The 136,379-nt window shown below is 38.7% G+C and overlaps 1 protein-coding gene across 2 annotated transcripts; it reads left to right on the forward strand.

Moving 5' to 3' along the window:
• The first annotated feature begins 22,266 nt into the window (after window positions 1-22,266).
• On the forward strand, window positions 22,267-88,010 carry MTF2 (metal response element binding transcription factor 2). 2 transcript variants are annotated; one of them, XM_044002107.1, is made up of 15 exons: window positions 22,267-22,553; window positions 54,810-55,008; window positions 55,136-55,217; window positions 58,780-58,875; window positions 59,463-59,563; window positions 60,660-60,808; window positions 64,600-64,695; window positions 65,372-65,440; window positions 68,144-68,267; window positions 76,965-77,032; window positions 77,423-77,593; window positions 84,147-84,255; window positions 84,393-84,445; window positions 84,548-84,652; window positions 85,560-88,010. In XM_044002107.1, the coding sequence occupies exons 1-15, from the start codon at window positions 22,549-22,551 to the stop codon at window positions 85,915-85,917; spliced, it is 1,785 nt and encodes a 594-aa protein (XP_043858042.1). In that variant the 5' UTR covers window positions 22,267-22,548; the 3' UTR covers window positions 85,918-88,010. The 2 variants fall into 2 exon arrangements, with proteins under 2 accessions (XP_043858042.1, XP_043858043.1); XM_044002108.1 differs by lacking the exon at window positions 64,600-64,695.
• The last annotated feature ends 48,369 nt before the right edge of the window (window positions 88,011-136,379 follow it).

Consider the following 136,379-nt stretch of genomic DNA (forward strand, 5'->3'; position numbering starts at 1 on the left):
CTCCAGAGCCAGTTGGTGTCATCTCTAGCATACCCCTAAAAGAGAAGTGCCTTAATGTTTCCAAGGGGTTAAGGATAGAAGGGGAGGATGATGGGGGAAGGCCCATTTTAAGAGTTTGTGGGGATGACTAGCATGATCTCTCACTCAATTCGGTAAGGTCAGTATCACATTCAAATCCCACTTTGGACATGACTTTTTTTTCTGCTTCATAGAACTGTAAATTGCATATTCTAGGCTAGGCCCCAAATTAACAGGTCTATCTGTAGCCAGTGGCAGGCTAAACACACACACACACACACACACACACACACACACAGATTCTGTTCTGAGCTTGGAAATAGGAAAATAGGGTAACTATTCTGGTTCTGACCAGTAATCTTAAACATTATTAGTCTCCCCCCCTCCCCTGCACCTGCTGTCACTGCTATGCTGGAGTTGGTGGGGTTTTACCACCCATTTACTGCCTTGTAATCAATTGGTGGTGGTGGTGGTGGGTGTTTGTTTTGCATTCTCCACCCCACTTTCCATCTTACTTAGCCTAAGAACCTTTGTCCTCTGCAGGCCATTAGCTGGAGATGGGAGATAGAGACACTTCACCGGGGGAAAGTCACCAGGCAGCTCCTGGACTGATCCCTGCTATAGGAAACATCTTTCTCTGGTCCCAACTTAAAGTCCTAACCAAGTAATTCTTGCTGGTTCTCAAACCCAACACCTTTCCTTTATCTTTCTTTCCTCCCTTCCCTTCCTTTCCTTATTTGACTTCCTCCCCCCCCTTTTAAGTTCTGTCCTTTTCATTTTGAGGTGATTATTTTTTTTTTATTTTGGGGGTGGGGGGAGGAGGGAGGAAGATTTAGTTTTGCTTACTTAACCTACCAGCTTCTCCCTTACTAGCATCATGTGCTTTATCTATTTCTTTTCTTGATTTTTCCATTTCTTTCCTAACTTTTGTCTTCCTGGAGCCAAGACGTCCCAACGAATGGTACAGCTTTTGACTTCCTTTGTGTTTTTGTACCTGGTTTTCCAATAGCCCCGGTATCTTTTGCTTTTATCTGGTTCTACTCAACTCTCTGTAAATTAGTTTCTATAATGCTTCTTCCCTTGTTTCTCTGTATCCTCCTACTGGTTGGTTCTTCGAAGGCCAAATGGCATCCCACTAGAGTCTTAATTCATCTTCTGAACCGCCAATTGTCCATCCAATCGATGGTCAAGCGGCTCCCCCCAAATTTCCATGTTCTCCCTGCCTTCCCTCGCTCCCTCCAGGCAGCTTCTAGAAATATTTTTATCTCTAGGTATAAATGAGCTTTCTTTCTGTCTTTAACCCCATGTGGGACATAACCCTAGAAGGGGCAACTCTAGCTAGGGATTTTTCTCGGCGAAATTCAGAGGGTATTGGAGAAAAAAATGTGGGACGGATAGCTGTCTGCGGCGCCAACAATGTATTCGAGGCTGCAGAGCCTGTGCCGCCCAATCGAACGTGGATCCTCGTTTCTGCCTTGGCCAGTCTTCAGTGAGGCGGGTGCGAGTTCCCCCGACTCTTTGAACGTGCCTTTGTCTGGCGGTACCTGATCTGAACAGTCTTGGCCCCATTGTTGAGCGTGTGTATTGTCATGGCTGGTGGAGTAGGGAATTGCTACTTGAGGGAGTGTCCCAAGGAGGCAAGGAAGAGCCAAAGCAGGCCGGAGATTTCCGGACAGAGGCGATTGCTTCTGGAGGGGCATGAATTCTCGAGGAGGGCCCCGGGAACAGAAGGGAAAGAGGGCCTTTTATCAGGTTTCTGGCCGAGAAAAGCCTTCCCCTGCCTAGTAATAGAACCGGGCCGCGGCGGCGAAAGCGCCGCACCCTAAGCACTGATCTAAGCTAAAACGTTCTCAAACGCCAGCTGTCACGACCACCTTGTCTCTTCCAACACCAACCTAGACCTCGGCCTTCTCCAGCCTCCCAGACGCTCCCATCATCCAGCTGGCTTCCATTCCCCCAGCTCCGCTCTTCCCGCAATCCCGATACGCCATGCCAAGCGCACTCGCCTTCCTGGGGCTCAGAGGCCCCTCTCCCGCCCGCAGGTTGATCAGTGGTTAATGTCTACTGCTCTTCCCGATCCCTTTCCATTTTCACCCACCCTCTCCCTTGCCCCCAGACTCTAGAAGCACCCCGGCCACTTTCGGCCTCCCCCTCCCGCTCATACTGGATAGCCATCCAGACGCCCCGCAGCAGCCAGGCTTAGCGCCCCGCATCCCCCGCCTACCTGCGGGGCTGTTGGGCGGAAAGCTAGGCATAGGCCCTTCCTTACCCTGCCGATGACCAAACCCGGCCGAACCGCGACCGAACCGCAATCACGCCTCCGGGAAGGTGACGCCGCTGCGAGCTGCGAGCTGCTTCTCTCCCAGCTGCAGCCTGCCTCCGAAAAGGCGCGTCCTGCCGGGAACATAGACTGGGGCTACAGCAGTGGGGCCGCTCGCCGCTCAGGCTGATCCTGGACCAGAGCTCCGAAGTGGACGGCGAGAGGGCGCTGGCGACCAGCCCTTCAGCCCAGTGTCATTCTCTCTCCTGCCTCAGCTTCCTGTTCTCTCCGGTCTAGCTGGATGGCCCAATAGCTACTCTTTCTCCATCCTCTAGCTTCTGAAGTCCCCACAGGCAGGAGGAGCCAAACAGCCTCAAGGAAGCCCTCCCTTGCCAGACCAGTGGCCTAGGGGCAGGGCAGTGGGGAGGGCAACGGTGAGAACACCTGAAATGAAAGAACTCTACATAGCTCCCAGGTGCAAAATGAGGAGGGGGGAAAATCCTTCCCTACCTTTTGAAGAACCTAATGCTGGAGATAGGCATCACCAAATTAACCAGCACCCAAGCGATGCCCTTAAGATCATGAGAATCTTTTTGAACAGACACTCTAACCTAGGCTGAGAAAGACATCCTCCAAGTCACGGCCTGGCTTTTCACTGCCGCCTTTTCCTTCCCTTTGGACATTGTCCCTCCGTTCCTGACCTCTCCTTTGCCAGTTTCAGAGGGGGAACTCAATTCCAAGGAAAAATACATCGCACCTTTACCCTCTAAGTCTCCCTTGACCAGCCATGTCACCTTCCCCGTCAGCCTTCCCTTCCTCCGCCAGCTTTCCCCCCTCAAACCACACCCTTGCCACTACCAGAGGATTTCCAGACGGAAATTTCCTGTAGAACCCTTCAGGTCGCAGTCACTTTATTTGCTAAATGGAGTGTTTAGACTAAATGACATCTTAGGCCCCTTCCAGACCTAAGTCTAGGATCCTCAACTCTCCATTTTTCAAGGGACCTTCTTCAGGCTGTTAACTTGAACAGCAGGTGCCAATTGGCTTTGGTGAAGGGAACTTCTCACCCCGAGTCCCCAATATCGGCGACAAAATTCGAGTTTCTGTTAAGAGTAACAATATCGAGTCTATAACTTGGAAGCTTGTAATCTACCCAATTCCATTCAAGAAGCATTTCTCAAGCACTTCCTAACATACCTGGCAGTGGGCGAGATGTTGGAGATACAAAGAAAAATTCAAGAACAGTCCCTGCCTTCTAGGAATTTTCAGTCTCCTGAGGCAAGAGCCCCGGAGTGGAGCGGGGCGGATAGCGGGTCAGTGATTCAACTAACCAAGCAAACAAATATCTATAGGATTTTTCGAGGAAGGAAAAGAGGACTAACAATTTAGGAGGTGTTGCAAAAGGAAGTGGCATATGATCTGGGCCTGAAGAAATCCGAGGGTTAAATGATTTGCCCAGGGTCACACAGCTAGTAAGTGTCAGATATCTGAGGTCGGATTTGAACTCAGGGTCTTTCTGAATCCAGAGCTGGTGCTTTATCCACTGCACCTCTAGCTGCCAGAATTTGAGGATTCTAATAGGAAGAGGGGAGAAAGAAATGTATGCCAGAACTTGTAGACAACCTACGTAAAGTTCTCCAAAGAGACACTAGACAGATTAGGCTAGAATATAAATAGCTTCAGGTGCGTTGATGGTGGGATGTGGTGGGAAGAATGGGGGGGGTATTGAGGGTCAGGATGGGACAGGATTGTATTGACCAAGCTGGCTCAGATCAGTCTGGCATCTCGAGACAAGTTCTAGGTTTCATACAAAATGAGATAGTCCATTTTCATTAACTGGGGTGTATGTAACCCCAGGGGAAGAAAAGTCAGTAAAGGGTATTCAATGAAGATACAGTCTTACTCCAGTTGAGCTCATGTCTCCTTCTTTTTGGCAACAGCCTTTGGTGAACCCCCATCAAGCCTCTGGGAGCAGAGGCTTTTGTGTATTGAAGAGATTGGGAAGCTATATCAAGGACCTAGTCTCCTGAGCTAAGTCAGTCTCTAACAAGATTTCAACACCTTTTAAAGGAAAGAATTAGCCCAGAACAAATGTGAGGGGGTGGGGCACTTTGGTAGTTATTTTTCCTACCACAGGATTTGGGGTCAATTGACCTAGGAACATAAACTGCAGCCAGATAATGAAGGACTTTAAAGGCCCAATTGACTCTTTGCATTTTTCTCATATATACATGAGGGAAGCTGTGGAGGTAGACAGGCCAAGACTTGGCAATTGAGTGATCTATGGAGTATGAAGTGGAGGGTGGGAAGTTGTGTGAAGGGAAGGATGTTGATGTCTTCCACAGAAATAAGAAAGTTCTGCCTTCTACTCCAATGGAAAAGTGTGAAGGTTTAAAGAAGATAATGAGGTCCATTTTGTACCTATTGAATTTCAGAAACTTTGGTGATATGCCACAGGAGCTCCAGAGTGAGATTTGGGCTCCATGTACAGATGTCATAGATCTGCCAAGAGGTAGTAGACAGTTAACCTATAGTAGCTGATAAGAGAAAGGAGAAGGAGAAGGAGGAAGAGGAGAAGGAGATGGAGATAAGGAGGAAGAGGAGGAAAAAGAAGAAGAAAAGAAGGAAGAGGAGGAGGGTGAGAGGAGGAAGAACAAGAACAAGGAGAAGAAAGAATAGAAGGAAGCAGAACAAGAAGGAAAAGAAGAACCCAGGATATCCTGGCCTGGGAGAACACCCAAGGTGAGTGGGACTGCATCATGGGTGTTAATCAGAGAAAGAAGAGGAAAAAAGTAGCCATAGACAGAGGAAGAAGGAGGCAAGTCAAGTGGAAGACATTTTCTAGGAATTTCACTGTGGAAGGAAAGAATGAGGAAAATGATGAAAGATGATATATCCCCTTAAGAAATTTTGTGGCAAGGTTCAGAACTCCTGACTTAGAGGTATATACCTAGAGGGAAAAAAGATATTTTTTACATGAGTAGGTGGGGGAAATGAGGGTTCTACAGATGGAATACTTAACCCTTGGGTGTATCTTGTACTTCATATCCCTTCCCCTTCCTCACCCCAAAGTGAAAGCAGTGGACAGCTTTGGAGGAGGTTTTTTTAAAATGATAAACATTTTTTATTTAAAGTTTTGAATTCCAATTTTTATACCTCCTTCCTACCCCTTGCCCTCTCCCTGAGGTGGTAAGCAATCAAATATAATTTATACATGTGAAATTATGTAAAACATTACCACATTAGTCATGTTGTATAAGAAAACTTGAATAAAAGAAAAAATGACAAAGTGGAAAAAAGCATGTTTCAGTCTGTGTTGCATCAGTATCAGTTCTTTATTTGGAGGTAGATAGTAGGCTTCATTATTAGTCCTTTGGGATGGTCTTGGATCATTGTATTGCTGAGAATAGTTGTCATTTACAGTTCTTCATTAAACAATATTGCTGTCTCTGTACACACCTTTTTCTTGGTTCTGCTCACTTCACTATACATCAGTTCATACAAGTCTCTCCAGGCCTTTCTGAAATCATCCTGCTTGTCATTTCATAAGAAATGATCCTTTTATTTTGTAAATAAAAGTTCACAAATCACAATGTATTTATATATATACATACATATGTACACATCCATATGTATATGTATGTATATATACATACATACACACATACATACATATATGTGTGTGTACATGCATTGTATCTATAATAGGTATCAGCAAGTCCATCAACAAGAATTTTTAGGGGCAGCCAGGTGGCGCAGTGGATAGAGCACCGGCCCTGGAGTCAGGAGTACCTGAGTTCAAATCCAGCCTCAGACACTTAATACTTACTAGCTGTGTGACCCTGGGCAAGTCACTTAACCCCAATTGCCTCACTATAAATAAATAAAATTAAAGGAATTTTTAAGCACTTACTATGTGCCAGGCACTGTGCTGAGTACTCTGGATATTTAAAAGGCAAAAGAAGGGAAGCTCCCAGTATTCTTTGAGAGACAAAAAGGCAAACAACTATGTGCAAACATGATATATACAGGATAAATCGGGATTAATCAGCAGAAGGAAGGCACTAGTATTAAGGAGGAATCAAGAAAGTTTTCCTATAACGTTTGGGACTTGAAGGAAATCAGAGAAGCTAGGAGGTTAAGATGAGGGAACAAAGCATTTCAGGCATAGGGGACAGCAAGTAAAAATGCCAGGATTGTGTAGGTGGAGTGGGTTGTGAGGAACAGCAAGGAGGACAGTGTCACTGGATCAAAGAATCCATAAGGGGGAGTAAGATGTAAGAAAACCAGAAAGATAAGAGGGGAGCAGGTTATGAAGGGCTTTAAAAGACAAATGGGGGCGGGCTGCTAGGTGGCATCTAGGTGGCGCAGTGTATAAAGCACCCACCCTGGATTCAGGAGGATCTGAGTTCAAATCCGACTGGCTGCGTGACTCTGGGCAAGTCACTTAACCCTCACTGCCCTGCCCCCTCCAAAAAAAAGACAAGTTTATATGTGATCCTGGAGGTGATAGGGAGCCACTGGAGTTTACTAAATAGGGGAATGATATGGTCAGACCTGGGTTTTAGGAAAATCAGTCGGACAGATAAGTGGAAGATTCACTGAAGAGGCTTGAGGCAGGGAGACCAACCAGTAGGCTATTGCAGTGGTTCAGGCATGAGGAGATAACCCCCTGGAACAGAGTGGTGGATGTGTTGGAGGAGAGACAGGGACATGTTGTAGAGAGTTAGAATCAACAGAACTTGGCAACAGATTGGAGTGAGGGGAAGGAGAGTGAGGAGGTGGTGAGAGAGTTAGGAATCAAGGATGATACCTAAATGGTACACACGCGCGCGTGCGCGCGCGCGAGAGAGAGAGAGAGAGAGAGAGAGAGAGAGAGAGAGAGAGAGAGAGAGAGAGAGAGAGAGAGAGAGAGAGAGAGCACAATCTCATATAAACTTCACAACCACCCATGGGTATTATTAACTCCACTTTCCAAATAAGTAAATTGAGACTCAGAAATTAAGTGACTTGCCCACAGTCACATAGCTATTAAGTATTAGGGGCTCCAAATCAAGTCATGTATCCACCATGGTAGAGGGCAGAAGGAAAGAGAGGCATTATAGAACAGTAAGAAAAGCATTAAATTTATATTGAAAGTCTGGGTATGAGTCCCACCAGCCAGGTACTGATAAGATCTGAAAAATAATAATAGCATGTGTAGCTCAGCTAATAGGTTGTCATATATATATGTATATATGTGTGTATAGTGTATGTATGTATATGTATACTCATATACATATATAGATATATAGAAACTATGTGCCATATTTATATAAGCTTTTACTATTATCATGGAAGTCAGTAGTAGCCTTAAAAATGATTATTCCTGGAGTCATGGTAATAGAAGGCAAGTTGCAACATTTCAAAAAGGGAAAGGAACTGAGGGGAAAGTATACTGGAAATAAAGCCGGCACTTTTTCTCCTCATTCATGAATTTCTAAACCTCCTGATCATTGAACCCAACTCCAAACATTGAACCTCCTAACCCTCACTAAGGCTGTTTGTTTCCCTGAGTCAGTGACCTGTTCTGCTCAGTCTCTAGTTACCTTCCCCCATCCTGCTACAGTGGCAACTGTAGCCACAATAGCGACAATATACCTGAGTCTAGTGTGTACACATCTTTTCCTTTCTACTCCCACCACACACTCCAAAATACAAGAGTGGGGTTCCTAGGATTTACTTCTAAGAAAAAGAGATTATATAAATTCAGAAATAATACACCAGGATAAGTTAATTATAACTGAATATAAAATAAAATCACTTATTCCCAGATTAGAAGGTACCTCATTTCTAAATTACTGTTTTACAATCCCCTAGGCCTAACATGGTCAGGAATGTCCTGTACCCACTTTTGGAATGTTGGTCTATGCACATTCCTTCCTAATCATTGACTAACTTCCCCTCTCCCTGCTCAAGGGAAAAATAGGGAAAAATATACAAACCGATATAAAGTTTTAAGCACTTTAACAGGGTCCAATAAATATTTTTCTATTGACAAAGCAAAATCATTTAAAATTAAATGAGAAAAATTACTAAAATATTCATAGCCTTTGACTCAGCATGATCAATTAGCAGATACTGCAAGGAAAAAGAGGAAAAAGACAAAAGAGACAGTTCCAAATATACCAAACTATTAATAGTAATTTTTTTCTGTGGTAGCAAAAATTTGTAAGTAAAATGGGGAAAGGTCAAACAAATAGTGTTATGTAGATGTGATGTATTCCTACAGCATAAAAACAAAAAATATAATGAATTCAGAAAAGCTTGGGAAGATCGGTATGAACTGATGCAGAGTAACAAAAGCAGAACCAAGAGAAAACAATGACCATATACTGTAAAGGAAAACAATGCTAAAAGACCTGAGAATGAAGATGCATGCAATTTTTATTGCAGAGGACCAATTAAATATATTTTCTCATTCTTTACTGAAAGGTAGTAGGAGGGTAATTAGGTGGCATAGTGAATAGAGTACCAGCCCTGGAGTCAGGAGGACCTGAGTTCAAATCCTGACTCAGACACTTATTACTATGTGACCCTGGGCAATTCACTTAATTCTTATTGTCTCCCAAAAAAATAAAAATAAAAGAAAGGTAGTGGAAGGGATGTGTACCAGACATGGTTTGAAGCATTTGTTTCGTTTAACTTAATCTCTTTGTTTGAGAGGATCAGGAGAATGAAATACAGAGAAGTGACAGTGAAATTTAAAAAGAATCAGTAATCGGGGCAGCTAGGTGGTGCAGTGGATAGAGCACTGGCCCTGGAGTCAGGAGAACCTGAGTTCAAAACGGCCTCAGACATATAACACTTACTAGCTGTGTGACCCTGGGTAAGTCACTTAACCTCAATTGCCTCACCCCAAAAAAAAAAAAAAGAATCAGTAATCTGTAACCCAGAGCTTCTCATGGAGAGCACATGAATTGGGTCCAATCTTGGTGGCTAACCCAAAAGGGCCATGTTTTCTTTTGGCTCTTTGCCCCCATAACCATCACCCCCACTTCAAATTTACTCCAGGAAAATTTCCATATATACTCATGTCTTATTTTTCACAAATATGGGTCCCTAGCTTCTACACATGTTATCATGGCTACAAATGCATATCTGGTAGAAAAATACCTTTATTTCACTCTACAGGAAATTTAGAAGATGCAGAAGTCCCAAGAAACACACAAACAGCTACAAAAAACACTCATAATATTTCCCCTTATAAAAAACTGAACTCAAGATTGCCATTGGGACAATACTCCCAACATTGCAGTGAATTTCTAGTTTTCCTACAATCTGGAGTTCTTAACCTGAGGTCCACTAACCTCCAAGGGGTCCATGGACTTTGATGGAAAAAAATTTAAATCTTTATTTCAATATAATTGATTTACTCTGTAATGCTGTATATTTTACTTTATGCATTTTAAAATGTTATTCTAAGAGGAAGTACATGGTCTCCATCAGACTACCAAAGGAGTCAAGGACACCAAAAAAGTTTAGAAATCCTATAGAGATTAATATACTAGACTCAAAGTCACATAGAATTTGGGGCAATTCTCATCTTTTCCCAAAAAGCACACTTCTCAGAAAGTCCCTTTCTCTTTCTAAAGGAAAAGTCCCTGAACTGTCAAACTTGGAGTTACTTTAGAACAGATATTTTTAACCTTTTTTGTATCATAGACCTCCTTAGCAGTCTGGTGAAGTCTATGGTCCCCTTTTCAGGATATTTTTAAACTACATCAAATGAAATATACAGGATTATAAAGGAAACCAACTATAACTAAATACAGTTAACAAATTTTTTTTTAATATAAGTTCATACATTCCAACTTAAGAATCTCTGCTTTAAAAGAGACAAGTCCCGGGGGCAGCTAGGTGGCGCAGTGGATAGAGCACCGGCCCTGGAGTCAGGAGGATCTGAGTTCAAATCCGGCCTCAGACACTTAACACTTACTAGCTGTGTGACCCTGGGCAAGTCACTTAACCCCCATTGCCCCGCAAGAAAAAAAGAAAGAAAAACCAAACCAAACCAAACCTTCAATATTACAAAGCTAGATTGTGGGAATATGGGCCTAGAAAACTGACTTTCCTTCCTCAACCCAAGATCAGAGGGTCACACCAATTGAGAGAGCATTCAAACCTAGTCCTGATTCCAGGTCCAGTGCTCTGTTCTATGCTGCCACTCAAAAGGCAGATTCAGGCATGAGAAGTTGAGGTTCAATAACATTGTCCATGAACTCTCTTCTTGAGACATTCTTTCTCCAAGAGACAACATGCTAAGGAAACTTTCTCTCTCTCTCTCTCCCCTCTCTCTCCCTTTCTCCCCTCTCTCTCCCTCTCTCTACTCTCTCTTCCTCTCTCTGTCTCCAGGTTTCCAAAATCTGGAACTTGGGCCTACTTGTGAAGTAACCTCCAAGGTTTGCACTATGCAATAAATGTCCTTTCTCCATCTAAAAAGCTAAATTTGGGGATCACATTGCCTAGGAAATGGAGATTTCCCTTTCTCCACACGAGGCCATATTTTCACTTCTGTCATACACCCCTGCAGCAATTCTATCATTACACCAGCTGCTCCTACCTCTTGGGCCATAAATGTCTACCCTGAGGTCATTTGGCTCAGATTCAGAAAGCTGGGAGTGAGTACAGGCTCTGCTATATGATGGTTTTTCCTCTGAACAGGAAAAAGGAAAGGGGAAAAACAGGTTCTTTTAATAGGCTAGGGCAGAGGGGAGGTGGTTATTTTCTTTTTTTTTTCCTTTTATTCTTTTTGGTGTGGCAATGAGGGTTAAGTGACTTGTCCAGTCACACAGCTAGTGTCAAGTGTCTGAGTCTGGATTTGAACTTAGGTCCTCCTGAATCCAGGGCCGATGCTTTATCCACTGCGCCACCTAGCTGCCCCCGGCAGTAGTTCTAACAAAAGTGTGACCTCCCCAAAGTCCCAGCCAACCAGATACATTTTATTTTTCTTTCCTTTATTGCACTTTGCAGATATTGCATCTTTTATAGATTGAAGGTTTGTGGTAGCCCTGCATCGAACAAGTCTATCGGGACCATTTTAATATGTGCTCACATCACATTTCTAATTTTGTTAATTCTCCCAATATTTAAAAGTTTTTCATCACTATAATATCTATGATGATTATCTGTGTTCAGTGATCTTTTATGTTACTATTGTAATTGTTTGGGGGCATCATATATAAAACAGCAAACAATCAATAAATGTTGTGTGTGCTCCGATTGCTCCACCAACCATCCATTCCTCTTTCTCTGTCTCTATCTCTCTCCTTGGGCCTCCTTATCCCCTTATACACAACAATATTGAAATCAGGCCTAATAATAAACCTACAATGGCCTAAGCATTCAAGTGAAAGGAAGAGTCAATTGATTCTTTTCCCCAACAACTTCATTGTTGTCTTATTTTTTAAAGTTGCCACAGTCACCCCAACTGTCAGTAATCACCACTCTGATCAGTCAGCAGCCATCAACATTGAGGCAAAAATCCTTCACCAGCAAAAAAGATTGTTGAAGGCTCAGGCGATGGTTATCTTTTTTTTTCTTGCAATAAACTTTTTAATTAAGGTATGAACATTGTTGTTGTTGTTGTTTTGCAGGGCAATGAGAGTTAAGTGACTTGCCTAGGGTCACACAGCCAATAAGTGTTAAATATCTGAGGCCAGATTTGAACTCAGGTCCTTCTGACTCCAGGGCCAGTGCTCTATCCATTGCACCACCTAGCTTTCCCTGTACATTGGTTTTTAAAAATAATATTATTGTACACTTAATAGGCTACAGTATAATGTAAACATAACTTTTATATGTACTGGGAAATTAAAAAACCCTCATGATGGGGGCAGCTAGGTGGCACAGCGGATAAAGCATTGGCCTTGGATTCAGGAGGACCTGAGTTCAAATTCAGCCTCAGACACCTGACACTTACTAGCTGTGTGACCCTGGGCAAGTCACTTAACCCTCATTGCCCTCCAAAAAAAAAAAAGAAAAGAAAAAGAAAAAAACACTCATGACTTGATTTATTGTGATATTTGCTTTATTGCAATATTTGTTTTATTGCAACGGTTTGGAACCAAACCTGCAATATCTCTGAGGTATACCTGTGGTATTGGAGATAGGGCCAGTCCTTGAAACTCAGTCAGAAGTTATGCCCTGTCCTCTAAACAAGGCAACAGTGAGCATGTTCCCATTCTATCAGTTGTCTCTAAGACTCACCTTCCTGTAAAGTCATAAAGTTGATTGGGGAGTTCATCAAGTTGATCAGGGTGCTTCTCTAAATAATTTCTCCGCTATGTGTGTAAACATGTGTGTGTGTGTCTGTGTACACCCTCAAAGATTGTTACTTTGTTGATCCTTTTTGTGGTCTTCATAATTAGAAGTGATTCTTTATGCAAACATAATCTTGCTTCTTACTAGTTATCTTCCCATTTTGTGCTATTATATAATTTTGGGGAGGAAAAGAATGTTTTGTTTTATTTATTTTTTTTAGTAAAGTAGGAGGGGAGATTATGTTTAGAATTTCCCACATGTTTATAATAAAAGGGGACCAGGGTAGTCTTTGAGAAATTGCTGAACTTTCTTCCTATTGTAATAAGCATCCTCCTGACTTATCCCCACCTCCATAGAATATAAATATGAGTAGATAACCCTCATGCATTTATCTGGCCCTCCTGAAAGCATTTTTACCAGAATTCAAAGGAAGCACTATCATTTATATACAAAATCTGATCTTTCTTTTTTCTTTCAGGGCACTGATTTGTCCAAGGTCGCACAGCTATAAAGTGTAAAGCATCTGAGGCCGAATTTGAACTCAGGTCCTCCTGGATCCAAGGCTGGTGCTTTATCCACTGAGCCACCTAGCTGCCCCTATTTACAAAATCAACAAGGGGTATTCAGCTGTATGACAACGTTCTGTAATTTTCACCAATCAGTTTATTTGCACCTTTTCTCATGTAATGATCTTGAATACTTTTACTCCAGTTTCATAAGCTTTGTAGCAAATTTACTTGAAACAAAATCTGAATTCATATAGCAAAGAGATAACTCAATATTTCAACAAAGCAAAACAAATGCAAAATTCACAACTACAAAAATGTATTTCTCAAGAATAAGCTACCACTCATGTGTGAACACTGTCTCAAAAGTAATATGTGCTGTTAATTGAAATTTTGACAGTTGTCACAAATTTCTACTTACCTTCTACCAAATGATCCTTTAAGAGTTTTGGGGGATTTTTTTGGAGGGGGGAGTGAACTTTATTTTTTTGGTGAAATACTAAGTATCTCTTATTTTTACATTGCTCAGATTTTTTCCCGTAACATTCTCCTCCCAGAGAAACATCCCTTTTAACATTTTTTAAAGAAAAGAGGGAGAGAAAAAATAAGCAAAATTGATAATTGAAAAATGTAATATTATATGCAATGTTTTACACCTAAGACCCTGGCCTCAAAAAACAAACCAAGGAAGATATCTTATTTCTTCTTTGGAGCCAATTTTTTTCTTTTTCATCATCAATTGTTTTGTTTGTTATTTCCTATTTACATTGATGTGGTCATTGTATTTGTTATTTTCCTGGCTCTGCCTACTTTGCTTTGCTTCAGTTCATCTAAGTCTTTATAAGCTTCTCTGTACTCATCATGTTCATTGCTTCCCACAGCACAGTAATGTTCCATAATGTTCATGCAATACAATTCTTTTTAGCCATTTCCCAATAAGTGGGTATCTACTTATAGTTCTTTGCTATATAACTTATAGTTCTATATAGCTTATAGGTTTTTTGCTACCAGAAAAAGTGCTGCTATAAATGTCTTTGTGTTATGTGGAGCCTTTCTTTTTATCAATGGAGGGTTAAGGACCTAGCTCTGGATCAAAGGGGATGGATAGTTTAGTCTCTTATTTGCATAATTCTAAATTGCTTTCCAGAATAGTTGTGTTAATTCACAGATCCACCAACAATGCATTAGAGCACATTTCTTTCCACTTCCTCTCCAATATTGTCTATTCTCGGCTTTTGTCAAAAGCCAAGTGGCCTTTTGACTAGATGGAGCAGAGAAACAATATAAAAACCATGAATTTGTAGAAAATAGCTAGAAAAACTAAAGGTGGTTTTATTATGGAAACAATCCTATGTGTGTGTATGGATTTTAATTTGTTTCTTAAGGCTGTTATTTTGAAAATTGCATTTTGGAAAGATACTCACTTTATATGGGATTGTTCCTTTTGTGGTTTTCATAATCAGAAAAGATTCTGTATATTTAAAGCTTCACCTATTTAAAAATACCAAAATAAATGCAAAAGCTTTTTAATTCATCAAAAAGTAGTTAATATACAATTGTTTTATAAGTAGTTGCTTCTCAATTTCACCATTAATCATTACTATTACATTTGCTATTTCCTTTGAATGTAATCAAATGATGGTATACATTCATCTGCTATTTGGCTCATGTTATAGATTTTCTTTTTAGTTCCTCTGTCTTTTGAAATTTTTGAAATTTTACATTATTTTCAATTTCAAATCTCTTCCTCCCTCCTCCCCACCCCACTCCCTTCCCTATCCATGGAAAAGGCAAGAAATACAAAACCTATTAAAAGTATAAAATCATGAAAACCAATATTTCACATTAGTTGTGTTCCCAAAAAGAGGCAAGGAAAAAAAAAGAAAAGAAGAAAAAAAATGCATTAGTCTGTACTCTGAGTCCATCAGTTCTCTATCTGGAGATGGATGGCATTTTTCATGAGTCCTTTGGAACTCAGGTGAATTGTATTAATTGTATTAATCAGTTACTTAGTCTTTCACAATTGATTTCTTTACTTATATTACTTTTACTATGAAATTGTTCTCTTGGTTCTACTTGCTTTGCTTTGTATCAGTTTGTACAAGTTTTCCAAGGTTTTTCTGAAACCACCCCCTTCATCATTTCATACAGCTTGATAATATTCCATCACATTCATAGGCTAAAATTTGTTCCCGGGGCAGCTAGGTGGCACAGCGGATTCAGGAGTACCTGAGTTCAAATCCGGCCTCAGACACTTGACACTTACTAGCTGTGTGACCCTGGGCAAGTCACTTAACCCCCATTGCCCTGCAAAAAAATTTTTTTTTAATTAAAACTTGTTCCGCCATTCTCCAGTTGATAATCCAATCCCCTCAGTTTCCAGTTCTTTGCCACCACAGCTGCCCTAAACATTTTTGTACCTACATGTTATTTTCCTCTTTTCTTTTATTTTTTTAGGTATAATAATGATATTCCTGGGTCAAAGGGTATGTACCAGTCAGTAGATTTTGAGGGGCATAGTTCCAAATTGCTGTACAGAATGGTTGGCTAGTCCACAGCTCCAGAAACAGTATATTAGTGTACGTATTTTCCCATATCTCCTCCAGCATTTGCAATTTTCCTTTTCTGTCATCTCAGCCAAACTGATGAGTATGAGGAGATACCTCATAATTGTTTTAATTTTCATTTCTCTAATAATTAGTGATTTGGAGCATTTTTTAAAACATGACTACTGATAGCTTTGGTTTCTTCCTTTGAAAACTACCCATTCATATCTTTTAACTATTTATCAATTGGGTAATGGCTCTTATTCTTATAAACTTGGCTTAGTTCCCTATATATTTTAGAAATGAAATCTTGCTTGAAATTTTCTGCAAACCCCCCCCCGCCCAGTTTCCTGCTTTTCTTCTAATTTTAACTGCATTGTTGTTCCTGCAAAAACATTTTAATTTTAGGTAATCAGAATTACCCATTTTACCTCCCACAAACCTCTCTGTCTCTGTTTGGTTATAACCTCTTCCCTTATCCATAGATCTGAAAAGTAATTTCTTTGTTTTCTTTTGTTTTTTTAGGTTTTCTTTGCAGGGCAATGGGGGTTAAGTGACTTGCCCAGGGTCACACAGCTAGTAAGTGTCAAGTATCTGAGGCCAGATTTGAACTCAGGTACTTCTGAATCCAGGGTCGGTGCTTTATCCACTGCGCCACCTAGCTGCCCCTGAAAAGTAATTTCTTACATGCTCCACAAATTTGATTGTGATATCACCCTGTTGCTCCAGTTTTCCCAGAAGTTTTTGTCAAATAATGAGTTCTTGATCCAATAGTTGGGATCTTGCTCTGTTTTTTGAAGAATGAAATAATCATTAAAGCAAGTCAAGGAACAGCTGTTGCACTTTTGGCAAAGAAAAAGTTCCAATGGACATCTGGTTAATTGAAGGCCCTTGTCACTCATTATCCCCATTTTACAGATAAGGAAACTGACCCGAAGAAATTAAATAATTGCCCTTAGTCAAACACCTGGGAAATAGTAGGAGTGGAGTTCTAACCCAGGTCATTCTGACTCCAAATCTAGCACCTTATCCAATATGTGTAGTTGTTCCTATCCCCTCCGGGGCCATTTCCTGAGAATTTCCCCTTCTCCACTTCTCTTCATCTCATATCTTTCATAACTATCTCACCTCTATCTCATGTGAAGAGCTGGCTTTTTTCCTTTCCAAGGCAAGCCTTCTACATGCAAAAGTGATCTCATTCCATCCCATCTCCTCCAGCAGATTGCCCCATCATCCCCACTCTTTCTCTTATCTTCAGTCTCGTCCTGTCTACTAGCTGCTTCCATCCTGCCTTCAGAAATGCTCATCTTTTCCCCAGCCTCAAAAAACTGTCACTTGATCTGACCATGCCCACTAGTTATCATCCTATATCTCACCTTCCTTTCATGTTTACACTCCATGAGAAGGCCATCTACAATTAAAACCTCCACTTCCTTTCCTCTCACTCTCTTCTTTTTTGGTTGTTTTTGTTTTTGTTTTTTTTGTTGTTGTTGTTGGTTTTTGCGGGGCAGTGGGGGTTAAGTGACTTGCCTAAGGTCACACAACTAGTAAGTGTCAAGTGTCTGAGGCCGGATTTGAAGTCAGGTCCTCCTGAATCCAGGGCTGGTGCTTTATCCACTGACCATCTAGCTGCCCCTCTCTCGCTCTCTTCAACCTTCTTGACCTATCTCCTTGGTACCCTCTTCTCTAGTTGTGTGTATGTGTATGATACCATTCTCTCCTTGTTCTCCTCCCACTTGCTTTACTCTTCTTTTTTGATCTCCTTTGCTGTATCGTCACCCAGATTATTTCCACTGACCATGGGGGTCTTCAAAAGGCTCTGTCCTCAACCTTCTTCTCTTTTCTTCTCCCGATGTACTATTTCACTTAATAATCTTATTAGAACCCATGGTTTTAATGATTATCTTCATACAGATGACTCTAGTATTTATTTGACCAAAATATAAGCTCTCATGACTTCCAGTTTTACATCTCCATTTGCTTCTTGGATATCTTGAAGTAGATATCCCAAAGACATCTCACATACAACATATCCAAAAACAAACTTATTATCCTCCCACTCCCCATCCCTGCTCCTTTCCTGTTCCTAACTTTCTTATTAATTTTGAGGGCACCATCATCTGCCTAGTCATCATAGCTTACAATCTAGATATCATCCTTAAATCCTCATTTTCTCTTTCTCTCACCTTTCCAAATCCAATTTATTGCCAACTCCCGATGATTCTACATTTGTATCTCATATCTCATATATGCTTCCTTCCTTCTTCTGACACCACCACCAGCCCGGTCCTGGTCCTTATCACCTCACACCTGGCCTATTACTATAGCCTGCTGATTGGTTTCCTTGGTCTCTGCACTCCTGTTTATTCTCTATTCAGCTGTCAAACTGATCTTCCTGAAGCACAGGTCTGACAAGTGACTCCCTATTACTTCCATGATTAAAAATAAAATCCTCAGGGAGCAGCTAGGTGGCACAGTGGATAAAGCACCAGCCCTCGATTCAGGAGGACCTGAATTCAAATCCAGCCTCAGACAGTTAACACTTACTAGCTATGTGACCTTGGGTAAGTCACTTAACCCTCATTTCCCCACAAAAATAGCCTGACCCCTTCCTACCATTCCAGTCTTCTTAACACCTTACCCCACTCTCCATGTACTCTGTGATTCACTGATACTGGCCTCCTTGATATTCCTTGTAAAGGATACTTCATCTCTGGACTCTAGACATTTGCACTGGCTATTTCTCCTTCATGGAATTCTCTGCCTCCTCATTTCAGTCTCCTGACTTCATTAAAATTCTATCTAAAATCCTACCTTCTATAGGAAACCTTGCACAATCCCTATCTTAATGGTAGTAACTTTCCTCTGTGATTATCTCCAATTCGTCCTGTATATATCTTGTTTGGACATGGTTCTGTGAGGGCAGAAACTGTTTCTTGCCTTTCTTGGTATCTCAGGGCTTAGTTCTGGTGCCTGCCACATATTAAATACTTAATAAATGCTTGTTGACTGTCCTGGACTTGGAGTCACAAAGACCCACCTGGGTTTGAATCCCATCTCCAACACATTGGCCATTGACAGTTCTTACCCCCAGTTTCCTCATTCGGAAAATGAAGATGACATCTATAGTGCCTACCAAATGGAGATGTTGTGAAGTGAAATGAGATAATGTATGTGAAGAAGTGCTTTGTAAATCTTAAAGCGTCATTTCAGTTACTGTTACAACTACAGCATTCTCTTGCCCCAAAATGCTTCAGTAGTTTCCATTACTGACAGGATACAATACCAACTCTGCCTAGAATTATAGGCTCTCTACAAATGTTCCTCGAACTTACATTCCCAGACTTATTTCAAACTAGTCTCATTCATATGCTCCAGTCAAACTAGAATAATAGCTGTTGCCTGATTTAAATTTTTCTTGTCTTTTACTAAACATATTATACCCCCTTCCCATTTCCCCACCATCTCTGCCTTTTGAAATCCTCCCTTTTTTTCAAGATCCAGATGAGATGTCTCTTAAATGCTCCTTCCCTGATTCCTTCTCCCTTCCTAAAGTGATCTCTTTTTCAATTTTCTTACTTCACTGCTTGAGCTCTTCTATTCACTTAATCATAAATTGTATCATAGTTTTTTGGGTATTATAGTTATTTCTGTGAGTATCTTACTCCATTGCCACTTGATCAGATGCTTATTGAAAGCAGGCATTAGGCACTTAATAAAATTTTGTTGAATTGAAATCACTTTCCATTACTCATTCCTTGGGGCTTCTGTTGGCAATAGAATAGTGGACTAGATAGACCGTGAGTCTGACCTAGAAGCTGTACCTCCTCTCTTACCAAATGAAATTAATCATATTTCCCCTTAAACCACCCTCTTTTAAAATTCCTTATTTCTGTCAAAGCACCTTCCTTCCTTCTAATCAAGCAGGGTTGCCATAAGTCTAATCATATCACATCCCTATTCTGGAATTTTCCATGGCTCCCTATTACCTCTAGGATAAAATCAAAACTCCTGAGCTTGGCATTACAATCTGACTCCAACTCATCATTCCAAGCTCATTGTCTATCACTCTCTTTCCATCGAAACTGGCTTGCTCTTCCTTGAACTTAGCATTACAAACACAGGATTCTGTGTTTTTGCTCAAGCTATTTCCTATGCTTGCCATTCATCTGTTCCTCATCTCCGCCTCATAGATTCTCTAATTTCCTTCAAGGCTTGGTCTATGTGCCATGTGCCATCTCCTATGGGAAGCTCGCTCGCTCTCTCTCTCTCTCTCTCTCTCTCTCTCTCTCTCTCTCTCTCTCTCTCTCTCTCCCTCTCCTCTCATTCCCTTTCCCTTTCCTTTTTGTATTACCACTGTGGAATGTAAACTTCTTTGATGTCAGGACAAATTTCCCTTTCCTTTGCCTCCCTGTCACCCAGTAATGCTTTGAACAGGTTTTTGTTTTGTTTTGCTAGATCATCAATTTCAATAAGTAGGGAACTCCATTGAAGAAATTCCCTCTACCATGGCAAATCAGCAACTAACAGTTCTCAAAATTTTGTTTCAAGAGTTGCCTAGAGTAAAGCATTGAAAAGTTGTGACTGGCCAAGGGCCGCATAGCCTAGTATATGTCAGAGGAGGAATTTGAACACAGGTCTTCCTGATCTCTAAGGCCATATTTTTTTTAAAGGTGCTTAATTTTTGTTGGATTGGATTGGAATCCCCAAAGGAGCCTCTTTCTGTTATTCTAAGATGAATCATTGCATGTAGTGCTGAGGTTTTTAACCTGGGTTCTGTGAATTAAAAAAAAATTAATTTGGATAGTTATTTCAAAGTAATTATTTTCGTTTGCAATGCTATGTGTTTTATTTTATACATTTAAAAACTTCATTCTGAAAAGGGGTTCATAGGCTTCACCAGACTGCAAATGGGGCCCATCACATACACACACACAAAGTTAAGAACCCTCTAGTACAATGGGAAAGATGACTAAATTTAAAAATCAGAAGCTCTAGATTGGAGTTTTAGTTTTACACCCCCCCCCCCCCTTAGCTGTATGACCTAAGGCAAATCATTTAAATCCCTCTGGTTTGTTTCCTCCTGTCTGTTAAATGGGAACACTTGCATTGTATTCCTCAAAGGATTTTAAGGGATTGCTGTAATGAATTGCCAAAAAAACCCAAAACAAAACACCTCGGATTAGAGTCCTAGCTCCGCTATTTACTAACTGTATGACCTAAGGCAAATCACTAAAGCTTTGAGAATCAGTTTTTTTCATCTGTTAAATGGGAACACTTCCTCCAAAGGTCATTATGGATTGCCTTACTGGAATGCCAAACGTAAAATCGTGGATTAGAGTTAGGCAAATCTCTTAATCTTTGAGCCTCAGTTTATTTCATCCTTTAAATGCGGACACTTGAATTGACTTTCTCAAAGGATCAGTATAGTTTACCTTGGGTTTAAAACACACACACGCACACACACACTTTCTCTGGCAAGGTAGGGGCACTGTACTACTTCATTTGGAGAATTAAAAAGAGGAAATGTATACGAATTCGCTTTGTAACTATCAGTGTAAACTGTTGTTGTTTTAAAGGGGGGAGAGAAGCTATTCTACTTTTTCAGTAGCAAAAGTGGTCTGTACCTAAGAATTCATTAATGCATTTATGCCAAATGCCTACAAAGCGCCCAACTCAGGGAACAAAGAGACCAAAAAAACCGAAAATGCTTGCCCTCAAGGAGTTTACTTTATTGCAAGAAGGAATAAGCCTTGTTGAGCAAATTCTTTTTCTTTCTTTTCTTTCTTTCTTTCTCCCTCTCTTTCCTCTCTCTCTCTCTCTCTCTCTCTCTCTCTCTCTCTCTCTCTCTCTCTCTCTCTCTCTCTCTCTCTCTCTCTCTCTCTCTCTCTCTCTCTCTCTCTCTCTCTCTCTCTCTCTCTCTCTCTCTCTCTCTCTCTCTCTCTCTCTCTCTCTCTCTCTTTCTCTCTCTCTCCCAGATTCTTAACTTCCTTGGACCTTGGTTTGCAAAATGAGCGAGGTGCACTAGCCCGCATCTGGGATCTTTTCCAGTTCTAGAGCTATGATCTGTATAGTCTGAGGCCTTTGAGAGGCAGATATAAAATTCTAATGCTCTTTCAAGAAGAAACCTGGACTGAGAAATTAGAGGGGTCCCCGGGCAGGCCTGGGGATAAGAGCAAAGGACAAGACGGGTGGAGGGAGTGCATCTTTTGTAAAGCAGCGAGTTAGCTCTCGAGTAGTGGAAATGAAGCTTGAGGGAGTGGAGGTTATAGACTCTGTTCTGAAACAACAATAATAATTTACAACTAAAAGGACGGCTAGTCGGCGAGGTGGGAGCCGAGCGCCATCCCGCACCACCAGCCCCCGGACCGCCGGGAAACAACAGCACGAACTCCCCCGGCAGCACTATTGTGTTAGTGCCGGCGGCGGAAGAATCCTATTTCCGTCGACCGAGCAGTTAAAAGAGTCCTTCTTTGTTCACCCACGGCCGGAGCCGAAGGGCACCGCGTCCTTCCGCGGCCGCCTCGCAGAGCCCGCCCCCCCGCGGCTCTGGAGAGCTGCCATTCGGCGCAAGGACTCCTTCGCGCTCCCATAATGCACTGGCACTCCGCGGGAAACCAAAATGGCGAAGGGCCGTAGCGAAGCGGGGTTGTGTTGGAGGCGGGTGTGAGCACCCCCCCCTCCACCCCCGTCCCCCTCAACCTTCCTCTTAAGCCCCGCTCCTAAGGACCTCGGCGTGTGTTTTCTTGGGTGTGCAGCCCGGTGTGGCTGGTGCCTGGCGAGGGCGCAGATTCTGAAGGGGGGGAAACGCCCAGGGGGACGTGATTTTAGTTTATTTTTTTATTTTTAAAATTTTCTTATTTTTTAATTTTTATTTTTTCCTGTATGAAGCGGTTGGCACCACTGAAGTGACCGAATGAGGTGAGAAATCTTGGACTGGGACCCAGCGCTTCCGGGACACGGAAGACTGGGAGAGGGGGGAGGGGAGGGGAGGGCTGGATAAAGGGGGAAAGATGGACGCTAGGGTGGGTGGGGGGAGCGGGTGCTCTGGGTGAGAGGAGTGTGAAAAGGGTGGGTGGAAAGGAGCTCGGTGCGAGGTGGGGGAATCAGGAGGAAACCGTGGCGAGGTGGGGGTGGGGGTCGTGTTAGGGTCGAGCGACTGGATGGGCAGGAAGGAACCTGGGGGCGGGGGACGGTTAGTGGAGGGGTAGGATGAAACCTGGTGACGAGAAGGGGGGGCCCTGGGGAGAAGAGTAGTTTACCACTCCAGGTGGGGGTGCTGTGGGGGAAGAGAGTAAACGGACAGGAAGGGACCCTGGGGGGCGGAAAGTGAAGAGACAGACAAGAGGAACAAGAAAGAATTGGGGTGTTGGAGGTGGGGGAGGGCAGGCAGCAATGACTAACGGGGATGGGGAAAAGGCAGTTAGGTCTCAAGAGATACGGGGGGCGGGGAAGGGGAAGGACACACGACTAAGTGAGGAAATGCAGGACGGAACTTGTGAAGTTTCCTTGACTTTATTTCCTTAAATTGGGTTCTTCATATATTCTTGGCAGGCAGCAGTTGTGTATTACTGCCCAGATGGGGTTTCAGGGCTGGGTTTTTGTTGTTTTATAACTGAGGATATCGACGACTTAAAGAATTTTAGCTACAAACCCCCAAATTCTAAGTAAATTATTGGCAGAACCAGACAACGAAATCTCAGGTCTCTTGGTTTCCAGTCTAGGGTTCTTAGTCACAGAATTTGGTTTTTGCAGTTGGAGGAGGGCATTCGGGAATATTGGGGGTAATTAGAAGAATGAAGTGGGAACAATGGGAAGGACGTATGAGAAATTTTGCGTTGGTTACTCCAGTTAGAAATCATCCGACCAAACTAGGAAAATAGAAATATTCTTCTGCATAAAACAGTGGAGCACAAAATGTGAGGTCAATCCATGGCTAAAAATATGTAAATACTGTCTAATATTACTTTACTACACATCCTTTGGTAGTAGCAGAAGCTTTTCCTTTTAGATTGATTCCATGTGGCCTTCTTGTATAGCTTGTTTACAGACTGGTTTTAATTTTCATGTTTTTTATTACTAGCTCTGAATACTTTGTTTAGCACATTACAAAAAAAATACATTTAAAATATCTATTTTGGTTCCAATAAGATGCACATCATGCACTGTGTACTTTTTTTTTTTAAGGTTCCACAATTCTTGAAATGGAACCATTTTGAGTGACAGACAGCTTTAAGAAGTTGTGGACAGGAAACAGTTTTACATTTGTGAATATAAAGTATTCTGTACTGTTTGAAACTTGGAACATTGCATTGTACTTGGAATGATAGCTTGAAAAACAATGCAAGGTAAAAATTTCAGAATCTTAAAGTAAAAATGTTTGAAATTATATTTAAGGATTCCTTTGCCTTCAGAAAGTCTTTTCAAAATACTAAAAGCTACCTAGAATACTTCATTTGGTTATTCACCTGCTTCTTGACTTGTGTTCACAAATTATTTTAACATTAAAGAAAATAGTAATATTAATTTGAGTTCTAATCCTACTTCTGATATATACTTCACTGTGTGACCCTGGATAAGTCACTTAACCTTTCTGTGACCCTAGAAACTAATAAGATATTAAGTTGCAAAACAGTTTCAGATCTGTTTTGTGTAGAGGAAGTTTCTTCATTGGAAGTACTTCTGCCAATGAAATCACAGATCTAGACACTTTTTCCACCCTACCTACATACCTTCAACCATATCTGTGTAGACCCAGGTTTAAAATTGTAGAGCTAATGCAGACCTTAGATGAACCTTCTAGTTCAGCTCCCTCATTTTACAGATTTGGAAAACTAAATAACCATAACAGCCTTCGTTGTTAATATATCAGAAACCACATAGTCAGTCCTCCTTTCTCCCCCAAAGATTGTTGTTCATCCTCTTACCCTGCTAACACCCCCCAACATGGCTTTTTCACATCATACATACATACATACATATATATATATTTCCCCATGGTTTCTTGTTAATAATGTGCCCAACCAAATATTTGTGGACTGAAAGGATTGTCTTCGTTAATATTTCATGACAAGGTTTCCACAGATATGATTTCATTTGGCCTGAACATATAACTTTCATTTGAGATAGAGAGGGAACAGATAGTGATAATCCAATTTAACAGGTAGGGAAATTGAAACTGGGAAATTGGCTTTGTCACACTCTTTAGCTAGCTAATGTTAGTGCTGGGAATAGGACATTCTGAAAATTATCTTTGTTTCTCTACTCTAGAAAACCTCCCCCAAAGTAATATTTTAATGAATTTTTTACTTGTTTTTAGGATAATTTATTGAAATAGAAAAGCTTATGACAATTCCTGGAATGTACTATTGAAGAAAGATATTTCTCTACAGATTTGATACATATAGAAAAGTAAATTCATTTAATGTTTAACATATTCTATGTTTTTTCTCATATCTGTAAAGATTAATAGTAGTCTATCAGGGTAGCCACTTCTGGATCAGTAGAAAGCTATTTGTTTGTTTTTGTTTTTGTGAAGCAATTGGGGTTAAGTGACTTGCCCAGGATCACACAACTAGTAAGTGTTAAGTGTCTGAGGCCGGGTTTGAACTCAGGTCCTCCTGAATCCAGGGCCGGTGCTCTATCCACTGTGCCATCTAGTTGCCCCTGTAGAAAGCTATTTGTAAGATTGGCTGTGAGATTTTTCCTTTGGCAGAAAAAGATTTCAAGTTTGATTTTCCATTTCAAGAGATTTTTCTTTTGTTATTTTCCCAAAATGAGGACTGCTATCAACTAGAAGATCATGGCTATAAAGAGACATGTAGTGACAGGAACTGACATAGCAATTTTCCTAAAGCACAGTTCTGACTAAGCACATTTACCATGTTACTCTGTAAACTCTAATGGCTCTCCATTACTTTTAAAATCAAATATAAAGTCAAATGTACATTCCTCTATTTGTAATTTAAAGGCTTTCAACCAACCTTGTTTGTCTGCTGTTTTCAGTCTATTGTCCCCTCTCCCGAACTGCCTACGGTCCTGAGAGAACTCCACCCTTTGGAGAATGAAAACCTACTCAGAACTCATTCCTTAAGAATGAACAAATTCTCATTTGATCATATCTTCTCCATCCCGATGATTCTGAATTTTTGGGTGACATCATTCAAACTCCTGATCCCTTATCCCCATTACCCTTAAACCAGTCCCTGCTTCTGTCCACCATGGTTCTCTTCTTCTTCTTCTTTTTTTTGGTGAGGCAGTTGGGGTTAAGTGACTTGCCCAGGGTCACACAGCTAGTAAGTGTCAAATGTCTGAGGCCGGATTTGAACTCAGGTCCTCCTGACTTCAGGGCCAGTGCTTGATCCACTGTGCCACCTAGCTGCCCCCATGGTCCTCTTCTAAAGCTATGCACTGTAGGTAACAAGTTTGTTTTCATCTTAAATCTTTTCCTTTCCCATTTCTTCCATCTTCTGGCTCTTATTGATACCTGACTCCCTCTTCATGACACAACTTCTGTGACTAACCTTCTCTCATTCCCCTTTCCCATTCTCCAGAGGTGGGGGAGTTAGAATACTTCTTGATCCCCATTGCCACTGCAAGGTTCTCCCTCTACTACCATCACTCAGGAACCTCTCCTCCTTTGAGGTTCACTCAATCTATGGCTATCACTTTATCTGATCATAATCTAGTGTCATTCCACTTCTCACTCTGCCTTGCAATCTCAAAACGTATTCTTTATCTATACTATGACTTCCAGTCCTTTCACCCCCTCAGTCCTTTATCAGGTTATCACCTCTTTGATAGCTACACTCTTGGTAAACTAATTTAACTCTGTACTGTCCTCATGAGTCGCTTGCTCTGCCAAGCCTCTACCTTGGATCATTCTTACTGTCTGTTACCTTTGCAGGTTAACAGCTGCTGAATCAAACTGGAAGAAGATCATGAAATTTCTGACAGTGTGTACTACAGGTTTCTGTTACATAACCATAACTGGGTCCTAATTGCTTCTACACATCCCTAATTAACTCATATGCCACTGACCATGTCATCTATGCTAAACCTTTTCATCCCTCCTCAAACCTCCCATGACTCCCTTTCCCCCTACTCAGCTGGCTAGTATTTTACTGAAAATTGATTGAGGCCATTTGCTGAGAGCTCCCCCTTTTCCCTTCCTCATTTCCTATCTCCAAGATGCCTTTTTGCCACTGTCTCCTCTGATTCCTGTCTTGTCTATTGAGGTGGCCTTCTATGTGCACAAGTGATCTCACTTTCTCCAGCAGTTTACCCTCTCTTTTCCCCACTCTTTCACTAATTTTTGGTCTTCCTATCTACTGTTTCCTACTGAACTATGCCCATGTCTACCCCATTCTCAAAAAACCTTTACTGATCTGACCATCCCCTATTCCACTATCTCTCCTACGATAGGTGCCTCCTCTTCCTTTCCTCTTATTCTTTTCTTAACCTTCTCCACTTTGGCTTTGGAGTTTATCATTCAACTGAAACTGTTAACAGCGATTTTTTTTTAAACTGCAAAATCTAATGGCCTTTTCTCATCCTCATCCTTCTTCATCTCTGCAGCTTTTGACACTATGATCACCATTTTCTCCTTTGTACTCTATTGTTTTGGTTTGTTTTGGTGTGTTTGTGTTTTTGAGTTTTTTTGGGGACACTGTTCTCTTGTTTCTTTTTCTACCAGCCTGCCTGTGGCTTTAGTCTTATTTAATGTATCTTCATCCAAGTCATAGGAATGTCCCTCAAGGTTCTGTCCTGGGCACTCTTTTGTTCTCTATCCTGTTTCACTTGGTTTTTTTCCCCATGGATTCAATGATCATCTCTATACTGATGATTCTCAAATCTATATATCTAGCCCTAACATCTCTGCTAACCTCTAGTGTCACATTTCCAGTTGCTTGTTAGATATCTCAAGCTGAACATATCCAAAACTGTATTTATCTCCAGGTCCCCTTCCAGTGCTCTCCTTTATTCCTTTACTTCCCTGTTACAGTTGAGGGCATTACTATCATCCTAATACCTCCAGGCTTGCAACTTCGTTCTCACTCTTACCATCCCAAATCCAATCTGCAGTCAAGGCCTTTCGGCTTGCTTATTTTATTTTCCTAACATCTCTAATATATGCTCCCTTCTCTTTGACACTGGCACCAACCTGATGCAGGCCTTCACTTCATTCCTTTATTATTTTAATAGCCTGTTGGTTGGTTTTCTGCCTATTTGAGTCCACCCTCAACTATCAGTGTGATCTTCCTAAAACCCAGGTCTGATCATGTCAGCTTCCCCTCACTCCTCAACCCCCCATTCAAGAAATTCAAGTGGCTCCTTATCACCTCTAGGATCAAATATAAAATCCTGTTTGGCATTCAAAACCCTTCATAATTGACTCCTACCCCCACACCTTTCCAGTCTTATACCCTCCAACCCCACCCCACCCCCAACATCCAGTAACACTGGCTTCCTTGAACTTGACATACCCAAATGGAACGTTTTCATTGGTTATTTACCTTGCCTGGAATTCTTTCCCTCATCTCTGTTTTTTGGCTTTCCTTTTTTTTGGGGGGGGGGCAGTGAGGGTTAAGTGACTTGCCTAGGGTCACAGCTAGTAAGTATCAAGTGTCTGAGGCCAGATTTGAACTCAGGTCCTCCTGAATTCAGACCAGTGCTATATCCACTTTGCCACTTAGCTGCCCCCTGGCTTTCCTTTTTTAAATCTGAGCCAGAATTTCATCTTTTTACAGGAAACATTTCCCAATCCCTCTTAATTCTAGTGACTTCAGTTTGTTGATTAACTCCAATTTATCCTGTATGTATCTTTGTACATAGTTGTTTTCATGCATTCTCCTCCATTATACATTGAACTCTGCAGCACTTAGCACAATATCTGGCTCATAGTATTTACTTAAGAAATGTTTATTAACTGACTCCCTCCTCATACACTCCACACTTCTCCCAAAGCTGGCCTCCCTACTGTTCCTCATATATACCATTTCATTTCAGGTTTCTGTGCTTTTGCAGTGACTGACTGTCCTTCATGCTTGGAATAGATTCCTTCCTCCCCTACGCCTCTTACCATCCCCATTTTTCTGTAAGATGAAATTCAAGTGCCACCTATATGAAGCCTTTCTGGATCTTTCCCCTTCTACCACAGTCACTACTTCCTGCTTAAAAAAGATTTAATTGCATTGCATATAACAGAAGTCCCCAAAAGTCTTAGTGCAGTTTTAAGCTTTAATAATAACTTTTGTGTACACACACACACACACACACACACACACACACACACACACACACATTCTTGACTCTTGTGATAGTGTAAGTTTCTTGAGGACAGAGTCCATGTCACCTTTGTCCTTGTGTCTTCAGTGTTTAGCATAGTGCCTAGAAAATAGTAGGCACTCCAATGTTTCTGATAAAGGCCTCATTTCTAAAATATATAGGGAATTAAATCAAATTTATGAGAATATAAGTCATTCCCCAATTGAGAAATGGTCAAAGGATATGAACAGGCAGTTTTCAGATGAAATCAAAGCCATCTATATGAAAAAATGCTCTAAATCACTATTGATTAGAGAAATGCAAATTAAAACAACTCTGAGGTACCACCTCACACCTATCAGATTAGTTAATATGACAAAGAAGGAAAATAATAAATATTGGAGAAGCTGTGGAAAAATTGTAACAATGTATTATTGTTGGTGGAATTGTGAACTGATCCAGCCATTCTGGAAAGCAATTTGGAACTGTGCCCAAAGAGATATGGGGCTGTGCATTACTTTTACCCAGTAATACCACTCCTAGGTTTGTATTCCAAAGAGAGCCTAAAAAAAAGGAAAAGGACCCACATGTACAAAAACATTTCTAGCAGCTCTCTTTGTGGTGGCAAAGAATTGAAAATCGAGGAGGATACCCATCAATTGGGAAATGGCTGAACAAGTTGTGGTATATGAATGTAATGGAGAATACTGTTGTGCTATAAGAAATGATGAGTATACAGATTTCAGAAAAACCTGGAAAGACTTAAGTGGACTGATGCTGAATGAAGTGAGCAGAACCAGGAGAACATTGTACACAGTAACAGCAACATTGTGTGATGATCAACTGTGATAGACTTAGCTCCTCTCAGCAGTACAGTGATCCAAGACAATTCCAGAGGGGCAGCTGGGTGGCACAGTGGATAAAGCACTGGCCCTGGATTCAGGAGCACCTGAGTTCAAATGCAACCCCAGACACTTGATACTTACTTGCTGTGTGACCCTGGGCAAGTCACTTAACCCTCATTGCCTGTAAAACAAAACAAAACCAAAAAAACCCAAGACAACTCCAAAGGACTCGTGATGGAAAATGTTCTCCACATCCAAAACAAAGAACTGTGGAATCTGAATGCAGATACTATTTCAACTCTTTTTTGTTTTTGTTTTTTCCCTTTTGTTCTGATTCTTCTTTCACAACATGACTTATGTAGAAATATGTTTAATGTGACTGTGTGTTGTGTGTATATATGTGTGCATGTATGTATGTGTGTGTATATACACATATATATGTGTGCGTGTGTATGTATATATGTATATGACCTATATCAGATTGCTTGCTGTCTTGGGGAGAGGGAAGGGAAGGAGGGAGAAAAGTCTGAAACCCCAAATCTTATAAAAACAAATGTTGAAAACTATCTTTATATGTAACTGAAAAAAATGCTATTACAATTGGAAAAAATGGTAGGCATTCAGTGAATACTTATTGATTGATTTAGACCATTAACAAAGTATGTTTTGTGATAAATGCCTATTAGAGTTTTTTTTACATGATTGGTGAAGGTAGAAAGAATTTTTTTGATTGGAAACATTGAGTAACAGCCCAAATATTGCCTAGGTTGAGAGTTTATGTAGTTCAGAAGAGCAGAGGTTGACAGAATCTGGCACAGAAAAATTAGCAAGTTTGTCAACCTTTTGTCATTTAGTAGCAGAAAGGTTAAAGGTTCGTCTCTTGATAGTTTCTCCCAATTCACTACTGTTGGTGCTACTTATATCAAATAATTAGTAATGCTAATCCTTCAGGGTTGCTTTTTTTAAGTCAATGGAGTTAAGGAAGAACACAAGAAAGGTATCTGATGGAGTCGTGGTGGCCATAATTTGGTTAAAAACAAGGGTGAGGGGGGCAGCTAGGTGGCGCAGTGGATAAAGCAGTGGCCCTGGATTCAGGAGTACCTGAGTTCAAATCCAGCCTCAGACACTTGACACTTACTGGCTGTGTGACCCTGGGCAAGTCACTTAACCCCCATTGCCCCGCAAAAAAACAAAAAACAAAAAAACAAGGGTGAGTAAACTGCCTTATGCTGCTTTACCCCTTACAGCTGTCCCCACAAATGTAATGGCTGCCATGTAAGTGAGTTAGTACCTTGCCATTGGAAATATTCAGGAGAAATGGATATTTCAGGGTTGTTATAGGAGGGGTATTCCTAAATTGGGTAGATTAGACTAGGAGACAGGTAACATCCCTTCAGATTCTATTATTGCATTGATATTTTCTGGTTTTTTACATAACTGTAGTATCCCATGTATATCTCCCCCCTTTTCCTCCTAGAGAGGCATTCTATATGACAAAGAGTATTTGCCATAGAGGGGAAAAGAAAAGTCAGGATAACTGATCGATACATTGAAAATGCATTTATTAATCTGTGCTAAGCACTGTGTTAAGTGCTAAGAATACAAATGAAAAAAGCAAAGGTAGCTTTTGTCCTGAAGGCAAAGCCATACACATTGACCGTGCTGTCCAGGGAGGAGCACTTGGTCCTGAAAGTTTCAGACATGGTGAATGTGGCCATAGGAAAATAGACTGTTGTATCCCGTCCAGAAACAATGCTAGCGTTTATATGGTTAGGGTCATTCTTCCAAAAAGGAAAGGAGAGGGCAGGAGCCAGGTTTTTGGTGTGGAGGAAGTGATCAAATATTTATTAAGCATTTACTCTGTGTGAGGAGCAGAGTGTTGGGGGATACAGAAAAGAGGCAAAAGACAGTTCATGCCTTCAAGGAGTTTACAGTCCAATGAGGGAGACAAACAAATATGTACAAACAAGCTATATACCATATAAATAGGAAATAATTAACAGGGGAGGCACTAGAATTTAGAAGAGTTGGAAAAAAATTCTTGTAGAAGGTAAGCTTTTAGTTAGGACTTAAAAGAAAACCTGAAATGGTGCTCTGGAAGGGGTAATTTCCAATCAGGAAAATCAGAGATTTAGAGTTGAAAGTGTAGATACAGATCATTTAGTTCAACTTAATTTTACAAATGAGGAAATAGACCCAGAGAAGTTAAGCGACTTGTCCAAGGTCACAGATAAGATAGTAAGTCAACGAATGAGGATTTGACCCAGGTCCTCTGACTTCAGTTCTTGTGCTTTTTCAACCCACTGGGGGTAGCATGACATATTGAATAGGTTGTCCTCAGATTCATTGAGACCTGTATACAAATCCTGCTTCTGACACACATAGGCTTTGTGACCCTATCTGTGCAAGCCACTTGACTTTCTCAATGTTCTGATAGCTTCTAAGATTATAAATTGGAGATAAGGTGCCAACTTGCTTTTGGTAGAAGTTGAAATCACAGGTCTAGTCCCCAACCCTATGTCTTTCAACCTTAAAAATCTATCAGATTCAGGGGCGGCTAGGTGGTGCAGTGGATAAAGCACCGGCCCTAGATTCAGGAGGACCTGAGTTCAAATCCTACCTCAGACACTGGACACTTACTAGCTGTGTGACTCTGGGCAAGTCACTTAACCCTCATTGCCCCGAAAAGAAAAAAAATCTATCAGATTCTCTTTCAAAACATATTGTTCTCAGTCTTAATGTTATAACCTCTCTAATAGAATCATTATCAAATAAATACCTAGTATGTTGAGAAAGTGTGGGAGACGAAAGAAAACATAGCCTCTGCCTTTTAGAAGCTAATAGTCTCATAGTAGAATCTAGAAGGCATACACTTGGGGAAAAAACCCATAATGCAATTATGATTATAGGAGTTGCAGTTTCATGGAACCTTAATTTCCTAACTTCTAATTGGTATTTGAAGGGTTGTTTGTGAATTGCTTGTGAAATCATCTGAAAGGGACTTTGAAAATTCAGAGCTCAGAAATAGCTTACTGGAGGCTTTTGCATCTCTATCCTTAAACTACTTTGGATCTGTTTCCTAAACTACTTATATTGTAGGATGCTGTGTAACCAATTTAAACAGGTCTGGAAGTATCTGCCTTTACCACTAGAAACCTGTTTGCACTGGATCTGGAGAAGCCCTTTGCCTAAAATATCAAAGATTAGGCTGTAGCTAAAATAGTTCAATAGAAACCCTAGGTACACAGTAGGGATATGACATGATCTGCACATTTTAGACTAAAAATAATATTGGTCCTGTCTAATATTTTGAGAAAGTGTTAGGAGCTTACTTGGAAGACCTGAAAACAGTAGGAATCTTTCTTGGGCTGAAAGAGTATCACAGTGGAATGAGCAGACTTGTCTATGGTCCTGATTCTGTTGCTGATTAGTCATTGGACCTTGGCAGTTGGGAAAGGTCATTTAATCTCCTTTTGCCTTAGTTTCCTTCCTTGTCAGTCAGAGTAATAATTCTTCCTACCATAGTTGTGAAGGTAACATAAGCTGGGAAAGTGCTTTGCAGACTTAAAATGGTAGGTATTATTAAGTTCTGTTCATTGATCTCAGTATTATCTAAAACTAAGCTCATCTCTGGTGTTTTTTGTTTTTGGTTCCCAATTGCTTATAATCTTGGGAAGGATACAGTGGCTTGCCAAAAATGACAGGGTGATTAATCCTTTTTTCTCTTGCCATCAGGATTGTAATAAATCCCTCTGAAGTTTTCAACCAATTCATTTATATATTTTTGTCCAAAAACCCTTAATGATTATCAAGTTTAGAGTATTGTTTGGGTCTTCTATGCTTAAATTGAAAACTGGCTTTTGGACTTGAATACATGCAGACAACTCTCAATTATCTATTTGGGAATTGTTTTGATCAAATTGGGGAATTTTTTAAAACCCTTACTTGGCTTTTCTTGACATCCAACACTCTATTGTGCCTAATTCCCTAGCCTCAAAGCTGATAAGTGCTTGACCATTGTGCCTTAATTATGATTACTGCCAATGAAAAAGGGTTAGGAATGCAAATTAATTCCACAAAGATAAATAATATATCAATTGTCAAATTTTACAGTGATGGAAACTTTGATTTCAAAGTCAAATTCTGCAAAAATTGAAAAGTATTTCAAAATTTATTTCCCAAGAAATGCCTGTTGCTAATGGTACTAAATCATATAATACTGTTTTTAAAATTCATAGCTTTTCTTATTTTTCTCAGAACCAACGGTATCACAGATTATTTAGTGAAGAATGTGATTGATTGGTATAAGTTACTCTTTTAAGTTGATACATGTTTTGTTTGTAAATTTTTTTTTTAATTTTTCAAAAACCATGAAACTTTTAAAAAGATTTGATAAAACAACATTTATTTCAACAGGATCACTAGAAATAATACCTAAATTGGAGATTATTTTAATACTTGGAGATTTTATTTTTAATTTGGCATTGGACCTACTTTTATGGATATTTGATTTTTTTTGTTTGTTTTTTTTTGTTGTTGTTCGTTTTTTGGTTTTTTGGTGAGGCATTTGCGGTTAAGTGATTTGCCCAGAGTCACACAGCTAGTAAGTGTCAGGTGTCTGAGGCCAGATTTGAACTCAGGTCCTCCTGACTTCACTGAGCCATGGATATTTGATTTTTAAAAACTAACTTAAAAAGGGTTTTACTTATATTCTGAACAGTGATAATCAATTGATTCTTTTTTTTTTTTAGAATTTTATTTTCCAAATTACATGTAAAAGCAAATTTTGACATCAATTTAAAAAAAAAACCTTTGTGTTCCAACTTCTCTTCCTCCCTCCCTTCCCACTCCCACCCCAAGAACTCAAATAATTCAATATAGATTATACATGAGTAGTCATGGAAAACAACTCTACATTAGCTAGGTTGTGGGAGAAAACAAATAAAAACAAAACTTCAGATTAAGGAATTGTAAAAAAAAAATGTGTTTCAGTCTATTTTCAGATACCATCAGTTCTTTCTCTGTAGATGGACTACAATTTTCTTAAGTTCTTCAGAGTTATATTGGATTATTGCCTTGCTGAAAATAACCACGAGCTTCCCAGCAGATCATCTTACACTAATGCTGTTATTTTGTATACGGTACATTTCTCTCTGCTTCAGTTCATGTGGGTCTTTCCAGGTTTTTCTGATAGCATCCTGTTCATCATAATTTTTATATAGTACCTTGAACTTGACAGAGAATTTTCTTCACAATAGCCCAGCAGAGTAGGTAACAAACATTTTGACATTGTAGTCAATCATAACCTCCATCCCATTCCCTTCCAATGATATTTACCCTATTTATTTATATTACCCTATCTCGTTTTGCCCTATTCCTCCTCAAAAGTGTTTTGCTAGTGACTGCCCCCTCCCCTGCTCTACCCTCCCTTCATTCACCCTTCCCTCCTTATCCTCTTCCCCTCCTACTTTCCTGTAGGGTTAAATAGATTACTCTTCCCAATTGAGTGTATGTGTTATTCCCTCCTTGAGCCCACTCTGATGAGGTTATGGCCTTTGAGCTAATTCTGTTTTCTAAATTTTTCTTCCATGCCCTCCTGTTCTTTAATGTAGAAGCTGCTAGATCTTGCTTTATCCTTATCGTAGCTCCACAGTATTTGAATTCCTTTTTTCTAGCTGCTTGCAATATTTTCTCTTTGACGTGGGGGTTCTGGAATTTGGCTATAATATTCCTGGAGGTTTTCCTTTTGGGATCTCTCTCAGGAGGTGATTGGTGGATTCTTTCAATTTCTATTTTAGCTTCTGCTTCTAGAATATTAGGGCAATTTTCCCTCACAATCTCTTGGAGGATGGTGTCTAAGATCTTGTTTTGGTCATGGTTTTCAGGTAGTCCGATGATTTTCAAATGATCTCTCCTAGATTTATTTTCCAGATCAGCTGTTTTTCCAAGGAGACAGATATTTCACATTGCCCTCTATTTTTTCATTCAATTGGATTTGCTTTACTGTGTCTTGGTTTCTCATAAGGTCACTAGCTTCCATTTGTTCAATCCTAATTCTTAGGCAATTATTTTCATCAGACAATTTTTTAATCTCCTTTTCCATTTGTCTTTTCAAACTATTGACTTTTTTCTCATGACTCTCCTGCATTGCTCTCATTTCTCTTTCCATTCCTTCCTCTCTTTCTCTACATCTTTGTTCTATCTCTCCTACTTTCTCTTCAAAGTCCCTTTTGAGAGCTTCCATGGCCTGAGACCAGTTCATAGTTTTCTTGGAAACTTTGGATGTAGGGGCCCTGTGGTTGAATTCCTCATCTGAGGCTGCATCTTGATCTTCCTTGTCACTGAACAAGCTTTCTATAGTTCTGAACTTCCTTTGCTTGCTCGTCTTTTACTTGATTTTAAACTCGGGGGGGGGGGGGGGGGCGGGGGTAGGGGGGTAGGCTGCTTCTCAGCTCCACTCCTGTTCCCAGCTTCAAAAGGTCCCAGGTATTTGGGTTTGAGGGAGGGCAGGTTTTACTCTCTCCTGGCCTGTTCTCTAGTCCAAAGATAACCTCAAGCCAACTTACTAGTTAACCAGCCAGCAGAGCGCTGTAGTGGTTTTTAGCTTTGATGAACCTGTGCCCCATCCCCTGGGGCTCTGGGGTAAATTCCTCTGGTGTGGCATGCTTGGGGTTTCTGTCATTGTGTTCTCGGGGTTGGACTTTACTCGTAGCCCAGCACGGCCCCCTTTAATTTATCTATATCTGGAAAATAAATCTTAGCCTGTATTTTTGTGGGTTTTTCTGCTCCAGGGGTTTCTTTTTATTGCTGTTTTTGGGGTAATTGTATCAGGAGCTCTGTGAGTTTAATGTGTTTCCTCCGCCATTTTGGCTCTACCCCCTAATCAACTGATTCTTATCATTGCAGTGTTCATTGATAAACTGATGCCAGATTTCCAGTTATATAAATTAATTTTGACCAATTTTTGATGGTTCTTTGTGGTAGTATGCAACTACTTATAACTACTGAGAAATGTCAACTTGAATAGGTTATGTCTGCTTGTCTAGTTTTCTTCTAATTCCTTGGACAGGTTTTTTATAATTTGATTATAGATATAATTGTGATATCAAGATTAAGCCATCATTATGTCTTTTAATTATCTTACAAATATTTTTGTTATACAGTTAAATATTTAGCAGTGTACCTTTAATAGCACAAAACCCTGACAGTTCTATACATTTAGAATACTTGTAGTATATGAGAATTTTAAAAAATGGGTTTTTGAGTGTAAAACATACTTTTAAGTTATTAATTGTATGTAGTATTTTAAACCTTTTCCTGTAAAAAATTGATTTAAAATTTACTGGTGTGTTGGGGGTTTTTTGGTGAGGCAATTGGGGTTGACTTGCCCAGGGTCACACAGCTAGTAAGTATGTAAAGTATCTGAGGCAGGATTTGAACTCAGGTCCTCCCAAATCCAGGGCCGATGCTCTATCCACTGTGCCACCTAGCAGTCCTGTGTGTTTTATTTTTTAACCGTTGGATCTTGTGTTCAAAGTGTGCTACATAATAGCCTTTGAGACAATATAGCATATATAAAAACTTGCAAAGGTTCTTTGGGTCCATTCATATTACATGTAGCTAAGAAGGTTGCAACTGAACTCATTATCCTCAAAATCCTACCCCTTTCCAATACAAACATCCTCCCAGTTACCTAGGCTTTCAACCTAGGGCATTATCCTCTACTCCTTAATCTCTCTTACCCCCTACCCCAAATCCATACTGTTGCCAAGTTCAGTTCTACCTTCCCAACATCTCTTGTATATGCCCACTTCTGTCCTCTTGACACTGCCACCAAACCTGGTTCAGGTCCTCATCACCTCATACCAGGATTATTGCTTGCTGATTGGTATAGATGGAAAAAGTGTCTCCCTACTCCACTTCATCTTCTACTTCAGCTATTGAAGTGATCTTAAAGTGTAAGATGAACTGTGTTATTTACTAGTCAATAATAAGAGGTTTATGACTCCACAATAATACAGTGGCTCCTTATTCTTCCAGAATGAAATATTAAATCTGTTAGTTCATCATAACTTGGTTACTTTGTATTTTTCCATCATCTTACACTTTACTCCTCTTCATGTAGTCTACAGGCCTTGTTGCTTTTCCTCAAACTCTCTGCCCTTTCAGTTGCTGTCCCCATGCCTTGAATGTGTTCTTTCCTCTTCTATATCTCTTGGCTTTCCTCTTCGGGCCACAGCTAAAATCCCATCATCTTTAAGAACGTTTTTCATGGTCTGCCTCAATGCTAGTGCCTTTCGTTTGATATTATGCCAAAATTTATTGGTATATTGTACTTACATAGTTGTCTCCATATTTTCCCTTCATTAGATTATAAAATCTTGGAGGATAAGACTTTTTGCCTTTTTTGTATCCATAGTGCTTATCACAGTGCCTGACAGAGTAAGGGCTTAATAAATTCTTGTTGATTTGACTTGATCTATATATTTCTTCCTTTAGAATTTGTCTTTTTTGTTCCCAGCAATATCTCAGTGATACTGGTAAATGTAAAATATAATGTGTATGTGGCCTTCTTGTTGGATGTTCCATTATTTGCTATATAAAATATGTTTTAATTGTGACAACTTTGGGGTTTTTTTAAACAATGTGTTTATAGGTTTGAAATTTTTTGGCAACAATTTTAAACAAAAGTATCATTTTAAAACTACTTTTGGGGCAGCCAGGTGGCGCAGTGGATAGAGCACCGGCCCTGGAGTCAGGAGTACCTGAGTTCAAATCCGACCTCAGACACTTAACACGTATTAGCTGTGTGACCCTGGGCAAGTCATTTAACCCCAATTGCCTCACTAAAAAAAAAAACCAAACAAACAAAAACTACTTTTTATAAAATAATGGTACATCTCGTGCTTATTACCACTTTAAAAAATTGATTTTAAGCATTCCAAAGTTAATGTAACTTCTTGAAGTATATGAAAGCCACTGGAACTGAAAAATAACTTGGTCATTGCTTGATAAACTGCAGTTCCCATGCTGTTTTTGATCCTTTGGGATCCTGTTCTGATATGACTGAGAGGGAAATGTAGGTCCACTGAGTAGAATTTATGTTTGGCTTTGGTTTCAACCCAAAACTGAAGTTCAATTAGCTTATTTTTTGGTGAGGCAATTGGGGTTAAGTGACTTGCCCAAGGTCACACAGCTAGTAAGTGTTAAGTGTCTGAGGTCGGATTTGAACTCAGGTCCTCCTGACTTCAGGGCCAGTGCTTTATCCACTGCGCCACCTAGCTGCCCCTTCAGTTAGCTTTTGAAGTGAAAAAAGATTTTACTTTATTAAGAACTGTGTTTGGATTAACTGGTCAAGGACTGAACATAATGATGACAATATAAATGAACAAATTTGATCGAGGAAACCCATAGTTAGCACTCTGCCATTATAATACATTAGAGTTTAAGGGGTGGTAAGGTTTACATTGGTAAGTAGGTGCAATGGATAGAATGTTGGGCCTGGAGTCCAGAAGACTTTTCTTCCTGAGACCAAATTTGGCCTCAGATACTTACTAGCTGTGTGACCCTGGGCAAATCACATAATCCTATTTGCCTTAGTTTCCTTATCTGTAAAAATGAAGTGGAGAAGGAAATGGCAAACCACCCCAGTATCTTTGCCAAGAAAACCCCAAATGGGGTCATGGAGAGTTGGACTGACTGAACAACAACAAAGATTTACATTAAACTTAAATTGTCATATTTTACCTAGTTTGCCTAAATTGATTTAGGAATGGAATATTCTGATTAATTGGCTATCTTATCTGAGAGCATAACCATTCATGTCGTTTATAGGTTACTTTTTTGTTGTTGTCGTTAGTGAGGCAGTTGGGGTTAAGTGACTTGCCAAGGGTCATACAGATAGTAAGTGTTAAGTGTCTGAGGCCAGATTTGAACTCAGGTACTCCTGACTCCAGGACTGGTGCTCTATCCACTGCGCCACCTAGCTGCCCCTGTTTATAGGTTACTAATATTTAAATTTTGTGATTGAATTCACGAACAGACTTTGTTCCCAAAATCATTTGTGAGGCAGTTGTTTAGAATTTAATGTATTTTCCCATGGGAATAGTGTTGTAAATGCTTACAATCCCAGACTTCCCTGTGAGGGTTTCTTCTACTCCAAGTATAGCTAAACTGTAGTCTCAGATGTGGAACCTAACAACCGTTTGTTTCCATGTTTCTTTGAGAAAATGTATTGGGTTTTAATTTGAGATTCCAAGAACCACTTCCCTGGTCTCCAGCAGTTGGAAACATTGGCTCCTTGCCATAGCTGCTGGTTACTAAAAATCTGGGACTCTGCCAGATTCTCAAGCCCATTACTTGGATCCTTGGATCCAAGGTTTAGGGTAGATGGGAGAAGTGAGGTTTCTAAAGGGACAGTTGAAGGGGAGCGAGGAGTGCAGGGTATGAGGAGAAGGCACTAGTAGTAAGAAGACAATTTGTTTACTATCCCTTTTCCCTCTTTTCTCACTACATAGTTCAGCAAAGGCTTATCAATGTTATATACATATATAATATATATGTGCTCTCTCACTATATACAGGGAGGGAGGGAGGGAGGGAGGGAGAGAGAGAGAGAGAGAGAGAGAGAGAGAGAGAGAGAGAGAGCGCACTCAGCTAAAGCACCGAGAGAGATACAAAGATTAAACAAGATGTGATGCCATGGAACTTAGAATATACAGTTATAGGATAAAAGATACAGAACTGGAAGGGATCTTCATGGTTATCAGGTCCAACCCCTCATTTTGGATCTAAGGAAAGGAGGCCCTTGGAGATTAAATGATTTGCTTAAAGTCAAACAACTTGTGTCTGAAGCAGGATTCAAACCCCTTCCTAAATCCTATGCTCTGTCCACTCTGTTGTCCTCTCGATATAAACTCATTTGGTTTAGGAGAACTTGACTTGATGAGTTTCACTTACTGTGCCTGTTTTGAGCTTATAAAACATTTCTTTACATTTACTCAGGCCATTTTGAATTTTATTGCTTCTTGAGCAACTAAACCCTAGTTCTTGAGTTGTTTTTTATCATGTCTCTTAAAATTAAGGAAGTAGTTATAAAACAAACAAAAACCAAAAACTAAGGAGCTTGGAAAGCAAAAAAAAAAAAAGCGCCGTGTGTGTGTGTGTGTGTGTGTGTGTGTGTGTGTGTGTATTGCTGTGGCTGCTGTTAATGGTACAAATTTAATAATGTCTTTGAATAAGCATCCCATCATGGAGAAACTTAAGAGACTTTTGTTGCAATGTATAAAGGATTCTACAGTACCTTAGTTTTCTTCTCATAAGAGAAAAGGCACTATTCTTGTTTAAGATAATGACTCCAAATGAAATGGTGGGCAGGGAACTGGACACATACATATCCCCTAATTGCGAGGGTTAGGGTGGAATTGCCTTGGGTTCAGCCAACCCTAGATCAGGTATGGGTAATAGTAGGGCAGTCCTGCCTGCCCTCTTCCCCTCATCCTCAACCAGGAGTGAGGAGGGGTTTGTTCTGGAACTGCCCTGGGGAAAGAGGAGGGAATCATTTCGCATATTTGACCAAAAATAGAGAAGAATTTTTAGATCTCTTTGGAACCAAAGACTTGTTGCCCTTCATTGAGTTCTGGGCTACCAGTGAATCCCAAGGTCTCCTTATTACTATTGCAATAATTGTGTTCATTTTAGTGGGATCCAATGGTTTTTTGGCACAACTTGAGTCTTGGGGGGGGCAGGGCAATGAGGGTTAAGTGGCTTGCCCAGGGTCACACAGCTAGCAAGTGTCTGAGGTCGGATTTGAACTCAGGTCCTCCTGAATCCAGGGCCGATGCTTTATCCACTGCACCACCTAACTGTCCCCCATTTTTTTTCCTTTTCAAATTGAGTATTAATTTGGGGGCTTAGGAACACATAAAAAATTTTCCATGAATATTCATTATGTTTGTTTTCATATTCCAAGAATTGGACCTACAAGGATTTTTTCAGAAATGAATATACATTCTTAGGGCAAGGGAAGACTGTAGTGGTCACTGAGGAAATATCTCTCCCTCCACCCCTCCCCCCCCTTCCCTCAACATCTTTTTTTTTTTTTAAGTGAGGCAATTGGGGTTAAGTGACTTGCCCAGGGTCACACAGCTAGTAAGTGTTAAGTGTCTGAGGCTGGATTTGAACTCAGGTACTCCTGAATCCAGGGTCGGTGCTCTATCCACTGCGCCACCTAGCTGCTCCCCTCAACATCCTTTTAAAAAGGAAAGGAAAAAACTTCTGAGGCTGGATTTGAACTCAGGTCTTCCTGATTCTAGGCCTAGCACTTTATCAGCTTGAGTTTGGTTTTTTTTTTTGCAGCTAGACAAAATGTAAAGCCCTATTTTGAACTTAAAAAAAAAAACACAAATGGAAATATGAGAAAGTTGGCTTTATAGCAATTGATGTAAAATGAACTTTGATTGACCAGAAGCTTAATATGAACAAACAAAACAATGGTCAGTAAAATTGGAGAGTAGTTAAATGACATATTTTTCTTTTCTTTGACTTTTTCTGTAGCAAACCAGTAAACTGATTTTAAAATTTATTAGATGAGTAATTCATAGTGTAACGATTGGAATGACGCCACCTGCTGGAGACTTACTGTTGAAGAGTTCCGCCCATGAAGCGAAGGTCTTTGAGGGCAAGACCAGGAGTCTTTTCTTTGGCGCCAGGAAGTGACGTGGGCTAGTGGGAGGAGGAAGGAAGAGACTGGCGCTCGGTCTCGCTCTCTTTCCTGGGGAGGCTGGTGGAGAAGGCAGCTAGAAATGCCCTCTCCCTTTAATAGATAGGAATCTAGGCCTTTCTCTCTCTCTCTACCAAATTCTTATTCTCCTTAATAAATGCTTAAAAGTCTAACTCTTGCTAAAGCTTATAATTTATTGGCGACCACTCATTAGATATTTTGGACAGTTTAGCTAGAATTTTAGCCCTTAACAACAGGAAGTAGTGTTGGAATGTGAAATAATCTTCACTGCTCTGTGAGTAGAATCCTGTGAACAGGAAATCTAAAAGGGGAATTTACTTGAGTGATTGATGCCTTAAGAACAGGATCCTGATTATGCCGTTACAAATTATTTTGATGAGAAAGAAAAGGAAAAAACATCTTAAGAGACTGATGTGTCTGCAGAAAGAGTTCATCAAATAATCTCAGACTTAAAGGGATAAAATGTACAAAAGGTAGAATCTAAACCTGAGTAACTGAGGAAAACCGGGGAAAAGTGACATGGTCAGGGCTAAAGCTTAGTATGTCATGCTAAAGCCTAGTATGAACTGAAGTTCATAAGTACAATGAGATTATTTTTTCCTGATTAAAACCAGTGTTGGATACAAGCCATAAGGAGAAAGAGATAGGACTCTTGCTTTTTTAGAATTGAAGAAGGGATAAAATGTATATTAACACGATAGAAAGCAGAATTACTAAACTCCTTTAACTTCTGTTTTTTCTCCCTCTGACTGAAAAGTACAGCAAAATGGTTATTCAACTAAGTATCAAACCTAGAATGTAGACACTCAGGGAAGGAGATTCTGAATTCTGGACAGACTGTTCAATGTCGTATTTTATTGGGCTGAACTTTGAAGTCCAGTACAATTCAACATTGTTTGGTGGCAGCCAAAAGGCTAATGTACTCTTGTGCCGCACATTATTAGAATCACAGAATCTTAAATAGAAGAGATTTTATTTTTTGTAATAGATATTCATTGATATATTGTTTTTATATTGCATACATTGCTTTCTGTGTCCCTCTGCCTCCCAGAGAGGTATCCCTTATAACAAAGAATTTCTTAGGAAAAAAGGAAGAAGCAAAAAGAAAATTAAAAACTGATCAACACATTGGAAAATCTGACTTTATATGTAGTGTTACAACACCTGAGGACCATAATCTTCTGCAAAGGAGTGGGAGATAGGTCTTCTTATATCTCTTCCTTGGAACCAACCTTGATTTGTTTTTTTTTAATAATTTTGCAACATTCTGTTTCTATTTTTTTTCCACTTAAATTGTAATTTTATGTATATTGTTTGCCTGGTTTTGATTATATTATTTTGCATCAGTTCATCTAAGTTTCCCATGCTTCTCTCAATGTCATGTTTGCCATTTCTTATAGCTCAATAATATTCCATTTCATTCATATACCACAATTTGTTTAGTCATTCCCCAGTTGATAGGCAGCTTTATTTCCAATTGTTTGCAACTCTAAAAAGTGCTGCTATAAATCATATGACATATATATTGCTTTTCTTTTTGGCAGTGACCTCCTTGAGTTATATGCCCATCAGTGGAGTTTCTTGATCAAAGAGTATATACATTTTAGACACTTCATTTGCATAATTCCAAATTGTTTTCCAGAAGGGTTATACTAGTTTATAGTTCCTACCAACAATGCCTTTGTGAGCTTTACTTTACACAGCCTCTCTTGGAAGGCAGTTTAGAGGCCATGAAATTTATTCTGTATCTGAACAAGAATCCATTCTATAGTAAACATACTCCACAAATAGCCACCTGACCTTTTTTCTTGTCTCTAGTGAAAGCACTATACTACTTCGCAGGGTGGCACATTCAAATATTTGAAAATTTGCTTTGTGGAAGACCAAACTATATCTGGAACCAAGTGGAAGTTACAGGGAGGGAGATTTTACCTAACTTTTGGGGAAAAGCTCCATAAAAGTTAAAGCCATCCAAAAATGTTATGGGCAGCACTTTTTGGTGGGTATTAAGTTTCCTATTATTGAAGGTCTTAAAGCATAGGCTAAAATGACCATTTGGGGGGTGGGAGGAAGGTTATAAAGAAGATTCATGCTGCAAGTGGGTTATCGTATAAGGTCACTTCTAGGGTCTCATCTAGTTCTCAGAATTCCACATTTCTTTTTTTTTTAGTGAGGCAATTGGGGTTAAGTGACTTGCCCAGGGTCACACAGCTAGTAAGTGTTAAGTGTCTGAGGCCGGATTTGAACTCAGGTACTCCTGACTCCAGGGCCGGTGCTCTATCCACTGCGCCATCTAGCTGCCCCCTGAATTCCACATTTCTAATTAATATAAAGGGATATCTCAGCATTTAGGACCCTGAAGCAGATTATCTTTATTGGGGGAAAAAAGGATGGCTTACCATATTCATTTTGAAACTTTATTTTTTATTCTTAAAGATGATTTAATGAATTCTGTGTGAAATGATTCCCTTTTGTGGATGTAAATCCTTGCAATCAATTATAGATTAAATATTGATAAAATACATTTTTTTTTCACAGAAGAGAACTGAAGGAAGTAAAATAAAGATTTATTCATTTTGCCATATTAAGAACTGGAAGTTTAATTTCTATTGGAAAATTGGATGGGAAACTAGTGTACCATAAAGTCATTCTATCCCCATCTTGTCTTGCTTTGAAACCAAGTTACACTAGATCATACTTTACCTAATCAATTGTTTTTGTGGTTATTGAATTGTTCATTCATGTCTGACTCTTCTTGATCCCATGGATCATAGCACACCAGGCCTTTCTGTCTTCCACTGTCTCTAGAAGTCTGTCCAAATTCATGTTCATTGTTTCTATGATACTTTCTATCCATCTCATCCTCTGCCATCCCTTTTTCGTTTTTCCTTCAATCTTTCACAACTTTAGGGTCTTTTCCAGTGAGTCCCATCTTCTCATTATGTGGCCACAGTATTTGAGCTTCGGCTTTTTTAACCTTCCAGTGAATAGCCTGAATTAATTTCTTTTTAAATATATACTGATTTGATCTCCTTGCTTTCCAAGAGACTGAAAAGTGTTTCCCAGCAGCACAATTTGGAAGCATCAGTTTTGTGGCACTCAACTTTTCTTATAGTCCAACTCTCACAGCCATACATTGCTACTGGAAAAAACCATAGCTGTGACTATACCGAGCTTTTTTGGCAAGATGATGTCCTCTGCTTTTTATTATGCTGTCCAGGTTTGTCATAGATTTTCTTTCAAGGAGTAAATGTTTTTTGATTTCATGGCTACAATCTGTGATCTTTGAACCCAAGAATATAAAATCTGACCCTGCTTCTATTTCTTTGTTTTTTTTTTTTGTTTGTTTGTTTTGTGAGGCAATGGGGGTTAAGTGACTTGCCCAGGGTCACACAGCTGGTAAGTGTCAAGTGTCTGAGGCTGGATTTGAACTGAGGTACTCCTGACTCCAGGGCCGGTGCTCTATCCACTGCGCCACCTAGCTGCCCCACTGCTTCTATTTCTTCTATTTGCCAAGAAATAATGGAACCAGTTGGCAAGATCTTGGGTTTTTTGTAAGCTTCAAGCCAGTTTTTACACTGTCCTCTCTCACCTGAATCAAGAGACTTCTTAATTCCTCTTCACTTTCTGCTATTAGAGTGGTATTGTCTGTGTATCTGAGATGTTGATATTTTCCCTAGCAACCTAGTTTCTTCTTTTGATTCATCCAGCCTGGCATTTCACATGATATACTCTGCAAATAAGTTAAATAAATAAAGTGACAATATATAGACGTATACTCTCGCAATCTTGAGCCAATCAGTTCTATGTTCAGTTCTAACTGTTGTTTCTTGGCTTGCATACAGTTTCCTCAGGAGATAGGTAAGATAATCTGGTACTCTCATCTCTTTGAGGACATAGCACATTTTACTGTGAGCCACAGTCAAAGATTTTAGTGTAGCCAGTGAAGCAGAAGTAGATGTTTTTCTGGAACTCTGTTGCTTTCTCCATAATCCAGCTAATGTTGGCAATTTGGTCTCTAGTTCTTCTGCCTCTTTGAAAACCAGCCTGTATAGTAATACTTAAGATTCTGCAGGTTAGGCTTCAGCAATATATGATCTGAGAATTAGCAGAAGAGCAGTCTGGTGCAGTCGTTTCGTAATTTGAACATTTCTTGGCATTGCCCTTCTTTAGGATTGGGACATAAACTGATCTTTTTCGATCCAGTAGCTACTGTTCAGTTTTCCAAATTTGCCAACACATTGCTACACTTTCACAACATTGTCTGTTAGGGTTTTAAATAATACTAATTGAGAGCAATTAATATTTGGTCTCAGTGGAGAAATCATGTAAGTTTCTTGGAATGTTAGGATTTTCAACACCTGTCTATTAATTGTCATTATTTTTCATTGCCATATATGAAGCAGTATAGTACAGTGGAAAGACCATTAGGGTTTTTTGATTTTTGGTTTTTTTGGTGAGGCAATTGGGGTTAAGAGACTTGCCCAGGGTCACACAGCTAGTAAGTGTCAAATGTCTGAGGTCGGATTTGAACTCAGTTCCTCCTGAATCCAGGGCCAGTGCTCTATCCACGGTGCCACCTAGCTGCTCCAGACCATTAGGTTTTTAATTGGAGATCTGAGGTTCAAATCTTGCCTCTGACAACACTTCCTAGTTGTGTGACCCTAGATAAGTCATATCACCTTTCTACATTTTTATTTCCTCATTGGTAAAATAGGTGTAACTACCTGTAGTATGTACCTCACAGGGTTGTAAGGAACAACTTTGGAAAGTTTATCATCATGATATGTAGATGAAATTTCTTAATTTTGAGATTGAATGTGTTAGGAGCAGAGCTTTTATAGGCTTTTAGTTGTCCAAAACCATCCTCATACGCAGGGTTTTTCTTTCTTTTGGTGAGGCTATTCATACCCCTACCCAATTTCTGTCAATGCTATGACAGTAAACCTTGTTTTTCTAATGAAAGTATAATTTAAATTCTATTTCATCCCAGTTTGGATATCTAGTTATATGAAATAAAAGAGGAGGTAATACTTGTTTCTTTACAAATCAGTGTGACAGTTTTCAGGAATACAACCCAATCTGATTTATCACCTCTCCCTTTTAGTTAATATAGAAATTTGTTGACAAACACTGTTCATCATTTAAAAGGCAACAATAAGTATTTCAAATTAATACCTTCCTTTTTTTACTACCAATAACAAAATACAATTAGTGGCAATAAATTAGTGTTGACTGAAAGTTTTTGAAATAATGCTTAAACTCATTACCCAATATCTATCTTTAATTATTGGTTGAAGATAAAGTACAAAATACATACCAGTATTTATATACTTGAAAGCTACACATTTTTTGTCCTTTTAAATGCAGCATACTGGTTTCACTGCTGAATTGTTTGTACTCACTATTATTCTATGGGGACATTGCATTTTTCTGTTGCTGATGTGCAAAAAAATCACAGAATAATTTGGAGATGCATTTTTGTCTGATTTGTAGAGCAGCAAAATGACCAAATAAATGTCGATTTTCTTAATTGTTTAGTCCCCAGGAAAGCTGTGTTCCTATGAATTGAAGACATTTAGCTTCTCTTCTCCAAAACGAATTTGTTAATTGCCTACTCTATGCCAAGCACTGGGTAGATGCTAGAAAGATATAACTTAAAAGACCATACTGTAAAGAATTAATTGTTATTTGAGGTTTTTATGCCTCAGCGCTCCAACCACTGGTTGTAGCCGATGCCAGGGCTCTGGCACCTCACATCATCACCACTCGACGCCTACTTGGGCCTGGCAAAATTATAATGATTGGAAGCCTAGTGAGGGGAGTCATGTGACTGTCAGAGCAGCCATCCCATTGGCTGGGGCTGTGTAGGGTGTTTCTAGGTTTGGGGGAGGAGAATTGGGCATTCTAGGTGGAAGCTAGAGGGGAGTCATGTGACTGTCAGAGCAGCCATCCCATTGGCTGGGGCTGTGTGGGGTGTTTCTAGGTTTGGGGGAGGAGAATTGGGCATTCTAGGTGGAAGCTAGAAAACGACAGGCGTTCTGCTGTGTATTTTCAGCTGATTCCTGGGCGGTGGTATTTTTTCAGGCATTATAATTTCCCTTTCCCCATTTTATTCCCTTTCCCTTGATCCTACTGATCCTGTTTGTGTTTTGTTTTTTTTTTTAAGTTCGTTCTTGTTAAAATAAATCTCGTTCTGTTTTGAGGGAGGCTGCCGGTCTCCTTCCTTGCCCCAGTATCGCGGCAAGCCGCTTAGCTAGCACTCCCCAATTAAAAATTGGTCCCCACAATACCCTTAAGGAAGCTAATAATCTACTAGTGAATCATGTAAACAGATACCAATATTTTGGCAACAACTAGATGGCTCAGTGTGTAGAGCCCTGGATCTGGAGTTAAGGAGACTTTGAATTTAAATATAGCCTCAGATATTTATTGGCCGTGTGATTCTGGGCAAATCACTTAACATCTGGCTGTCTCAGTTTCCTTATCTTTAAAATGGGACTAATGATAGCGATAAAATGAGTTAATGTTTGTAAAACAATTTGAAACCTTAAAAGTGCTAACTAAATGATAGCTACTGCTGCTGCTGCAGCTACTACTACTACTGTTGTAGGCAAGAAAATTCAGTAACAACTGTGAGGGATCAGGAAAGGCTTAGGAGGCTAGGAGGTAACATGAAAGCCTGTACTAGAATGGCCACATAAGTAAAGAAGGTTGAAGATGTGAGAGAGAGACTGAAGCCATGGGGTTCAACAATTGTTGAAGGAAGAGTGAGGGAGAGGGAAAATTTGAGAATGATTCTTGGTGTGCAGCATGGCACGGTGTATAGAATGTTGGATTTAGAGTCTGAGACCCTGAGTTCAAATCTCCTGTCTGCTAGCCTTAGCCTGGTAACCCTGGGCAAGTCACTTTACCTTTCTGAGCCTCAGTTTCCTCATCTGTAAAGTAGGGGGCTAAATGACCTGAGCTGTGCTGCTCTGTGAACAGTATACATAATGACTACTAGAGAATGAACCAAATTGTTTAAATAATCAATAGAACTCAGGTCAAATACATTGTTCAGTGTTGGTTCCAAATGACTGATGTTTAAAACACTTCCTTTTTTAATTAAATGGTTCAGATTCTCACCAGAGAGTGGGAATTTGCTGTGCTATAAGATGTAATTGTTATATTAGAAAGTTTTGATTTATTGTTCATTAAGAGTGTATACCAGGGGGGCAACTAGGTGGCGCAGTGGATAGAGCACCGGCCCTGGATTCAGGAGGACCTGAGTTCAAATCTGGCCTCAGACACTTGACACTTACTAGCTGTGTGACCCTGGGCAAGTCACTTAAACCCCATTGCCCCGCAAAAAAAAAAGATTTGATGCTCTTTTTTGTATTACTTTCACTTCTTAACCCCAATTGCCTCACCAAAAAAAAAAAAAAGTATAATAGGTGAGTTTATAGAAGAAAAGAACATGAGACCCAAGTGTTGTTAACAGGAGAAACAGCAATAGATTTGTAATCAGAACTTGGGTTCAAATCTTTGTTCTACCACCAACTCCCTATTTGACAGAGAGTATATGAATCAGTAGTGAATATGTGCAAAACTTTCTGGTTTTATGTAGTCACATCTTTAAGATTCATTTTATCTGACTTCTCTATGAACTTTGCCTTCTCATAGATCTGCAAGGTAATTTTTTTCTTTTTTCCTCTAATATGTTTATGATGTGACTTTATATATAGATCATGCATCCATTTATAGCTTGCTGTAGTGTGAAGTGTTGGTCTTCTAAACTTAATTTCTGCCAGGCAAAATTCATCCAATTTTCCTAACAGTTTACTGAAGTTGGTTCTATAGTTTTATCAAATACCAGACTATTGAGTTCAATTGTTTCTGTCTTTTATGTACTTAATCTGTTCTCAAATTGGCTTCTCCATTTTTGGACCAGTACCAAATTGTTTAATGATCACTACTTTATAATAAAATTTAAAATCTTGTACAGACCCCCTGTTTTCCTCTTTATTTCATTTATTCACTTGAGATTTTTTAACTTTTTGTCCCTTCACATGATTGTTGTTATTTTCTAGTTCTATAATGTAATATTTTGGTAGTTTGGTATGTCACTGAATAAATAAATTCAGATAGTATTATCATTTGCTCAGCTCAACCTCAACCTTCAGCAGTTAATACTTCTTCAATTATTAATGGCTGTCTTTATTTCTATAAATAGTGTTTTGCAATTATATTTAGTTCTTGTGTGTATCTTGCTTGCCCAAGTATTTTATATATTTTGTAGTTATTCAAATGGAATTACTACTGTGTTACTCCTAAATCCCATCTCTAGGCTAAATACTCCCAATTTCCAGTTAGTCGTGTAATATGGTTTTCAGTCCCCTCACCATTCTGTTTGTTCTCTTCTGGATGGTCTAGTTATTTTCCTTCCTTAACTGTGGTGCCCATAATTGACTTAGGTATAGATGGACTGACTAGGGTATGGTACAATAGCATTATTAGCTCTCTCATTCTGGATATTTTATTAATGTAGCTTAGGATTTTATTGGCATTTTTGTTCATCATGCCATGAAGTTGATTCATAAGGATCTTGCAGACCAGTAAAACTACCAAATCTTTTTCATACTACTTACAAGCTGTGGCTCCCCAATTCTGTTAGTGCATTTAATTTTTTGAATATAAATCTAGGACTTGATACATATCACTATTGATAATAATTAAGATAACTTACACTTATATAGCACTGTAAGTTCTACAGAGCACTTTATAATGTCATAATTAGTAGATAATATTAAATTTGGTCCCTTGCTCTGTTAAAACCTTTTCGGATCTGACTTGTCTTCTTGTTTGTTGGCTATCCTTTTTGGCTTTTTATCGACTTCAGGTCATCTATACTTTGATTCAGGTCAGTGTGGATGAACAACACAGGACTAAGGATGACTTTTCGGGGCACTTCACTTGGGACATGTCTCCTTACTGATAACAATTTATCAGTTATTTCCATTTGTGGAGGTGGCGGTTATTCAAATCAATTTAGTAAGCATACTGCTATATGCCAGACGTCATGCTGAGTGCTGGGGATATAAAGACAAAAATAAGTCTTGCCTGTGGTGAGCTTAATTGTTAGCTAGGGGTTTGGGGAGAATAGTATATGTGCAAATAAGCAAATGTAAGATATGTGCAAAATAAATGTAAAATTATTTCATGGAGAGGAAAAAAGACAACTGAGTGAACCAAAAAGGACCCTGTGTAGCTAATAACATCTAGCATTTACATAATGCTTTAAGGCTGGCAAAGCATTTCTTTCCTTCTATCCTCATGACAACCCTGTGAGGTAGGTGCATTTATCCCCATTTTACATATAAGGAACAGAACCAGACAGATTAGGTGATTTGACCAGGGTCACACAGTGTCTCAGGTCAGATTTGAAGGCTGATATTTATGATTTCCAGGGTGGGGCTTGGGGATAAAGAGAAACAAGATAGGAAAGAAAGGCTTTGATGTGGAGTTAGGAAGTATGAAGAGAGATTCTCTTTTGAAAGAGAGAAGTTGTGTTGGTCTGAGGATAGAGGAGGTTTGGAATAGCCATTGTAGAGACTATGATATAGTCAAATCATAAAAGACCAAAAGGGTTGCTATATATAGTGAAGGCCCAGTTGAGATCAGATAAAGCCATCTAACCATATTATCAGCTAGCCCACTTCTCTATATCTTGTCCATAAAGATATCATGAGATTGTCAAAAGCCTTTCTGAAATCCAGCTACATAATCTATATCGTCACCCATTGTGCTTTAGAAGCCTAGCAACTTTGTCTTTAAAAAAGGAGTATAACAAGATTTGTTTTAGAAATCAATTTTTTATTAAAATCATGACAAACACCATTTCTATATGCAAAGAACAAAAAGAGGATGTTTATAAAAATGCAAATCAGTGAAGAAATCAAAACAATATAAGTCATATAAAATGCTTTAAATCACTGATTAGAGAAATCCAGATTAAAACAACCTTGGGATATCCTTTTGCACCTACCAGATTGCCTAAATTATAGAAGGGGAAAGTGACAAATATTGGAGAGGAAGTGGTCTATTTCTAAATATGGGAAAAGGAAAAGAAACTGTATGTTCCAAAATGTTTCTAGCAGCTCTTTGTGTTGGCAAAGAACTGGAAATTGTAGGGATGCCCATAAATTGGGGAATAGCAGAACAAGTTATTGGGTATATGATTGTGATGGAATATTATTGTGTTGTACAAAATGTTAAGTAGGATGGTTTCAGAAAAACCTGGAAAGATTTAATATGAACTGATGCAAAGTGAAAAGAGTGGAGCCAGAACATCTTATACAGCAACAGCAATATTGGAAGGATGATTAACTGAAAGACTTAGCTACTCTGATTAAAACAGTTCCAAAGGATCATGATGAAAAATGCTATCCATCATCAGAAAGAGAACCAATGAACTTTGAATGCAGATTGAAGCATACCCTTTTTCACTTTTTGTGTGTGTTTTCTTTTGCAATATGGCTAGTAGTTCTAAAATTGTCCTGCCTGTTTTTGGTAAACCCATGTTGTCTCTTTAATGCTCACTAGAGAGGTGGAGGACCTCAGATAGAAATTGTTGTGTTGTGTGTGTACTGTGTTGGTTATTTTTGCTTAAAATTTTTTTTATAAGAGTTGGGGCTGGGTAGAGGAAGTATATTGGAAAGTGATGGCATAAAAACTGAAAGAAATCAATAAAATGAAGTCTATATTAATGTTTAATGGTCCACAATGCATGGAAGAATCAGCAGTCTCTGTTATGAGAGATTTTGAGAGGCATGATCAGGGCTAGCCCTTGGCAAAATTATGAAAAAGACCAGTTCATTTTGGCACTATCCCTCCATGTCCTTTATATTAAGCCCTTACTATGTGCCAGGCGCTATGCTAAGCGCTTCACAGATACCATCTCATTTGAACCTCTCAACAACCCTGTGAGGTGGGCGCTATTGTGATCCCCATTTTACATATGGCAAAGATTAAATGACTTGCCCAGGATCATATACTGTGCCACCTTGTTGTTATTCAGTAGATCAGGCCTGTTTGACTCTTTGTGACCCCATTTTTTTCTTGACAAACATACTGGAGTGGTTTGCCATTTCCTCTTCCAGAAGACTAAGGCAAATAGAGGTTAAATGACTAGCCCAGGGACACACAGCTAGTAAGTGGCTGAGGTGTATTTGAATTCAGGTCTTCCTGACTCCAGGCCTAGTGCTCTTTCTGCTCTTCCATCTGCAGCCATTTCTGTCGACTGCAGCCACTTGTCTATGTAGAGAATGTCCTCTGTGTTATTGACTGATTTCCCCTTATACCGCTATGACTTTGCAGAGACAAAAGATAGTTAACATATAAATCTTAGTTATCTCCTCATCCTTTTCTCCATGCCTGCTACAGCAAAGTGATAGACAATATGTGGCTAATGAATGATTGCTGACCCTTACCTTAGTGTGTGGAGGATGGAAAGGAAAAGAGAAGGGGGGGGAAGGGAATAAGCATTCATATAGTGCCTACTGTGTGCTAGGTACTGTGCTAAGTAATTTATAGATATTATTTGGGCCTCACAACAATCCTGGGAGGTAGGTGCTATTATTAGTGTCCTTTTTTTACAGTTGAGGAAACTGAGGCAAATAGAGGTTAAGTGCCTTGCTCAGGGTCACATTGCTAGTGTCTGAGGTTACATTTGAACTCAGGTCTTCCTGACTCCAGGCTGAGTGTTTGTTCTTTCCACTGTGCCAACTAGCTATCTGAGGCAGCTAGGCAAATATTAACAATTATTTTTCTGCCTTGCTTTTTTCCAGGTCTGTGTTTTCAGACATGACCTTGCTAGCATTTCCTGTATCGAGTGTTTTTATTAATCATTGTACAAGAAAGACCAGATTGTTCACAAGGGATCCATGTGTAAATCTCAAATCCATTTCTTAGTACAAATATGCATAGAAGACATACTACATATTGTTCTTTCTTAGGTAGTATGATATAATCATAGTTCACACAGCATGTCCAAAGAGCATAGTATGCATTGTTCAACTAAGGACAGCCTGCTTTGCCACAGTGTACATTGCAAGGGAGCTAGGGGAAAGACACTGCTGAGCTGGCAGTCAGGAGTCTTGTATTTGACCTTGGTCTCACTACTTGCAACCAGGTACTTCCTGAACAAGTCACTTAACCTCACTGAATCTGGTTCTCCACCTATAAAATCGGTATACTACCTGCCTGAGAATTTTTGTGAATACTTTGTAAATGTAGGATGTGGTTATTTATATATTTTTTTTAATGGCTTCTATTTCCTAAACAGAGACTCTACAGGGGCGTGTAATTCATTGGTCCATAAGCGGTCTCCTTTACGTCGAAACCAAAAGACCCCAACATCCTTGACCAAACTGTCTTTACAGGATGGACAAAAAGCCAAAAAGCCAGCATGTAAATTTGAAGAAGGTCAGGATGTCCTAGCTAGATGGTCAGATGGCTTATTTTATCTTGGAACTATCAAAAAGGCAAGTTATTTAAAGTAGTCTTGTTATCACAACTTAAAGTCTAATACAATCATATCCTAGTTTTGAGCTTATGGTTATAATTTATAATTTTTAGAAAGGTCCTATTAAATATTCTTCTGTGTTACAGATAAACATATTGAAACAGAGCTGCTTCATCATATTTGAAGATAGTTCTAAATCCTGGGTTCTCTGGAAGGACATACAAACAGGCAGGTGTTATTATTTTTCTTGAAAGTGATTTATATTGAAATTTGATTTTTTTTCAAATTGTCTCTGCCCTTTGAATGTGGGTATTAAAATAAATATATCATCTTTAAGAAAGTAATGGAGAAAATGCTCAATCTAGTCCAAGATACTGTTATATCTCATTGGTGTTGAGAGATCACTTGTGTCATAAAAAGTTGGATCTTTGTCAGTGAAATTATCATGTGATGGAAGTTGGAAGCATTATTGACATACAGAGGAGAAGATGTTGTTAGGTTAAAAAGTGGACACTTCTATGAACTATCATAAATGTTTTTAGTGACTATTATTAGCTTATGTTCATTGGAAGGTCAGATAATTTGGCTACATTATGAAAAGACAAGCCTCTATGGAAAAGACCCTGCTGTTGGGAAAGATTGAAAGCACAAAGAGAAGGGACAGTAGAGGATGAGATGCATGGTTAATATCATGGAAGCCACGAACATGAACTTGGACAGACTTGGGGATATAGTGGAGGATAGAAGGGCCTGGCAATTTACGGTTTATGGGGTCAGAGAGTCAGACATGACTGAACAACAACATGATCCTATGAGTCACATTTAGGTCTTACTGAGACACACATAAATATATGGTTCCCGTATTTTATAGTAATAGAAAATATGTATAAATAAGAGTGACAGAAATTGCTACTCCATTATTTTCATTACCTCTTGATGAGGTTAATAATTAGATTTGGATTGATGTCAGAATAAATTCAGGTATCCCTTGCTTTAACATAATATACATTAAAAATTTCCATTAATCTAGATTATAATTGCAGATACTTAAGTCATGGAAGTTGTTGGGATCATTTTTTTCAGCTACCCTTTAAATCTGGTAAGTGTGGACCCTTATAGGGTGTATTCTCTCTGAAAAGTCCTTTAACTGCAGAAAGAATGTCGAAATATCTGTGTCAAAATTCTAAGTATACCAATGGCCCAATGAAGCTCCACTTCTGAGTTTCCTTATCAGATAACTGATCAGGAAAGAATCTAAAGGGATTTGTGTCCGACTTAGAAAGGAAACACAGAAGTGGGACTATTAGCTATTGGTTTATTTAGAACTCTGATATTCAGCTTTCTTCTATTAAAGTACTTTCCATAGAAGATACTTCCTGTAGAGGATCTAAAGTTTATTGGTTTAAAACATTGCTGCTGCTGCTGCTCAGCTCCTGGACCTTTTCCACCAGCCCTTTTAAGTTTAGCCATCAGCACTATAAGGGATTGATTTCCCTACATAATGGTTGCTTTCTTAGAACTGTAAACTTGGCTTTTGAGTTCTGTTTTTGGGCCACAAGTCATAATTATATAGTAAATCACTAGAGCTTTCCATTTCCTGGTTTCTTGGAAGGAAGGTTTCTATGCACGTAGCAGAGTTGTGGTACATATTAGATATGTTACTGAAGAAAACTAAAAAATAAAATTTCAGTCACATTTTGTGTAATTGTATTACTTAGTTCTCAGATACTCAAAAGCTTAAATAATTCTAAAGAAGTAACTATTCTGTAATTAATCTTTTCAGAGGGATGGTAGCATATTTTGAAGATGGAACTGAGGAGGCAGTAAGAACATACTAAGCCAAAGGATTTAAAGGGACAGCAGGGCTACAACAACAATTACCTTAGTAGGCTGAATCATCTCTCTAATACCAAAAGAATAAATTTTTGACTTTGAGTTTAAATTTTTATTTTTGAACTGTCTTTTCACAGTATCACTCATACTTTAGAACAGTGGTTTTCAAACTTTTTGACCTCAGGATCCATTTACATTCTTAAAAATTGAGTACCTAAAAGAACTTTTGCTTATTATGTTAGGTTATATCAGCATTTACTGTATTAAAAATTAAAACGTGAGTTTAAAATATTATTTCATTAAAAATAACCAATAAATCCATTATATGTTAACAGATTTTAAAAGTACTTACATTTTCCAAAGCAAAAAAAAAATTTGACAAAAAATAACATTGTTTTTTATGGGTTTTTGCCATTCTTTTTAATACCTGGTTTAATGGAAGACAGTTGGATTCTTATATATGCGTTTGCATTCAGTCTATTGAAGTATGTTGTTTCGGTTGAAGTATATAAAGAAAATCTGGCCTCACATAGATATATATATATCTATATATTATATCTATATATCTATATTTTATATCTATCTATATATATAATTGGAAAAGGGAAGATAATTTTAATAGGCAATATCTTAGTTTTGACCTTATGGACCCCAAAAGAGTTTTGGGGAGCCCTAGAAGGTCCTCAGAGAACTGCTGCTCTAGAAACCCACTATCATGTGACTTGCTATAAGATGGTACTGTCTAATGTGAATTTTCTTGGTTTATTCCTATGAATCCCCTCCTCCTCGCTGCTCTGCAGACAGTAAAAGATCATATTTGTCTAGTGTTTTCGTGGTGGTAGCAAGTGGCAGGAAAAGGGAAGATCTGTGTGAGTCATAGAGCCCACTTGATTAGAAGACCCTGTTTGAAACATTCCCTGACAGTTCAGTTCTGTAGTATTCGCCCTACCTAGCTGCACTACTATTGCCACCAAAATGACAAATGGATGTGTGTAAAGTTGTGGTTCAAGCTTTTGGGCCCATAGTAGCCCCAGAAGAAGAAGATATGAAGCTAGAGACCCACTACCAAAGATGAGCCAGACATGGATACTTTAATGGATACAGAATTGAAGGTGTAGGTTTCCACAAGTAATGAATGGATCTATCTTCTGATACCAACATAAACCTTGAGAGAATAATTAGGTCACTTAAAAAGATTGCTTTGAGATGGTTTACCTGGTAAAGATCTCATTCCAGTCAAGTACCATGATAACTACTTCTTTCCTCTCTCTCTTACTCCTGGATATTTTCTGTTTTGCTTGGTGATTAGTTTTAGAGTTTAGGTAAACTCTTCTCTGCAAGGTATAAGGTGATTGATATGAGTAGAGGACTGTGCTAGGCATTGGATGGGCAGATAAAAGTAAGACACCATTCCTGATCTCATGGAGCTTACACGTCTACAGACCAGTAGATAGGGCACAAACATAGATAACAGATACATAATATTACACAATAAGTGCCTTAAAAAGTTGCAAATCAAAATGCTATACAAGGTCCATGGGAGAAGGTACAGAATTAGGAGAAGAGGATGCATTTGAATTATTAGGCTTTAAAGAACATCTAGGAATTCAGTAGGTGAAAAAGAAGTATATTTTTGCCATAGAAAACAGTGTGAGCGAGGAACAGAGGTGAGAACAGTAGTTGTTGCTTCATAGCAGAACAAGGGAAGTATGAAAGTCTTGTCTTTAACTGTTGACCAGTCTTTCTTGAGCTGATATAATTAGATCCTTTAGCTTAAAAAATAGCAATTTTCCTTAGGTTTTCATTAAGTATTACTTAATAAGAATTTACTTAAGTAAAGTCAACAAAGTACTCTTATATAAACCATTCTCTGGCACGTGGAAATGACTTGTAGGAAGTGCTTCTTTATGTATTCACTATTTTTTTGTTTGAATAAATTATTTTTAATTATCTTCAGGAGCCACTGGAAGTGGGGAAATGGTCTGTACAATATGTCAGGAAGAGTATTCAGAAGCTCCTAATGAAATGGTTATATGTGATAAGTGTGGGCAAGGTAAGTAGGATATGATTTCATTAAAATGTTAATTTTTTTTCTTAGTCTTAAGACAGATTTCTCTGTATAAGAGTAATAATAAATATTTTGATACATTGGTAACTTGAGGCCTTATTTATGTTACTTTACATGTAACTTATATTACATAATGTTATCTAATATGACTTTGAATAAATTCAGTTTTAATGATTAAATTTACTGGCTCCTGAAATGTAGAATATATTTTGACAAGAAACTGAATTCTGTGTTCATCTTATTTAAGAACTAAAAAGGGATTTGGCCTACTTTTTTTGGGGGGGGGGGTACCAATTAGGGTTAAATGACTTGCCCAGGGTCACACAGCTAGTAAGTGTCAAGTGTCTGAGGCTGGATTTGAACTCAGGTCCTCCTGATTCCAGGGCTGGTGTTCTATCCACCGTGCCATCTAGCTTCCCCCATGCATACATTTTTACAGCAAAAAGAAAAACATTTTATATCATTGAAGAATGTTAAAACATAGATAATTTTATTTTGAAACACGTCCTTGAAATTTTGTTGTCACTTGTCCACATTTGGGCATCTAATTTGTTTTTGTTTTTTTAATTTAGGATATCATCAATTGTGCCATACACCTAATATCGATTCCAGTGTGATTGACTCCGATGAAAAATGGCTTTGTCGACAGTGTGTTTTTGCAACAACAACAAAGGTATATATTTTAAGATTTTTATCCTGTGGCCCTAAGTAAAATTTGTAAATTTTTCTACTGTAATTTTTGTATATATGTAACTTGTTGATGGAAAAATAAGAATAAAGCTGTATAGAAATACTCTTTATAAGGATTATTAGACTACATCTGCACTGCTGATTTTGATACAAGTTCTGAACTTGAGTTAGTGATGCAAAAGAAGATAATTATATCATTCCCCAATAGATAAATGGTCAAAGAATATAAACAGGCATACCACTCTTAGGATTGTTTCCCAAGATGATTAGGGAAAAAGTAAAATAACCTATAGCCACTCTCTTTGTGATGGCAAAGAACTGGAAATCATGGGGATGTCTATTGAGGAATGGCTGAACAAATTGTAGTATGTGTGCATGATGAAATCATTATGAAATGATGAGCTCAGTGATGTTAGAAAAGCATGGAGAGACTTCCATGAAATAATGAAGAACGAAGTGAGCAGAACCAAGAGAACATTCTATATGGTAACATCAGTATTGTTTTAAGTACAAGTTTGAGCAACCAAGTTATTCTGACTATTACAAATATCCACATTTACCACAAAGACTCTATGAAGGTAGAAGCTGCTCAGATACAGGAAAAAAGAACTGACCTTTCTCCCTCCCTTTCTCTTGCTATATATACCCACAAACACATGTGTATCTATGCACATATATGTAGATACACACATATATACTGTATATGTGTGTGTGTATACACACATACAGATTTATGTCTAATGGTAGCCATAAAACATTTATTAAGCACTTCTTTATCATCTTTTAAAAAAATAAATGTATTTATTTTATTTTGAACTTAAGAAAACAAGCATATCCACAACAAAGTAGGATAGAAAAACAGAGCACCGCCTTGACACTGCCAATATGTACTTTGCTACTCCCTTGTATTTTTTAATTGACAGTAACAACTAGAGTAAATTTTTAATAATAGTTCTAAAACAATATTTTAAAAGGAAGTTTTGGAGACATTACAAGTCATTGATTTTTGAATGGTGTTTAAAATTTAGCCTTTATTGTTAACCAATTATCTTTGTCTTTATTTTTGAATTTTACTATAGAGGGGTGGTGCGCTTAAGAAAGGACCAAATGCCAAAGCGTTACAAGTCATGAAGCAGACTTTACCCTATAGTGTGGCAGACCTAGAGTGGGATCCAGGTCATAAAACCAATGCTCAGCAGTGTTACTGCTACTGTGGAGGTCCTGGAGAGTAAGTAGATGATATTTTCTATTTAATTACTTAACAGTCCATAAATCCTTGTTTATTGGGAATTTAAGAGGACTTGTAAATACTAGTAATGTTGACTTAATAAGCCAACTTTAAGGGAAGAAATTTACTGCTCTGTCTCCCAATCAGGTCTGAGATTTTCCTGGTTCTCATGTTCTTTGGTGAATGTCAGCCTTATTTTTATTGGCCCTCTAGAAACTGACAGAGTTAGGATGGGTAAAAAGCAAACATTAATGTGAATTTGGGAACAAAGTGGACTTGTTATAAACCAAATCAGATTTTACTACTCTTGTCAGCTGGTGGTGGCAGAATGATTAATCATGTTTTATAAGCAGTTCAGTTAAACATTTATTTAAGTGCCTAGTATCCTTAGGATTCTGCAGCAATATTGTAAGATTATTTGAATAAAATCATATTCAGATAGAAACCATTAAGAAATTGTTTTTCTCTATTTTAACTGAAAGAATTTTCTAGCCAGGTGTTTGAGAGTAGAAAGAAGAGTTAAATTTTAAAATTAGATCACATTGTGCTTAAATTTTAGTACAATATCAGCATTCTCCTCTAGTTCATAATTTTATTCCTAATTCACACCTGCTTTGATATTCACCAAGCAATAAGAGGTTTAAATCATCTGAGTTCAAATTTGGCTTTAGACACTGGCAGAACCACTCCAGCATCTTTGCCAAATGGGGTCATGAAGAGTTGTTTATCTTCCTGATGACAGATACAACACCTCTTCTTTGAAGTTAGTTGTTTTCTTTTGTTATAGTTTGTTCCCCCTCCAACCCCCACCATGTGTCTTTCTATTGCCCTCTGTGTGATACTCTTGTCCAATTATTTAGTGACTCTAGTGTTCTACATCTGCACGCATACAATAACACTGGTGAATATTGCCATTAAAAAGATGGGTGGGCCTTTGTGTATCGGAGAAGCTTGGGGTCATACAATGTAATTTCCTAAAGGCAGACCCATCTCTTCTTCACGTTAGGGCCCATGTAATTGTCTATTTGTACTGTCTGATGACTAAATCCTACAGGTTGTGTATCCAACTGTGTGTTGTAATGTGGCAATATATAGTCTTTATGCACTTAGTATTTGCTGTTTTGAAATGTACAATCCAATATTAGAATGAAAGAGAATGGAAGATGGGAAGGAGGAAGATATTTGTTGTACAGTAGCACCTTCTAAATGGGAAGTACTTCAGAATAAGGGTGATAGGACTTAGCTTTTCTTAGTAAGAAAGTACAGTACAAGGTTATCAGACTTCAGTAACATGAACCAACCAGAGTATTTCTGTAAAATATCAAATAGAAAAAAGTCTTGTTAAGACAACTGTTAACAAAAGCTGTATGCTTTATTGTTAGGTATGTAGAACCATCCTGGGTCCGGAGAGGTGCTTAGAATGGGGACCAGGGAGTGGGGGGAGCTTTTAATTTAATCATTTTAGTTGTCTCTTTTTCTCAGGTTGTGGTAGGCAACAGATTAGAAACAGATTTGTCAACTAAAGCAGTCTGGGGCCACCTGATAATGTAAGGGTCTAAGTGTATAGCTATACACTTCAAGGGCAGAGTCATACCTAAAAGTATAGTGAATTGGAATGATGGCTTTGTTGTTGTGCTTTGGAGTAGTGTGTGCTGCTGCAGGAACCAGGCGGGTAGTAGATAGTCACTTGAAGAGGTATCTAATAAGAGAGAAATGGTTTTTACAGTGTTAAAGAAAGGGAGCAGCTAGGTGGTACAGTGGATAGAGTATCAACTCTGGATTCAAGAGGACCTGAGTTTAAATCCGGCCTCAGACATACTTACTAGCTGTGTGACCCTGAGCGAGTCACTTAACCCTCATTGCCCTGCAAAAAACAAAAGAAACAAAAAAAACATAGTGTTAAAGAAAGACCTGAAGGGGGCAGCTAAGTGGTACAGTGGATAAAGCACTGGTCCTGGATTCAGGAGGACCTGAGTTCAAATCTGGCCTCAGACACTTGACACTAGCTGTGTGACTCTGGGCAAGTCACTTAACTCTCATTGCCCCACAAATAAAAAAGAAAAAGAAAAAAGAGAGGCCATATATTTATGTGAAGCACTCCATGTGAAACACCATATTCACTTGATGGCATGTGTACACACATACACACACGCAATGGAATTGCTGCTCTTTCCCATATCACCACCATTTGCTCTTTTGATGAGCTCTTTTTCCTTTTAAGGCTACCCTCTATGATGCTTGGCTATTCCGTATAGTACATGAATTTAGCAATGCAATATACTGGAGATGGTTATGATTTTAATAATAACTCTTGATGCTTTAATTTTAAAAGTGTTTTCCTTACAACAACCCTGTGAGATAGGTATATTTAGAAACTGAGCCTTAGAAGGGTTAAGGTAATTGCTTAATGTCAGTACTTGTAAATAACAATTGGAACCAGATCTCCGTATTCTGTAGTGTTCAGTCTGTTGTGCTGTGCTGATTGAAGAAATTGAAGTGATAAGGAAGTACAGTTAGTGCATATATTCAAGTTCATGAATATTTTACAGTATAATAAAAGATAGTAATTGGTTCTAGCCCAATGAAAAGGTATAGTGTAAATTTGAATAATGCAGCCATTTCAGAGGACTCTTGAGTTGCTATAACCAGGACCTAGATGTAAGTGGTGATTTGGTTTCCAGACTAGCCCATATAAATGTTTTGAACTCTCTAAACCCACACTATAACAGAGATATAGGACTAGTTTAAGCTCTGGGTCACTCAAAGGACCTAGGAACAAAAATAGTGTGCAGGAAGGAAGAGGAGAAGACAGATTACTTATACAAAATCAAGTCTAGACAAAAAGTAGATATGTTTCTTCAGTACCCTATTTTCTTTATTTTGTTCTTTTCATCCTTTCTAGTGTTCCACTCAGGAACCCAGTTCATCCATTCTACTCTAACTCTTTTTTTTTTTTTTAAATGAGGCAATTGGGGTTAAGTGACTTGCCCAGGGTCACACAGCTAGTAAGTGTTAAGAGTCTGAGGCCAAATTTGAACTCAGGTACTCCTGACTCCAGGACTGGTGCTCTGTCCACTGCTCCACCTAGCTGCCCCTTACTCCAACTCTTAAAGTATTTCATGTTTCAAAATTAATGTATTTCCACTTTACCTAGATTGAAATTCTTATTTATTTTAGTATACAGCTTGATATTGAGGGGGGAATCAAACTAATTCATGCTAATTTGTAAATGATAAGACACCCTACCACCACCATCCAACATTCAAGGAGCACTTACATTTTAAAAATAGAACTCTTCCAAATGGTAAAACTATAGATAGTATGTAAGGTGGGTACATTTGAGAGGATAGTAAAAATACCCCTGTTATAGGTCAGCTCCACCTGGGAATCCAAATAAAAGATTATTAAACTTTATATAATTGTCTTTTTTTTTTAAGCTTCTTCCCTTTCTTTACATTTAAAGCTTCTTCTAATTTTTTTACAATTCTTCCATGACTATCAAGACTTGTGTACACTGTTTGGGCAGTGGTTAAAGCTTGTATGCATTAGTATTACATATTTTCTAAGTTGGAGATTGCCAATAGTTATATAGTTAGGAAAACTCTATTACAGGAAAAAAGGGGAAAAAAGGTTCTTTTCTCAGTCTTCATTATTACAAGTCCACTACATTCTTTCATTGATGAATTTTAATGAAATCAATAAAAAATTTTCTAGTATATGAAGAATGTTGCTTTTCTTAAAAAGATTCTGATAGAAAAGTAATAATTTTCACATACCCTTTTCTTTTGAAGCTGGTATTTAAAAATGTTGCAGTGCTGCAAATGTAAGCAGTGGTTTCATGAGGCTTGTGTGCAATGCCTTCAAAAGCCAATGTTATTTGGTGACAGGTAAGTATTCAAACTTTGTTGCTTTTCCTTATTTTTAAAGCATTTTGATATGCTTAATATTTATGAAGTTTCATATTCCTACAATTAACTCATAATATTGACTTTAAGAGTTGGAATTTAACTACTCCAAAGTGTGTGTGTGTGGGAAGCATCTGTGCTATGCTTTAAAATTTGAAGCAAATTTTGCATTGATGGATATTAGCGTAGGAACTTTAAGAAGAGAATTGAAATAAATTTGAGTCATCATACTTGGGCAACTTTATATATAATGTTCAGTTAAAACTCATACACACTCTAAAAACCAGAGGGAACATCACAGATCTTTTAGCCAGACACCTCATTTTATAATCAAAAGTGAAGGCTGTGATGTAAAATAACTTCTTGCCCAAGGTCACAGTAGCAGATGTTAAGCTGAATATAAAGTCTCCTGATTCCAAGGTTAGGAGACTTTTTACTCCATCCTGTTGTGAGCTTCTCTTTTCCTACCTCCTCCTCCTGGGGTGCAAACAGTTTAATTTTCAAGATCAGTTATATACATTCATTTAATCAGAGGCATGTTCTCACCTTGTGAGCCTTGATTGTACTGAAGTTTTAGCCTGATGAACATTACTTGGAATGTTATGTGTGTTGTCTTTGGTTATTCGGTGTATATTTGATTTTCTTTTTTTTTTCTTAGATTTTATACATTCATTTGCTCTGTCTGTAGTTCTGGACCAGAATACCTCAAACGTCTGCCCTTACAATGGTAAGTACAGGTATTTTTTTAAAAAAAACCTGTTCCTCCCCAAGTACTTCCTAGGGTGACATATTTAATGTATTTAAATAAAAATTAGTCGTCCTAGAAACCTATCTTCATCAGTACCTTTTTCTTTCTTTCCTTGAGTTATAAGCTTTCACCAGGTTAGTTTTCTTTTGGCTAGGGAAATCACTGTTATTAGTGGCTATTACATAGCCACTTTTTACTACATGCTCTATTTTCCAAACATTTTCATATTTTCATATTTAAATTTTCCTTTTTTTTCTTAGGGATAACATGGTACAATATAGACACCTTTTATATTTAAAATATACCCGTGTAATTTTCATGTAGCATTCAATCTCTACTGTAATTCCTGGGGAATAGAAAGGAAGAAAAATTTCAAAAACTATCACTATTTATAGATTAGCTTACTAATCGTTTCAGTCAGTCAGCTTTTATTAAGTGTCTACTATGTACTAGGCCCTGCTAAGCTTTGGGGATATTGCAAGGGACAAAAAACAGTCCCTGCTCTTTAGGAGGTTACAATGTAACAGGGAAGACAAAAAGCAAACAAATATGTACAAACAAGTTCTATGATAAGTAGGAAATAATTTACAGAGTGAAGGTACTAAAGAGGGGTCAGGAAAGGCTTCCTATAGAAAATGGGATTTTAATTGGGACTTGAAGGCAACAGAGATGAAGAGAGGGAGCATTCTAGGTGTAGGAGGAGAAAATGCCCTCAGCCAAAGATGGAGTATTCTTGTTTATGGAATAACAAGGAGACCCTTCTTAAAGAATACCCGACTGAATGAAAGGTGTAAGAAGACTGGGAAGGAAGAAGTGTAGGTAGGTTTGAAGGACTTTAAAGACCAAATAGAGTCTTTTGTATTTGATCCTAGAGGTGGTAGGGAACCACTGAAGTTTATTTTTGTTTGTCTTTGCGGAGCAATGGGGGTTAAGTGACTTGCCCAGGGTCACACAGCAAATAAGTGTCAAATGTCTGAGGCTGGATTTGAACTCAGGTCCTCCTGAATCTAGTGCCAGTGCTTTATCCACTGTGCCACCTAGCTGCCCCCACTGAAGTTTATTAATGAGGAGGTGGGTAATGTGCGCTGGTATAGAAAAGTGACTTTGGCAGCTGAGTGGAGGATGGATAGGAATGGGGAGAGATTTAAGGCAAATAGACCCACCAGCAGACTATTACAGTAGTCCAGGCTGGAGGGCTTTCACCAGTTGTGGTCGTGTCAGAGGAGAGAAGGGGGCATATTTGAGAGATGTTGCAAAGGTGAAATCAACAGGCTTTGGCCATCCGTTAGATATAGGGCTGAGAGATAATGAGGAACTGAGGATGACGCTTAAGTTATGAGCCTGAGAGTCTGAGAAAATGGTGGTGCCCTTGACAGTAATAGGGAAATTTGGAAGGGCAGAGGGTTAAGAGAGAAAAATAATGAATTTCAGTTTTGAACATGTTGAATTTAAAATGTCTACTGGACATCCAGTCGAGATGTCAGAAAGGCAGTTAGAGACAAAAGATTGTAGGTCAGCAGAGCGGTTATGGGTAGATAAGTAGATTTCATCAGAATGGAGAGATGAAAATTAAATCTTTGGGAACTGATGAGCTCACCAAGTGAAGTAACATAGAAGCAAAAAAGAGGAATGCCCAGGACAGAGAGGCCTGTGGGATATCTATACTGTGTGTGTTACCTAAAGGAAGATCTAGGAAAGGCAACTGGTAAGGACTAGTCAGGTAAGAGGAGAACCAGGAAAGAGTGGTGTCCTGAAAATGTAGAGAGAAGAGAATATCAAGGAGGAGAGAGTGTTAACAGTGTCAGGCTACAGAGAATTCAAGAAGAATGAAGATTGAGAAAAGGAGTTAGCAACTAGGTGACTGGTAATTTAGGAGAGGGAAGTTTTGGTAAAATGATGAGTTGGAGGATTGTAGGGGGTTATGAAGAAAACAAGGAGAGGAGGCATAGCCACCCTTTTCAGGGAGAAACTAACTACATATGTAGCAAATAGATAACACTTGAAATCTGCGTATATCAAAAACTTTAAAAATTTTGATCTGTTTAGATCACTCTATAGTAATATCAATATTCCAAAATCAGTCTGGTGCCTAGTCCCCAGGAATTAAGTATTTTTTTTTTCCTTGGCTGTTGCATTTTTTATACAGGGCAAGTTTTTTTACCAAAATTCTTTTTATTGTATAAGAATTCTGTTGTATAGTAAATTATTTGAAATAAGTCAATTTTCAGGCAGAACTCCCCAGTTTTTTGGGGTTTTGGTGAGGCAGTTGGGGTTAAGTGACTTGCCTAGGGTCACACAGCTAGTAATTGTTAAGTGTCTGAGGTCAGATTTGAACTCAGGTCCTCCTGAATCCAGGGCGGGTGCTCTATCCACTGTGCCACCTCGATGCCCCCAGTCTTTTTATTCTGTAATAATTTTTTGTGTTGCTGGCCTTTGTTTTGAAGAATCACAGAATTTCAGCTTTGAAAGGGACCTTAAGGCAAAGGCCATCTCCTCCAGCTCCTCCAACTCATACCTCAAAAAGGATATCTTGTACAATATATCTGGCAAATATGACACTTGACCCGTTTGTTAATATTTCATCCTGTGGCCTTTAATTAATTGTTTGTGAAAGATGTATGTGATTTCTTGAGAATGTTCAAAAGTTTGTTTTCATAAGTTTTGACAATTTCTGAATTCCAGGGTAGACATAGCACACCTTTGCCTTTACAACCTAAGTGTTATTCACAAGAAGAAATACTTTGATTCTGAACTTGAACTTATGACATACATTAATGAAAACTGGGATAGATTGCACCCTGGAGAGGTAGGTGGCACTGGCACTTATTAGTTGTTTTCTGTCTCTCTCTCTTTCTTATTTTTAGTTAATTAAAGCAACTAAGACATAATTATAAGTATATACGCTTGCTTGAGGCCTCTGTGCCTTTAGGGCCTACAAACCTAAAGTAAAACCTATTTTTGATTCTGGGGAGAAACAACTCAAGTGAGACTATATGAGGTCAATGGTCCCATCTGTCTGCTATATCCCATTGATTATAAAAGATAGAAATAATGTTCAAAGAGACTGGAACAATTTACGAAAGAGCCTCCCTGGTTCCATTTTATACATCAAAGGCTGAAAATGGTGGTGGTAAAGGATGAAATGGAGGAAACTTCTAGTTTAGAATATTATAATAACTTAAATTTATGTAGTGGTTTTAAAGTTTGCAAAACACTTTCCTCACAATAGCCCTGTGAGTTAGGTGGTACAGTTTTTACTATCCTCGTACTACAGATGAGGGGTCCCTGATAAGTTGAAGAGACTTGCCCATGCCCACACAGCTAGTGAGTGTCTTAAGGCAGGCTTTGAACTTAGACTTCTTGGTTTTGAATTCAGCAGTTCTTTCTTCTGTGACAGGCTGCCTCTTAACTAGCATATGCCCTTGGCTTTGCCCCTCTTTTCTTCCAACATCATAGTTTTTTTATCTTAATTTGAGCCAGTATAACTATGAATGAGGTTTTACCTCACCTTGAATCCCTTGTAGGTTTGACCAGAATGAAAAGAATGTTATGTGCATGTCAGAATGAGACAAGTTATGCTAGTGACATTGGCTGAAGTGAAAATTGTTCAGGAATTCTGACACATTTGTGGAGAGCATGATTTTTAAGATCAACTCCATTTTAGCATTTTTTTTTAGAACATTGAACAGAATATTCTTTATTTATAGGTGATTTAGCTTAGTGTAAAATATCTAGAATTGTATTTGTTCATTTTAGCCCTGCATCATCTGAAATTTTAAGATATAAATTAATGTGTACTAATTTAACAGGAATGAAAACTATATTATTGGTGGCCTGTAGATAATGGGAAAATTTTAAAGGTGAATTAAAAATCATACCAAATAGAGTACTTAATGTGTTAAAGAAAAGACCCTTGCAAACATTTGAAAATGGGTCTGTCTGCTGCATATTGGAAATTTGAATTAAAAAGTAGTTTATTTGAAAAAAATGATCTTAAGTAGCTTGATAGTTAAAAAGCCAAGTGTGGACTAAACATCACTTAAATCCCTTAGTTATCCTCTGATCATTTTTAATGTGTGCAATGTTTTTATGTAGTTATAATTGGTATGTGTGTACTCTTGTGTTCCATTTGACATTTTGTATAAACTTTTTCATATACATACATGTTCCACAAACATGCCATTTTTCTTACTTTGTTTTTCATTGTTATCATTTGTATAATCGTTTTCCAGTTTTGGGGCAGTTGGGGGATGTTTCCTATTTTTAACTCTTTTAAGTAGTGTTGATATTATATAGTTTACTTTTTTATTTTTGGATTTTTCCTTGGGGTAGGGTTTCAGAATTTTATAGTGTTTGTTATATGTTGCCAGATTCTTTTCCACAAAGATTAACTCAATTACTGTATCACCAGTGAAGTGTAAGAATACAAATTTTTTTCATATTCCCACAAACCTTAGTTTTTCTCAAGGGGGACAGTGCGAGGATGGGAAGCAGTTAACAAGTATTAAAAAATGTATCTTCAAGTTTTTCTTAATTTACATTTTCAATGGCTGGTGAAGTTGTACGTTTTTGCATGAGATGATACACTTTCTGCATTTCCTTAGGTATATTGTTCACTGACAGATTGTTAATCAATTACAATAAGTAACATTATTAATAATAAAAAATAGGATATGAATTGCTTTTTCAATGTTGCTTCCTTCCACTGAAAAAAATTTGAGAGAACAATTTAATTTATTTCATAATATTTTAAATAATCATTATTAAAATGGAAAATAAGATTAAAATGCTAATGACTATGATCTCCTTTTTCATTAGAAGTTTGTATATCTAGAAAACAGTGTAATATGTTCATTTTAAAATACTTTGCTTCTTCTAGGGGCTGGTACTTTCAGCACTACTGCAGATACATCTAGATTTGACCTACATAGGATCTACCTGTTAGTACTCTTATTCTTTAAAGTGATGAAATTCTTCAGTAATTATTTGCTTTACATACTACAACCTCAGATTTAAGATTGAGTTTTGAAATTGATATTAGTTGAAATACTCTCACTATAGTATGTTTAAAATATTATGGCTTAGATTTTGTTTCTGTTAGAAAAATATGAAAATAATTAAAGTAGAATAATAGTCTATAGAAAAGAGTTCTTTTTGTGAATTTCTGAAAGTTAATTTTCTACAATAAAGTACCATCAGGCTGCTTTGTCTTTGTTTCAGCTCTGGAAAAAATATTTGCTTCACCATTGGGATAATATTTTCTGTTCTTATAGTTTGCAGATATTGTCATAAAAACATAAAAGTTTTATCAATTTCTTTTTGCTCCATAAGGCTGGAAAAATAGTGTTAACAGTTTTTAGAGCAATGACCAAAACTCTATAGACAAAGGAAAGTTTTGGTATTTTAAAGAAATGTTTAATTTAATTGAGCCACCAGACTTTGGGTAAATAATGTTCTAGATCGTTAGCCTAATTAAAGGTTAAGCAAAAAAAAAAACAAAATAAACCCCTCATTTTATTTCACCTTTTGATATTGAAGACCTTTTAAACATCTGTTACTACATTACTTATTTTATTACATTAGCCACTATGGAATATCTTTTAATGGAATCTCGTATGGAATATCTTATAATGATCAAATTACCAAATAGACTGAAAACCTTCAATTTTTTCAGTAGTAAGCTACGTGAATATTTTAATCTATGCTATAATGGTGAGTTAGCTATAAAAAAGTACAATGCTTTTCTATAATGATTATGGACATTGAATACAGGTCATAATTCTGAACATTAATTCATATTGTTATGTAGAATTGTAGATGGTATAGGAGGTAGGACTAAATACATACCAACCCCAGAGTATGTCCAGAATTCTCTTTTTAAAAATAACCCCTTCCCCCTGTGGAAATTTATTTTGATTTGGGGACCCTACCTTTAGGCTGAGATTAGAAAGCCTTAGGCCCTCAGGGTCTCTTCCCCTCCCTCTCTGCTTCAGCTGAGCCCAAAAGCCCCGTGGACTGTACAAGATGCCAGGTCAGACAGCTGGGGGGGGGGAAGCCCCCAGCTCCCTCCAACCTGAGCGGAGCTGTCTGAAAGATCCTGGATAGCCTGTGCTGAGACACGAGTTGCTTGAGCGCGCGCGCGTGCGCGCACACACACACACACACACACACACATATCCACCAGCTGCAGCCCTGGCTAGGGGATTAGCTTGGTCTGTGGGGGTGCAAAAAGCCCCGAGATTTGAGTGGAGATAAGAAAGACATATATATATATATATATATATATAGAGAGAGAGAGAGAGAGAGAGAGAGAGATATATATATATATATATATATATATATAGACCTTGGAGTTAGACAGCAAGGGTTGGGTTCGGACAAGGAGACAGGGGGCTGAGAAGAGGTCAAGAGGGTAGCTGATGAGATTAGAAAGGAGAGATGGGGGACAAGATGAACAGCAACGCAGGCGGCAGAAGACAGACTGACCAGGAGGCAGCGGAGAGCACAGAAGCAGGTCAGCATAGGGTATAAGTTGGAGAAAGTGAAGATTAAGAGGAGTTAGAAGAAAGTAGCTGAGCAGGGAAAGTGTAAAATGCCCTGAGGCAAGAGGCGGCTAAGGCCCAAAGTTCGAAGCACAGCAGGTGGGAAGGAGACCGAAGGAAAGCAGTCAGGTTGTACATTTTATTTCCCTGTATTCTTAATTTGAAATAGTATCTCATAAATAAACTCTGCTTTGATTATTTAGTTAAGAGGCTTCTTAATATTTTGCTTATCAATTTGGGAGTGGAGCAGTGTGGTAGAACTTTATAAACGGCCCATATTAAATTAAACGCAGTCAGATAGCTAGCCAAATAGTCAAAAGTCCCCAAATTAGTCATCTATAGATTAGTCCCCCCAAATCAGGCCGAGTTCAGTAAAAATATTTTCACACCCCTAACACTTGTATCTCTGATAGGTTAATTTGTTACAGTTTTACATAATTTCTCATAATTTCCCTCTCAAAAAACTGTCAGCAAACAATCAGATAATTCGTTAATATGGGACTTTTTCTCTTTTTGGCTTTAGAATATGGTTAAGAGACACATACATAAATTGATCCTTTTTACTTTTGGCCCAGATCCAGAAATAGCATAATGTAAGAGACATAGGTTCAAATTCTGATTCTTCTACTCTAGTCTTGACTCTACTTGCCTTTATGAGCTTAGGCAAGTCACTTTTTCCTTACATCCCAAATACCTAGAACCTAGATATTTACTAAAATTTAATAAAAACTGACAGGGACATAATTTCTCTCATTTAAAAAATTCCTGGTATTAGAACTTTTTTTCTTTTTTTTGGTGAGGCAGTTGGGGTTACGTGACTTGCCCAAGGTCACTAGCTAGTGTTAAGTGTCTGAGGCCGGATGTGAACTCATGTCCTCCTGAATTCAGGGCTGGTACTCTATCCACTGCGCCACCTAGCTGCCCCTAGAACTATTTAGATATGTGAGATGATGTAATTTCTAAATATGTTTGACAGTTATGGCTGGAAGACACCTGGAGGTTCAGCTAGCTCAAGTACTTCATTTTACTGATGAGAAAATATTATGAAAGAGAAGAGATGTGACTTAAGGCCACCAAGGTAGTAAATAGCAGAGACAGGATTTAATAAACTGGTTCTCTAACTCCAGATTTTGTGTTTTTTCTACCATATACCATGCTGCTTCTCTTGATGGTTCTATATATAAATTATTTTTTCATACATAAAAAGTTTTCTAAGTAGTTTTAGTTTTGTCACTAAGGAGCAAAATTAAAATGAATGCCCAGTTTATATAGTCCTGCAGCTTCTTTAATAGCTGAGGAAAATTTAAACACTCTGCTATAGAATAATAACCCTTTGTAGAAGCACACTGTATATAGCATTTATGTGTGAACTACTTTCCTCCTAGTTTATATTTTTAAGATTAGTTTGTATTTGTAAAGATAAGTGTATAGTTTTGAAAATGAGTTAAATATATATGAAATGTTTTGAGCTTCTAGACATGTTTTATGGTGGGGATGGTTGCTACAACATCCTTTGCCAACATAAATTTTTAATATTTTAGTTCATAGCTTGGTGTCAGAATGAGAGACTAATTTTATGACCTAGATACAGGCATAATCAAGGGATCTAGAGCTGGAAGGAACCGTTTAGACCCACATTCCCTCTATGTATTCTTTGCTAAAGTAGTTTGCTTTCTTAGATTACGTTAGTGCTGTACAAATTGTAATGAACACATTTTATCCAATAAATCAAGGGTGTACAAAAAATAAATAACAATCCAGTCATTAAAAAGTGAAGCCTGGGGGCAGCTAGGTGGCGCAGTGGATAAAGCATCGGCCCTGGATTCAGAAGTACCTGAGTTCAAATTCGGCCTCAGACACTTGACACTTACTAGCTGTGTGACCTTGGGCAAGTCACTAAACCCCCATTGCCCCAAAAAAACAAAACCAAAAAAAAAGAGGGGAGGGGAGAGATGAGTATCTAAAGAAATTAGGGTGGCCGCATTGGGTGATATCTTGAATGCAAATTTTTAAAAAAACATACAGAAAGCAGGAGGATGGGCAAATAACACAAGGATGTGTAAAAAAAAACAGTAAATACCAGCTACTTAGAGGAATATCAGGAAGTTAAAGGGCAAGAATAAGCTGAGACTAAAAAAAAAAATTCTAAAGATCATCAGAAAAAGTATTTAGAGCCATCTTTGGATCAAGAAAATAGGAAGGAAATAGACATATTGCTTCATGATGTAAATAAAAAGTAGAAGGCAAAACAATTCTCTTATTTCTATTTGTCTTTTCCAGCAAGAATGGTCTTCAAACTGGAAAGTATGCAATAATTTTGCAACTTAGTCTTAGAGAAGGGAATTATTTTCCAAGAATATGTGAAGTCATGATGTAAGTTAAGGAGCATTTAGTAATTTTATATCCAAGCCTAAACAAATAACTTTCTTGTGGTGGGGAGAACATTTGTAGTTATAATTTTATAGCTAATGTCGTTCATCTTTGAGAAGTCTTAGGAAATAGAAAAGGTATTAGAAGACTAGAAACAAGTAAATGTCATGATTTTCAAAAGGATGAGAGGAAAATTATGAAAACAATAGATTGATATACTTAATATCGATCCCCCAGCAACTTTTGGTACATATTTTCGAACATTTTTTGTGAATGTTAGGAATGAATAATGTAAGAGTCAACATGATTTCAGTAAGAACAAGCCACGGTAAATTAACCTTACTACCTTTTTTGTTAGTTACCAGTAGGTACATCAAGGAAATCCTGTAAACAAAGCATATCTTGATTTCAGCAGCTTTCTATCAGTGTCTCCCTTGAAAGTCATGGATAGTGGAAAGTGGGCTGGATTAAGATTAATGACTGGTATTCACTTATAGGGGAGGTTTCTAAGTCAGTAGCTGCAGGACTGTAACCTCTGACCTGGCCTATTCTATGTTCTTATCAGTACTTGAGTGGAGAGAAGAGAGAACATGTTTATCAAACTGGGAAGGGTTAGTTGATTAGAGGGGTGAGGGTATCCCAATTTAAAATGCTATGTATGAGCTGGAATGCTAAACTGAAAACAAAATGAAAACATTTAACAAGAATAAATAGAAAATTCTGCATTTAATCTTAATTTCAATTCTGCAGTATGAGGGAAATATGCCTTGGCAAATTCATGTGAAATATCTGTTGGCTTTAGTTGTCCACAAGTTTAATATGAAACAGCTGCTAAAACCCCTAAGGTAAGCTTAGACTTAGATATGTTAGTTTTCAGATATCCAGACACTTAAAGGGTTATCATGTTGAAAAGGGAATAAGTTTATTTTGCATTGCTTCAGAAGATACACTAAGAACCAGTGCATGTAAATTCCAAGAAGATATAAGAGGGAAAAAAAACACCTAATAACCAGAGCTGTAACACATCGGAAAAGTAGATGCTTTATAAAAAAAATCATTTGTTAAATAGTGGAATCAATTCCCTTCCTAGAGGGAGTTGATATCAGTATTCCTAAAGCATAAACTGACCACACTATTCTTCTACTCAAGAAATTTATTGTCTCTCTAGTATCAAATCCAGACTCTCATTTGGCATTTAAATCCCTGCATAGTCTAGCTCCAACCCATCTTTCCATAGGGATTTCATATTATTCCACTTCATACACAGTCTACATTTGAGCCAAACTGCCCTACTTTATATTTCCTATACATGATCTTCCATCCTCCATCTGTGTATTTTTGAAAAAGCTGCCCCTTGTGCCTGAAATACTTTCTCTTCTCTGCCTCTTGGAAATAACTAACTTCTTTACAGATTAACCTCTTATTAAGAGTCCTTTGGTTCTTCAAACAGTAATTTCTCCCCGACCCCAAAATTATTTTGTTGGGTTTTTTTGCATACATTGGTGTGCATTTTGCTTACACACAATTAAAAAAATAAAAGCTCCATGCAGCAAGAACTGTTTTGTTTTTGTCTTTATATCCCTAGTACTTGGCAGTTCAGTACCTTGTAGACCATTAATACATGTTTGAACTGAATCATGATTCTAACAGATCATCTTCCAAAGTATATCTAGTTAGAAGTTGGACTAGATGACCTAAGATTTCATCCAGCTTTGTGTTCCTCTTATCCTCCCTCTTAAGGAAGCAACATCTCTCCATTGGCTCTTCAGAAATCCATGACAGATCTTTACAATATTAATTCATGAACATGGGTCTCAGTACACTTCATTTTGAACAATTCTCAAAAAACTCTTGGGAACTACAACTTATGTCGGGTGAAACTGACAGTTTGATGTAGACTGAATTACATGATGTATATTAACAGCTTTACTGAATGCTAATATGTCCTTTTCTATTATTCAGAATGATACTTCTATAAGGCTTCATGATTTTAATGTTACTTCGTTAACAATTTGAATCTATCCATTGCCTTAGTAGCTAAGATTTCTGATGGGCCCCAAGGCTAAAACAATGAGAAAGAGGCAGGAAATTATCTTTTGAGAGTCCAAGTTGACCAGTATTGAATCTTTTCAAGAATAAAACATTCAAGTGGTGTTTTTTAAAGTTTATGATGGTAGGAATTTTTCTGCAGTTTTTTGGTAGGAGCCAGGTCTGGTTATGGTTTGAAATAGCCTCAAACTTAAGTGTTAGATCTGATGATACAATCAAAAATTACAGGGGCTAATACTTCTTACCCCTGTATTCAAGAGGAGATGTTGAATGATAAAATGGTTTATGTATCTACCTACCTTTCCCGTTTAGATGCTTTTCTTCTGGTATTTTAAAGGTATTTATATTAAAGCCCATAAAGGCAAGGCAATAAAATCTAGTCAGACATTTTCATGATTGGCACTAAAATAATTTTAATGAATTATTTTCCTCTGACCATAGAACTGTTTTAAAAACCATAGATCTAATTAATATCCAAAGCACCTGTATATTCTTAGTTGCTGAAATTGTAGTATGTTAAATTGTTTCTTGATACTTCACAGCTGGCAGACACACCAAAATCTGAAAGATATGAGCATGTTCTGGAGGCATTAAATGATTACAAGACCATGTAAGTTGATTTATTTTATGTATCCCCACGTGGGAGACACTTAGTAAGTATGAGGATTGAGGGCATTGTTTAAGAGCTGCGGGATTTAGAAGCATTATTTAAAGTAGAGGTACATTCCATTTTAAACTTTGTCAGCCCTATTCTTTCCAGGTAGCTTAAGCCGTAGGGCAAAAATGATGGCCTTTAATGGCATAAAAGTAGTAGCAACAGATAAAGTTATTTGATATTAACTATTAGGTGGTGATGGATACTATATGTTCTTACAAAAAATGTCAATTTCATCATTTTCTCAGGATGGTGACATTTCTTGAAAACAATTTTCAAAATATCACTTGAAATGGTTTTTATAACTACATAATTTTTTTTAAATCTCCTTTTTAATTAATATAGGTTTATGTCAGGAAAAGAAATAAAGAAGAAGAAACATTTATTTGGATTGAGAATTCGTGTTCCTCCTGTGCCACCAAATGTGGCTTTTAAAGCAGAGAAAGAGCCTGAAGGAACATCTCATGAATTTAAAATTAAAGGCAGAAAAGCATCTAAACCTATATCTGATCCAAGGTAAAATTTTTTTCTTTGGCCTAAACTTTTTCCTTTATTCCTACATAAGCTTATTTCCATATTTAATTGGTAAATTAAAAATAAAGTCTTGGCATGTTTTGAACATTAACATTTATATTATCAGTATAATCTTGTTGGTTTATTGATATAATTCAGCCATTTTTTTTTTACTTATAAAGTAATTTCTGAAGCCTCAGTTATTTGGTTTGAGTTAATGTTACTTGGGAAGTTTTTTCTCTCCCTGCTGTCTATAAAGACAGCACTTTGTCTCTTCAGTTATTTTAACCTTGATGCAATCCTGTTCCCACTTGTTCTTTTCCCCTCACCTTCACCCCTATCACCCCTCCAATTTACCTTTTTCTTTAGTTTGGGACTTTTGTTTAATTAGTTCCTTTTTGTTTAGTGATCTAAATTTTTCCTTTTTCCCCCCCTCCCCAAGTTCCTCTTTTTCCCTTCAACTTAGCTTGTTAGTTTTTCATTTCATTTTCTGCACCTTCTTCTAAAAAGGATTTTTTCTCTTGTTCTCTTCATTATTTTTCTTCTTTTTCTGTTTAGTCTAATTTTTTTATTTGATTCTTAGCTCTTATTTGTTTTCTTTAGTCTCTGTATTCTTCATGGAATTAAAACTTCTAAGGTACCTATTTTGAGCTGCTTCTTCTAAATGATTTCTATGTTAATGCCTTGTAGAGATTGTCTTCTTACCCCCCTTTTTTGTTTGTACCCCACTCTTAGACACAATAGGATGAAATGTTGCACCTTGGTAGGAATTTTTCGATGTTTCTGATTGATTCTATTCATTACTACGCCCTACCCTCTCCCATGATAATGTTTTTCCCCTTTTGCTAAGAAATGTCTCTCAGTTGACACCCTATCTCCCACTTCTTGGTGTTGGTTGCCGCTAGGAGCTCTGATTTATCCTCTTGAGGTAGATGAGTAGTCTCCCTAAGCACCACATGCCTAGAGTTTGTACGGTCCTGACTTCCATTTTTAAATATCTCCTTTCTCAAATGATAGCGTATTGTTGTTTTTCTCCCCAGTGATAGCTTGTTTGTTTTTCCCCCAGTGGGAACCCCCCCCCCCAATCAGAGTTCCCCTTTGGCCCCTCTCCCCAGTTTCAGTCCACCCTTTTGGCTTCTCATCCTTCACCTATAGGCCCTCTTCTTCCCAAAAGGCTGCAGGAGTTATTTTCCCATTTACTGTTGAACTGTGGAGGGTGCATCATGTATTCCCCTCTATTTTTTCCTTCCTCTCCCTCTTATGCACCCTCCCATTCTGTAAACTAGTCTTAAAAAACATTAATTCAGGGGGGCAGCTAGGTGGCACAGTGGATAAAGCACCGGCCCTGGAGCCAGGAGGACCTGAGTTCAAATCCAGCCTCAGACACTTGACACTTACTAGCTGTGTGACCCTGGGCAAGTCACTTAACCCCCATTGCCCCACCAAAAAAAAACAAACAAAAAAAACCCCATTAATTCATCTTTATGTGGAGTGTTATAAAGTTTAGTTCATGTTTTTAGTCCCGTTTCTCCACCAATACTTCTAAGATTTCTGTTTTCACCCATGTCTCCTTGTGTAATTTTAGAATAGTCTGTTATTTTGTTCTTGTTAACCTCAATAAGGATCTTTATCTTTTTAGTTTTTCCCGCCTTTTTTTCCCTGAGCTATAATTAATTTTGTTATCTGTGCCTTTCTTGCTTACTGTATTTGTTTAACTTTTGTGTATTTATGTTGGAAGTAATGGCAAAACAATTTGTTCAGGTTTTGTTTGTAGGAATACTTCAAAAGCTTTTTTTAATTGGATGCCCATCTTTTTTCATTAATAGTTAGGCTTAGGTTTGTAGTGTATATCACCTTAGGTTTGCATCTCCTTTCCTATTTGGAACACATTCCATTCATTCCCTCACTGAGTTTCTGGTGGACGTTATATACATTTCAGTTATGATTACAGTGTTATCTTCTCAATCAGTCTTATACCTTATTTGATTCTCCCTTTGTCCCTAACATAGGAAAAACAAAAACCCTTTTTCATTGTCCTTTGAGATCCTTATTAGCCTCAGGTTATCATGAACTTCATTATTCTTAACATTACTATGCCATGCCTTTGTATTCATTCTCTGTTAACTTTCCTTTCTTCCATCTTCTCTCTCTCTCTCTCTCTCTCTCTCTCTCTCTCTCTCTCTCTCTCTATATATATATATATATATATATATATATATATATATATATATATGTCTCGATTGATTGATTGATTGATTGATGAGGCAATTGAGGTTAAGTGACTTGCCCAGGGTCACACAGCTAGTAAGTGTTAAGTGTCTGAGGCCGGATTTGAACTCAAGTCCTCCTGACTCTATCCACTGTGCTACCTAGCTGCCCCCATATATGTCTTTTTAAAATTAGACTGTTTTTGAGTTCTCCATGCATATGTACCAATGTCTCTTCAGATGATTCTTCCTCATCAGAATTATTTCTGTTTATGTCTGTAATGATTGGAATGAGGCCACCTACTGGAGACTTACTATAGGAAAGCTCCACCATGAGGAAAATGCTTCAGAGGGCAAGGCCATGTGGCTTTTCCTTGGCATCAGGAAGTGACGTTTGCTCATGGGTGCTGTCTATCAAGGCTACCAGCCAATCAACTTGAGGAGCCTCCTGTTTTCTGGGAGGGGACAGGAAGGAGGAAAGAGAGCCTGCGTGGAGAGCTCTCTCTCTTTTTGGGTTCCTGACTTGATGGTGGTGGTGGCGGCAGAGGACATCACAGGAAATTTGAGGAAAGATAGGAATGCCAGGCTGTTGGAATTCTGTTCTCAATCTTTTTCTTTCTATTTTTCAATAAACCCTTAAAAACCTAAACTGTTTTATCAGTGATTTTAGTCAGTTTCCCCCAAAACTGGGGGAACAGATTAGAATCCACATTTAGAATCTTAAATTACACATGTCTTAAGAATTTAATTCTTGAGAGGTTCCAATCTTTGCTGGGCCGATTTCCTCTCTAGAATTTTAGTTCAAATTAGCCTATATATCCTTCCTCTTAGACTCTCTGAAATCCTTTTTCCCCCCAAATCTGTGGTGTATGTCATACTATACCTGACTTTCCCCTAGGGAAAGTGGCCCCTTTCTCCCAGGGTTGGAATCATATCCATCAAGTTTTTCCTTGTTGGAGCCTATGATCCAGAATGGAATTTCACCTTCTCTACATTTTGAAGGGTGAAGCTATTATTAAAGCAAGTCAAGGAATTATTAGCTGCTTTGATTTCAGCAGAGTGAAAAATAGTCTCTGTGCCAGGTTTATTATCTGTTGCCTGACCTCATTTATCAACCAGTCAACAAGCATTTATTAAGTATCTACTATATGTTGTGCATTGAGCTTAGTGCTGAGGATACAAAGAAAGCAGTGAACAATTTTTACCTTTGAGAAGCTTACAGTCTTGCCTAGGGAGAAAAAAATGGGCATATATAAGTAGATCTGAGATAAATAAATACAAGGTAATTTGGGGGATAACACACTAGAATCTGGGAGAATAAGGAAAAAGGCTTCATGTGGAATGTCATGTTTGCAATTCTTCATGGTAGAGTTGAGGAGAAAGTAAATTCAAGGCATTAAGGATACAGCCATTTCTTTTTTTCTTTCTTTCTTCTTTTTTTTTTTCTTTTTTGGTGTGTGTGAGGCAATTGGGGTTAAGTGACTTGCCCAGGGTCACACAGCTCGTATGTGTTAAGTGTCTGAGGCCGGATTTGAACTCAGGTCCTCCCGACTCCAGGGCTGGTGCTCTATCCCCTGCTCCACCTAGCTGCCCCAACGATACAGCCATTTCAAAAATACAAAGGCAGTATCATGTATGAAAAGCAATAACAACAAGAAATATTTATTAAATGATGTGCCAGGCACATGCACTAAGCTCAGAGAATACAATTATAAGCAGAAAGCTAGTCCATTCTCTCAAAAAGTTTATTCGAATGGGGGGAATGATAACATTTACAAGGAAGTTGAAGGGGGAGAGGGAAAGGGATGGTACGGTAGAGAAAGTCCAGAAAGTCGGGAGTGCAGCCTAAAGAGAAATGGAACCAGCCAATCAGAGGGAGAAGCCACAAGGAGACAGATAATCCAATGTAAGAAGTCCATGGGGTTGAGTGAAACTTTCAGGGTGAAGGGGGCAAGGGATGTCAGAGAAAGTCAATAATCAGTAAAGGAAGAATGAAGATAAGTAGGCTGAGCTGTAATAAAGGAATAGTATGTAATAAGACTGGGAAGGAAATGTGTCCAGATGATCTGGAGGTTATTCTGATGAAAAAAATCTTTTCAGTTATACCTCTGTTCATCTTCACCCATGTTTTTCTCTTCTGGTTCTTAGATTTACTCAAATGACTATATATTCTTATTTAGGTATAAATGAATTTTATTATAACACGAACAAATTTAGGGGCATAAACCATATATAAATATAGTTAACCTTAGGCTAGAGAATTTAGTCTTAACCAGTACAGAGGACAGTACAACTTTAAAGATGCAGTGATCATAGTCCCAATCACAGTCCATTCTCTTGTAGTCTGTAGGCTTCAGTCTAATTTTTACTTTTGAGGTTACAGTTGTTTGTTTATCCTACTTTTTCTAATCCTAGGTTTTCTTTAACCCTGCCCCAAATTTTGTTGCTGGAGGAATTGAGATCCTTCCGTATTTTTTCTTAACTTCTTGTATTACAGGACCTGATTCCAATTCTTGTGTCTTAGATAATTCTGTATATCATAATTTCATGCTCATTTTGCAAGGAGAGGAATGTTCTATATCAGCTCATCACATTCCCTCACTGTTACAAGGTAGTCCTTTTACAATCTCCTAATAAATTCACTGAGGGCAGCTAGGTAGCACAGTGGATAGAGTGTACTGGGTCTGGAGTCAGGAAGACTTCTCTTCCTGAGTTTAAATCTGGCCCCCGACCCTTAATAGCTATGTGACCTTGGGCAAGTCACTTAACCCTGTTTGCCTTAGTTTCTTCATTTGTAAAATGAGCTAGAGAAGGAAATGGCAAACCACTTTAGCATCTTTGCCAAGAAAACCCAAAATGGGGTCATGAAGATTGGACAAAACTAAAAAATGACTGAATAATAACAGCAGCAATCAGTTCACTATCCTACTCCCCACAGTGACTTTTCTCAACCTCTTCACCCCTCCTCAAACTTTCCATGACTCTCCCTCTCCCACCCTATCAATTAAAATTAACCTTCCTTCATATTTCACTGAAAAAACAGAGGCCATACGACAAGAGCTCCCTCTTTTCCCTTCCCTCTACATGTGCAAGTGATCCTATTCCATTCCATCTCCTCCAGCAGATTGCCCCCTCTGGCATCTGACTTGCACTAATCTTCAGTCTCTCCCTGTCTACTGGATGCTTCTCTATTGTCTATAAACATGAATACTCCAACCTCGAAAAACCCTCTCGATCTAGCTAGCTAGCTATATCTCTACTCCTTGTGGTGGCCAAACCTCTTTAAAAAGCCGACTCTAGGTGACTGCTCTCTGCAGTCTGGATTTTTACCTCACTGTTGAGCTGAAACTGCTCTCAAATGTAATCAGTGATCTCTTAATAGCCAAACCTAATGGCTTTTTCTGAGTTCTCATCCTTCTTGACATTTCTGCAGCTTTTGACAGTTATCCCCTTCTCCTTGAGAGTTTCTTTTCTCTAGGTTTTCCCAGCACTGTTCTCTCCTGGTTTTCTTCCTACCCACTTGACTGTTCCTTCTCAGTTTCTTTTGCTGCATCTTCATCTAGGTCATGCCTAGTAACTGGGAGTGTTCCCCCCCATAACCTCTACCCTAAGTCCTCTTCTTTCTATATAGTATTTCCTAGGTGATATCTTCAGCTTCTGTGCTTTAAGTCTTCATTTCCGTGCAGATGATACATTTATCCAGCTATAACCTCTTTGCTGATGTTGGAGTTGTGCAATCTTCAACTGTGTGTTGGACATCTTGAACTGGATGTCTCATAGAAATCTTTTTTTTTTTTTTTTTTTTTTGGTGAGGCAATTGGGGTTAAAAAGTGTTAAGTGTCTGAGGCCAGATTTGAACTCAGGTACTCCTGACTCCAGGGCCGGTGCTCTATCCACTATGCCATCTAGCTGCCCTTCATAGAAATCTTAAACTCAACAGATCCAAATATCCCCAGCCCTCCCTTTTCACTAACTTTCTTATTACTATCAAGGATACCACCAAGAATCTTCCCAGACACCTAAACTTTCAACTTAGGTGTTCAGCCTCTCTCTCTCTCTCTCTCTCTCTCTCTCTCTCTCTCTCTCTCTCTCTCTCTCTCTCTCTGTCCTATACCCAATCTGTTGCCAGTTTTTATTGATTCTGCCTTTGCAACATCTCCTATATGCCTCCCGCCTCCTTCTTTTCTCTGACACTGTTCCAATCCTGTTGTAGATTCTTATCATCTCATACCTATACTATTCCAATAGCTTTCTGGTTAGCTGCAAGTACTTTTTAAGAAAGAAATAAAAGATCATCTCACTTAATAAAATTCCATTTGATAATGTATGCTATATCTTTTTATTTGCAGGGATATAAGTAATGGTATAGAAAAGAAAGGAAAGAAAAAATCAGTAGGTCGTCCACCTGGCCCATATACAAGAAAGATGATTCAAAAGACTTCTGAACCGTCTCCTTTGGTAAGTATATGAGTGGTTATATCTTCTCAGTTTGATGTTAAGCAGAGAAAAAGTAGGGAAGGGTTACATCCCTAATGGGTAAGGGTTCTGAAACTTATTTGAGAGTTCATGCTTCGATAATCTTCTTATATTTGAAGGAAAAGGAATCAGTTCCAGAGAATCCTACCTTGGATTTACCTTCTTCTATAGGGTAAATAGAATGTTATTTTTCCCCCTTGAAATTTATTTTTGAATGTTTTGTTTAATTTTTATGTAAAATACTTATTATTAATACCCTCATTTATTTGTTTAGGAAACCTGATGGAACTGCACATTCATCCAATACCTCAGATGTGGACTTCACGGGTGCTGCCAGTACAAAAGAAACTACCTCATCTACCATTTCCAGGCATTATGGGTAACAGCTAACTCTGATCTATTCTTTTGTTTAAAGTAGTACTTTTCTGTACTAATTTGTTCCTGGACTTCCTTTTAAAGATAATAGCAGAACATTTCAGCAGTTTGCAAAGCAGCACAATGTGTCTTTGCTGAGAGATTTGCCATGTTTAGTGTTAACCTGTCAGGTGATTTCTACTTTTCAAAACTTATTTGCAGTTTAAATTAAATATATTAGCTTCTTCAGGGCCAATTCAATTTTATAGATTTTTTTAATGACTCTGACATGAAATATGCCTTGCTTTAAGAAAATCCTATTGCACAAAAATAAACCAGATACTTATTAAGTACCTACTGTTTTCCAACCACTGTGTTAGGCATTGGGAGAGATAAAATGTTTAGATAAGATATGGCCCCTGGCCGCCTACTGAAGCTTAGAATCTCTTATAAAAATCCAACCTGAAATAAATAAATTAGGCAAATTACTTTTTGCTTTGTGTAAGAGTTCAATTGGAGATACCAATTCTGAGCCCCTTATTAGCCCCCAGTTGCTGATTTGATGTGGAGTTTTAGTGAAGAAAAAGTTGATGAGGATAAACCTCTCAATGGGCAAAAAAAAAAAACCCCAAATAACTGCACTGATAGCTTAATAACAAATAGAAGGCTAGAAAGTGGAAACCTGGAAGAAGTCACTTCTCAGTAAAAAGTGATAGGATATGAACCCTTTGAGCAGAGAATTCTCAGTCTGGTAGAAGTTGGTAGCTGATGGCTAACATTCATTTCAGCTCTGAGACATTGATGAATGTATTTCATAGTCACGATAGGCTTGTAGCACTTAGATTTTGAAGACACCTTAGAAAGCACTACTGTATGAGCAGAGAACCTTAAATTCTTAGCCAGATACATTGTCACCTTCTTATATCCTCTAGCTTATCTGACTCCAGAAAGAGAACTCGAACAGGAAGATCGTGGCCTGCTACAATACCACACCTGCGGAGGAGAAGGGGGCGCCTTCCTCGGAAAGCCCTCCAGACACAGAATTCTGAAATTGTGAAAGATGATGAAGGCAAAGAAGATTATCAGTTTGATGAACTTAACACAGAGATTCTTAATAATTTAGCAGATCAGGAATTACAGCTTAATCATCTAAAAAACTCTATTACCAGTTATTTTGGTGCTGCAGGTAGAATAGCATGTGGTGAAAAATATAGAGTATTGGCTCGCCGGGTGACGCTTGATGGAAAGGTGCAGTATCTGGTGGAATGGGAAGGAGCAACTGCATCCTGACTGTAGGACTAATGGAACATTATGTTCACTGCACTCGCATCTTCTGTAGGTACAGTTCAGAGCCCTGAAGGAGCTGGCTTTTACTCTCTTTCTGAAAACACACATAACACATGCAACTACACACACACACGTACACACACACACACACACACACACACACACACAAACATCACAAGGAAATATTAGCCTTAACGTGTACCTGTTAACAAAATGGATATTGTCATAAAAACTATCTTTTAAAATCAAAACAGAGACTTAATTTTTTAATCTTAAGATTTGTAGATTGTTTCTAGGATAGGATATTAAAATGATTCAAACTCATGCATGGTGTTAGATAATTTTTCTAGGTATTCCATTGAGTCGGTTCTTGTGATTAGTGGTTTTCAGCGCAAACAGATCATGTAGATAGCACAAGTCTTTGGAGAAACGTCTGTTTTGTTACCAAAATGTTTGCAGAAATGAATTTCTATTTCAATACCTTTTAGATTTCGTAAAGTGCAGTGTATATAATACCTACTGAAAGACTGTAAGATATTGAAATTTTTCTTTCAAGCAAAGTGTAAAAAATATATTGAGCCTGTAAATTGCTCCATGACTAGACTTCATTGTCGTCTTAATATATTCTTTGCATGTGCATATATATATATACATAACTATATGTATATATATGTGTGTGATTATGTGACCTATGCAATACAAATTATGGGAATGGGCAGCTTTGGAGTATATATATCCCATAATTCTTTTTTCAGGAATAGTTGCAGTATTTACACAGCAGCATTTCTTCTCAGGCTTTATCAGGTGCTGTTGCTTGCTATGTATGAAGAGAGATATGTCAAACCAGTTCAGTGTGTTTTGATGGAAGGGTGTGAACAACAGTGTTCATGGGCTTCACGTAATGCTTTTCAGTTCTGGTCCTTGTAACTCAGCTGTTCAGAACCTAAAACAAAAGTCAGATATGAACATTATCTCCTACTAGAAGTAACGTGTTCAAGTTTTTGTGGCACATTATGATTGTAAATGTCTCCCAGTTTTAACAAGTCTGTAGGGATCCCACAAAAGATTCCTACAGTGTCTGTAGTAATGTTAGTCATGTTTGATAAATGTAGTAAACAAAGTATTTTATTGCACAGGGTTCACAAACAGTATGTTGCCTGTTTAGGCTACCACTGTTTTTATTACAACATTACCTCTTGTTTTTATAAAATGTACCAAGTTTTAAATTGATAACTTTATTTTACATGTAAAAAGACAATTTCTTTTATCACCAGTGTTAGATGTATTTTCCTTGTCTTTTTCCTCTTTTTTTTTTTTTTTTAGCCAAAGAGTAAACAGAAGAATATTCATATTTTGGTGGCTATTCATTTTACTCTTAAAAATGACTGGTGTTGTTTAGCTTAAAAATTGGGAATTTGCCACCAAAATGAAAAAAAAAAAATGTAAGATGTTGTAGAAGATTGGTTAAAAATGTGGGTTGGTGCTTATTTATTCCAATAATTGATTATTTGACTGTTTATAAAGAAAGTTGCTTTATTTCCTTAAACATCTTCAAAAGATGACTTCTTCCTATCACATTGTAGCCAAAAGAAGCAGAGAACATGGTTGTCCTTGCACTTGGTTCTTGGTCAGCCAGGTATAAAGGAGCTTTACAAAAGTGCAAACTAAAAACTCACTTCTGTTTGCCGCTGCCAGAACCTTATTTCCTCCTAGCTATTCATTTAAAGTTGCCTTTCCTGCAGCTGCAATATTTCGATAACACAGTTTGTGTTGATTTTTGAATGTTTAAATCTAGGGGTAATGGAAAAGTGTAAATCCCGTGTAACATGATTCACTCCATTTGTATTCACATTATTTCATTCTCCCAAAGTCCTTTAATTCTAACTGAACACCAGCAGTATTTGTAGTAGAGCTTTCTATAAGATGCTTGGAAGACAATTTGTCCAGCTAAACTGTCTTTAGATTTAATATTGTGAATGTCTGTCTGATTTTATCTTGGTGGTTCACATGGCTCTGATGTTCAGTTTGTATTTTTGGAATTGCTTTACTTAGGATTAAAACAGACCAACATTAAATGTGTGTATTTTTAAAAGAGATAATGAGTTTTGCTTTTGTATTTGTTTGAAAATACACACTGGTGCAGTAATTTGGCTGCTCTTAGCCATGGAGGTAAGGATTTTCCAACTCCACTGCTAATGTATCTAGTTCTAATTAATGGTGGAAAACTTTTACTGTCCTCATACTCCCCCTTGCCCTCCAACGTAAATAACTATTTCAAGTCCATCTTAAATTACCTGCTTGACAAGTAATATATATATATATATATATATATGCTATATATTATTTGAAAAATATGTATTTCCTCTATCAAAAAAAGTAACCCAATTAAATTTTCAGCCTATTTTTCAACTTTTGCTTATATAGGGACATCTACAAGTCAGGAGGAATCAGGGTGTATATGTTAGGATGCTTATGTTAGGATGCTCCAGAGTTAGGTTTTAAAATTTGCTACATATTGAAATGGAAGGTATAATACTAATTTTAAAAATTCATTTTGTCCAGAGTTAAATTGTCATGTAAGGAAGTTTATTTTTAACCATGGTTTTGTTTACTCTGCTATTGAGAAATTCCTAATCTCAGATAAATGTGACCAGAATACAAACATCAATATAATGCCAGTAAATACTCATGTCTTTTGTAAGATGTAATGCAGTTGTCAAGGTCTTCTATATTCTGGTATCAAACTTTGCCAAGAAGTGAAATCAAACTAGAAGTGTGAGAGACCATTTTTGTATTTTGTGTATGTTTTTGTACAGTATATGTTTGATAATGTAGAATGTACAACAACTCTTTCTTGCTGAGGCTTTTACTGTATATTATTAGGTTTGGATGGAGGAGATATGATCTGATTTATATAAATAAAAATAGGCTTATTGGGTGGTTATATAGACTTGGGGTAGTCTTGTGATTGATTGGAAATGTGTCTATGTGATTTTGAAAAGTAATTTTAAAAATGACTATTTTAGGTATACTCTTCCTTAATAGTACTTATTTGTACCAGAGAGAAACAGTATTAGATGAAACAATATCAGGTAGCAGTTCCATAAGAACTATCTTTAAAATGTTAGAAATGCAGCAGTGTTAAATGGGATTTAGTTAAAAGGTATAATGATTTTATTATAAAACTATATTGGTTGGAATATATTTATATGAGTTTTGCCTTAAATGTTAGAATTTTTTCCCAAATTTTATGTGAATGCTATCCTAAGTATACACACCTGAAAAATTTCTAATGATTCTTTTGTGGTAAATTGATCAGTCATGCTTTTATCTAAAGTGGGGATTTTAATGTGATTTAAGTATTTTTTCCATGAGCACAATTAATCTAAATCACTGTTTATGTGGCATAAACATATGGTATAGAAAGAACCATGCAACATGAGCTATGGTTCTCAGAATGCACATTATTTCTGTTAAAGTAGTGAATTCTATCTTAATCATAAATTTTTTTGTTTCTTTTCCAGTTAACAAACATTTATTTTCCTTCCCTTATGTTTTTCTCACCCCATTGAGAAAAAAGTAAACGAAACTCATAATAAATAAGCATGGTGAAGCAAAAAAAAATCCCTACATTGGCTATGGCCAAAAAAGATATTTTTTAATCTGAATGCTGAGTCCATCATCTTCAGCAAGGAAATGATGAGCATATTTTATCATGCATCTCTGAAATTGTAACTGGTCATTTCACTGATCAGAATTCTTAAGTCTTTCAAAGTTGTTTGTACAATATGGTTGTGATGGTATAAATTGTTCTTGTTTTGGGGCAGCTAGGTGGCACAGTGGATAGAGCACCGGCCCTGGAATCAGGAGTACCTGAGTTCAAATCCAGTCTCAGACACTTAACACTTACTAGCTGTGTGACCCTGGGCAAGTCACTTAGCCCCAATTGCCTCACTAAAAAAAACAATAACAAATTGTTCTTGTTTTACTCACTTCACTTTGCATCAGTTCATACAAGTCTTCCCAAGTTTCTCTGAAACTGTCCCCATTATTTCTTTCTTTCTTTCTTTCTTTCTTTCTTTCTTTCTTTCTTTCTTTCTTTCTTTCTTTCTTTCTTTCTTTCTTTCTTTCTTTCTTTCTTTTTTGTGGGGCAATGAGGGTTCATTATTTCTTATAGCACAAATATTCCATTACATTTATATGCTGTGATTTGTTCAGCCATGTGATGGATATCTTCTTTGCTTCCAGTTCTTCAAATGCCAAAAAAGTGATGTTATAAATATTTGTATAGGTATGGGTCTCTTTCCTCTTTGATCTCTTTGGGATATAGGCCAGGTGGTATTTCTATGTCCAAGGCTTGCATGGCTTAGGGCATAACTCCAAATTCACATCTTTCCACATGAGGCGAAGGCATCTGAGGGCAAGCCATGTGCCTTGGAAGGTTGGTTCCTTGGCGTCAGGAAGTGACATTTGCTTGTGGGTACTGTCAGTCAAAGCTACCAGCCAATTAGCTTGGAGCTGTGGGGGAGGGGGGGCGGCCTGTTTCGGTTTTCTAGGAGAGGCTTCTGGGAGGAAGAAAGAAGCATTGATTGGGTCCTTTTTGTTCCTGACCTTGCTATGGCAGGTCAGATGATGGGGTCTCTTAGAAATAGATTTTTACCTTTCTCTCTGAGCATTAGATCCTAATGCTCTAATATTTAAAAGTCTAAACTCTTGCTAAAGCTTCTAATATATTGGTGACCACTCATTAGATTTTTTAGACAGATTAGCTAGAATTTAGAGCAACCAACCATTCAATTGTCATAAGGGAAGGAAGAGGAAATAAACATTTACTTTGTGCTACTATGCACTGTGCTAAGTACTTCTTACAAATATTACCTTATTTGATTCTTAGAGCAACCCTGGGGGATATGTGCTATTATTATTTCCATTTTACAGTTGAGAAAACTGAGGCAAACAGTTTAAGTGACTTGCTCAGGGTCACACAGCTAGGAAATGTCAGGCTGAGTTTAAACTTGCGTCTTTTGGACTCTAGGTGCAGTTCTATCCACTGTTCCACCAGCTGCCTCTTTGCTAATATAGCTCAAATTTCTTCCTTATAAAACTGACTGTATACAATTAGGGAGTGACTCAGAATTTGAATCTGTTTCTTGTATATGTTGGAAATGAAAGCCTTGTCAGAGAAACTGCTTTCTAATTTTAGCTGCATTAACTGCTGTAGTTTTAAAGTATGTGAACTTATGTTATCAAAGCATCAAAATAAGTATCTAGGAGCAATAACCTGCCAACCTGTTTTAATTTAAAAGTTTTCAAATTAGCAACATGTTTACTCCCATCAAGCAAACAAATGTTGCCATGGTCCGTGCTGGAGATGTAAAGACATTTAAAACCAAAATTATTTGGTTTTATCATTTTAAAACCAAAGAGGATTTGTTAGTGGTGGGATGTAACATGCAAATAAAAGTATATAAAAATATACAGTGTAAATAATTTATAAAGGAAGCACAAGCAGCTGGTGGAGGGAGTTCAGGAAAGGCCTAACGTGTGGGAGGTAGAACGCGAACTGAGCTTTGAAGGAAGCTGAAGATTCTAAGAGACAGAGGTGAGGAGGAAATACATGTTCCAGGCATCAGGGCCTCCTGTGCAAAAGGGTAGAAGGGGAGAAAAAATGTGTGGAAGCAGCAGAAAATAAGGCCTCTTGACTAGTAATGTGAAATGTGTGACAGGGAGTAGTCTACCATAAGCCTGGAAAGGCAGATTAGAAACAGGTGGTAAAAGCCTTTAAACATCCAGCAGGAGTTTATATTTAATTCTAGAAACAATAGGAGGCCCCTGGAATTTATTGTGGTGAATGATATGGCCAGGCTGGTGCTTTAGGAATGTCACCTTGGCAAGTATGTAGAAGATGTATTGGAAAGAAGCATTTGCAACATTATTTAGGTCACTTAGCTACACGAAGAAAGGGTTCCACGTGAGTTTCCCAAATGTGCTATCTTGTTTGATGCCCATAGGTTATTGTTAGACATATTCAATGGATGGGTTGGTTTTGCTGAGTTGCCTTGTATGCCCCCTTTTTAAAAATACTAAGTTACAAGTGATGGTTTACTGAGGAGTGTATAGGGTCCCTAATGGACATATTTGGAAAGTGAATCTGGTATGAAAATAAAAAGGCAACTATAGTATCAACACTCCAGCACTACCACAAATTGTAGGAGATAGGCCTGAGCTCTTAGGTTGCTCCTGCATGATAAAATACTTTGATGCACAGCTTCTGTTTTCATCTCAGTTAAAAGTATGGCCTAACGCATAGATGGCTGGCCTTGGAGTCGGGAAGGCCTGGGTTTGAGCTCTGCAGATACAGGATCATAGATGTAGTGTTGAAAGGTGGGGGGCAGCTAGGTGGCGCAGTCAATAGAGCACCAGCCCTGGATTCAGGAGTTCCTGAATTCAAATCCGGCTTCAGACACTTGACACTTACTAGCTGTGTGACCCTGGGCAAGTCACTTAACCCCCATTGCCCTGCAAAAAAAAACAAAAACAAAAGGTGGCTTAGAGGTCATCTGGTCCAAACTCTTTTCAGAGAAATGGGTCAAAGCAATTAAGTGATTTGTCCAAAGTCACAAAAGTTAATTTGCCTTTTAATTTCCAATTCAATGGGAAATTGCTCAGACTAGTTGTGTGTTCATGGGAAAATAATTTGACCTTTCAGTGATGCTGGAGACTGAAGAACATCAGTTAAATAGCAGTTGCCCATCAACTTTGGAGAAGGGAATTTCCCTGTTCGAGTTCTGTACCCCAATGAAATCACAGGTCTGTACCAATTGTGGTTTTGTCACATGTATTAGGTTCCCATTTGTGGGTAATTCCCACTGTAGATGTCTCCTGCCCTTTTTACCCCACTTTTCCCTGTTGTTGGGTTTGCTACCTTATGCTACATGTTATTTCTACCTTAAGGATAGGAATTTTCTGAAAAAGACATAACATTGTATGTATTCCCTTGGTTGACAGAAAATTACTGCCCGAAAGCTTTCCCTTTATGCTTAAAACATTTACAAAATAGTTTTTAATAATTTGTTCCCTACTTCCTTGAATTCTTAAAATATATTGGTTTTCTTGATGGCTCAGGGATATAATTGTGAACATCAGGTAGTAGTACTGTAGTAAAATGTTCGTGTTCTCAGTGCTTCTTGAGATGCATAGGCTGTTTCTATCTAGAATGGCTCTTACAGTGTGCTATTATCATTTTCCCTTTTAATAGAATTCTTGGTCTTTCTTTGTTAGTGTTATTTTCATAGTTCTCACAGTGATCTTTTATCTGTTTTAAAACTTTGTTTTGGGGCAGCTAGGTGGTGCAGTGGATAGAGCACTGGCCCTGGATTCAGGAGTACCTGAGTTCAAATCCAGCCTCAGACACTTAACACTTACTAGCTATGTGACCCTGAGCAAGTCACAACCCCAATTGCCTCACCAAAAAACTAAACAAAACAAAAACAAAAAAACTTTGTTTTAACCTAAGGAAATTAAGCTTGCCCCAGAAAACTAAGCTCATTAAATGTTACCTTTATAAATAATTTTTAGTAAGACTTTGGAGGTGGCTGTATACCTCTTTATGTGAAGTAAAGTGCCTGGACTTTGACAGCTGCTTTCCTTGGTGTTGATTGGCTTTTTGTATTTCTTAATTTGAAGTGCTAGTCTAGGTGAGGTGTCAAACATGTACCAGCACTCCCAAGTGTTAGCCAAACCAGATTAAAGTGTAATTGGGAAATGTATTTTCAAATAAGTAAAAATATAGTAAAACAGGTAGAATTACATTTTTTTTTTAAACTAAGTGTGGGGCTCATATGTATCCTTTTTCATGGATTAGCGACCCCATTTCTATTTGAATTTGCTATCACCAATCTAGGTAATCGTTTATCAGAAATTCAGAATCAGAGCTGGAAGGGACTTAGAAATAATCTAGGCTGGGGCAGCTAGGTGGCACAGTGGATAGAGCACTGGCCCTGGATTCAGGAGGACCTGAGTTCAAATCCAGCCTCAGACACTTAACACTTAATAGCCATGTGACCCTAGGCAAGTCACTTAACCCCAATTGCCTCACCAAAAAAGAAAGAAAGAAATAATCTAGGCCAATTTCCTTAATTTGAGGACACTCAGGCCTAATTAGGTTAAATGATTTGCTGAAGGTCAAACATCACTAGAAGCTAGCTGTAGTGGATGGGACTTAATGCTAAAATAGCACAGTGCCTTAGACTACCAGATCAGCAGGTGTTACTGTAATAAGAATCTAGTGGGTAGAGGGTTCCTATTTCAGAGTCTTTGAGGTAAGGAATACAAAAGTATGCGGAGAGTTAGCATCCAGAACATCCAGAGGCATATATATTAGAGTACTCTGGAATTGGTGGCAGTAATGTGGGAAAGAAAGGTTCTACCGACAGTTGGCTCACTCACTTTGGTTCCGGGAAAGCACATAAACAACACAGTCTATAGCAATTGCCATAATCCTCTATGGATGAGGGGGGGAAAATATGTTTCAAATATGTTTCATAAGCATAAAATGATTATACCTAAGTATAAAGGGTCAGAGAAGAGATGAGAATAAGACAGTCATACTTTAGCAATGATTTCAGATGAATTCTTTGGACAACTGGAAAGCCTGAAAGATAATCCTTGTCTCTCAAACTTAAAATTTACCTTCCAAATTATGGTTTTGTTAGAGATGATTGCTCTCTCAGAAATTAGTGTCTGGAATGATTGTGTTTATAGTTAAGGTTCATGCAATTTTTGGAATTGTTATTATAAAAGGAAAAATTATACCTGTACATATACATATACATATACATATGTACATATGTACATTTTACTTTTTCCAAATTTGTTCCAGACTTAATAAGTAGAAACTTGGTAGTTGTATGGTCATTCTCATGGATATAAAATTTAAATGCTATATGATAGTTATTTCTTTTGTTTATAGATTTATCATAAGATTAATGTTAAATGGTAAGTACCACATTAATTTTTGTCTTATGAAACTATTAAAATTTTTGAACAAGTGCTGAATAATGCTCAAATGTTTGAAATATAATTTAAACTTATGTTTGGACCATTTATTCTGAAAGGAAGTGTTTTATTGGACTATTACTTTTGGTAACTAGTGTTGCAGATAATCCAAAACAGCACATTAACAGTTACAGAATCTCTTAGTCCTGTTGCGCCTAGAATACATTATTTTTTCCTTAGATTTATATCAAAATTAGTTTGCATTCCCTCAGAAGGTTATAACTGAATGTGGCAAAGATGTGGCATCCCATGAACATCCCAAAAGTACATAGGAGAAAGCCAGTTTGGGGTTAAAATATATTTATGTAGATGTAGTGTTCTCTAATTTAAGGGATCCAAGAAATATGGAACTTTAGAAGTATATTCAGTATGACAATGTTATAAATAGTTACAAAGCAGCTCTTGGGGCATTGTAGGAAGATAATGTATAATTGATGTTATAATGAGAATATCACTGAAATGCAACTTTATCATTTACAGGCAGTGTAACTTTCTTTGTGTTTACATTAGTATCAGAATATCTTAATGGAGCAGTTCTTACTCTGTAAAGATGTTGATTTAAGTAGTGTTATAGGAAAGCACATTAGCTATACTGCAGATACTAAAATAGAGATTTAACTAGATCCTACATATTTTGATAGTACAAGATTAATTTGATTTACAGAAATAGATCATAGCACTTAATCCTGCAATGTGCTGGTAAATGTTTAACAGTAGGCTTTTTGGAAAAAGAAATGTACTCATGACATACTTTTAAGTTTAATCTCCATTATTAACATTTTTTCCTTCACATTCTTAAGCCTACAAAATCAACAACAACAAAAAAATCAAACCCCATTCTGTAGTATTTGCTCATTTGCAAGCTGGAAATGCTTACACTGAAAATTCAGCTCTCTTGAGCAGGTACCAGCTGTGTCCAGTGAGGTGGCCCAGTGGATAGAGCACTGGCCCTGAAGTTGTGAGGACCAGACTTTAAATCTCACCTCAGACACTTACTAACTGTGTGACCTTGGGGAAGTCACGTAACCCCAGTTGCCTTAAAAAAACATCCGGAGCCATCTCCAGTCATCTTGATATGTATCTTGCCACTGCACCCAGAGGGCTCTGGAGAAGAGTGTGAGGTTGGTGACCTTGTACAGCCCTCCCTCATTTAAATCCAGTTTATTGCAAGTCATGACATCACCCCGATGTCATGGTCCTCGTAGAGAACAAAGGACAAACAACAACAGCTATGTCCAGTATACTCCTGCCTAAACCTTTTTACTAAAGAATAACCTAGAGCATGGCAGCTGCCAAAATCTTGTCCGTTTCACAATCATATCTAAAATCAAACTGGAATTCTATACATATTTATTCTTTTGCTTGAAAAACCCTTTCAAATAAATACTGCAAAATAATTCACTGGTAAATGTCCACATTCATCTTAGAGAAAATATTTTAATAAAACTTATTAGCCTTATCTTTTAAAAAAATACTTTTTTCATACATATTTTATTTTTCCAGCTTTTGGTTATCACAAATCAAGCAAGCAACTCCTGTGATGACAAATACAGAAGTAGAGTCCCTGCCCTCAAGAACCTTTTTGGGGGGGGGCAGGGCAATGAGGGTTAAGTGACAGTGTCACACAGCTAGTATCAAGTGTCTGAGGCCCAATTTGAACTCGGATCCTCCTGAATCCAGGGCCAGTGCTCTATCCACTGTACCACCTAGCTGCCTCCTTATTAGCCTTATATAGAATTCAACATTTGAACAGATATTGTCTTGAATTTACTCAAGCATGCCAGGAGGCTGTGTCCATTTATAAACTAATGGACTATAATGAGTGAGACTTCATGGAATAAAGCAAATTCTCTTTCTCGTCATATTTTAAATGTTTTCTGAATTTGAAGTTGTAACTATTTGAATTTTTCTCATGTATTGTATTGATCATCTATCTACTTTGCTGTTCCCATCTTAAAGGATGGGCATTGCCTCTTCTTTGCCAAGGCTCAGTCCTTTATATTTATGCCTCTAATCTCATCCACTCGAGTACTATGCTGTATCTGTCACATGAGTTAGAAGGAACCTGAAAGGCCTGTGAAGCAGATTACTCCAATTTCCCCCATTTTACAGTTGAAGAAACAGGCACAGAAAGGTTGCAGCTTGCCCATTGTTGCTTAAGTAAGAGGGAAGGGGAAAGGTAGAGAAGGCAATAAGTATGTTGTACCTACAACATGCCAGGCACTGTGATAATCACTTTTTTATTTTTATTTTTTATATTTGTGGGGGGGGCATGGGGGTTAAGTGACTTGCCCAGGGTCACACAGCTAGCAAGTGTCGAGTGTCTGAGGCCAGATTTTTACTCAGGTACTCTTGAATCCAGGGCCAGTGCTTTATCCACTATGCTACCTAGTTGCCCCTGATAATCGCTTTTTACAGATATCTTTTTTTTTTAGCATTGATATAGCCCTTTATTGTTACAAACATTTTTTTTTTCCAGTTACATGTAAGGCTAGTTTTCAACATTCATTTTCATGAGATTTAGAGTTCCAAATTTTTCTCCTTCCCTCCCTTTCCTCCCCCCTCCACAAGACAGCAACCAGTCTGATATAGGTTATATATGTACAATCCATAAATGCTCTTTTTATCAGTTCTTTCTATTGGAGAGGATAGTATGCTTCATCATTAGTCCCTTAGGATTGTCTTGGATCATTGTATTTCTGAGAGTAGTTAAGTCATTCACAATTGCTCATCGCACAATACTGCTATCGCTATGCACAGTGTCCTCCCAGTTCTGCTCACTTCACTATACATCAGTTCATATGAGTCTTTCTAGATTTTTCTGATATCATCCTGTTTGCCACTTCCTATAGCACAATACCATTCCACTACAATCATATACCACAGCTTCTTCAGTCATTCCTCAATTGATGGACATTCCCTTGATTCCCAATTCGTAGCCACCACAAAGAGTTGCTATAAATATTTTTTGTACAATTTTTCCTCCTTTTCTCTTTTTCATGATTACTATTGTTAACTGTTTCCCTTCCATCCTATTCCCTTCCCCATGATATTTACTTTATTATGTATCTTTTACCCTATCCCTCTTCAAAAGGGATTTGCTTCTCTCTAGTCCCCTCCTTCAATCTGCCCTCCTTTCTTTTGACCCTCTCTCTTTATCCCCTTCCCCTCCTATTTTCCTGCATGGTTAGATAGATTACTCCACCCAATTGAGTGTATATGTTATTCCTTCCTTGAGCCTATTCTGATGTTAGGTTTATTTACTGCCCAGATTAAATAGATTACTCCACCCAACTGGGTGTGTGTTAATCCTGCCTAGAGCCAACTCTGATGAAATTAGGGTCTTTGAGCCTATTCTGATGAGTTCATTTACTGCCATGCTCCTCCCCCATCTCTTCCACCATTCCATAAGCCCTTTCCTGTTTCTTTCATGTGGTATTTTACCCCATGCTACCTCTGCCCTTCCCCCTTCCCCAGAGCATTCCTCTCACCCCTCAATTTTACCCTAAAGATGTCATCATGGGGCAGGTAGGTGACACAGTGGACAAAGCATCCACCCTGGACCCAGGGGGACCCCAGCCAAAACCCGGCCTCAGACACAAGACAGTCACCCACTGCACGACCCCAGGTATGTCCCTCAACTCCAATTTTTTAATGGTTCTCTGGGGTCTTGTATTTGAAAGTCAAATTTGCCATTTAGTTCAGGTCTTTTCATCACAAATACCTGAAAGTCCTTTTTCATTGAAGTCCCATTTTTTCCTCTGAAAGATTATTCTCAGTTTTGCTGGATACGTGATTCTTGGTTGTAATCCCAATTCCTTTGCCCTCTGGAATATCATATTCTATGCCTTCTGGTCCTTTAATGTAGAAGCTACTAGATCTTGTGCTATCCTGACTGGGGCTCCACAGTACTTGAATTCTTTTTGGTAGCTTGCAATATTTTCTCCTTGACCTGGGAGCTCTGGAATTTGGCTATGATTTTCCTAAGACCTTTCCTTTTGGGATCTCTTTCAGGAGGTGATTGGTGGATTCTTTCAATGTCTATTTTACCTTCTGCTTCTAGAATATCAGGGCAATTTTCCCCGACAGTTTCTTGGAAAATGATGTCTAAGCTCTTTCCTTGATCATGGTTTTCAGATAGACCAAAAATTTTCAAATGATCTCTACTGGATCTATTTTCCATGTCAGCAGGTTTTTTTTGTTTGTTTGTTTTGTTTTGTTTTGTTTTTTGGCAGGGCAATGGGGGTTAAGTGATTTGCCCAGGGTCACACAGCTAGTAAGTGTTAAGTGTCTGAGGCTGGATTTGAACTCAGGTACTTCTGAATCCAGGGCCAGCGCTTTAACCACTGTGCCACCTAGCTGCCCCCGTCAGCAGTTTTTCCAAGGAGATATTTCACATTGCCCTCTATTTCTTTATTCATTTGGATTTGATTTATTGTGTCTTGGTTTCTCACAAAGTCACTAGCTTCCATTTGTTCAGTCCTAATTCTTAGGCAATTATTTTTGCCAGAGAGCTTTTGTACCTCCTTTTCCATTCGGCCAATTTGACTTTTCAAGCTGTTGACTTTTTTTCTCATGTCTTTCCTGCATCACCCTCATTTCTTTTTCCATTTTTTCCTCTACCTCTCTAACTTTATCTTCAAAGTCCTTTTTGAGCACTTCTGTGGCCTGAGACCAATTCATATTTTTCTTGGAAGCTTTAGATATAGGGGCCCTAACATTGACATCTTTCTCTGAGGGTGAACCTTGATCTTCTTTGTCACTAAAGAAACTTTCTGTGGTCCTTACCTTTCTCTTATCTGCTCATCTTGCCTTTCTTTTACTTGACTTTTAGCTCCTTAAAGTGGGGGCATTATTTCCAGGCTGCACTATCCCAAGCTTCAGGAGGTCCCAGGTGGTATAATTTAAGGAGGAGCAGGTTCTTCACTCGCCTGGCCTGTTCCTTGGTCCATAGATGACCCCAGGCCAACTTGCTAATCAACCAGCTTTGTGTGCTGTGGTTGTCACCTCCGACAAGCCCTGTGCCCCTCCCCAACCTGGGACACTGCTACTCAAGCCTACTTCCTGGTTCCCAGCAGGGGTGAAAAACCCAAGTTCTACCTCAGCACCAGCAGAGACCCCTGTAATCTTCTCCCTGCAAAAGGTTCAGCCCTCTGTGAGCTTAGTTCCAGACAACACTGACACTGCAGCTGACTCAGAGGCTCTGGGGGTCTCTTTCTCAGGGAGACTGTGGGGTCGGGCTCTACTCATGTCTCAGCACAGCAGTTCCCTCCTTCTGACACTCCAAGCTGTCCTTGGTTGGAAAATGATCTCAGCACATTCTTCTGTGGATTTTGCTGCGCCAGGAATTGTCCTATGGTATTATTTGGAGGTTTTTTGGAGCGATCATGTCATGAGTTTGAGAGCTCACTCCAGATATCTCATTTGATCCTCCTAACACCCCTGGGAGGTTATTATTCCCATTTTACAGTTGAGGAGACAGAGGCAAACAAAGGTTAAGTAATTTACACAAGGTTATACAGCTGGTAAGTGTCTGAGACTGGAGTTTAACTTGGGTCTTTCTGACTACAGGTCCAGTGCTCTGTCTGCTGCACCGCCTGCTGCCCTTAAGTGTCAACCTCTGTTCAAAGTGCTAAGTACAGCACTATCTAGTAGACCAAGGTTGTGAAGAATTTGGCAACAGTAAAAGGTTATACCTGTTTTATATACTTAGAGTCGAGTAAAAATTTAAGCCATAAGGAGTCACGAGTGGGAAAAGTTTAAGTAGCCCTGTACTAGTCATACTGTTTTTTATACCTAATATGTGAACATCTAAGCCTTTACTTGATGAATTCCAATAAGGAAGAATGTACTACTTTCCAAAATAGTCTTTTCCACTTTGGGATAACTAGTTGTTAAGAAGTCATATTTTTACATGGGCTATTACTGTGTAAATAATGAATACAGGGGAACCAATTAGAGCAGTAGTCTGGGGAGGGTGTTGTCAAGGGCCTAGACTAGGGTAGTTGTGATGTAAGTAGAGATGGCAAATGATTGGATAGGGGGTGGGGAAGAAGAGTAAGAGAAGTGGAAGATGGCTCGGGTTTGTGAACTTGGTAGACAGGAATATAGCTATTTTAGTCAAAGTAGAGTTCAGAGGAGTTGGAGATACACAGCGGAAATATGGAGATGTGGAATGGGAATGCAGGATAAAGGTGAAGGTTGGATGTATATTTCTAGGTGAGGGTAAAGGGTACAATTGGAGTTGAATTTGGCTGGAAGGACCACTTCATCCTTTGTAGAATGGAGCATAGAAGAGTGGGAGGACCCAATTGAGGTGGTTTCAAGTGGGAAATGACAATTTGAGGTAGATGGCCTTAATTTGGGGGTGTCTGAGGCAAGGTCCTATGTTGAGGAAGAGGGCAGTGATAGTAGATGGTAGGTAGATTGAGAAGAGATTTTGTGGAAGAATAAAAAGATGGAGGTGTAGTAATGAAAGTCCAGTTGAGTTGAACATAAATTTGACCCAGTTAACATGCTTACGTGGCTTCAGCATATGAGCAGGAATGGAGAAACTATAAGGGTTGTAATTTAGGATTGGGATTTCACAAGAAATGAGCAAGGTTAGGACAGAGAGATGTGATTCAAAGGTCAAGGACAGTATAGAGTTGAACTGATTAAAAGCTCAAGATTTTGAAGGGAGGAAGGTGATACCAAATCAAAGGTGCTGTACTGAGAAGAGTGGGATGACTGAAAGTTTCGAAGTTGCTAAATGGATTTAGAAAGTGGTGAGGTTCAGGGAGAGCTAGAATGATAGATTTTGATCAACTAAAGAAATTGTGAGTATAGTAATGGGATACTCATGAATGGTAGTGAGGTCAATTGTAGGACCATCCCCATGTGTGGCTGAGATGCAGTGAAGGTGCAGATCATGGTCATTAAGGAGTGAGCATGTATATTGAAGTCTCTCAGTCTAAGGACAGATTGGGATGGGGAGAAAGACTTAGCTAGGTATTGAACAGTGTTAACTTGAGAAATGAGGTGGACCTGGATGCCAGTAGATAATAGTCGCTCTGTTCTGGATGGGATGCTCTAGCTGGATGGGGCCAACCTCAAAAGAAGCCAGATTGGGGGCAGCTAGGTGGCACAGTAGATAAAGAACCAGCCATGGATTCAGGAGGACCTGAGTTCAAATCTAGCCTCAGACACTTGATACTAGCTGTGTGACCCTGGGCAAGTCACTTAACCCTCATTGCCCCCACAAAAAAACAAAAGCCACATTGCTGAAAGTGGCAGGTGAGCAGGTCATGTAGTGTTTCCTCTGTGCTAGCCATTGTGCTGGGGATATAAAGCCAAAAAATAGCTTCCTCCCTAATGTAGAGAATATGAACCAGATACTGAACTCATTGAGGTAGGAGTGTCCTGCAGGATGTTGAATATAGCTACCAGAATCTTGATTGGGTGATACATTTGAGAGCTATCTGCATAGAATTAATAAAGCAATGGTAGGTAGATGAGATCAATAAAAGAAAAAAATGTGATGGGTGAAGAGAAAAGGATTTAGGACTGTGTTCTCTGTAGACGTTACCTTGCAATCACAAAAACCCACTTCTCGCCAGAAACACTCCATACCCTGTTACCTTCTCTAGTACCTCCGCCGTCATGCCACAACTCACTGTGTGTATGGTGGGGTAGGAAGGATGGTCAGTATATTCTTTACTCCCCATTGCTACTTCTAGACTTTTTCTCTACCTCTACCACTCAGCAACCACTCTTTGAGAGGTTCATGCTATTGAAATTTGTCACTCAATCAAGATACTAAGAGATTTTCAAAAGACATAGTGATATGTCCTCAAACATCCTGACTTACTAGTCACTTAACTTACTCATTTTTTTCTTTCAAAGCCTGGATCAAGTGATCTCCTTCACTGACCCTTTCTAACGCCTCTAGTCTTTCCGGGCCACCTGTCCTTCCCCCAGGGAAAAAACCCTTTTCAAATGCTCTTTTAGAATTTTGGTTTTCTCCTTTCGCCATGTTCTACTTGGGATCATGCTAATTTGTGTATCTGTGGTATAGTCCCCACACCTAGTGTAGTGTCTTGCAGAAAGTTGGCAAGACCTGACGTTTTTGGAATTGAAGCATCTTTAGGAATGTGTCTCCTACAACTGTACTTACTATTTTTTTTTTTTAGTGAGGCAATTGGGGTTGTGACTTGCCCAGAGTCACACAACTAGTAAGTGTTAAGTGTCTCAAGCCAGATTTGAATTCAGGTCCTATTGACTCCAGGGCCAGTGCTCTATCCACTGCACCACCTAGCTGCCCCTAGCAATTACTGTTTACTATCAGAGTGAATCTTAACATTGATACTAGAAAATTATATTGATAGGCATCTGCTTGAAAACCTCTAAGGGGGAAGCCTCCTCTCCAGGCAGTTGATTCCACTGTAGGCTTTACTATGAGCATATTAGCATGGTGCTAAGTGCTGAGATCATCCCTGCCCCCCAAAACAAAACAAAAAACCACCATGGTGTTGTCCCTGTCTTGCAGGTATCCCCAACTAATTGTAGACAAGACACGAATTAAGTAACAATTCAAGGCAGTTTATCATCAGGGATAAAATGGGATGCTTTTGAGAAAGGGAGAAGAGCATAACTAAAAACCTGAATTTGGGAATGAGCGTGGCATATTCATGCAACAGGAAACAGTCTTGGCCAGTGTGTAGCCACCATGTTTTTTGGTTAAGTAATGTAAGCAAGAATAGCTTCCCACTGTAGATTTATTCCTGCATTATCTAACAGGAAAGTAACCACTCCAGTCCAACTATTCTTACTATTACCCTTACTGAAGCCCTCCCCGCCCCCCATGCCTCCTTGTAGCAGAGAGATAATCCTGTGGTGTGCAAAGGCTGTATACCTATGGAGCACAAGCTGGAAGAGCTCCGACTATATGCCCCGGTAACACAATGTAGGCAGATTCTGGGAGGCATTCCCAAACCATGTGACACCTCCCTGAAGTGAAGCAAGGCTGCTAGAAGTAATGCAAGAGAAGACTTGCCTAACAAATTCCTAGCTCAGGACTATGATATGGAGAAGCACTGTGATATGCTGAGAAGGGGAATGGCCTTGTAATCAGAGTTCTAGGTGAGAAGTTCTGCCTCAGATCTGTATTAGCTGTGTGACTTTGGACAAATTGTTTAATCCCTCCCAGCCTCAGTTTCTTTATCTGTAAAATGAGGAAGATAAAACCTATAGCACCTACCTCATTTGAGTCAAATGAGGTGTCTATAAAGAATTTATAAGCCCCAAAGGTTGTGTGTCTGTGTGTGTATTTGCTGCTGTTTTTAATATGCATTCAAGGCCTTCAGTGTATTCCCAAAGTAATAAAAAAAAAAAAACCCAACACCAAGCAAACTTGAAATGGTTTTTCTAAGGAATTATGAAGAAATCATTGTGGATACTATCAGTGCCTATATGTATATTGCTTTGTGCTAGACACTTGTAAAAAATTCCAAGAATAAATTGTAGTCCCAGCCCTCACATTGCTTATCATTCTAGTTTGTGATATTTGAGGCAATGGAGGAATATCTATACTAGAAGAAATTACCAATGATGATTATGTAGTAATGACCTTGTCCTTCCACACCTGGTCCACTCATCCCCACTTCCTCAGTACATAAAAAAACTGGCATACTTTTTACCACATTCCCCCCTTTGATTCCTCAAGAAACAAAATGTTTCCTTGATGGAACAGTAAAAAATAACAGAATATAATAACTATGCTAACTAATAATATGTTAACAACAATATAGAAAAGGAAGAGAGGAAAGTTTTGTCCAGAGGGGCGATTTTTTTTGTCTTCATGAACCGACGCTTTGACATTGGTCTGCAAAGGGAGGACCTCTGCAGAAAGTACATGTTACAGATGGTGTATATTAAAACAGAAAGGAGATAGTAACAACTAACAAAACAAAACAGTTCATATAAAGTCTCTGAGTTCTCTTGTCTTCTTGAAGTGGTAAGATGTCATCAGGAGGAAACTGGATTCTGGTCTGGAAAGCTGGATTCTGGACTCTGGTCTGGAAAGCTGGATTCTCTTTAACTGTTTGAATTGCTGCATTTTTACTAAACCTTAGCATAGCATTGTCAATGATCAAATTAATAAATTCCATTACACCTTCTAACTTCAATAAAAAAAAAACAACCACAATTGAGGTTATCCAGTGTGAACATTGGGACCACTAGACAGCATAATAGAGCACCATGCTTGGAGTCAGGAAGACCCGAGTTCAAATCCAGCCTCAGACAACTTACTAGCTGTGTGATTCTGGGCAAATCACTTAACATTTTTGCCTCAGTTTCCTCATCTGTAAAATGAGCTGAAGAAGGAAATGACAAACAGCTCCAGTATCTTTGCCCAGAAAACCCCAAATGGGGTCACAAAGAGTCAGACACAGGTGAAAATGACTGAATGATAAAAACAACGTGAACATTAACAATTGTCCTTTAGCCATCAAAAAGCTCTCTGCCTTCATCTCTCCACTCCTACTTCAGAGGAAGCGGTGGCCCTCCTCTTTGCTAAGGCCACCCCCTCCATTTGTTAGCTCACAGTCACAATAGCACAATTTTGATTGAATTGTCAGGGTATAAAGAGTTCTTTCCAACAATCCCATGAGGTAGGCAGCGCAAGGTGTTGCAAATGAGAAATATGAGTCTTGGATTAAGTGACTTGCCTGTGGTTATGAGGCTAGCGCAGACAGGAGTCAAAACCACGGCTCCTGCCTCTCTACCTGGCTGCCTCCAACCTTGACCTCAGCCCTTTAGCCTCATTTCCTTCTTGGTTTTCCTAAATGGACCTTGTTCCTTCGGTCATCCTTTCACTTTCACTTTTTTCTCAAATGGCTCCTTCCTTTCTGCCAAAAAAGTGTTAAGATTCCACTATCCCAAACAACCTTTCATTTGACCTTCAAGCTGTACTCACCCAATATATTCTTTGCTGTTAGATCTCTAGAATCCCTCCCTCCACTTACCACACATTCCCCATTGTGGTCCTTTTCACCACAGTAGTGGAAAGCAGCACACCATAGTTTAAGGACTGGAAAGTGTTCAGAGATGGATAACCTGGAGGGTGAAGGGCCTCATGTCTTGTTAGAAACAGGTAAACTGAGGCACGACTTCCAGTCTGGTGCAAAGAAGGGAGGCCATTTTATTCTCGATCTTGCAGGAATGGTGCAACTTGTCCCAGTGAAGTTCCCCTTTTTATCCTAGATCTAACGCAAGGTCCCTACCACATCTGGGTTCACATTCTTCATGACACTTCTAAACATGTAGACCCCCAATGTGGTGCCATTGCTGCCCCCACCCTGTGCGACAACCAGACCCTGAGATTTTACAATTCTTGTTATCTAACTTCAGGAAACCTCTGTTGACTCAGCAGGGAATAAGGAAGGGAAATTTTGGGGAGTGGGAGTAAGCCTTTAGGGCTTGAATTATGTAGTTCTTATCTTAGAGGAACATGCTCTACTGGTTAACTGTCAACTCAGCAGGAAAAAGAACAGAATGGTGGAGATAAGGCGAAGAAGCCCCCAGGACTTGAATAATGTATCCTGTCAACTGAGATGGACACACCATTCCTATCACATCTGTATCAAATAAGGATCATTTGAAGGGCCAAGGGAAAAGAAGACTCAATTTTGGGTGTGTGTGTGTGGGAAGATGAGAGTTTTCTTCAAGTATTTGAAAGCCATCATATGGAAGAGGGAATAGAATCGTTCTGTTTGGCCCCAGAGGGCCAGGAGCAGAGCCTGGAAGTCATAAAGATGCTAATTTATACTTGATGTTAGGAAAAAACTTCTTAACAATTAGAGTTGTCCAGAAACCCAGACAAGACAGGGAAGTAGGAAGAAAGGGAACAGAATTGATATCAGCTGGTTGCCAGTTCCCTTTCCTTCAGACTTGGTAGAATCTCCCATGTGCATTGGTGCCCTGACTGACGTCCCCATTTCTTAGTTCTCCAGTTGAGCACGGTTGTCCCAGAGGGATGCTTCCATCTAAAATAGCTTCCCATGTTCCTGCACCTTTCCACATCTGCATCATGGGCTTGGTGGGTGGGCAGTTGAATTCTGTCGTTTATTGCTTTGGAATGTCAGATGAGGGCTAGCGTGGGGTGCAGCAGCAGCTAGGGAATTTCTGAGGAGATCCCATAGTACAAGCCACTTGGTTGGGTTCGATCTCCCTTCCAGAGTGTAGGAGCTATGGAGGAGAAGGTGCTGAGAGAGCACATTAAGTATGGGAGATTAGCCTTCTCTGCTGTTGGATCATTAGGTTGTTACCTTGTTAGGGCTCTCTCATTGTCAGACTGTGGAGACAGCTTTACCTCTTGCGCGTAAACCTGAATTTGGGCTTCACCTCTTGTGATTATTTCTTATTTTAGGGAGGTCAGAGGGTCATGAGGATCAGAGAAAATGGCTAGACCTCTATCTTGTGGTCCATAAAACGAATCACCTACTATGCGCCAAGCACCAAAATACCAAAAGCAAAACCCAAATAGTCCCGGTCATCAAGGAATGTATCACACTATGCTAGGAGATACAACATGGACACATTGAAGAGTATGCAAAATATATACAAAATAAAATTCAACGTAATTTGTTGGGGAGACACTAGCAACTGGGGGAAGGAATCAGAAAAGGCCTCATGTAGAAGCTGGCATTTGAGCTGAGGTTGGAAGGAAACTAGGGATTCTCAGGGACAGAGGTGAGGAGGGAGAGCATTTCAGGCATAGGGATAGTTTGTGCCATGGCCAGTCTAGCAATTGCGATGTTTATAAAGACACAAGAACGCCTACTTAGCGAGATGAGTCAGGAGTCACCAATTCCATTCCTTCCTGTGAAATGAATGACCGGGGCAGCTAGGTGGCACAGTGGATGGAGCACCAGCCTGGATTCAGGAGGACTTGAGTTCAAATTTGACCTCAGACACTTGACACTTAACTAGCTGTGTGACCCTGGGCAAGTCACTTAATGCTCATTTCCCTGCTAAAAAAAAAAATGAATGACCACCAGTCCTTACCATTTTCCTTGACCCCACCTCCTAAGGTCTTCCAGGCCATATTCCCTTCCCTGCCTTTACATCCTTCAGATCCTGGGTACTGTCATCTGACCCACTAATGTATCCAAGGACCCCTCCTGAGCCCTTCTGGCTGCCTCACCAATTTTACCTCAGGATCGTGGGCCTTTCCATACATCTTGTAGATAACTATATAATTTCCCCTAATTAGAATATGACCTTCTTGATTTTTTTTATTTTTATTTTTGTGGAGCAATGAGGGTTAAGTAACTTGCCCAGGGCCACACAGCTAGTAAGTAAGTGTCAAGTGTCTGAGGTCAGATTTGAACTCAGGTCCTCCTGAATCCAAGGCTGGTGCTTTATCCAAAATATGACCTCCTTGAGAGCAGTGACTGTCCCCTTTTTTTCTCTGGCACATTAGTAAGGGTTAATAAATTATTTTCATTCATTCGTTAGAATGGAGAATTCAGGAAAGAGAGTAATGTAAAAGTCTGGAAAATATGTGTGAGGCAGGTGGTAAAGGACTTTAAATGCCAACAGAGCAGTTCATATTTGATCTTGGATGTAATAGGAAGCCTCTGGTTTTTACTGAGCAGGAGAATGACATGGGATGGCCTGTGCTTTAGGAGAATCACTTTGGCAGCTGGGTTCAGAATGATTTGAAGAAGGAAGAGGTGATGCAGGGAGACCAGTGTGGAGGTTAGTGCAATAGTAGCAGAATAGGCGAAAAGCGGGGAAAAGGCCGGAACTGGGGCCACTGTGGTAGTTGTGGAGAAGAGGGAATGTGTTCCAGAAATCATAAGATCATAGACTTAGAGCACTCTCCCCACTCACTCTACAGCGTCACTCCAATAGCAAGTGGGGAGAGTCAGGAGTGGACGCTAGGGCCTCTGACTTCAAATCCAGTTCTTTATTCCATCCCACCCTACCTTGCTAAGGTCACACAGGTAGATAGCAAGTGCCAGGGCGGTCACTCCAAATCCAGTGCCCCTTCCACTGCACCAGACTTTTATGGAGGAAGAATCAATAAGACTTGAAAATTGATCGGATTTGGGCAGGAGGAGGTGAGTGACAATGAGGAGTGTTGAGGGTCCTGAACCTCTTTGGCAGTCTGGTGATGCCTCTGGACCCCTTCTCAGAATAGTGCTTTAGAACACATCCCCCTTCCACCACACACAATCACCAGTTATTGGTTTCTCTGATGACCTTTTAAGTACACAGGTCACTCAAAAGTTTCTCCATTTTCTCCTGAGCTTATGGACATACATGGTCAGTCATGCCCAATGGAGTAGTTTCTTTTTTTTTAATTATGAAAGTATTTTATTATTTTCCAGTTACATGTAGAGATAGTTTTCAACATTTGTTTTTCCTTATTCTTTTTTTTGGGGGGGGATGAGGTAATTGGGGTTAAGTGACTTGCCCAGGGTCACACTGCTAGTAAATGTCAAGTGTCTGAGGTCAGATTTGAACTCAGGTCGTCCTGAATCCGGTGCTTTATCCACTGTGCCACCTAGCTGCCCCATAACATTTGTTTTTATAAGATTTCTAGTTTCAAATTTTTTCCCTCCCTAACCCCCTCCCCAGGACAGCAAGTAATCTGATATAGGTTATATATGTACAATAACATTAAATATAATTCTGCATTAGTCATGTTATAAGAGAAGAATCAGAGCAAAAAAGAAAAACCTCAAAAAAAGAAAAATAACAGCACCAAAAACAATAGAAATAGTATGGTTCAATCTGCATCCATATTCCACAGTTCTTTTTCTTTTCTGGACTTGAAGAGCATTTTTCATCATGAGTCCTTTAGAACTATCTTGGACCATTGTATTGCTGAGAAGAATCAAATCTATCACAGTTGATCAACACATAATGTTGATGATACTGTGTACAATGTTCTTCTGGTTCTGCTCATCTCACTCACCATCAGTTCATGCAAGTCCTTCCAGGTTTCTCTGAAATCTGCCTGCTCATCGTTTTTTACAGCACAATAGAATTCCCAATGGAGTAATTTCTATGTAAATAATAGGGGAGTCGGGGGAAGCAAGGCAAAGCATGCCGTGGTGGAAAGAGAACATACTTGGCTTGTAATAAAAAGACCCAGAAGGCCTGGAGTCCAGTTTCCAATCTGCCACTTAATAATTGTATGATCTCGGGCAAATTGCTGAACTCAGGTGTATGGAGTGTTCTGATGGGAGGACTTGCCAAGTCCTTCTCAGGCTGCTCATCTACCTCTGATGTTCACCTGGCACTCAACTCTCACCTGTGGCTCCAAGAAGCCCGTAACATGCACAGGGGCCCCACCCTGGTCAACCATCTCTGCAGATGAATTCAACCAGGTTGAAGGTAACTGACAGGCCTCCAACCCATGGATGAATTACGGGGATGTCTACCCCAAGCATGTGGAGACTTCCCCCAGAGGAATGGGTGGATGAGAACAATTTGTTCCAATGGCCATGAAGGCAGGGGCTGTGGAGTGCTTAGAGCCTGGTCAGACATCAGATATGCCAAGGTCATTTACTGCATCCCAACCCATCTCCATTGGTTATGACTTTCATGTTATCACTGGATTCCAGAAGAGAGAGTGAAGCTGATTGATGACTGTGCGACTGCCTCACTTAAAACCAAGTCAATCTATTTTACTCTAACACCATGATGCCATTGGTGCTCTCTGAAAATGAAGGACCACCACCAACAACAATTGTATTGGGCCTCAGTTCCATTCTCTATAAATAAAGTGAAGGGTTGAATTAGAATCTAGTTCACTAGAACCTAGTGACAAAGATGATCTCTCAGGACCCTGATGGCTGTAACATTAGCTCTGTAATTAGTTGTCAGCTTCAACTGTGTCTTCATTTGTGATTTTCCTTGGAATATTATTAAGGTTTAGGAGACATCAGGGGTGGGGGTTACCAATAGTGTATTTCATATCCATGGCTATTATTATCACATATAAGTAGGAACAAATGTAAACTGCTGCTGCTGCTGCTGCTGCTACTACTATTATTGCTGTTGTTACTACTAGTAGTCCTGTTAACTACTATCTCCTAGAATTTGGGGGGGGGCGGGGCAATGAGGGTTAAGGGTTAAGTGACTTGCCCAGGGTCACACAGCTAGTAAGGGTCAAGTGTCTGAGGCCAGATTTGAACTCAGGTCCTCATGAATCCAGGGCCAGTGCTTTATCCACTGTGCCACCTAGCTGCCTGAAGGCCTCTTCTTTAATAACATTTCCTAAGATAATAAGCAACACAACTGTTTACTCTAGAGTATGTAAGCCCCAGTGTGTCTCTGAAGCCTGCCTCCATTACCTAGTTCCAGGTGGAGATAAAAGGATCTAAGCAGCATCTTTTTGGCAACAGAACATTAGGTATACACCAGCTTGTACAACCAGGAGCCTTTGTAGTATGGGAGGAGGAGGAGGAGGAGGAGGAATTCTCTGGGTCTGGCTTTCCCTGCCAGGATCCATTCTGACCCAAATCAAGATTTGCAAAGCAAACAAGGCAGGTAATAATAGGCTGACAGGAATCAAGGAGTCTAGACCTACATTTGACTATCCTCAAGGAGGCCTCCAGCCAGAGGCTTTTAATCACACCTCACTGAACGTGTAGCCTGAGGAAGTTCAGTGGGGTCAGAGTGTGGACTTTCTAGTTCCATGTCACCATGAACAGAATGACACAGGCTTTGATGATAATCAGGCAGGAGTCTATCAGGTTATGCTTTGGAATCTCAGAAACAATCAACAAGCACCGAGGCCCAGAGAAGTTAAGGAATTTGCCCAAGGTCATGCAGGCAACAGGTTATGGTGGTGTGAATTGAAGCCAGTCCACGGACATCAGACCCTGTGCCCTTTTTGCTGTATCATCCATGAGAGATCATTTGAAGTCAGTCAGTCAGTCAGTCAATAAACATTTCAAGAAGGCCTACCACTTAACTTGGTGAGTGAGAGGTACAAGCAATAGACTGAGGCTTGAATTTTCCATCATTGACTCCAGCCTGAGGATAGGAGCCTGCTCTGAAATCTTCATGTCCAGGGATAACACAAGATAGGATACCTCATACTAAGTAGCTAAAAGATTAAGTAACAAGAGTGTTGTTGGGGGCCCTGCAAAAATTTACCTAGTACCCATAGTTAGTTGGAATCTCTGGCAACCAGGAAGACAAAAACAATGAAGGGCTAGGAAGCTGATCTCTAAGAAGGGCCTGGCATTCTTCACTTGTACAGGAAAGTTGGTGTCAGATGATGACCCATGTGGAAGAGGACCTAGATGAAGGACCTGTGTTGTTGGTCCCCTTGAAGGGGGCCAGGGAAACCTGAGAGCGGTAAACATTCTTAGCATTTGGTGCTTTCCATCAGAAAGTTGTGAGGAACTATGTTATCCCTGATAAGAGTCTTATAGATGTCCTTCATGGGATGAGAAGACTCCTCCCTGGTGCAGAGAAGAACAAAAGGGGCCATTTGGATTGAGCCACATCTCGTCATTTGGAAACAGCTGACCCAAGCAATGTGACCAGGCCTTCAAAGATTTAATGGTGCCCCCACCTAGTGGCAGGATATGAAGGCGTGGTGAGGGTTGATCTGGGGGTCAGCTTGTTAGGAACTCATCCATTAGGAAGAGACTAGCCCTTTTGGGCTTTAAAAGATACTACAATGATCTTACCTTGGATTACACTTCAACCTGTATTAATTTGTCTTGGAATAACATGATCTCAATATTGTTGCTGTTCTCTATACACTGATGTCCAGATGAAAGACTAACGTGAATAAATATCCACTAAAGAGAGCTGGGAAAAGAAGTGGATGCTCTAGTCCCAAGTCAATAATGTGTTACATGGTGGTCAACAAAACTAAAGATACAACCAGGCTGTTTACAACGACTTTTTTGGTATGATTTTATTTGACAGAAAATATTGACAACTTCTAACAGGTGAAACGGTGTGAAAATGGTAAAACTTTTAAAATAATATGCAAGTACATCATCTTTTCTTGAAACTTAGCATTGGGATTTGTCTTTTTGTAACCTAAGATAATAATCAACACAACAGTCTCTTCTCCTTTCACTTCATGCCTACAAAAACACAGCCACAGATTTCATACTTTTCAGCTTACACTCGTTATCTTCCAAATAAAATAGCAACAGAGAATTAAGTGTACTTCTAAAGCAAAAGTTTATCGGCATAGCTGTCTAAGATCAGTGGCAGAACTCATATTAAGTACAGCTGGAGCAAAGTCAGTGTTAGGTAAAGATCACAAATACAGTAGTAGCCAGCTATATGGTAGAGGTAGAATAAAATTTTCATCACAGTTTCATGGAAAAGATGCAATAGTTCACAAATATACCCTGGTTTACTAGTTGTAGTTTTATAATTAAATTTGCATCTTCTCCTTTCTAGAAAGTAACTTAATAGAATTAAAGCACATGGGGCTGCTCAATAAGCAATACTTATACCGTCCCAGAGGGATGCCTTTTCTTTTTCCTTTGGATGTGATATAGAGGCCACACCTAGACATCTGGAGAAGAGGTGGGCCTAATAATAACAGTGCATAGCAATTACTCTTTTGGTCAATCATGGAAGAATTCATAGGCTCCATATGGTATTTAACCTGTGGAAAATTTAAATCTGATCATCTCAGGTTTAGGAATTCAAGACTTGATTGTCATCCTTACCCTTAGGGTTTTCTCCCTGTATGTCAGGGTAAAAAAAGTTGTTTTACATCTACTTTTAAGGTCGATATTGCAAAGAAATTTTGCATATATACATCTATATTATAATTCTGGCTTGATTACAACAATGGGGGTAAAAATGGAAGCAGTCAATTAAAATGAATGCCATATTTACTTTGTTAAAAATGCAATACAAGCATGTTCTAAAAGTTTCTAAGTCATTTGTTTGTAACACAAGACACATTTTCCTTTAAAACCAATGTTTTAAAAAATGACCCATTGGTTCCTAGGTTAACTCATAAAAACCTAATTAGTATTTAATGCAGCTCAATGATAACACTGAGTAGTAGCTGTGAACCCCTTCAAGTCCTTCCACGACTTGAGCCCCGACCATAGAATAACCCAAACTTATGAACTGCTACTAGAATCCCCACACTGGCCATTATGGTCAGTTAGGCCTCTAGTTTTCCTATATCATACTCAAATTGAAAGTGGCTGATTTTCCATATACTTTAAGTGACCATAAACAATTGATTAAATACTGTTAGTTATCATAACTGTAATAAAATAAAGCATGTTCATAATGTTGTGGGGTAATCTTAAGCTTTGCACACAAAAAATGCAACAGTGGGCTGGTAAAATGCTGCAAAGAAGGAAAACAAGAGTAAGCCAACATAAAAAATAATGCAAGTTATTACTCCATTCACTATGGGTTGTTGTTTTTTTTTCTGGTGCCCTGCCACTAGTTAACTATGCATTCTTTTCCCGTGGGGATTTACATGATGATTGGATCACTGTGATGACCTAATCAGATTCCAAATCATTTTGTACAAAAATAATTTTCCTACATCTCTCAAAGTTACGTTTTCACTATAATAGCTAATTAAATGTACATTAATACAAATGATCACACATGTCACATAGTGATATGCAGAAAAGGGGGTACTTTTTACCCGTTTTAGGGAAGAAATGTTATTTTGCACGTTAACTTACATTTACTTTTAAAAATGTGTTGCTGAAAAACAATTTCAAAGTTAAACAATTTAAAAAATTCCTTTTGAACCTTTTTTAGTTATAAAAAGGGAGCTATTTATGTTAGGTCTAGATTCTTTGCTGCGCTTCTGCACAACTGCTGGTGGTAACATTTTTTCCTCAGCTAGTAACTATAAGAACTAGTCTTTAAGAAGTTTAAAACCCCTTGGCATACATGTAACATACAAATATTTATCACAGAACACTATAGTTAATATAAAAACATTTGCTAGTTTTCCACATAGTTAATTCAGTAGACTCCTCCCTGGTGCAGGGCTAGAAAAGAAGATTTCTTTCTTTAGGGGGAACCAGCAATATTTAACTATGTTCTTCAGAATAAATAAGAGTGAAATATTTTAATTTAGTAAAGTCTCTCCCTTTTTAAAGCAACTACCAATTATAAATATTTTAGGATGAAGGCAAAAGAGTTTGTAAAATGAATGATTCACTGAATAATGAAATGGGCATGGCTATGAAACTATTTTATCTAGCTGGGAAAATCTTAAAAACCTGTTTTATTTCTGAAAGTTTTCTTTAATGAAAGGAGAATGGAGGCTCAGTAGGCTCTATACACCTTTAGAATTCTGTTTCAAAGAGAGACCTCTAGGTATAAACAGGAAAATTAGGTTCTTGTTTTCTAAGTCCTCAAACAGCATAGGTGATTCATTCAATTATGATTAATGACAAAAGCTGGAGATACAACTGTAAATCTGGATATTAGAGAAGGTATCAAGTATGACAAAGGACAAGGAAGAATAGGGAAGGAAGCTGGGGAGATGTTTCGGAAAACTACCTGTAGCCTCAGATGTACATTTAACAAAGTCAAATCTGGGTAAATACGCCCTTACTACCAAGACTTGGTGGGATGGGATTTGGTTAGAATGTGGTGATGGAAGGGTGAATGTTGTACAAAAGAGACCTCTTTATAAGTAAAAATCCATAAATGTGAGGAAAATATAGGTTGGAAAACATTTAGGTGAAGATAAAAAGGAAATAAAAGTGTTAGTGTGGGAATAAAACTACATACATCTGACCAGTAGAATGTAAGGTCCTTGAGAGCAAGGATAACTTTTTTGGTTACTATTCTCCCAGAACATCAGATAGTATCTTGCACACAGTAGGCACTTAATCAATGTTGGTAGAATTGTTTAATGGAGGAAACAGAGTTCCTAGTAAGGGACACAAAATCAGCAGAGAAAAGATACGGTAATCCTGGAGGCGGACTGTCTGGACATGAAGTCTCATTCTACTCAAAGCACTTGCATCTCTGAAAAGGTAGAAGGAGTGACCAGAAGTGCTGCTGCTCTGGTAATGCAGACTGTCAGGTAGACAAGCAGCAAGGTGAAAGAGAATCAACACAAGATTTGGGTTCAAACTCTAGCTTTGCCTTGAACCTCCTTAAGTCACAGCAATACTTGTGCTCCCTGCTTCAAAGGACTATTTTGAGAAAAATATTTTATAAAATGTCTAGTACTATAGGAATGTCAACTATTACAAAGAGTGACTGGTGATTTGTGATGTGAAACTCGGAGGAAAAGTAACCATACCACCTTGTAGAGTTTTGTGATGACTAAGGAGAGGAATGCTGGTCAAAGTCAAATATTTACTAAAGATTATTTTTAGGAGGGCAGATTTTTTTTTTTAAATGGAGAAAATATGTAGATGTAATTCCACTATCTGGGTCCTTGCAGATTAATGAGAGGCACTAAAATGAAATTCAAATGATGATCACTGGTCAAAAGAGAGAGTAAACAGAATGACAATAATTTGTGGGGAGATCTTCAATGACCCTAAACTTTTCAAAGAACATGTAAAAAGATGGAACTAGTGGTATATAACCTGTGAAGAACACGAGAGTAGCATATACTCTAAGAAGCGGCCAGGAAGGCTCAATGTCAGAATGAACTGAGGCTTAGGCACAAAGGACTTCCCCTCACTAAGCTGGGCAAAAAGAGCAAGGAAGAAACCATGTACACGGTGTGGGGTATATGGTTCAGTGAGACGGGATGAAAAGTAGAATAATGACTCTCATTTTCTGCTGTATTGTGTGGTGAGAATGGTCTTCAGATTCTAAGGAACAGAACAACTAGTTAAGAGGAAATGAAAGCTCAAGTTGAGTGAAGAAATATTCCAGAGAAATTACTTGTTCTAAATGAACTCCATTTTTCCTGACCTGGACAAATTCCACAGCAGGATACCAAATGAACTTTGCAGATGTGGTCCCTCAACCACTCTCACTGATGTTTGAGGAGGGAGAGGAGAGAAGAGCAGGAGCCCACATTTTCAAAAAGGGGAGAGCACATTTTTAATCAACCTACAGATCTGTAAACTGGATGTTAACCCCAGTAAAAATTCTAGAATAGATTATCAAATGGATGGAGTGTGTGTCCTCAGAGAAGCAAGAGTCAGCAGGAATCAGTATGAATACTCTCTATATAACAGACTAATTTCATGTCCCTTCTTTTAGAGGGTTATCAGCCTGGTAGATCAGGGGTAGGCTCTACTAGGGCTCTGTCTGGATTTCACCAATGCTACTGACTAATTATACCCAAGGGAAGAGGCCACAGAGCGAGGTAAAAAGCGCTGAGTTTGGAGTTAGAGAATGAGAGTTTAAAACCTGGCTCTGTCACTTAACCGTGATCATGGATAAGTCATTTAGCTTTAGCTTTGGGCTCAGTTTCCTTTTCTAACCAATGAAGCGGCTACACTAGATGCCTCATAGGTGCTTCCTAAGCTCCCTCCCTAATCCTGCCACAAGATAGATATGTGGACAAGGTAAAGAAATTTGAGTTGGATGATATAGTTAGGTAGATTCTCTTTTTTTTGCGGGGCAATGAGGGTTAAGTGACTTGCCCAGGGTCACACAGCTAGTAAGTGTCAAGTGTCTGAGGCCGGATTTGAACTCAGGTCCTCCTGAATCCAGGGCTGGTGCTTTATCCACTGTGCCACCTAGCTGCCCCCAGTTAGGTAGATTCTTAACTGGTCGAATGACTACACCTAAAAAGAATACTGTTTAAGTAGACTTGGTTAGATTGTAAGCCATGTGGGCAGACACCATATCTTAGTTTTGCATTTATACCAGTGCCTAACAGTTTATATGGAGTGGACCTTTAATGAATGAACAAACTAGGAAGGTCTTTCATTAATATTTGCAAGACTGTGGAAAATGTGAGAAGTATCAAAAGACTAAAGAATGGTAAATATTCTCATTTTCAAAAAAGGGAAGAAAACAGGGCCTGTAGACTACAGGCCAATAAACTTGACTTCAATTCTTAGAGAAATTCTAGAGTCTGTCAACATCTAGAAAGGGAAGTAGTCATTATAAAGCCAGCATGGCTTCATCAAGAAGTGGCCATGCCAGTCTACCTTCATTTCCTTTTTTTGATAGATAACTAGTAGATGAGGGAAGTGCTTAAGATAGATGAATGTGTCTCCATACTCTGCCCTTGTTAGATCTCATCTAGAATATTGTGTTCGCTTCTGGATACCACAGTTTAAGAGGACATAGATAAGCTAGAGTCCAGAGAAAGGCAACCAGCAGGGGAAGGGCCCTGAGTCCATCTTGTTCCAAGAAGGATGGATGAAGAAACTGGGAATGTTGAAATCCAGAGAACAAAGATTCGGGGGGATTCTGATGGCCGTGTTCAAGTATTTGAAGGGCCATCACAGAGAAGAAAATTGAGGCTTGCTCTGCTTGGCCCTGGAGGGCAAAGACAGGAGGCAGATGCTGGGAAGTGGCAGCTTTCAGCCTGACAGCAGGAAAAACATCCTAACCTGAAAGAATCCAAAGTAGAAAGGAGGTCTTAGGAGGTGAAGACCTTGGAGGGCTTCAGGCCGAGCGAGCTGGATGACCACTGGTCAGTGATGTTAAAGCAGGGATTCCTTTTGGGTAAGGGTTGGATTAGAGGCCTGCTGAGGCACCTCCTAATTCTCCAATTCTGTCATTCTGTCTCATGCAAAGTCTTTGGCCCTGTTTTGTTAAATCTCTTTATCAATGATTTGAGAAAAAAACCCTAACAACACATTTGTGAAACCTGCAGACGACAGAAAGAAGGACTATGGAGACAATGGACGACAGAATCAAGATCCCCAAAGATCCTGCAATGCTGAACCAAATCTAGCATGATGAAATCTGATGTGGATAAATGTAAACTCCTTTACATGGGCTCAAAAAAAGTTACTGTTCCAATGTAGGAAGGGAGATACTGCTTAGGAAGCGTTTCATGTCAAAAAGCCTCAGAGGTTTTAGCCAACTACGTTTCCTATCAATCAGTACTGTGATATGACTGCCAGTGGAAGTCCGATGTCCAGGACAAGTGAAGTAACAGGCCCACTGTTTCTACCTGGCTCTGCTACACTGGAAATACAGCTTCTTTCTAGCATAACCTTATCAGCATCAGTGGCAAGGCAAAACGTAGCCAGAGGAGGACAGTAAGAAGAGAGAGGAGACTCCACACGGTTTCCTATGAGGACTGGCGATGGAAAGAAGAGGGATGCTTACCCTGAAGAAGAAAAGATCTCGCCATGACATGGGGACCAAATTCAGGCTGTCATGGAGAAGAGGGATTGACTTTATCCTGTGTGGGTTCAGAAGAAGGTATGTCCTAATAATTTGAACTGTTTGAAAATGGAATAGGCTGCCCTGAGAGAGAGAGGGAGAGAGGGCTTCTAAGTAAGAATTTGAAGGGCAGTGTAACATTATTAGAATATATTTGTGTACTCATCCCAAGTAGAACCTGGATGACTACTGGGGGGAGGGGCAATAATCTCTAAGGTTTTTAATGATATTCCATAATTACAAAACTTAGAAAGTAATTTCTAAATACAAGGTAACTTTATTGGCATATACTTATGTAACAGATTTACCAGGTGGTTAAACCACACCAGACATTTGAATGATTTTTCCAATCTAGTGAGGACTGATTTTTAAGAACACCACTTTATATTTTACAGTTTGTCTCATCTTAATTGTCAAATGCAAAATATTGCTGGTATAAACCTAATGATGAACATGATGTTTACAGTATTAATAACAGCACTTGCCAAATGAAGTGGAAGACATTTCTTTCATAGAGACACTATGTGTCACTTATAATAAGTAATAGTGCTTGCTGTAAAGTTGGAAAAGAAAATTAATGGCCTCGACTGCATAACTTATTGCATGATTTCTCTTTTATCATTAAGTTGATCAGGATTTTAAGTTCTATTTTTCCTTTTATCTTCAAAAAGACTTTTCAGCATATATACTTGAATGGCTGAAACTACCACCATGACTCCCAAATTAACCATTGACCAAAAATTGACCCTGTCAAAGTTGCTTTCTTGTATATTTCGATCTCGAGCTTCAAATGCTCTTAGCATGGTCTGGATGTGGCCACTTTTGCTTAACCTGGACTTGATGCTGTTGATGGATTCCTGGTAATAAATAAAACAATTTTATAATGAAGAGTTAGCTTTCAGTTGGTTAAAAAAATACTTCAAAGTTCTGATTATTTTCACATCTAAACATACATTTAAGAGTAAGCTTTTCAGGATATATGGATGGGGGAGTGGTTCACAGTTAAATTAGGCGATATTAGCTCATGACAAGAGGGGTACACCACAGAGATTGTTTTAAACAATAACTCCCCTAGGGTATTTAAGTGCGTGTTTAGAGATAATTATTTGACAGAGATCATATGGGTAACAAAAATATATGTAGTAATGCCCTGATAGATTTGACTACCTGTATTTAGGTCTTCATTTAGAGAAAAAAAAATTGAGATGGAAACATAAAATTAGTTGCTGCTAACCGAATATCATGCAGAAACAGAGAAAATATTTTTGAAGCAATAGTGGCAAGCCAACGAGAGAGCAGTTTCATGAAATCAATTTTGATTTATGGACAACTCTTTAGGAACTCATTTGTTATATTTTACAAGCTGTGTTGTGGAAGCTCTTTTCCTTAGTTTCAGCCTGGCCAGCACTGGTGCCTAGCAATATGCTGAGCTCTTGAAAGGGATGGGTTGAAAAAGAAATCCTTTGGAATGTGTATCTTCTAAACTGAATATTTTATAAGGCTATCCAAGAATACATTTAAACAAGTTTCTCTCTCTCTCTCTCTCTCTCTCTCTCTCACACACACACACACACACACACACACACACACACACACACACACACACACACACACCCTATTCTGGGAAAGTTATTTTTAGAAGCATAAGACTCAGTCTTTATGAAGTCCATAAGAAGACACATGCCAATGCATGAAGGCTACAAAGCATTATAGAAATGCAGGGTTAAGGATGTAGGGAAACAAGACTGGCAGAATACAGGTCACAGTTTTTCCTAAAGGGTTCTGCTTAAGTATTTAAGGTACTTCACGGATCAAGGTTTTAAATGTTTTACTAGTTTTAAAAATAAGTCATAGCACTTGCATGCAATAATAGGTTCATGCTACTGAAAAAACGTTTCCAGTACAAATATAACTGGATTCAGATCTGAAAAAAAAAAAAAAGGTTCTATTAAGGTTTTTTTGGTTTATTTTTGTGGGGCATTGAGGGTTAAGTGACTTGCCCAGGGTCACACAGCTAGTAAGTGTCAAGTGTCTGAGGCCAAATTTGAACTCGGGTCCTCCTGAATCCAGGGCTGGTGTTTTATCCACTGCACCACCTAGCTGCCTGCTTCTATTAAATTTAATATCCTAGTGATCATCCCATGAGATTACCAAATGATGGGACCATTTATGTTGAACCAGTCAGAAGATGGGGAGGAGAATGGTCTCTGAAATGGATGTTTTTCCCTCAAGACATATATAACCTTTGTTGTTGTTGTTTGGTAAACAATAAAGAGGTGGGCATTGTGGGTACCCTCTTCTTCTTCTTCTTCTTTTTTTTTTTTACGGGCAATGGGGTTAAGTGACTTCCCCAGGGTCACACAGCTAGTAAGTGTTAAGTGTCTGAGGCCGGATTTGAACTCAGGAACTCCTGAATCCAGGGCTGGTGCTTTATCCACTGCACCACCTAGCCGTCCCGGTACCCTCTTCTTTATTTGTTTGAACATTTTTATTTAAAGCTCTGAGTTCCAAATTCAATCCCTCTCCCCTCTCTGAGGTAGTAAGCAATCAGATATAGATTATACATGTGCAATTTTGTAAAACATAAGATATATATAAACTTCAACAATATTTAAATAAATGTTTTCAGAAGCAAGAAAATGGTAACTTTGTTCAGTTATATAGATGAAGAAAACGTTCCAACACATCTGACTATTTGGTATCTGAGTTCTCAGTGAGAGAACAAATTTGAAACAGAAAAAAAAAATTACTAAAAATATCAAGCCACCTATCAAAGCAAATCAAAGATTTCAATTTACTGTGAACCAGTATATAAACAAATGCTGTTTATTATGATATCCTAGTCCCACTTGTATTAGTAACTGTGACCTTTGCACAAATCAACTTAACCTCTGGGGGGTTGGTTCAGTTTTCTTTTCAGCTCTGCATGACTGCAATCTACAGAGTGAAATACAAGAACCCCAATGTAACACACCATGACATTTAAAAATCAGGATGAGGAAATAAGCTTGGTCAACAATAAAACTCATGGCAGTTAGCATGGAGATCAATATATACATGTTTTGTTGTTCAGTCGTTTTGGTTGTCAGACTCTTCACGAAGCCAATTTTCAGTTTTCTTGGCAAAGATACTGGAGTGGTTTGCTATTTGTTTCTTCAGATCATTTGACAGATGATAGAGGAGACTAAGGCAAAAAGGCTTAAGTGACTTGCCCAGGGCCACACAGCTAATAAGTGTTTGAGGCCAAATTTGAACTCAGGTCTTCCTGACTCCAGCCTGGAACTCTATCCACTGTGCCATCTAGCTGTTTCCCCCAGACAGAGATGGATGCATGGACGGATGATAGATATAGATTCGATAGATATATAGACATGTATATGTATAGATATAGATATATAGACACAGATACAGAGATATACACACACACATGCACACACATATTTCTATTTCTATATAAATATATGTTGATATACACATATAAAGCAATTGTGATCATTTAGTATTCCAGCTTGATTTCTACTTACTGAATATAACCTTAACAATTAGATGTTTATATATGATATTAAAATTGATCTGGAAACTCTAATGCTAAAGAATATCACATAGTTGTGAAATCAAAGAGCTACAGATGGTTAAATTAAAACGATCTTCATATTAGGAAATTAGTTAAATTCATAGTGGCTTCACTACGTAGAAGGAAAAGTGCTGGACTCAGAAATGGGGAACCTGAGTTAAAGGCCCAATTCAGAAAAGTCTTAGTTGTGTGGTCACAGGCAAGTCATATAAACTTTCCAGGCTTCTTCACTTTCCTAATCTGCAAGATAGGTCTAAACATCATGCCACCTACCCAAAAAGTTTGTTGTGAGAAAAAACTTTATAAACTGTAAAATAATACGCTATTTTATGCTTACCAGAATGTCCTCCAGTTTCATATCCAACATGTCTGTTCCCGTCACATATTTCTTCCAGTCTTCTTGTTCTTGTTCCTGTTCACCCATATTATCTAGGATCAATTCAAAGAAAATCACCTTCTCGGAAATGGTGCTGAATGTATTGTCAAAGCAGAACATGTAGTCCCCAGCTTCTGTCTCCACACTGTGTAAAAACACACATTTCCAGTCATATTAGATCCTTATCCTAGATTCATGCTATATTAATTAACAAGAAGTTACAATTACAACAGTCAATATGTTATTCGTGATAAGTAGAGAAATCACTTTAACTCATTCAAGGTTTCTCATCACTGAAAAATGAGAAAAATATGTTTAAATAAATAATTGTCCAGGTCTCTACCATTTGTTTATTCTGTGAATTTTGAGAAATGTCAGTCAGTGCTTGTTAAAGACAGTAATTTTCCTTAACTCAATTTTTCTGGGAGGAAAAAAGATAAAAATTTAAAAGTGGCTTTAAAACATTTGCTATTTCAGTGACATCTAATATTTGTGCTGTTTTGAGTGATTTCTATTTAGTTCAATTCAAATATGAATAAGCTACTAAACAGAATCATCTTAGTCGGCAAATGGTCTGAGCTATTTTTTCAGACCCATGGACTTTTATTATTTTTTTTTTTTTGGTGAGGCAATTGGGGTTAAGTGACTTACCCAGGGTCACACAGCTAGTAAGTGTCAAGTATCTGAGGCTGGATTTGAACTCAGGTCCTCCTGAATCCAGGGCCAGTGCTCTATCCACTGGACCACCTAGCTGCTCCTGAGCTATTTTTTCCAATAGGGATGATACTTCACACAAAAGGTTCTCAGCCTCTTTTGTGTCATGGACTTCTTTGGTGTTTGGTAAAGCCTAAAGACCTTTTTTCAAAATAATGTTTTTAAATACATAAAATAAAATACACAGCATTTTAAAGGAAAACCATTCTCCTGAAATACACATTTCAAAATAAAAAAAAAAAAGCTCATGGACCCCAGATTAAGAATCCTTTCTTAAAATAATAAAATACTTTTATGATTAAAAAAAAAGAATAGGAATGCAATGACACTATTAGTATCCTTTAAGAGAGTAGCAAGTAACATTACATTTGGTATTAGCAGTTTTCTGTCAATTGTAACAATAAATGTGTAGGGGCAGCTAGATGGCGCAGTGGATAGAGCACCGGCCCTGGATTCAGGAGAACCTGAGTTCAAATCCAGCCTCAGACACTTAACACTTACTAGCTGTGTGACCCTGGGCAAATCACTTAACCCCAATTGCCTTACTTAAAAAAAAAATAAATAAATGTGTAAACAGAAAGAAAATTAATGAATTCAATAAATGTTTTTCATTAGTGTGGAAAAAAAAAGAATCCCTTCTTTATAGCATGTCCACACATACTTTTTTAGAACTCCTTAAGACCAGTATGAGGACCTAGGAGGTGCAGTGGATAAGAGTGCCAGGCCTAGAGTCAGGAAGACTCATCTTCCTAAGTTCAAACCTGGCCTCAGACTCTTACTAGCTGTGTGACCCTGGGCCAGTCACTTAACCTGTTAGCCTTAGTTTCCCCATCTGTAAAATAAGCTGAAGAAGAAAACAGCAAACCACTCTAGTACCACTGCCAAGAAAACCCCAAATGGGGTCACAAAGAGTTGGACATGACTAAAACAACTCAACAACAAGATCAGTAACTCAGATAAACAGAAACTTTTACACAATCAGGATATCAGAATTGGAAAGGTCCTCAGAGCTTACCTAACCTAATTCCCCTCATTTTACATATAAGGAAACTGAGGCCCAGAGAATCAAAGGGACTTATCTAATGTTACACAGTGAACTAGCAGAATTAAGACCGGGGCACAGACCTCAACTACTTGACTTTCCCTCTAGCAACACACAGTAACTGTGGAGTGAGAAAGCAGATAAACTTGGAGAGATTGAGGATTTTCAAGTTGGAAACAGTGAAAGTTCCTAAGTCAGGGGAGTACTGGGTAGTGATTAGCAATAGAATAAAGCAGCAGACGATGGGGTCAAAGCTGGGTATTGAGGCAACTTAAGAAGGGGGGAATCTGGGGAAACAACACTGGAGTCAGAGAACCTGGGTTCAAATTCTAGCCCCAGCAATTTTATGGGCCTTATTTTCCTATCTGTGAAATAAGGGAGACAGACTAGAGAGCCTCTGAGGTTCTATCTGAATCTAAATCAATCATTCTGATTCAGGCTCCATTATTTTTACCCCCAAACCATGATATCTTTCATTTCCTTTAAGCTAACTGTCTAAAGTAAGGTTTTTAACCTGGGGTGCACAGAATGGGGTCAGGGTAGATTTCCAGGATCTATGACTTTAGAGAGGGAAAAAATGGCATCTTTAGTTTTACTAACCTCTAACTGAAATTTAGCATTGTCTTCAATTATTTAAAAAAACATCATTCTGGTCAGACCATAGGCTTTACTGGTCTTCCAAAGTGAGACATGATACAAGAAAGGTTAAGAATTCCTGGTATAAAGGTATCACCACTTTGGGAAAAACAATTCATGGGGGCAGCTAGGTGGTGCAGTGGATAGAGCACCGGCCCTGGATTCAGAAGTACCTGAGTTCAAATCCAGCCTCAGACACTTGACACTTACTAGCTGTGTGACCCTGGGCAAGTCACTTAACCCCTATTGCTCTGCAAAAAAAGAAAAAAAAAGAAAAAGAAAAACAAGTCATGCTGAACTCAGGTACGGTTCTGGTTAATAGCATCATCACATTCGGATTGAAGTGAATAAGTATCACTTAAAATAGCACAAGGGATCTAGTTCACAGCCAGGAAGGTCAATTCCCAAGGGGTGTGCACATGTGTTTGTGTGAAAGTGATGGTTGCAACTAACCCTGTCATGTTGTACTAATAAGTATCTTGCTCTAGGACAGAAAGATCACACAGAAAACTCAGAGGCCCCAAAACATGTAACCAAAGGGTGGCCTAATTAAAGTTCAGAGAGGTTTGTTGTCAGCTTGGCCACAAGGAGATGAATTTTTCTGGCCACAGCCCCTCTAACAAGCTATGTATTTGGTCACAGGGGGCAGGAATCTATGCTGGCAGAGGGAGTGCCCACACCAAAGTTGTAGATGCCTGAAACATTTAAATATCTGCCCAGAATTATTTTTTTTTTTAGTGAGGCAATTGGGGTTAAGTGACTTGCCCAGGGTCACACAGCTAGTAAGTGTTAAGTGTCTGAGGCCGGATTTGAACTCAGGTACTCCTGACTCCAGGGCCGGTGCTCTATCCATTGTGCCATCTAGCTGCCCCCTGCCCAGAATTCTTAATTCTGAAATCTATCTCCATTCTTAACCTTTTGCTCATGAAAAATCTCTCTTAAATGTTATTCTTCTTAAATACCTTTGGGAAAACATCAGATCAGGGCTATAAAGACAGATCCTTTTGTCAACCCAAACCTTTTGTTGATTTTTCTTCTCATCACTTCAGAGCTCATCATATTAATGGCCCAATCCTATTGTCCTGCTTCTATCTAGTAACTGAACTCATCTTTCCCTCAGGTGTTTTAATACTTTTATCCATGACTATCACCATATTGTGACAACTGGCTTAGCAGCCCACACTTCTCTAATTATTTAAATGAATCTTTTCTGGTCTTTTTTTGTGGATCTGAGTATAATGGATGACCTTGAAGAATCCTTCCAACTGTAGCATTCTGTGATTACTGTTCTCAATTTCAGGCTCTGCTCAATAGGAACATCTCATTCTTTCTTATCTTCTAAGATTAAACCCATACCTTTCTCTTTTACTATTTCTCAGTCATTACCTTTGTGCAAGAGTAATGAGGTATAATCATAAAGTAATAACCGATTTTAAAAATCCAAATGAGTACTTGAAGTCACCACTGGAAGCCATATATTTGCTCTAATGATTCTGCAATGGTTCAGAAAAATTTCTGATGTTGTCTCAGGGCCTGTGGTATTCTTTTGTACACACTTCATGGTGGTATATCATCATCCTTTGAGGAAACGTTGGATTTTTTTTTTAGAAACAACCGTCAGTTATTTGGAATCTTATCTAATAGTTAAGCATTTATAAAGCATTTCAGGGTTTGCAAAGAGCTTGATGTATGTTATATCATGTGAACCTCACAAAAAACTTCTTATTGCTAAGTGGATGTTATTATTATTCTTCCTCGTTTTATATATAAGGAAACTGATGGTGTGAAAGGATAAGTGACTTGCCCAGGGTCACAGAGCTGCCAGGTATATAAGGAAGTATCTGAGGAAGGATTCACATCCAATCCTTTCTGACTCTAAGTCCAGTGCTCTGACCCAATGGGTTACCTTGCTGCCTAACTGTTGAACAGGGTAGGGATCAAGTTGGATACTGCTGTTTCTGCTTAAAAAGCAAAATCCTTCAGTAATGTGTGACAATAAGGTAAAGATTGATTTCCCTGTGATTCAAGCTGACTCTGGATGGACACCAACAATGAATGGTTGAATGAATAATCATTGCTATGTAAATCACATCATGTGTATGTGTTATCTGTCAAAATGAAAATCAACCTATCAACTGTATTGAACCAGGGTTTACTGTCTTTATCTTGATCATTTAACTGACAACCTAAACAGCTTACTTACCTATGAACTCCATCTGATTTTCTCTGTTCAAAAACAAGAGTTTTACCTTCTGGAGAGGTAAGGTGGAAATCAATATCTAATCCTGCTCCATCTAAAACCTGGGAAGGGAAGAGAAGTAAAAGAAAAGACTCATTTAAAATGCTGAAAAAAGGTTTATAAAGTTGTTTTTATAGGAAGGGCCTTGAATGTCATGAATAATGTAATTGTTTCATAATTTCATACTATGAATTATGGAGCTATCCCATAATATAAATTAATCCAGTACAAAGGATGAATTGGAGAGGGGCAAAGAAGACTGGGACAGAAAGACCTGTTAGAATTTATTGCAATAGTCCAGGCATGGAATAATATGGGCCTGTAAAAGGGTAGTGGTAATGGAAATGGAGAGGGGACATATGGGAGAGAGACCACAACAGTAGAATGGATAAGACTTACCAAGTGACTGGACATCGGAGGTATGGAAGAAATAAAGGCTAAAGACGATAAAACCAGTGTTTTCATTGTTTTCATTCAGTGACATGAGGAAAAGGCACAGGTTTTGAGGAAACTCAAATAAACATGAATTCTGCAATGCTGAACTGGAGGCACCAGTAGAGCATCTACTATCTTGATGATGCCTTGCAGATAGGTGATGTTGGGTCTGGAGCAAAGTTAGGACTAACAATACAGATTTGGGAATCACCTGAAGGAAGAACACAAACACACACACACACACACACACACACACACACACACACACACACACACACCCCTATATCTAGATATAGATGGAAAAGAAGGGAGCCAAAGATGGAACAATTTGCAAAATCAATATTAAACAATCAGGTGGACAAAGAGTAGCCATAAAAGAAAAGAGGAGTGGTTTACAAGGTTGGAGAAAACCAAGGTGGTACAGTATGTTGCTTTATAGTTCAAGGGAGAAGAAAGTCAGAAGGAAGAGAGTTAATTGTTAAGGAGAAGGTACGGATGAGGACTAACAAAAGTTCGCTAGATTTGATGAAAAAAGGAGCCATTAGTGACCTCTGAAATAGTCATTGTACTGGAGTTGGGGGAAGAGTGCAAGATTGTTAGGATCTGAGGAAGGGACGATCATCAACAACTGTACACCCAAGTCTTACTCTACCACATCACCTCTTCATATCCTACCCATTCTTCAAGGTCCATCTTAAGTTCCAGCTCCTTCAAAAAGACTTCCTTGAGGGCAGCTAGGTGGCACAGTGGATAGAGCACCGGCCCTGGAGTCAGGAGTACCTGAGTTCAAATCCGGCCTCAGACACTTAACACTTACTAGCTGTGTGACCCTGGGCAAGTCACTTAACCCCAATTGCCTCACTAAAAAAAAAAAAAAAAAAAAGACTTCCTTGACCACTATAGCTTTGAGTAGTTGTACCTTCCTCTCAACTCTTACTGAATTATTGTTCTAAAATCATAAAATGGTTTTCTGGCATGATCTATTTGGGCTAATCTATAACAAATACATCATCCCATTCTACATATTCAATCTCACAAATAAAAATCTCTACTTTTGTTCTGAAAGTACTATATATTGCTGATTATGTAATTGATTCTGTTGTCTCTAAAAATGTTAGCTACAAAATGTCTTTTTTTGCTATTCGAATTAATCCAAATGGCTATAAATATTTTATAACTAGATGGAATCTTTTTTGATAGTGTTTAAATTTTCTGAAAAGTCAAGATGCCAAATAGAGCAGCTTCTGAATAGACAGGATCCATTATCAGCCTAGGCTGGCAGTCGAGGTCTCTACATTAATCAGAAAACAGTACTAGTACTACTTTTAAAATAATAATACTAATATGAAATTAAATAATGAATATTAATAAATATTTAAAAAACAAAACAATATAATTAATCAATTAGCTTAATTTGATTAATCAAATCAAATAAATATCAATTAAAATTAATTAAATAATATTCTATTTTTTAAAAAGGATTTTTCTGGTAATTCCAATATCAACCGACTTTTCTTTCTTTCTTTCTTTTTTTTTTGGTGAGGCAATTAGGGTTAAGTGACTTGCCCAGGGTCACACAGCTAGTAAGTGTTAAATCAACTGACTTTTAAGAAATGGCATCCAATTATCTAACTGGAGTCATAGCTTGGCCTAAGGCAGCAGCTTTTCTTATTTAATACCATTTACTTGAGGTCTTTTCTTATTTGAAAAACACAACAACCCTTCCAAACAAGTGAAGGGTTGATCTGTGTTCATTTGTTTCCTGATTTGTACTTCTAACCAGATGTCACACATGGCAAGTGCACCTGGCTTTCTGTGAGAAGGAACAAGTCTTTTCCTTCCCATGGGTACTAACTAGCCCAATGTCAGTTTCAGTGCATTTGTTTTCTGCTATGTGCAGATGTATAAGCCTAACTCACAATTTACTTTTGAGCCTGGAAGCTCTCCAGAAGAAATAAAAACATGGCTTTTATGGTCCTTTGCAGAAATTTTCTGATTATTCAGTTTCCTATGCATTTCTTCTTTTTGAACAAAGGTCTTTGGGGTTTCTGGTGGAGAGAACATGCAAAAGAGTGAAACCTCACAGTGCCTCAGGCTCCCTCTTAAACCTACAAGAACATATTATGTTATTCTGTGTGTGTGTGTGTGTGTGTGTGTGTGTGTGTGTGTGAGAGAGAGAGAGAGAGAGAGAGAAAGAGAGAGAGAGAGAGAGAGAGGCTGGATTTGAACTCAGGTACTCCTGACTCTAGGGCCGGTGCTCTATCCACTGCGCTACCTAGCTGCCCTCCTATTATGTTACTCTACACAAAGTCCCACCTCCTTGGTCAGTTTAGTGCTTTCTCTGCTTTGGGATAACTGCAGGCTGGGCCCTCTTCAATGGCAGAGCTCTGAAAAGTGTTTTTTCCTCCACCAATTCTTGGACCTAGATCCTATCTTCCATCATGTTTATGTTTCAGGTGTGTATCTGTCTTATTTCCTTAAAGAAAAGATTTTAAAATTCACTCACAGTCCCTTACTCATTGCTCACTCCCAGGTAAAACAGAACCAAGGAACATGAGGACGTTTGAAAGGGAACTGCTCAAGGTAGGCTTTGCTGTTCCTGGAAGCCCATAAACCTTTGGGGTAATTTTGACTGGCTGCAAATGGGAGAGATGGGAAGTGGTAAGGGATCTGGTAATCTAGGCCTATTTGAATTTAAGACATCTAGTCTATCCAAAGCACAAACAGGTTCTTGCTACCCTACTAATCACTCTCTTTTGGGCAAAATAACACAAAATAGTCAAGAAGGTTTGAGGAAACTGTTGAAGCCTACTTTACAAAGTCATTCCTAGAAGCTGAAGGTGATTTGGAGGTTGGCATAGTATCAGGAAGTTACTGGAGTGATTGCAAAGAGCCGAAAATTCAAAGGGTACAAAAAACCTGGAAGTCTTCAAGAACTGTGCTAAAGTTGTGTTTCTACCTGAGACACGTAAAAGCAGAAACTAGGATGAAAATGATTCTAAGAAAAGAACAGAATACTCAAACCATCATCTAACAGGTTCTTAACCTGTTTTCCTCTATTTTTGGATATAGCAGTTATAATAAAAAGCCACCTAAGATTAAACAAAATTATTCATTGCTGCATACTTCTGATAACCTGGGAATAATATCTAGAGACTACAAAATTTCAGGAATGAGAGAGACAGACAGATAGACAGAGACACACAGAGAGGGACAGACAGAGACACAGAGACAGAGAGTCCCAGAACTTCATCATCACCTACCTATATATAGGACATTTCAAATTAGATGCCCTAGAGAGATATTTCAAACTCAACCTATCCAAAATTCATTCATCTTTCCCCCCAAAACCCCTCCTCTTCCAAACCCCCCAATTTCTGACAAAGGTACCACCATCCTTTTAGGATCTCAGGTTTATAATTCCAGCATGATTCTCAACTCTTCACCCTTCATCTCTCCACATCAGTTGCCAAATCCTGCCATTTTTCCCTGAGCAACATCTCTTGTACTTAAACCCTTATTTCCACCCATACAGCTACATTAGTTGGGCCCTTATCACTTCTCACATGGATTATTGCAAAGACCACCGAGATGATTTCCCCAACTCCAGTCTGTCTCCACTCCAGTCCCTCCTACATAATAAACCAAAATAACTTTCCTTAAGCACAGATCAGACCATGTGATTTCCCAATTCAATCAAACCTTCTATTGCCTCGAGGATCAAATAGAGATCCCTCTGTTTCGCTTTGAAAGTCCTTCAGAACCTGTCTCCAAAACAGTTTTCCAGCCTCAATGGGCATTATCCTTCCCCTTCCCCCAACCTCCCCACACTCTGGGATACAGACAAATTGGCTTCTTTATGTTCCTCACTCCATTCCCATGCCTTTGATTTTTTTTTTTTTTTGGTGAGGCAATTGGGGTTAAGTGACTTGCCCAGGGTCACACAGCTAGTAAGTATTAAGTGGCTGAGGCTGGATTTGAACTCAGGTACTCCTGACTCCAGGGCCGGTGCTCTATCCACTGTGCCAGCTAGCTGCCCCTCCCATGCCTTTGAAATGGTGCTCCCACATGCCTGGAATGCATTTCCCAAAGTGCTAGAGTCCTTCCTTCCAAACAACCTTGGATATATTTGTATCTATTCATTTTATATTTATGCTGTATATATAATGTGCAAGGTGTCTACTCCATTAGAAGGTATGTAAGATTCTTCTGAGTAGGCATTCTTTCATTTCTTGTACTTTCATCTCTAAAGCCTAGCACAATGTCTGGCACACTGTGGGGACTCAATAGATGATTGTTGACTGACTGATTAACTAAGAAGTGAAGTCACTTACTTCAGTTTACAGAGTCAGTATGTGTCTAAGAAGACTTAAGCCCAGATTTTCCTCCCAGCTCTGTTACATCCATCATCCTTCCATTCAAGAACAGTGTTAGGAATACTAAAACAGAGCATAAGCTGAGACTTACAAAAATGCCATTAAAAACCAAAAGGAATTTTTAAGGACTACGCTAGAAGCAGGAAGAACAAGAAACTGATCTTTTTTGGTGGAGTCTGTGGTGCAACATTGATGAACTGTATATAGACAAAGAGAACTATTCAACTATTTTGCTTCATTCAGTTCCCTATCAAAGAAAACAATCTTCAGATTGGAAAAGAAATGAATGACTGGTTGGTGAAGAGGATCTGAAGCTCAAAAGCAAAGAGCTGGGGCAGCTAGGTGGCGCAGTGGATAGAGCACCGTCCCTGGATTCAGAAGGACCTGAATTCAAATCCGGCCTCAGACCCTTGACACTTACTAGCTGTGTGACCCTGGGCAAGTCACTTAACCCCAATTGCCTCACCAAAAAAAAAAAAAAAAAAAAGGCAAAGAGCTAATGACAGCGCCCTGCTGCCCTGTTCAGTTGTTTCCACACTTCGTGACCCCATGTGGGGTTTTCTTGGCAGAGATACTGGGGTGGTTTGCCATTTCCTTCTCCAGCTCATTTTACAGATGGGGAAACTGAGGCAAACAGGGTTAACTGACTTGCCATGGGTCCATACAGCTAATAAGTGTCAAGGCCAGATTTGAACTCAGGAAGATGAGTCTTCCTGACTCCAGGCCCAGTACTCAATCCACTGTGTCTCCCACCTGCCCTCTCTGCTTCCCTAAATAAGTTCAATTCACTTATGGCAGTGTACTTCCTGAATTGGTTTTCTGTTTGAAACTTTCTTGTAGATAACAGCTGAGAACATATTTAGTTTACATTAGGGCTTGGCAGGAAATGGCTAATTCCCAGTAAAAGGCACCTGAGCAAGCTAGCATAACACCAGTGGGAAAAGACTGGAAGTCTAACATAAATAAAAGCTTGCTCTGGAGTCTTCCAACATCATAATAATTACTTTCCTTCTCAATCAATGTTGGTTATAAGGGAATCGCTAACAAAAAAACAAAAAAAAGAGAGCATAGATATGGTGCAATAAAGAGAAAACCATCAAGGGGTTACTTTGGAGTAAGTACATAACATTAAAGCCTCTGTTGTATTACATGATATTAAAAAATAATCTAAAAGTGTTGAGGCCTAAAGTTCTTGTTCTTACTTGAATTAAAGACCTCCTCAGTTTAATCAGTTTCTGAAATTCACCTTAATTCCTCTCATAATAGATCCTATTGGACCAACTAGGGTTTGCTCTGTTTATGGTAACCAAACAAAGAATGGGAATGTTTTAAAACACTTAGAAGTAGTAGTTTAATCCTGGAAGATATTTTCTTGAAGAGTGTAATGGCATGAATATTACTATTCTTCTGTTTGGAAAAGCAAAAAACCTTAAACTATAGATATTAGCTTTTATTTGCTATGGAATTGTGTCTTTTGTGTCACAATTACTATAAACTAGAAGTTGGTTGATGAGGGAGGACATTGTGATCAGGAGAAGGAACACTTCCCCTTCAGAATCTCTCTTTAAGTAGAACTGTTTGTATGTTAATAAAATTGTCTCTGACAGAGTTTGGCTAAAATGTTGTGCTATAGTGTTCTCTTCCACACTTTATAGAACTAGACAAAATTCACTGGAGGAAGAAATGGCTAAGAATCGCAGGCTAAACAATGGGAGGGGGGAGGGAGAGTGGGAATGAAGGAATTGCCTAGTGCTATGAAAACTAAAACTTACACTAGTAATCAATACTCCTTGGTACTGGTTAAAAAAAGAAATGCTGATGAATGGATTGAATTAGGTAAACAAGATCCAGAAGTAATCATTAACCCCAAGAACACTGTGCTAGGTGGTGCAGTGGAAAGAGCACAGGTCCTGGATTCAGGAGGACCTGAGTTCAAATCTGACCTCAGACACTTAACACCTACTAGCTGTGTGACCCTGGGCAAGTCACTTAACCCTAACTGCCTCAACAAAACAACAACAACAACAACAAATAAATAAAAGGATTCAGAAGCAGGTCCAAAAAGTATTCTTTAGCAGAGAATATCCACTTGAAAGGATGGAGTAGAGGGCCTCAGGCATCTGTCCTTAGCCCTCTGCTACTATTTTTTAAAATACATGACTGGGATGGGGCAGCTAGGTGGTGCAGTGGATAAAGCACTGGCCTTGGATTCAGGAGAACCTGAGTTCAAATCCAGCATCAGACACTTGATACTTACTAGCTGGGTGACCCTGGGGAAGTCACTTAACCCCCATTCCCCCGCCCCCCCAAAAAAATACATGACTGGGAAGAAGACAGAGATGGCATGATTATCAAATATGCAGATACCATGAAGCTGTGCAGGACAGCCAATATGCCACACAAAATCAGGGCCTAAAATATCCTGGGGCAGGCTAGAAGGGTGGGCCAAACCAATTAAAATGAAATGTAATAGGGATAAACATAAAATGCTTTAGTTGAGTTAAATTCTTTTTCACAAGTAAAAGATGACAGGCATGGCTAGACTGTTGTCATGTTCATGTGAGAAAGATCTGGAGGTTTTAATGGATGTGTCAGAAGTGTGACACTAAAAACAAAAGATTGAATCAGATCTTAAGTTTCATTAAAAAAGGTACACAGAGACCATAACAAGGGAGCAGATGGTTCTGCTGTGTTCTGCCTTAGCTGGGCCACATTGAGACATCTCTGTGCAATTCTGGATGCCACAAAGTACACTGGGTAATCAGGATGGTGAGAAGCCTGGAGGCCAAGCCATCAAAGATGACATCCATGAAGATGTTTTTAGCCAGCAAAGGGAAAACTTTGGAAGGTTTTTTTTTTTTTGCTTGTTGTTTTAAAGACAAACTTAAGGAAGTCTTGAGCATTAGAGGTCAGCATGTGTTCATGAAGAATGTCATCTATGCCTAATGTCCTAAGCATTAGTTTTCTCTAAAGCTCTTTCTTGGGCTCTCATTTCTCTGTAGATACTCTCTCCCAGCTATAAGTACTATCTCTGTGCAGACGACCCCCAAATCTTTCTGTATGTCACCCTTATCTTTCCACAGGGCCCTAGTCCATATTACCAAACGAACCATTCAAATTCAAGACATGCAAAACAACTTATCTCCCACCACCCATAACCCATCCCTCCTGCAAAATTCCTATTTTAAAATTCTTAATAAGTTTTTATCGATGTCTTTTTAAAAACATCACCATATTTTCCTCCATCTCTCTCCCTTCTCCCTCCGAAATAGTCACTGCATATAGCAATTTGTATTTTTGAAGACAAAAAGAGGGAAAAACTCCCAGATAACTGATTGAAAAAGTGAAAATATGTACAATATGTGCACTTATGGACCCCCTATCTTTTTTTTTTTTTTTTGGTGAGTCAGTTAGGGTTAAGTGACTTGCCCAGGGTCACACAGCTAGTAAGTGTCAAGTGTCCAAAGCCAGATTTGAACTCAGGTCCTCCTGACTCCAGGGCCAGTGCTCTATCCACTGCGCCACCTAGCTGCCCTGTGGACCCCCCATCTTTGCAAAGGGGTGAGTTGGGAGTATCTACTCCTAGTTCTTTTTTTTTTTTAATTTTTTTTATTTTTTAGTGAGGCAATTGGGGTTAAGTGACTTGCCCAGGGTCACACAGCTAGTAAGTGTTAAGTGTCTGAGGCCAGATTTGAACTCAGGTACTCCTGACTCCAGGG

Source organism: Dromiciops gliroides, chromosome 4, assembly GCF_019393635.1.
Source record: "Dromiciops gliroides isolate mDroGli1 chromosome 4, mDroGli1.pri, whole genome shotgun sequence".
Classification (NCBI taxonomy): Eukaryota; Metazoa; Chordata; class Mammalia; order Microbiotheria; family Microbiotheriidae; genus Dromiciops; species Dromiciops gliroides.

Bases quoted from the DNA above. Each gene is read 5' to 3' on its own strand.
- MTF2 (XM_044002107.1), top strand. The intron at 55,218-58,779 runs GCAGGTGTTATT...AATTATCTTCAG, and splicing joins CTGGAAGGACATACAAACAG to GAGCCACTGGAAGTGGGGAA. The intron at 84,653-85,559 runs GTAACAGCTAAC...TATATCCTCTAG, and splicing joins ACCATTTCCAGGCATTATGG to CTTATCTGACTCCAGAAAGA.